Here is a 121,896-nt window from a genome sequence, read left to right on the forward strand (position 1 = left end):
AATACCAAGCTTTTATTCCCGTTCATTAGATTTATAGGCATACATTGATTTATGAATTATTTTTATGAAACATTTCTATTCGTATTTTGTCATTATCATTCAGTTATTTTTCTTTCATCAGTTTAACCCAGCCTCTCATGCTACACCTAAATCTCCTGGATTTAAACGAGATCCTGAACTGCAGGACAAAGTCCACACGGTGGCCTTTGTGATAGACGCGAGTACCATCAACGTTATCAATACTGCAGTCATCCACCAAATGAAGGAAATCCAGAGCTTGATTATTGAGAGGGGTAAAATTGTCTTCATGACATGATGCGGCAAATGTTTCCAATATATCATATTCAAGGGACTATCAATATATCAAATACTGGTAGTCACCTTTTATTCACATTTGGTATTTTGGTGTTGGGGGATGTTGTTCATTAAACATAGAATAAAAGCAATATTGATGATATCAGAAATGCTCGCATAAATCCTACAGAAAATGCAAATTTGAAATTGAGAGAAACACGACTCACTGGTAACACCAGAGGGGGACTTAGGTACTTAGAAAAGGTAAACGTCCACCGTTTATCGACCCTTTATTATTTCTCTATCTTGATCAGGTAAACTGAGTAATCCATAGTCAAGATCAATGTATGTGAAAAACGGCCCAAAATTGGTATGGCACGCGTCAGTCAGCATTCAACCCAATGCGAGGTTGTTTTTGTAAATATTTAATTTTGCCCAATTTATGGGCAACAAAAGCATCATCTCATTATTAAGTGTCTGAGAAACTCGTTAAACTATTTAACATGACCTTCAATCTTTACAGGTATACCACAGGTCATCTATTTGACAAAGCTTGACAAAATCTGTACTGATATTGACAATGACGTAAAACAGATCTTCATGAGTAGCGCTTGCAAACAAGCAGTGGATACGGTTGCTGACGTCATAGGAGTTCCCAGATCGCATGTTTTTCCCGTCAAGAATTATGAGAAAGAAAGTCGACTTCACACGCCAATCGATATTTTGGCTCTCTCAGCATTGCGCCAAACTTTGGTATTTGCGGATGACTATTTAGAAGACTAGAGTGAAATTGCAGAAAGAATGTCTATACAGAACAGGTTATTGGAAATTATGTATGCACGTAGTGAACGTTTCGGAACTATAACTATATATAACTATATAACTATATAAATATATATATATAAAGCACTAAATAATCACAACTAGGTACTGAAAATTTTCGCCCCAGCCCGGGGTCGAACCAGCGACGTACGGCACCCACCGCCTAGCAAGATTGTCAAACCAGTGCGTAAGTCCACTCGGCCACATAATATATATATATATATATATATATATATATATATATATATATATATATATATTAAAAAAATATGAAAAGAAAACACAGAAATCCTCCGTAAAGCTTTAGCGCTTTCATTACATCTTCAGAAGCTTTACAAAAATGTATACATAGCAGTATCATAGTAACAGTGATTATGACGTGAAAGTAAGCGGAACGTTAAATGTCTATATTGTGACGTCATGGATAATGTACAACAATGATCTGGAAAAATTACCGGAAAATCATAGGCAATTATAAAAGACAATTAAGTTTTGGCTTTAGAATACCAATGAAATGTTTTTCTTTTTCCCGTCTCTGAATAGCACTGGCACATCTGAGTTTATAAAATGGGAAAATGTTAAATCGTTTTTTACCACACGTTTCCAGATGTGCACTTAACTGGATTTGTCTGTATTCAGGTGTACTGATGTGCTGCTTATGTACACGTACACGGGCACGGAGAGTGTTGCCAGTTTCACCAATGTAATATTCCTTGCATCCAGGACATGTGATGGCGTATATGACATCCTTTGTATCGCATGACATGTTAGCATTAACTTTAAATTCTCGTCCGTTAAAATTATAACTGGTTCCTTCTGTAATGTAGTCACATGTACCGCATGGAGGGTCCGTACACTTTGACACTGTATAAGTACGGTCATCTAATTGGGAGGAACAAAGTATTCTCTTAAGATTTTTGGGCTGGCGTTTACTGCTATAAAATGACAGTTCTTGTATATACCTTTTGTTTGTTCATCTTCTCTAAGTAGCCTGTTTAATTCGTAAACAATTGAATTGATGTTTTGATTTCTCGGATTATAAGTATGTACAAATGGTATTATTTCTCCGTCATTAGCACATCGTGTGTTTGAAAGTAGCTGTATCCTATCGCACTCCTTAGCCTTTATATTCCATCGTCTACAAGTTGTTCTGAGTATTTTTGGCTTAATAAATACAATTTTAATTCCTTCTAGTGGATATCCCTCGTATCGGTATTGCTGACAATGGTACAAATCCTTCTTGCGAGATTATATGGTATAGCTGTTTTAGTATGGTGGGGATGTCATATACGCCAAAGACCACGAATATATTGTCAATGAGGAACTCTAGCATATTTTTTATTTCAACTTCAGAGTACTTGTCCATGTCCCTTTAACATATTTATATAGCGATATTCCATTATCATCTGCATATCGTGATTCGATACATAACTGTAGCTCTCTTGGAAAAATAATGGGACAGATCAGTGAGCTACAGCCCCTTATAATAATGCACAGGGTTAAGATCAGTTAGCTACAGCCCCTTATAATAATATGCAGGGTTAAGATCAGTGAGCTACAGCCCCTTATAATAATGCACAGGGTTAAGATCAGTGAGCTATAGCCCCTTATAATAATGCACAGGGTTAAGATCAGTGAGCTGCAGCCCCTTATAATAATGTGCAGGGTTAAGATCAGTGAGCTACTGCCCCTTATAATAATGCATAGGGTTGAGATCAGTGAGCTACAGCCCCTTATAAGAATGCGCAGGGTTGAGATCGGTGAGTTACAGCCCCTTATGATAATGCACAGGGTTAAGATCAGTGAGCTACAGCCCCTTATAATAATGTGCAGGGTTAAGATCAGTGAGCTACAGCCCCTTATAATAATGTATAGGGTTGAGATCAGTGAGCTACAGCCCCTTATAATAATGCGCAGGGTTGAGATCAGTGAGCTACAACCCCTTATAATGATGCGCAGGGTTGAGATCAGTGAGGTACAACCCCTTATAATAATGCGCAGGGTTAAGATCAGTGAGCTACAACCCCTTATAATAATGCACAGGGTTAAGATCAGTGAGCTAAAGCCCCTTATAATAATGCGCAGGGTTGAGATCAGCGAGCTACAGCCCCTTATAATAATGCGAAGAGTTAAGATCAGTGAGCTACAACCCCTTATAAGAATGGGCAGGGTTGATATCGGTGAGCTACAGCCCCTTATAATAATGTGCAGGGTTAAGATCAGTGAGTTATAACCCCTTATAATAATGCACAGGATTGAGATCAGTGAGTTATAACCCCTTATAATAATGCACAGGGTTGAGATCAGTGAGATAGAACACCTTATAATAATGCGCAGGGTTGAGATCGGTGAGCTACAACCCCTTATAATAATGCGCAGGATTGAGGCCTTTTATCGTTATACTCTTGCATTACCGTCTGATAAATTTGATATCACAAAATCCCTAACATATTTCCCTACTATAATTGTGTCCAAATATACCCCCACATATTCATTAAAGCCCGAAAACTTTGAGCTTTTAATGATTTCGTTTGTTGACGTAGCCATGGTAGGTAGCCCGTCAATTCGAATCCCAGTTTATTTAGGCTCATTATTACAACTGTATTTTAAACAAACTTGACATTAATTCCACTTTTGGTAATCCTACTTTTACTTCAATTGCCCTTTCAAAAGATTAAATTCTTCAAAATCATGTTTCCGTTTTAGACACATTTAATATCCAAGTCAATGGGTCGGATGAAAATGAGTTAGCGTACCTATACTGGATTCCTAAACTTCACAAAACCCTTACAAAGATACATTGCTGGATCGAGTAAATCTTATATCTAGCACCTATCTTTGCTCCTCACGAAAATACAAACAGCTGTGGAGGAGAACCTTTAAACGCACTGTGCCACGACATATGCCAGAAGTGGTGTAAATCAAATGTGGATTCTAAATTTTTTAAAAAGAACTTTCAGTAAATTTGAAATTGCAAAAGTTTTCTCAAATCAACAACATCAAAACGTATGACTTTTCAACACTTAACATGATCATTTCTCACGATCAATTAAAAACTAGACTTTTCGAAATCATAAATAGTTGCTTCTTCATCAAAAATGGAAACAGGGAACATTTGTATCGAGTGATCAGACATTTGAAAATTACTTTGTTAAACACCACTCTGAATCTACACACAAGTACTCTGAATTTGCAATAAAAATATGCTAGGGTTACTCATTAAACAATATCTTTATAGTCTTTGGTAATCAGGTCTTCCAACGGTCAGTTTGAATTCCCATGAACACGAATTGTGCTCCTTTGTTAGCTGACCTGTTTTTATATTCTTATGGAACAGAGTTTATTCAAAAGCTTCTACGTGAAAAGAAAAGATCTCTTGATGTGTCCTTCAACTCAACATTTAGATATAGCGACGACGTTTTATCTATTAACAATAATAACTTTCATTCATAGGTCGATTCGATATATCCCTCTAAGCATGAGATAAAAGACACCACAGAGTACTCCACATCTGCTTCATACTTAGACATTTTATTCAAAATGAATTTTAACGGCAAACTAACAACTTTATGACAAATGGGGTGATGTCAGCTAATCCATCGTCACCTTCCCATATTTATATACATGTAGGAATATTCCATTATCACTTGGATATGGTGTTTATATCTCTCAACTGATTCGATACACAAGTTCTTGTTCTGCGTATGATCAATTTTTAAATGGAGACAGGCTGCTGACAAACACGTTGATGTCACAGGAGTTTTGGTTAGAGTCAGCATTTTGTAAATTTTATGGTCGTTATAATAATATAGTTTGCCAATACAACATATCATTGGGGCAAATGTTGTCTGACGTGTTTCAAACAAATTGTTAAGTCGTTCTTGGCGCATTGATTTTGTCTACGGACTACTCCGTTTACCTGATCAAGACATTGACTCAGAGAGGGTGTGACCGATCAACAGGCGATACTTGCCCCTCCTAGACGTGTGGTCCCACCTTTTCTATGTCCAGGGGTTCGTGTTTGCCCAAATTCTTAATTTTGTATTTCTGATAAGAGTTACGAGATTGATAACTGTTCGTTGCAAGAATGCAGCAAATAAGGCCTCAACCGTGCGCATATTTTTTGCGCCGTAAATCGAAGGATTTTATAAGCGGTGGATCTGTAGCTTTCTGATCTGTCCCAATATTTTATCGGAGAGGAACAGTTTGCGGCTAATTCAGCGTATGATAAGTTTTTCAATCGAGGTAAACTACTGACGAATAAGTTGATGTTATAAGAGTAGAACAATCTCGTTTAGAATAAGTAGTTCGCAGATTATATGATCTTTATTTATAACAATCTAATTTTCAAATACAACCCGTCATTAGGTACAATATTGTCAGATGTGTTTCATACCAATTGTTAGACCTTTTTTAACTACGGACTACCAGATCAAGGTTTGGGGATCAGGGCGGGTGTGATCGGTTAACAGAGGATGTTTACTATGAGGTACCTGATATATTTATATAATTCCTCCCTCAAGGTATCCCACAATTGGTTCCTTATTGTTTCGTAAAGTACTAATACGTAACTCTGATCCTCAGACGAATTTGACTCCAGTCTTTGGCACTCTGTTTTTCCTCTTAGTTCTTACAAGTTTACTGTTATTTCGGATTTCCAAAATTTCGGCTTGAGCATCACTGAAGAGACATTATTTGTCGAAATGCGCATCTGGTGCATCAAAATTGGCACCATATAAAATTTACATATAACAAATCTTTATAGTATATAAAATTTGTATATTATCTCTATCTATAAGAATCATATACGTTATGTTGATAAAAGGAGGTTACCATGGCAAAGAGAGCGTCATAACTGACCTTGAAAAGCAAAGCTGATATTTTCATATGATAGGAATTCATTTCGCTGTTAATTTCAAATGATACTTGCAATCCCTTCCTTGATTTGTGATGTATTGAAAGGAAATTTTCATGCATGTACATCTTTTATTTATATGATCTTTCAAATTTTGAACAAGGTACGGTTTTAGCCAAAATCTGCCCTGTCAAGGAAATTCACCAAAATACTAAATCTGATATTTGAGAATGTGTCATTTATGAAAATGACCATCGCTATTCTTTATCTTCCATAGTAGCTGTAATATATGCAACGGAAAATTCTATATTAACCTGACGACGTCACCAAATTTGACTTTAATTTTGACGTAATATACGAGAGTTCTCCCCAGGCGATGTTTTGAGTAGGAAAATAAAAACTGTATCACACATGGAAGTATTGATTCTTAATAAATGCGAAATTTTTGGTTTTTGTACTGATTTGAATGGGTATTAAATGAAGATTGAAACCACATCAGATATGCCGCACAGGGGCAAAAACTGCAGGTATTAATTAAAGAAACATTTATATACTGTTAATAATGATTTCTTATTTCTGTCTCCAACTCCCTTTATTGTGGCCAATTCTAAAGATTTTTTTTTATATTTGTTAAGAGTCTCGCGTGCATTCGAAAAAAAATGATGACATCAAAGGCAGCTCAAATTCAAATCACTGAATTTTATGCGAAGTTTGGATTATCACCAATGTAATTCTTCACGAATCGGAACACAATAGAATTCATTGGTATTTGTTTTTAATTGGCATACGCAATATTCCATATATGGGGATCCAGGTTAGAATAGGTCCTCAGTATCCCCTTACTTGTCGTAAGAGGCGACTAAATGGGGCGGTCCTTCGAATGAGACCGCAAAAACCGAAGTCCCGTGTCACAGGAAGTGTGACACGATAAAGATCCCTCCCTGCTCAATGGCCATAAGCGCCGAGCATAGGCCAAAATTTTGCAGCCCTTCACCGGCAGTGGTGACGTCTCCACATGAGTGAAATATTCTCGAGAGGGGCGTAAAACAATATTCAATCAATCATATTCCACATATGTATATTCTCAATATCATATGCGTGGTATTAAGTTGGAGCAAAATGTCATTTCATAGGTATTCTCGGGAAAAAAACGCAGTGTTTCTGAGAAACTAGAAACACAACTTCAAAAGGAAGATAATTATGAAACGGTTACGGTTATCAGTGGTAGGGCATTCGCTTCGTAACCGGGAGTTATAGTGTGTTCGAACCCCGATCATGGCATGCCACGTCCAACCTGAGACGTAGATATACATGTGCTCTTCGACAAACACTCGACAAAAGTGAGAATCACGGGTCTTTCAGATAGGCACCCAATGTCACATCGAGTGTGTCCAGGGATCCGTGTTGGCCCTACTCTTTATTTTGTATTCTTTATAGAAATTACGAAAATTCGAATTCATCACTATTCGATATCTTCAGTTTTCGTGACCTTAAAAAAGAGGTCCTGTGTCACAACAGGTGTTGGCACGTTAAAAAAATCAATACTATAGCCTTAAGTGCTAAGCATAGGTTTTATATGTGGTATTTCACATGCAGCTGATGATTTCTCAATTTGAGTGAAAAGTTCTCGAAAGTACGTAAAATAAACAAACAAAACATGAAGAACTTGTATAGTCAAAATACTCTCTCTCTCTCTCTCTCTCTCTCTCTCTCTCTCTCATAAATATACCATGCCTCAAACAGACCGTCTCTCATACACATATTCACACACAGTCTCACTCACCACTATCAGGCTTCTCCACAAAAAAAAAAATCGTCAATGTGTTAGGTACTGTACAACTGAGCGATAATACAAAGCTGGTACACCCCAACACTTGTTTGCGCAATTTAGTGTCATTATATCCACCTTGTCCAAAGAAACCCTCTGAAAAGTTGTAAAATACAAAAATCATTCGATAGTTTATACAAGAGAAATAAAACTTGAGACTTGCTCACCAACCCCTGCACATAGAACTTTCCTTGAACTAATCAACTAATCATACTCCTACCGGATGTACTTAATATGCGTGTTTTAGGGCATGCTCCATACGTAAATAGGTAAGAAAATATCAACATCCGATGTATTTTTAGAAGCGGAAGCACGTGTATGTAAATTTTCAGTAAATGATGTCTTGGCGATTTCTACCTTCCCTGAGCTGAGTCTAGTAAGGCTACGTACATGGCGCAAAGTAGAGTTGGAAATTAAAAATTTTAATTATCCACCTCAAGAAGAAAATTCATATATGAAATTAAAAATAGAAGAATTATCAGACGGTGAAGTAATTTAGTTACATGCTCAGTGGGGGCGCTAGGTGCCAAACGAATGAAAAAATCATCTTGACTTACAACAAATTTTGATTTCCTTGCTACGGAATCTGATGTCTCCATATAGGCCATTAGCAAAATAATCTCTTCAGGATTAGCATTTCCTCCTCTTCAGTCAAGAGCTTGTAGTCTTTGTACAAAATATTGTATGGAGAGGACTGGAAAAAAAAAACACATTTAGCTTAGCACATCAGATGATTTTTAAATTTTGACATAAATGAAAGCAAGTGGACAATAAACATTGTTGACTGTGGTGTAGGGGCAATAAGTAAAACAGTTCAGACAGGCACTGCCCCATCCGCCAGAACAAGTCATTATTGAATCTTGACGAAGATAAGCGATGATTTTCTTTTATTGTATGGGGGTTTGTATAGAAATGGGAACTAAAATCAAGTGTAGTCCCTAAATTTGAAAACGTTAGAGATAAGAATGTATATTTGAATCAAATTCTCTTTGAAATATTATTTCAAAAGCCGAGAACAAATTAAAAATCCAACGAAAAATTACGTTTAATAATGAAAACAATCAACCGGAAGTAGTATTTTTCTCAAAATTTGCTGTAAGGAAATATGATTTACCCAGAAAATGAGGAAAAAACTCTGAATCGGACTTACTGCAACTTAATCGTCAGAGGAAATTCAAGCTACCTACAAAAATCGAAGATTCAAATCAAAATATCCTCATAACAATTATTAGTTTAATCACCGAGTTGGGAGTATATCAATCTCTTTAATCACAACCAGTCGAAAATATTCAAAAATTCATTAAAAATTCATTTCTTGATCAATTTCTATATTTTTTTTCCCAACGAAGCTCTTATTTATATTCTCTCAATTTCAGATCAGTGCGCATGTGCAAAAGGGAAAATCCCGTCTGAAAATAGAAATGCGCATACCTGATAGGGTCGTATCAATATACGGCCCGCTTCAATGTTGCGACGTCATAGGTCACCTAATTTGCATTAATTATTCATAGTTACAAGGAGCAAGGAAAGTTCTATGTGCCCTGCCCCATGATAAAAGAAAACCATTCAAATATAAACTGCATTTTCTCATTATGCAAGTATATACATACATCGTATATTTATCTCGAATGGAGAAAAACAAAATTTTGACGGAATGCTCAATACTGCGAGTCTCAATATTATATTTGTATATATCCATATGTTGTGTATTCGCTTTGTGTAACCCCCCTTCCCCGGACTGCATTTTATAGTAGTAGAGAAAGATTAGATAAAATGTAATTGTAAGTGATACATTGGATAGATGTAATCAACCCACCCCAATGATACCAAAATCTATTTTTGAGTTTGTCAATGTTTTCGAGAAGTCACCCCCTCCCCTTTTTGAAAAACGATCTGTGCGCCTATAATCTATTTCAATCATTGTAAATTAAAATACATATCGTAATACGAGTAACACATATGGAGCAAATTATCTTTCAGGCACCTCAATCATACCATTTAAAAATAATTTTAATAAGCAACATATATTCTTTCTAGGACTAATGCAAATAAAAAGTGCCTTTCAAGAAATGTATATTAATCCCTATCTTAGCTACACAAACTTTTTTTTGTTTGTATTGTGTTTTCAAAAATGAAAGTGAATCAGTGTTCCCCAAACAACGAAATAGTTTTGTAACCATTGCAAATCTAAATAGTTGAACACTGAAGACCCCCAGTGCCATATTTGTGACACCGGTCATCCGTTTTTAAGGTCGTCTCCGAGGGCCCATGACATTCACACCTGATGCCAAGCGTTTGGTGATGGAACTGTCACTACCTGTTTTAACTACTTAGGTATGTCGCGGCCGGGATTCAAACCCCGGGCCGTCCGCATGCGGGACGAACGCTCTAACCGCTCGACCACCGCAGCGGTGTATATTTATAGATAGTGTGCGTAAAATTTTATATTCGTGAATAACCATCGTAAACTTTCTGACAAATAAATTGTTGTCTTTGAAAAGCATAAAATGTTACACTCGCACTAAATACGTCACTGATGTACGTACGTACCTAGGTGGATATTGGCGTCTGCTGTTACATGTAATAGGCTACCACATATGCCGTTTCCCATTTAGATCTAGAATGTGAATGGTAAAAAATAATGCTTGGATTTACAAGGAATATATTATTTATTAAAAGAATCGTCCATCGTTATATAAATTATTTAAATGTAGTTTGCCTGGTATGTAACATGAATTCTCACGAATCGTCGGTTGGTGCTATTTATACACCGTTCTGTTTACACTATAGTCATAACAACAAAAATGACATCCGGTCGGTAAGATAGGCTTAAATTTATCCGGATTATTATTATTATTATGATGATTTTAATAAATGTCATCAAAGTGTTTAAATAAATAACTATATGAGCATATATTATCTGAAAATATATTTACTACTTAAATGATTCTCGTTTCCTCTTCAACTGCCACGATGAACGCAAATTGCGTCACGATGGCGAATTTGTTAGCATCTTTCAACTGATATTTTAACCCCTCTTCCATCGTCGCCCGGGATGAAACTAAGAAGAATTGTAAGTTATTTAGTAAATGTTTATTATTCCGGGCAACGAGGGAAGAGGTGTTCAATTTCACAGTTTATCAATACAAAAACCATGAAAACACCACAGATAGCCTGAAAGCCCTTACTTTATTTGATTATGTACTACGCATGCGCGTAGATGAGTTGATTTCCATATACTTTTGAGAGTTACTATACATTACTCTTTTAGGAATTTGACAGGAAAATATCTGCAACGCAAAATAATTTTCCTTCAAAAACGCCGGGCAGAATTTGACCAAAACCGTACCTACTCCTTTGTATTAGTTAAAACTCCAGAAAATGTTTAAAACCTTAATCAATTTTCTTCCCACAAACTATATATAGATTTATATACGAGTAGTAATATAAAACATAAACAAAAAGTGAAAGCGATGAAATGAAATTGTACAACCTATAACAACTTTCCGCGTATTATTTAGTAACGGGAAATTATCCATAAACCGTGTGTTTCCTAATCAATATGCGATGCTAAAATACATCTGGGATATTACGACCTACCGCGTAGTTTTCATTTTTAGGAAATTAACTTATCAAATTTAGAATTCTATGAATATGTATCCTTTTTTTGGTGAACAATTCTTCATTTTGACTTGTTACTAATAGTTTGCTGTAACATTTATTTATTTTTAATTTATTCTAAAAATGATTGGCCCGTGATGATGAATAGCATGCCGTAACATAATGTAATTCATCTCGAAGGGCAAAATGAATATGAGCCTTGGTCGGCGTGGACAAGTTGTGGTAAGTCTGAAATTTGCAGGAGAAGAAATTGTTTGGGAAACTGTGTGAATGCCAAGATATTTCAACGAAAAGGCTGCAGGAAATCCAGTTGTGGTAATTGAAATTAAGACAACTTTGAAAAAGGAAGAATAATGATCCGGAAATAAACATTTATTTTATAATCTTTATTATAACCGCCTTTTAGAAAGCTGCGAGATGAAAGTTTAAAAGTTTATAACAGGGCAAAATTGGTAATGTTTCTTTATTCTTATGTGATCGATTTGTTAATTTACAATACAATGAAAGTACAATTTAAAACCATTTCATAGATAAGGTATCCATAAATACTTGCAAAACGTATAAGAAATGTGTATTGTATTAAAATTTTATGGCGTTTTGATTATAAAGTAATGAATATGTCTTGAATTGTGAAAATATCTATTCTTGTGATATTTGCTATTAGCGCTTCATTGTATTTGTTTTACTGGTTCTATCAAATATTGAATACTTTAAAATAGATGATCTGATATCATCAACAAAAGGGCAGACAGAACATATTTCCACAGCCACATTTTTAGGTAAGCATTGACACTGATCTGCTCATTACCTTCTACGTACCGTCTTTATCTTCATCATGACCTGGACGGACTCCTTGTATCTGTGAAAGATGAAGATAACAAGCAGTGATCAATCTTATAACCCCTATAAAGGTGAAGATAACGAACAGTGTTCAATCTCGTAACTCCTAGAAGCAATACAAAATAGATAGTTGGGCAAACACGGACCCCATGATATACCAGAGGTGGGATCAGGTGCCTAAGAGGAGCAAGCATTCGCTGTCGACCGGTCACACCCGCCGTGAGCCCTATATCTTGATCAGGTAAACGGATTTATGCGTAGTCAAAATCAGTGTGCCAGGAACGGCCTATCAATCAGTATGAAACACGTCAAACAGCATTGGACCCAATGATAGGTTGTGTAGGTAAACTAGATCGTTATAACGACCATAGAATTCGCTAAATACTGGCTTTAAACGAGATTGTTCAAACTTCTGCACCATCAACTTGTTTGTCAGTAGCCTGCCTCGATTTAAAAACTGACCATACGCAGATCAAGCTCTTGCACATCGAATCAGTTGAGAGATAAAAACATATGTAGGTGATAATGGAATATTGCTACACATTGATATTACGAGTGATATAAACAACGTATGTATGTGATATTGGAATACTGCTACAGAAATATGGAAAGTTGACGAAACCCCTGTAACATCAACGTTTATCAGTAGCCTGCCTCGATTTAAAAACTGATCATACGTGGAACACGCTTTTGCGTATCGAATAAATTGAGAGATATAAACACCATATGCAGATGATATTGGAATATTGCTATATATTGACATTATGAATCATGTTTATGATAAAATATCAGCATTACACATGTAATTTTACTGACTTACAAGTAGGTTCATTGATACTTTACAAATTATATAAATTTTACATTTTTACATCGGTCTATTTTTAGTGTATATTTATTAGGAATGTCAACGAATAATCCATTATTCTTCGATACCACTAACGTTCGACTAATTCTTTTTTATTCGAATAGTCATTTCCCAGAGGGGATCCGGGTTAGAATAGGTTCGCAGCACCCCTTGCTTATCGTCTGAAGTGACTAAATGGGACTGTACTTCGGATGAGACCGCAAAAACCAAGGCCCCGTGTCACAGCAGGTGTGGCACGATAAACATCCCCCCTGCTCAAAGGCCGTAAACGCCGAGCATAGGTCTAAATTTTGCAGCCCTTCAATGGCAATAATGACATCTCCATATGAGTGAAAGATTCTCGAAAGGGACGTGAAACAATATTTAATCAATCAATCAATCAATCGAATAGTCATTAAAACAATTGCACATCTGATTATGAAGCAATTCAGATACATGTGTTTTAATGGGTGAGCGTATCTAAAATGCCATAATTTTGCATTTGATTTGAAATATCATGCATGTTGTTTTAATTAATTGTCATATGGGAGGTTTACATGTCTACATGACTTCTAGAGGTAACTAAACACTAATTCAACCAGGTGGTCCCGCTCATTCCGTTATATACACTCAAGGTGTTTATCATGTTTCTTCCATGCAAGTTGAAGATAACGAACAGTGATCAATCTCATATATGTGTATGAGTGTCTGACGTTACATTATAGATTTACAAGAAACAACTACATCTGTGAATATGCCCAATGGCACCGAGCCGCATCAAAACGACGCCGGAGAAATTACATCAACCTCCACTGCTGGTAATTCAATCCATCAATAATAATAACATTGTAAGCTTGTTTTTATTGCTTATAGCATCTTACTCATAAAGTCTGCAGCATTTGATCTGTTATGGTACATGGCGTTTCATCTCAATACATCCAGCAAACCGACATTTGATTTGAACGCCTCTATGCAAGGTGAAGATAACGAACAGTGATCAATCTCATAACTCCTACAAGCAATATAAAATAGATAGTTGGGCAAACACGGACCCCTGGACACACCAGAGGTGGGATCAGGTGCCTAGGAGGAGTAAGCATCCCCTGTTGACCGGTCACACCCGCCGTGCCAAGAACGGTCTAACAATCGGTATGAAACACGTCAGACAGCATTTCTCTTTATCAAAGACTTATCCGGACATTGTTTTCTTATTTTGTCCAGGTATCGGTCTTCTTGTGACCTTGGGTCTGACCCTGTTGGTGATGGTTAACCTTGTCTTCACGCTCTATTTCTACCGTGCTTGGAAGAAAAGGTATACACTTTTACAATTATAACGACAAGAAATTGGATATTGAATTTTATCATTTTTATTTATTAAAATAAAAGGTTAAGACAACGAACAGTGATCAATCTCATAACACCTATAAAGAATACAAAATAAAGATTTACACGGACCCCTGGATATACCAAAGATGAGATCAGGTGTTATTAATTATCAAGATTTAATTAAGGCACATATGCCCCAATTTTTATGTTCGATTTTAATGAAGATATCATACCATGGTATTCTATGAATGAAATGACCCCCCTCCCCCGAAAAAAAAACCCTATTAACTATGCATAAAAAATACGGTTGTAGAGATATCAATGAAAATATCTTTAAAAGATAATCGGTCTCTTTAAACACTTTCTGAAATGAGCCGAGTGCTGACCACGTGACTGCCTTATTGGCATACCACGTGCTATGTTCCCAGCAGTTCTTGGGTCTGTGCATATCCAACTACCCTTTAGTGTTTTACATATGATGAAACATAATGAGTTTAATCTGATAAGCCCCTATTATAATATCTACAGTCGGTGAACTCATTAGAACTTACCAGCGCCATTGTTTACTTTCCGATCCCATGTAAAGAAGGCACGCGCGATGCATACATTATACAAATAAGGCCAACCGAAGATGTCAGAGAGTTGAAATAGTCAATCATTTCACCTGCGATGAAATCAAATAGTTTGTGTTGCATAAGGTATTAAATTTTGCCATTATAGATACATTAAAAATTTTAATTTGGAAACAATTTTTCATCATTAGCACGTATGTACATGTACCTTTAAGCTTACCATGTCATGAACTAGATTAAATTATAAAATGTGTTTTAGATGTTTTTAACCAAAAAGGGTCTAAAGTAAAAATTTCACAAAGATATTATTTTATTATAATGATCGAAAATAGTGAGAATATCTGAAGGAGATATATCCGTTCTATATAATGAAATGTTGGTTCATAAAAATAAACGAGAATTAGATTAACTAGATTAAAGGAGTTTGTTAGGTCGTCTGGGTTACTTGGGTGACCCATTGCTATTAGTCGTTGTCTATCTTGTATCGTGCGTTTTAACCATTGCACACTTTTAATTTCTTGATGATTAGCCTTTCAATTCTTTTCAAAATCGGTATAAAGCATCTGTAGGATAAGGGGGCATAGAATGTAAGTCTCATGATTTCTGCACCTACGGAACCTTAAGGGTTGTACAAAAACGGCCATGAATTGATACATTTTCGAAAATCTTCTTTACAACTGCACGTTTGCTGCATATCTACGTAGTCTTTAGTGATAGGGTCGTCCAACAGTATGTTGAAATTTCCATGGGCATGAATTGTGCTCCTTTATTAGCAGACCAATTTCATATTCTTGCAAGGTAGAATTTATTCAAAAGTTTCTGAATGAGAAGAAAAATATCTTGTTGTAGGTTTCAACTCGATATTTAGATATATCAACGACGTTTTATCTATTAACACTACTCATTTTCATTCTTACAGTAAATGTGGAAAGTTACGCTTATTTACACAAAGTCCCTGATTACAAAATTTTCATGTAATTTAACCCCAGGCATACCATAGTTAAGCAATTTAATAATCAATAATACTAACATTACGAAATTAAACTCTTAAGTGTATTGTTTGCAACGGAATATGCATAATTAACAACACGCGGAAATATGCACGTTTACACAACTTTATGACAAACGGAAAAACTTCAAATTCCCCCCTATTTATGTAGCGATATTTCAACTGCATGTGGTATTTATTAGACTTGCTCAAGTCTCTATGTTTGATAATCAGTGCTCTCTTTAATACTTTTTAATAATACCAAACATAGAGACTTGTAAACCCTGCAAAATCACCGACCAGAATACATATGTAGCGATATTCCATTTTCAACTGCATATGGTATTTATGTCTCACAACTGATTCGATATGTACGAGCAGGTATTGTGTGTGATCAATTCTTAAACCGAGGTAGCCTACTGACAAATAGGTTGATGTTACAGGATTTCAACAGTCCCGTTTAAAGTCAGCATTTCGGAAATTTTGTGGTCGTTATAACGATCTAATTTACAAACACAATCTGTCATTAGGTCGAATGCTGGCTGACGTATTTCATACAAATTGTTAGGCCGTTCATTACATACTATTTTCACTACAGACATCCCGTTAGCTCGATCAGGATATATGGCTCCCGGCGGGTGTGACCGGTCGACAGGAGATTCTTTCTCTTTTTAGGCACCTGATCCCACCTCTGGTTTGTCCAGGGATCCATGTTTGCCATACTCTTCATTTTTTTGGTTCTTCAAGGGATTTATGAGAAGGATAACTGTTCGTTATCATCAATTTGTTAATATGTAAAAAAAAAAATAAAATAAAATAAAAAAAATAAAACTAATTACAAGAAGGCCTCCACCAGAATTATAAATTTCATTATCCCCGAGGTTATGGTTCTAACTCCAGTGCTGGTTCAAACTTGGCATGTGATGTTTTTGTGTGCAAAGCATTTAAATTACTAAATTGAAATAGATATTTCGAAGGAACAGGTAGCCTTTTACCAAAGTTGTAGATTTTATGATCCCGGGGTAGGGTTTTGGTACCATGGTGGGCCCAAAATGGTCATAGTAGTTGTCTATCATTTGAGGACTTCTTTAATTTTGATTATACTTCATGTATATAAAAACTAAACGCATATTATTACGGAAAAGCAGAAAGAGATGTGCAAAGTTTGTAGCTCTAGTATTCTGACTCTAAAACGGGTTCAGTAAATCGTGTTATATCATGTAAGTCTTCAAGTCATCAATACAAGTCCTTCCGGGTGCATAAATTGTGTTAAGAAAATCTTGTTTGATACTTGATAAAGATATAGGGATCCGGGCGGGTGTGACTGGTAGATAGGGTTATAGGCACAGTGACTGGTCGATAGGGTCCTAGGCACATGATCCCACCTTTGGTATGTCCAGTGGTCCGTGTTTGTCCAACTCTTAATTTAGTATTCTTGATAGGTGTTATAAGATTGATCACTATTCATTATCTTCATTTTTTCATACTGCTTCTGAACATTCAAATTTAACTAGATGGGCAGAACAGGAATATCATTATGAATTTCGCATTCCCTGGATTAAATGATACCTTTAACTACTACTCAGGTAACCGATAAGGCGTGTGAACCTCTTGTTAGTTCTAATTGTCTGTGAAATTATACTTTATATCTAGTAAACCACATCACACATTTTTTTGCTTTAAAGACAAAACGTGCATTCCAGACAAAGCATGATTGAAATGTTACCTTATGATGGATTAAGGAGCATTCCCAGACCGCAGAGGGAAGATGTATACTCCAACATCAGAGAGTCCCTCTTCAGTGGTGGCACTGATAGGTACACAACCATCAGATCCAGAGATGGGGACATTAACGGGGATATTTCTGATGGATCCAGACTACTGCGAGTGGTGCCATCGCAACAAGGATGTAACCGGGACAAGGTGAAGACCCTGACGACGCTTTTTGAAATGCATTCTAAGGATGTCAAACAAACATTGTCAGAAATGAAATCCGTGAATAACACAGGTGAATGATTATGTGTCGTATCCATGTTACTTTATGATATACTATATGTGCAGTCGGAGGTGATACGCTTTTTAGTGTCATCATGAACAGACTCTACCAAGCTCTACTATTGTTGATCACATTTTGGTGAAAATCATAAATTATTGCATTTGCCTCAACACCACTGGCAATGAATGCCGCTAATTTAGTCGTACATATAACATGCTTATATAGGTGCCACTGAGATGTAATGGGCTGACCCCAAACGCCATTATCTATATCCAGACATAAAAATCGTTGCGTTTTATGCTGGACTTTTATTTTACTGATGGTTGGGGGTATTCTTTTCGATGGATGTTGGGATCATATGCAAATATCAAATGAGAGACACCAAGAAGAGAAATATACAAGCCACTGTACGTTATAGTTGACTTGCCAGTGTGTCAGTATATATATCAAAAGTCGATATCTGATTTAACTTGAGTGTTAAGCAATTAAAGACAAAGTGTTTGGTTTACAAATTACTAGTACGAATGTTTATAATGGTAAATAGTAACTGAAAACGTTCATGTTCACACCTACATGTGTGACAGCTTTTATAGTCCTTCACAATATAATTGTTATTTGAAATACGATTAAATTATCAGGTTATAAAGTATAGGCCTTGATTTTGTATAGTTCTGGGTTTGTGGTTGTTGAATTAATTCTTAATCCTTATTTCTTTCTTTTTGGACTTTTAAGTGTTATCATCACCGGTCATTTACGTGTTAGATTGAGTCCACTCTCCATTGAAAGTGGAGCTACATTGTGCTTACATGATGTTTACTCCTAGACACATAATCCCACATTTGGTGTGTCCAGGGGTCTGTGTTTGCCTAACTATCTATTTTGTATTGCTTATAGGAGTTATGAGATCGATCACTGTTCGTTATATTCACCTTTCGTTGTTTTATTTCTTCAGTAATCACTGAGAACAATATTTTAGAATGTTCATTTACATATTTTTAACAATATTCTAGAAAAATATCTTGTACATGGACTATATTGTTTTTTATGTTTGTTTGTTTGTATGTATGTTATTCAATGTCCTATTTGTTAATTTTTCACTTGTGAAGAGATATCGCCTGTTTTAGGTAAAGAACCCTATTTTTTCATCAATGCATGGTGATCAAGGACGTAGCACTGCTATTCTTTCTCGTGGCTATCTTTTCAAATGTCGGACAGTTGGCTTAGGATTAGTCTATCTCAGGTTGAACACAGAGATGGTTTCGAAAACGGACTGAGGGACCTCCAGATTGGGAAACTAACACCTTGGCTGCACGGCTACCGCGACCGATGACCACATTGAAGACACCTATTTTATGTTAAGGAACATGCTATAGACATATATTTTATACTAATACCAGATTGTAGATAGATATTTTGCACTAATGTCTATATTGTATATATTGTAGTTGGATCAGTTATGCTTTTAAAGGATCATGATATTGGTGCAAGTGTTCTATGGTCGTTATAACGATCTAGTTCGTCAATACAACCTCGCATTGGGTCAAATGCTGTCTGACGTGTTTCATACCGATTGTTAAGCCGTTCTTGGCACACTGATTTGACTGCGGATAACTCCGTTTACCTGATCAGGATATGGGGCTCACGGCGGGTGTGACCGGTCAACAGGGGATACTTACTCCTCCTAGGCACCTGATCCCACCTCAGGTGTGTCCAGGGGTCCGTGTTTGCCCAACTATCTATTTTGTATTGCTTGTAGGAGTTATGAGATTGATCACTGTTCGTTATTTTCACCTTGCATACTGATGATATTGGTGTAAGTGTTACACTGAGAACTCTATCGTCTTTTGGTTTGTTTTACGTCCCTTCCAGAACATTTCACTCATGCTGATACTTCACCAGATGTAGTTGTAGAATCATCATGTAGGTCACTACACGCCGCTCAGTGAGGATTGTTCAGCGTGCTAAGGCACATTTTGACATGGGATATCCACTGAATTAAGGTATCATCCGAAATATCGACCATTTTCACTTCTACATGTCAAATATTTGATGAAGGAGCAGTCAGAAACTATTTTTATGTCTTAGTCAAATTCTGAGTTGCTCTCAAACCCACAAGTGAATTCTATAGACCATTGTGACCAGAAAGGACCACATTGTATACTAGAAATCGTGTCTTAGCTATATTTTGTACACCAAGGACAGTGTTGTAATCATATATTGTACACTGATGGGCATGTTGTAGTCATTTATCTCATTTGTACCACCGAATATACCCCAATTTACGGCTATGTTGTGACCGGGGTGTAGGCTAACGAAGCGGCAATATAGATGATCGCGGTTCGTTCTTGTATAATATCTCAATTCATGGAAATATTTTGCAAGAAAGCTTATGGTTACGGAAGAAAGCATTAATTCAGAAATATGAGGAAACAACTATATTCACTGAACACTTTCTAGTTTTATCAAACACCTCAACACAATTCCGACGATCAGGGCAAGTTTGACACTACCGCGTGTCTATGAACAAATACCAGGGAAACGCTTTGTTTTATCGTCACTTTTATATGACCAATAATTACGTTTTATCTGTATAAGTCTATGCATATACTGTCAGTGAATAAAAGCAACTTGGTGATACCGCTAGTTTGATAAACCATAGCTCTCTCAAACGCCCATTGTATAGCCCTTCTGGTCTGAACTACTTTTGAGATCATTCCCGCTTCAATATTCCCTAGTTTGCTTTCCTGTTTATCAAGAGGATTAACGAATGAAAAAAACAACAACATTAAATGCTTTTTAAAAATCTTTTCAACAATAATTATGAAATTTTAAGCATTATGGTTTATCAAGCAAAAGCTCATCGAAAAAATTATCGGAAAAGCGGTACTGTATTTAGGCCCAACTATTTCAAAAATGTGCCAGGAAATAGTGTGTACAAAATTTGCGAGAGAATAAATATGCGCCCATTGATATAATGTAAGTCACATAAATATGTACACACAATAAACTCATACTTCAAAATTGTGATTAGAAAAGTAGCCAACAATTATTGTCAAGAAAAACCAGTCCATCCCGGCGGACTACACAAAGAGAAGGAACCAGTCCAGCCCGGCGGACTACACATAGAGAAGGAACCAGTTTAGCCCGGTGGACTATACATAAGGAACCAGTTCAGCCCGGCGGACTATACATAGAGAAGAAACCAGTCCAACCCGGCGGACTATACATAGAGAAGAAACCAGTCCAACCCGGCGGACGATACATAGATAAGGAACCAGTCCATCCAGGCGGACTATTCAGGGAGAAGGAACCAGTCCAGCCCGGCGGACTATACATAGAGAAGGAACCAGTCCAGCCCGCGGACCATACATAGACGGCCCAGCAACTCGACCTGCTGCAGTAGCAGGTTCCAGGTATTCAACAGGTCACATTTCTCTTCTCGAGGGGGAGGAATTCTAGACGACGTAATGAATATGACAGAACATACTCATATTAAAGTGTCGTGATCGCAGGAAGTCCCATTCTCCCCTCCCTCTCTAATATAAAAAACCCATGTGAAATTCGAAAACATCGTGTCTTCCGGTGAAATCAGCGTTAGATCATCAGTATCCCTGGCTGATATGGCTAAATGAGGTGGTCCATCAGATGAGACCGCAAAAACCGAGACCCCGTGTCAACGCAAGTGTGGCAAAATAAAGATATCTTCCTGCTCAAAGGCCGTAAACGCCGAGCATAGGCCTGAATTTTGTGGTCCTTCACCGGCAAATATGAAGTCTCCATATGAATGAAAAGTTCCTGAGCGGAACTTTAAACAATATACAACCAACAGAATTTCTTATCATTAAATCAGTTTTGATAATGTAAGATGAAAATAACGAACAGTGATCAATCTCATAACTCCTACAAAGAACACAAAATAGAAAGTTGGGCAAACATGGACCTCTGGACACACAAGAGATGAGATCAGGTGCCTGGTAGGAGTAAGCATCTCCTGTCTACCGGTCACATTCACCGTGAACCCTATATCTTGATCATGTAAACGGAGTTATCCGTATTCAAAATCAGTGTTTCAAGTACGGCCAAACAATCGGTATGAAACACGTCAGACAGCCAGGTTGTATTGGCATACTAGATCGTTATGACGACCATAAAATTTGCTAAATGCTGACTTTAAACGAGACTGTTGAAACCCCTGCACCATCAACATGTTTGTTAGTAGACTGTTTCGATTTAAAAAATCATATGCAGAGCAAGGTCTTGCGAATCGATTCAGTTGAGAGACAAAACGCCATATGCAGGTGACATGGAATATTACTACGTGTATGGGAAGTTGACGATGGAGAAGTTGAAATCATCCCGTTTGTCATAAATTTGGGTTTTTAGTTTGCCGTTAACACCTACGTTCAAGAAAATATCTATGTACGAAACAGATGTGGAAGACTCTGTGGTGTCTTTTATTTCATTTTCTCTGGGATGAAAGGTGAAGATAGCGAACAGTTATCAATCTCATAACTCCTATAAGCAATACAAAATATAGAGTTGGACAAACACGGACCCTTGGATATACAAGGGGTGGGATCAGGTGCATAGAAGAAGTAAGCATTTTTTGTCAACCGTTCACACCGGTCGTGAGCCCTATATCTTGACCAGTTAAAAGGAGTTTTCCGTAGTCAAAATCAGTGTGTCAAGAAAGGCTTAACAATCGGTCTGAAACAATTCATATAGCATTTGACCCCATAATAGGTTGTATTGTCAAACTAGATTGTTATAAGGACCATAGAATTTGCGAAATGCTGACTGTAAACGAGACTGCTGAAACCTATGCACTATCAAATTGTTTGTTAGTAGCCTGCCTCGAATTTAAAAACTGATTGTACGCAGAACAAACTCTTGTGTATCGAATCAGTTTAGAGATACAAACACCCTATGCAGGTGATAATGGAATATTGTTACGTAAATAAGGGAGGTGGACGACGGAGAAGCTGAAATCATCCCGTTTATCATAAAGTTGAGTTGTTAGTTTTGCCATTAAGTTCTATTTTGAATAAAGTATCTAAGTATGAAGCAGAAGTGGACGACTCTGTGGTGTCTTTTATTTCGAGTAGACAGGGATATATCGAATCGACAGATGGGGGAAAATGATTGTTGTTAATAGATATAAAGTCGTCTATATATCTAAATGTCTCAAAAGGCCACAATTAAGTGAGTTTCACAAACTAAGATTATACTTATGTAAACTTTGCAAGCTGGAAGTAGTACTTATTCCTCATGTAACTTATTTTTAATTTTTTCCCATAATTTCTGGTTTACTAAACAAGGAAAGACATCCGTGCCGTGTTGTGTTTCAATGTGTCTAATACGAAATATCAATATTTCTCCGATATCCTTTATCCATCGTGACAAACCATCAAAGTCGTCTGCATCATATTTAACCTAAGTGTTTACTGCTTTAAAAACCATGTAAGCAGGGTTGTGAAATGAACCTGATATCTAAACCTTATATATATATATATATATATATATATATATATATATATATATATATTGGAACTGTATATTTTCCTGCTTTTTAATTGAATTATTTTGACTGTGTGATATCAACTCTTTCTATTTGGATTATATATGTATATTAAAAAGAAAACCACATACGAACTCATGCGTTTTATAGAACGCATTTTCACCAGTGGCAGTGCAATTATTTGGTCCTGATAATGATCTAGTTTGCCAACAGACTATCATTGGGTGAAATGCTGTCTTACTTGTTTCATACCGATTGTTAGGGAATATTCCGTTATCACCTGAATATAGTGTTTATATCTCTAAACCGATTCAATACGTAAGAGCTTTTTCTGCGTATGATCTTTTTTTTTTAAATCGAGACAGACTACTGACAAAAAAGTTGATGGGGTAAAGTTTTCATTAGTCTCGTTTAAAATCAGCAATTCTGCAAATTATACGGTCGTACTAACAATTTAGTTTGTCAATACAACCTCTCATTGGGTCAAATGCAGTTATACCGATTTTTAGGCCGTTCTTGGCACACTGATTTTTACTACAGATAACTTCGTTTAACTGGTCAAAATATAGGGCTCATGGTGGGCGTGACCGGTCGACAGGGGATGCATACTCCTCTTAGGCACCTGATCCCAACTCTGGTAGATCCAGGGGTCCGTGTTTTTCCAACTCTTTATTTTGTGATGCTTATAGGAGTTATGAGATTAGTCTCTATTCGTTATCTTCACCTTTCATATATTCATTTAGTTTCAATTTAGTATCAATGTCGTTAAGTAATGATAGTTGACTGTTTCACACATAAACACTATATTCCATGTTTGGCCCTACCCTAGAGTCAGATTTTTTACCTTGGGAATCATGAAATTTACAATTTCGGTAGAGGCTGCTTCACTCTACACAAATATGTATTTAGTATACCTTACAGATGTGAGGTTGTAGAGAAGGTTTTTCGAAAGTGGTCAATTTCTTGCATTTTTGTCTCGTCCTTAAGCCCCAAAGAGAGCACCCGTCCTGAAATTTACCACTTATGCCCCATTTAACCCAACTATATATACACAATTTGAAAAGAATTTGAATGATAATTATCAAGAAGAAATTAAAAATGTTCAATCGTTAACGCACGAAGGACTCTAACCTATTGTAATAGTCTGCCTGGGTTTACTCAGGTAAGTTGAAAAGGAAGTCCTTTTAACACATCCATACAAGAAAGTATTCGGAAATAAATTAAATGGTAAAAGACGATCTGTCAACTACTGCTAATGCCAACTCTTCCTAGAACAACTGAGAACAGACATCTACGCTGGAGCAATGTTTAATGAGGTGTTCAGCCTCCAATAACAGGGAAGATGAAGCTGTCCAGGAACAATGACCGGACATCTAGTTACTACGGATATGTGTGGTATTATCACTCATATGAGATTGTAATGCTCAGATTTACAAGCTGTACGAGATGTAAACCAAATATCTAGGTAGAAGGGTCATCATGATTCACATGTTGGATGGAGTCTAAAGCCTTTAGGCGATGACGAGCCGAAGATCATTTTTCTATCTTATCTCACTCTTTCTTCACATAAGTTCTTATGAAAATCAAACAATAAAGTCAAAACAAACATTCAGAGTATACGTCGTGAAGTGTCATCAGCAGGTCGACGTCAACATTCTCAGGAAACGGGTCTCCAAATGCAATTACTGTTTGAAGTGATGTCTTATAAAACAACCCTTTATAGTCGAATTGTTATGATCAATTGTATGTATATTGTTTAATGCCCCTCTCGAGAATTTTTCACTCATGAGGAGGCATCGCCAATGCCGGTGAAGGGCTGCAAAATTTAAGCATATGCCTGGCGCTTACGGTGTTTGAGCAGAGAGTGATCTTAATCGTGCTACAACTGCCCCATCCAAAGGACCGCCCTTTTTATTCGCCTCTTACGACATGCAAGAGGTATCGAGAATATATTCTAACAGGCATCCCCATGGGATTGTTATAGTCGGAGGGCGGAGGTTAGATATACTTTATAGTCAGAAGATTGGGGTTAGATATTCTTCCAACCAAAGATAGAATACAGTCACATGAAATGTGATGGTAATGAACAGTGATCCATCTCATAACTCCTATAAACAATACAAAATAGATAGTTGGACAAACACAGACCCCTGGACATACCAGAGGTGGGATCAGGTACCTAGGAGTAGTTAGCATCCAACGCATTAAACAAGTGGCAGACGTTCTGCTTATATCATGACAACTTTCTTAATGAGGTCAATGTTTAACATTGTTGTAGTCTTGGGCGTATGGGACAACCTCTCAATATGCCACACCATTAGGGATGTGTTCATTTGTGAGGCAGATCTGCAAGAAATGAACATTTGTATGATCGAAGTCAGGTCAATACATTATTTATCTAATCATAGTTGGTATATTATTTAACATCAATCTAATTACATCAATGCATATTGATGTAACATCAATATATTTATACAATCAATACACAATTTATTAGCAATCTTAGTAGAACAGAATATGTGTTATTAACAGGATGTTATGATGTAAATGTTCGCCAAAAATTAAGGAGGGGATGATTTATTTCAAATAATTCAGGTTAGATTTTTATGAAAAGTAGGTTGAACGTCCAGCTCAAGATCAGAAGGTCAAACACCAAGACATAACAAGGTCGTAACATAGAGAATCTAGGAACCCAATATCAAAGCTCTACCTTTAAAAGCTTGGAAGATATTGATCAACCTAGGTTTTTAAAATGTGGACATTTTGTAGAAATTGTTCTCATTGTGACGTCAAAATTCCTGCCTTGGTCTTCCACACAAACATTTCCTTACTCAAAATCCCAGATATTTGTCCATCCACATTCCTTCTCTATCGAACTGAGGTCGGAAAGAAAATAATATCATTTTTCAATGAAACTGTGTCTGATCTGAAGGTCAGTGGCTTTGGATCATTTTTAATACACCCTGCTGAGATAAACATACTTTCTTCAGCTCCCCTTTTCATGGATGAGTATTTTGGTGCAAAGAGAGCACTCGGATTTTGATTTCGACCTCTGGGTTTATTGTATTCACGAATCTTTTCAGTACACGTGCAACTGCCGAATTCTTAAACAAAATCGTCAATGGCAAATAGGAAAGCAACAATTTGCTCTCATCTGCCATGTCCCACACCGCTTCATGTCCAAGTCCCTTGTTTTATGGTACCAGAATAGTTAAATATAGTTAGAATACTTCAATATTTTCTCTGAAAATCGAAAGTTAGGAGCTTAGATTTCACAAAATAATACCCCTTGCTTCTGATATTTCCATATTTTTAACATCCCCACTTCTAGATAAATTTCTTCCTTTCGTAAAGGGATTACTGTATATATACGCCGCCTTCCTCCTTTTTGTTGTCTTCGTCGGTATCATCTGCCATGCCATAAGCTGACACTGGTGAATGTATCCATAACTGAATTTTTTTCGGACATGATTCAGACGATTAACAGGAACATTTTTACATCTAGTAATTGGTAAAAATGGTATTCAGTTTTCAGGATGGATAGGTACATGTAGTTCCTTAAGGTCATGCCACTTTCAATATCGAACTTAGGATCGATTTTCATTTTTGGTCGGAGAACATCTTTGCATCTAAAAATACGAAAGAGCTAATGATTAAGGAACGTTTTCAGACTCACCCACCCCCTCCGCTCGGCTCTACGTGGCTGTTTTAAAAGTGTAATCATTCATTGGCCGATAAAAATAATTGCAAGCCTCAATCAATAATATGTGCAAATGTTTACTTGAAGCGTAGAACTATAGAAAAATGACGAGTTACATGACGATTAGATACACGTCCGTAACATTACAAACTATTCAACTGAATCATTTCTTTCTCTCAATCCGTTCGTGTCCGTTTCTTTGCATTTCTTGTCTGTTTTTCTTTCGGTCAATGTGTTCCTTGTCCAGCGAAGTGAAAACTTGAAACAGACATCACCAGATAATGGAGTCCGCTGAGTGTACTGTTCTTTCTGTTGTTATGCGTTTTAATAGAAACTTATGCGTTTCTTTTCCTGTACGTGTCCTGGTCACACCGTTTATGTTCGGTAGAAATGAGTCACGGTCGGACTATTATCAGATAGGCAGCGGATCCACCGAAGATATAATGAACACTAACCGCATGTTTATGGACAGCCTTCCCAACATTTGTAGACCTTCTTTTTGTCGTTTATAGATCGTGCGGTTATTATATGCATGTGTTTCATAGGATTTATACACCGATCGCATGAGCTCCGATCAGCGGCGGAAACAACATCCATCAACGAATAATAATGGTCAGCATTATGTCACATCACCTTTTGAGCAATGAATTAGTCCTCTGCGTTTACCTGTACAAATTTCGCCCCTAGAATATTATTATAATAATAAACTAGATGCTATCTCGTTGCAAGCAACGGTTGGGTCCTCCGTCCAATTTTAGATGTGATGAGATAAGAATTTGACTGAGATGTTCGTTCATTAATAATGATACAAATATATTGTGTAGACGTACAATTTAGCTTCGGTAATGTTTTACAAATATTGATCATTTTAGTGTTATGAATGAAAGACTCTCTGCCCCTCTCGGCCACTAATTAAAGGGGTCAGCCTTTTTTCGAGAAAAAAAGTTAATAATGTTATTTACTGCGATACAAATTCGACTGATCAGGCGAGTTATGTCGCCCGAAGGCCTATTTTTTATATATCATTTTAGATATATCTCGCAAAACTGAACACATTTTGTTCTACATGTCCTATTAAATGTTTCTTGAGAAAAACGTTATTGCGATATTTATCAGACTGTTAAGGCGAGTCATAAGGCCCGTGGGCATTTTTCTTGATATCGTTTGAAAGATCTTGGAAAACTGAACAACTTTTATTCTACATGTCTTATCAAAAGTTTCTCCAGAAAAAAAGTTATTGATTATGACACTAATCAAACTGTTCAGGCGAGGCATGAGGCCCGTTTGCCTTTTTCATGATGTTGTTCGAAAGATCTTGCAAAACTGAACAACTTTTGTTCTAGATGTTTTATTAAAAGTTTCTTGACAAAAATGTTATAGATTGCAACAATAACCCAACTGTTCAGGTGATCAATGAGACCCGCAGGCCTTTTCTTAACATCGTTAGTTAACGCTTGCGAAACTGAACAAATATTGTTCTACACGTCTTGTCAAAGGTTTCTCGAGAAAAAAGTTATTAATGTTATTAATTGTGATACAAATTCGACTGTTCAGGCGAGTCATGACGCCCGGGGGGCTATCATTTTGATATCATTGGATAGATCTTGCAAAACTGAACATTTTTTTCTACATGTCTTATCAAAAGTTTCGTGAGAAACGAGTTAATCATTGCAACAGAAATTCAATGGTTCAGGCGAGCCATGAACCCCATGAGCCCATTTCTTGATATGACACTAAAGATCTTAATAAACTGTACAACTTTTGTTATATATGTCTAAGCAAAATATTTACGAGTAAAAAGTTCTGATGGAAAACGTGAAAAAAAAATGGGCACTTTTTTAAAACTCCATTTTCGACCCCTACCGAGCTTCCATACTAGACACTTCCGGAAATTTTGAAAGCCCAGGTGCACAACTACAACATGTCGTCTAACATCACTGAAAATGTCAGCACTCTAGCTTTTATCGTTTTTGAGATTTTGTCTGGAGAAAATGGTCATCTGAAAATTGATAAAAGGGAGATAACTTTCGACTGGAAGTGAAATGTCAACAATACAAGAATACGTATCAGGTTTAGATCATGATACATCATCCCTGAAATTTTCAAAGAAATCCATCCAGCCATCTCTGAGAAATCGTGTGCAAAATTGTGTAAAGAGAAAAATAACGAGCTAAAACTGTGTTGGGAGATGCCAACACAAATGTCTTCGAACACCTCCCAATGTCAGAAATGGTTTTTTATGCCAGATATGCACTCAGGATCCTCAAAAAACCCTAAAAACCAAATTTGGTTGAAATCCGAGAGACTGGATTTTGGCCGCCATTTTTTTCAATGGCGGCCATTTTGAAACATTTTAAAATTGAGTGGAAGGAAATACTGATACTAGAAATGAATTGTGGACCCTCAATTTACTCCAGAACCCAAATGTTGTTGAGATTTTAACACTTTCAAATATTTTCGTATATGGTGGCCATTTTGAAAATGGCGGCTCAAAATTTTTTTGATGGTGGAAATGGACTCGGGGTCATCAAATTACCATAGAAATAGAATTTGGTTGAAATCCGACAACCTTGAGTTTTTGACGGTTTTTTCGCCGCCATTTTGAAACGGCGGCCATTTTCAACATTTGAAAAGTTAATTGCACCCTTCCTAGTGACCCCCTACTACCTCACAAAGTTTGAAGTGAATCTGTCGAAGCACTTTCATATAATCGAGCGGACAAATTTCTCATTAAAGAAGAGGAAAAATAAGAAGAAAATAATAATTACGTGCTATAACTGTGTTGAGATGCCAACACAAATGTCTCCGAACACCTCCCCATGTCAGAAATGGTTTTTTATGCCAGATATGCACTCAGGATCCTCAAAAAACCCTAAAAACTAAATTTGGTTGAAATCTGACGGACTTGATTTTTGGTCGCCATTTTCTTCAATGACGGCCATTTTGAAACATTTGAAAATTGATTGGAAGGAAATACTGATGCTAGAAATGAATTGTGGACCCTCAATTTACCTCAGAACCCAAATGTTGTAGAGATTTTAGCACTTTCGAATATTTCGGTATATGGCGACCATTTTGAAAATGGTGACCCAAAAAAATTTGATGGTGGAAATTGACTCGGGGTCCCCAAATTACCCTAGAAATAGAATTTGGTTGAAATCCGACAACCTTAAGTTTTTGACGTTTTTTGAGAATTTGAAAAGTTGATTGCACCCCTCCTGATGACCCCCTATCAGCTCACAAAGTTTGTAGTGGATTTGTCGAAGCACTTTCATATAATTGAGCGGACAAATTTCTCACTAAAGAAGAGGAAAAATAAGAAGAAAATAATAACGAGCTATAACTGTGTTGGTATGCCAACACAAATGTCTCCGAACGCCTCCCCATGTCAGAAATGGATTTTGATGTCAGATATTCACTCAGGATCCTCAAAGAACACTAGAAACTAAATTTGGTTGAAATCCGACGGACTTGATTTTTGGCCGCCATTTTTTTCAATGGCAGCCCTTTTGAAATATTCGAAAATAGGTTGGAAGGAAATACTGATGCTAGAAATGAATTGTGGACCCTCCATTTACCCCAGAACCCAAATGTTGTAGAGATTTTAACATTTTCAAATATTTCGGTATATGGCGGCCATTTTAAAAATAGAGGTTGAAAAAAAAATTTGATGGTGGATATGGACTCGGGGTCACCAAATTACCCTAGAAATAGAATTTGCTTGAAATCCGACAACTTCGATTTTTTGACGTTTTTTGGCCCCCATTTTGAAACGGTGGCCATTTTGAAAATTTGAAAAATTGATTGCATCCCTCCTGATGACCCCTATCAGCTCAGAAAGTTTGAAGTTGATCAGTCGAAGCACTTTCATGAAATCGCGCGGACAAATTTCTCACTAAAGAAGAGGAAAAATAAGAAAATAACGAGCTATAACTGTGTTGGGATGCCAACACAAATGTCTCCGAACACCTCCCCATTTCAGAAATGCTTTTTGATGCCAGATATGCACTCAGGATCCTAAAAAAACCTATAAACTAAATTTGGTTGAAATACGATGGACCTGATTTTTCTTCAATGGCGACCATTTTGAAACATTTGAAAATTGATTGGAAGGAAATACTGATTCTAGAAATGAATTGTGTACCCTCCATTTACCCCAGAACCCAAACAATGTAGATATTTTAACACTTTCAAATATTTCGGTATATGGCGGCCATTTTAAAAATGGCGGCTCGGAAAACAATTTTGATGATGGAAATGGACTCGGGGTCACAAAATTATTCTAAATTTGAATTTCGTTGAAATCCGACAACCTTGAGTTTTTGACGTTTTTTTTGGCCGCCATCTTGAAACGGCGGCCATTTTGAAAATTTGAAAAGTTTATTGCACCCCTCCTAGTGACCCCCTATCAGCTCACAAAGTTTGAAGTGGATCAGTCGAAGCACATTCATATAATCGCGCGGACAAATTTCTCACTAAAGAAGAGGAAAAATAAGAAGAAAGTAATAAGAATAATAAGAAACGGAGCAAAAACAACATGTATCCGACACTTTGTGTTCGGAGACATAATAAGAATAATAACAAACGGAGCAAAAACAATATGTCTCCGACACTTTGTGTTCGGAGACATAATAACGAGCTATAACTGTGTTGGGATGCCAACACAAATGTCTCCGAACACCTCCCCATGTCAGAAATGCTTTTTGATACCAGATATGCACTCAGGATCCTCTATAAAACCTAGAAACTAAATTTGGTTGAAATCCGACGGACTTGCTTTTTGGCCGCCATTTTCTTTGCCTTTTTCATGATGTTCGAAAGATCTTGGAAAACTGAACAACTTTTGTTCTAGATGTCTTATTAAAAGTTTCTTGACAAAAATGTTATAGATTGCAACAATAACCCAACTGTTCAGGTGAGCCATGAAATCCTCAGGCCTATTTCTTAACATCATTAGTTAACACTTGCGAAACTGAACAACTTTTGTTCTACACGTCTTGTCAAAGGTTTCTCGACAAAAAAGTTAGTAATTGTGACACTTATCAAACTGTTCAGGCGAGCCATGAGACCCGTTCGCCTTTTTCATGATGTTGTTCGAAAGATCTTGCAAAACTGAACAACTTTTGTTCTAGATGTTTTATTAAAAGTTTCTTGACAAAAATGTTATAGATTGCAACAATAACCCAACTGTTCAGGTGAGCCATGATACCCGCAGGCCTATTTCTTAACATCGTTAGTTAACGCTTGCGAAACTGAACAACTTTTGTTCTACATGTCTTGTCAAAAGTTTCTCGAGAAAAAAGTTATTAATGTTATTAATTGTTATACAAATTCGACGGTTCTGGCGAGCCATGACGCCCTGAGGCCTATTTTTTGATATCATTCGATAAATCTTGCAAAATTGAACAACTTTTATTCTATATATTTTATCAAAAGTTTCGTGAGAAAAAAGTTAATTATGGTAACAGAAATTCAATGGTTCAGGCGAGCCATGAGGCCCATGGGCCTATTTCTTGATATGGCACGAAAGATCTTAATAAACTGTACAACTTTTGTTATATATGTCTAAACAAAATATTTAGGAGTGAAATGTTATGATTTAAAACGTGGAAAAAAAATTGGGCACTTTTTTAAACTCCATTTTCGACCCCTACCGAGCTTCCATACTAGGCACTTCCGGAAATTTTGAAAGCCCAGGTGCACAACTACAACATGTCGTCTAACATCATTGAAAATTTCAGCACTCTAGCTTATGTCGTTTTTGAGTTTTTATCCGGACAAAATGGTCATCTGAAAATCAATAAAAGGGGGATAACTTCCAATCAGAAGTGATTTTTCAAAAATTGAAATGGCGGTACAAACTTCAAATGGCAATGCATCAACACTGAAAATGTGAATAAAATCGATCCAGCCTTCTCCAAGAAATCCTCTGCACAAAATCGGTAAGGAGAAAAAAAGAAGAATAACTAGATTCGATCTCGTTGCGAGCAACGAGTGGGTCTTCCGTCCAAATTTAGATGTGATTAGATAAGAATTTGACTGACATTTTCGTTCATAAATAATGATACAAATATATTGTCTAGACGTACAATTTAGCTTTGGTAATGTTTTACAAATATTGATCATTTAAATGTTATAAATTAAAGACTCTCTCTACCTCTCGGCAACTAATGAAAGGGGTCAGCTTTTTTTCGAGAAAAAAGTTAATAATGTTATTTACTGTGATACAGATTCGACTGATCAGGCGAGTCATGCCGCCCGGAGGCCTATTTTTTTTTTATATCATTCTAGATATATCTCGCAAAATTGAACAAATTTTGTTCTACATGTCCTATGGAAATTTTCTTAAGAAAAAAGTTATTGATTGCAACATTTATCAGACTGTTAAGGCGAGTCATAAGGCCCGTGGGCCTTTTTCTTGATATCGTTTGAAAGATATTGCAAACCTGAACAACGTTTGGTCTACATGTTTTATCAAAAGTTTCTCCAGAAAAAAGCTATTGATTGTGACACTAATCAAACTCTTCAGGCGAGCCATGAGGCCCGTTCGCCTTTTTCATGATGTTGTTCGAAACATCTTGCAAAACTGAACAACTTTTGCTCTAGATGTCTCATTAAAAGTTTCTTGACTAAAATGTTATATATTACAACAATAACCCAACTGTTCAGGTGAGCCATGAGACCCGCAGGCCTTATTCTTAACATCGTTAGTAACGCTTGCGAATCTGAACAATTTTTGTTCTACATATCTTATCAAAAGTTTCTCGAGAAAAAAGTTATTAATGTTATTAATTGAGATACAAATTCGACTGTTCAGGCGAGCCATGACCCCCGTAGGCCTATTTTTTGATATCATTAGATAGATCTTGCAAAACTGAACAACTTTTATTCTACATGTTTTATCAAAGTTTCGTGAGGAAAAAGTTAATCATTGTAACAGAAATTCAATGGTTCAGGCGAGCCATGAGGCCCATGGGTCCATTTTTTGATTCGGCACGAAAGATCTCAATAAACTGTACAACTTTTGTTATATATGTCTAAAAAAAATATTTACGAGTATAACGTTATGCGACATTTATCACTGTTAAGGCGAGTCATAAGGCCCGTGGGCCTTTTTCTTGATATCGTTTGAAAGATCTTGCAAAACTGAACAACTTTTGTTCTACATGTCTTATCAAAAGATTCTCGAGAAAAAACTTAGTAATTGTGACACTGATCAAATTGTTCAGGCGAGCCATGAGGCCCGTTGGCCTTTTTCATGATGTTGTTCGAAAGATCTTGCAAAACAGAACAACCTTTGTTCAAGATGTCTTATTAAAAGTTTCTTGACAAAAATGTTATAGATTGCAACAATAACCCAACTGTTCAGGTGAGCCATGAGACCTGCAGGCCTATTTATTAACATCGTTAGTTAACCCTTGCGAAACTGAACAACTTTTGTTCTACATGTCTTGTCAAAAGTTTCTCGAGAAAAAAGTTATGAATGTTATTAATTGTGATACAAATTCGACTGTTCAGGCGAGCCATGACGCCCTGAGGCCTAGTTTTTGATATCATTAGATAGATCTTGCAAACCTGAACAACTTTTATTCTACATGTCTTATCAAAAGTTTCGTGAGAAAAAAGTTAATCATTGTAACAGAAATTCAATGGGTCAGGTGAGCCATGAGGCATATGGGCCCATTTCTTGATATGACACGAAAGATCTCAATAAACTGTACAACTTTTGTTATATATGTCTAAGCAAAATATTTACGAGTAAATAGTTATGATTTAAAACGTGGAGAAAAATGAGACACTTTTTTAAACTCCATTTTCGACCCCTTACCGAGCTTCCATACTAGGCGCTTCCGGAAATTTTGAAAACCCAGGTGCACAACTACAACATGTCGTCTAACATCACTGAAAATTTCAGCACTCTAGCTTTTATCGTTTTTGAGTTTTTGTCTGGACAAAATGGTCATCTGAAAATCGATAAAAGGGGGATAACTTCCAACCGGAAGTGATTTTTCAAAAATTGAAACGGCGGTACAAACTTCAAATGGCAACGCATCAATCCTGAAAATTTGAAGCAAATTGATCCAGCCATCTCCGAGAAATCTTCTGCACAAAAATCGGTAAGGAGAAAAAAAAAGAATAATAACTAAATGCGATCTCGTTGCGAGCAACGAGTGGGTCTTCCATCCAATTTTAGATGTGATGAGATAAGAATTTGACAGATTTTCGTTCATAAATAATGATACAGATATATTGTCTAGACGTACAATTTAGCTTTGGTAATGTTTTACAAATATTGATCATTTAATTATAAGTGTTATAAATTAAAGACTCTCTGCCCCTCTAGGCCACTAATTAAAGGGGTCAGCCTTTTTTCGAGAAAAAAGTTAATAATGTTATTTACTGTGATACAAAATCGACTGATCAGGCGAGTCATGTCGCCCGGAGGCCTAAATTTGATATCATTCTAGATATATCTCTCAAAATTGAAACAAAAATTGTTCTACATGTCCTATGGAAATTTTCTTGAGAAAAAAGTTATTGATTGCGACATTTATCAGACTGTTAAGGCGAGTCATAAGGCCCGTGGGCCTTTTTCTTGATATCGGTTGAAAGATCTTGCAAAACTGAACAACTTTTGTTCTACATGTCTTATCAAAAGATTCTCGAGAGAAAAAAATAGTAATTGTGACACTCCTCAAACTGTTCAGGCGAGCCATGAGGCCCGTTCGCCTTTTTCATGATGTTGTTCGAAAGATCTTGCAAAACTGAACAACTTTTGTTCTAGATGTCTTATTAAAAGTTTCTTGACAAAAATGTTATAGATTGCAACAATAACCCAACTGTTCAGGTAAGCCATGAGACCCACAGGCCTATTTCTTAACATCGTTAGCTAACGTTTGCGAAACTGAACAACTTTTGTTCTACATTTCTTATCAAAAGTTTCTCCAGAAAAAAGTTATTGATTGTGAAACTAATCAAACTGTTCAGGCGAGCCATGAGGCCTCTTGGCCTTTTTCATGATGTTATTCGAAAAATCTTACAAAACTGAACATCTTTTGTTCTAGATGTCTTATTAAAAGTTTCTTGACAAACATGTTATAGATTGCAACAATAACCCAACTGTTCAGGTGAGCCATGAGACCTGCAGGCCTATTTCTTAACATCATTAGTTAACGCTTGCTAAACTGAACAACTTTTGTTCTACATGTCTTGTCAAAAGTTTCTCGAGAAAAAAGTTATTAATGTTATTAATTGTGATACAAATTCGACTGTTCAGGCGAGCCATGACGCCCGGAGGCCTATTTTTTGACATCATTAGATAGATCTTGGAAAACTGAACAACTTTTATTCTATATGTTTTATCAAAAGTTTCGTGAGAAAAAAGTTAATCATTATAACAGAAATTCAATGGTTCAGGCGAGCCATGAGGCCCATGGGCCTATTTCTTGAGATGACACGAAAGATCTCAATAAACTGTACAACTTTTCTTATATATATCTAAACAAAATATTTACGAGTAAAAAGTTCTGATTTAAAACGTGGAAAAAAATTGGACACTTTTTAAAGCTCCATTTTCGACCCCTACCGAGCTTCCATACTAGGCACTTCCGGAAATTTTGAAAACCCAGGTGCACAACTACAACATGTCGTCTAACATCACTGAAAATTTCAGCACTCTAGCTTTTATCGTTTTTGAGGTTTTGTCTGGACAAAATGGTCATCTGAAAATCGATAAAAGGGGGATAACTTCCAACCGGAAGTGATTTTTCAAAAATTGAAACGGCGGTACAAACTTCAAATGGCAACACATCAATCCTGAAAATTTGAAGCAAATCGATCCAGCCATCTCCGAGAAATCTTCTGCACAAAAATCGGTAAGGAGAAAAAAAAAGAATAATAATAATAACTAGACACGATCTCGTTGCGAACAACAAGTAGGTCTTCCGTCCGATTTGTTGATGCACTCGGAGTAAAAAAAAAAAAAAAAAAAAGACAAATGAGTCCCAATTTAGTTTCCGACTTTAAGACACTTTAGATATAATCAATTTTTCATATCATAAGCTTCTGAAGGAAAGTTGCGGAGAAATTCGTTTGAAATTCGACTCTCCAGGCGAGCCATAAGGCCCGCGGGCCTATTTCTTGATGTCATTTGTTAGCCCATTATAGACTCAACAACTTTAGTTCTATATGTCTTTACAAAATATTTACCTGTAAAAAGTTATTGAGATCGACCGATATTGACAAAAAATCGACTCTACAGGCGAGCCATTAGGACTATAGGCCTATTTCTTGATATCAATCGATAGATCTCGATAAACTGAACAACTTTTGTTCAATATGTCCTTACAAAATATTTACCAGTTACAAGTTTTTGAAATCGACTGATATCGACAAAAATCGACTCTACAGGCGAGCCATGAGGCCCACAGACCCATTTCTTGATATTGATCGATAGGTTATGACACATTGAACAACTTTTGTTCAATAATGCTTTTCAAAAAATATGTCGTTTTAAAGATATGAGGCGTCAAATATTTACGATTTTGGCCCTTAAAATCTCTAATTACGTAACATATGACCTACTTTTTGATTTGATAAGATCAAGCTCGTTGAGATGAACATTTCCGCTTCTACAACTTATTATAAAATATTAATAGTTTCTGAGATATTCTCAAAAACATTTGGACCCTTCTGAAACCCTAATTTAAAGGGCCAGCCCGTTTTGCTTAATATCGTAAGAAAGGCCTTGTCATTTTAAACATTTTTTGCTCAACAAGTATTTAGAAATTCTTTACCGTTCTCGAGTTATCTCTACAAGCAATATTTAGGGGCCAAACTGTAGCTCCCTAACGGGGCCACATAGGGAAAAAAGGAAATGTACATATTGTTTAGATTATCATTCTGAACAACTTTTGTTCAATAATGCTTTTCAAAATATTTGTCGTTTTCAAGATATGAGGCGTCAATTATTTATGATTTTGGCCCTTAAAATCCCTTATTACGTAACATATGACCTACTTTTTGATTTGATAAGAACAAGCTCGTTTAGATGAACATTTCCGCTTCAATGACTTATTACAAAATACTAATAGTTTCTGAGATATTCTCATAAACCTTTGGACCCTTCTGGGCCCCTAATTTAAAGGGTCAGCCCCTTTTGCTTGATATCGTAAGAAAGGTCATGACATTTCAAACATTTTTTGTTCAACAAGTATTTAGAAATTCTTTACCGTTCTCGAGTTATTTCTAGAAGTAATTTTTAGGGGCCAAACTGTAGCTCCCTAACGGGGCCACATAGGGTAAAAACGAAATATGCATATTGTTCAGATCATCATTCTGAACAACTTTTGTTCTTTATTGCTTTTCAAAATATTTGTCGTTTTCGAGATACAAGGGGTAAACAATTTATGGTTTTGGCCCTTAAAATCCCTTATTACGTAACATATGACCTAAATTTTTATATGAATAGATTTGGATTGCTGAGATGAACATTTTTTGTTCTTTGACTTATACCAAAATATTAACGATTTTTGAGATATTTGATCTAGACTTTGAGCCCTTCTAGATCCCTAATTTAATGGGCTAGCCCCTAAATCTTGATATTTTCGAAAAGATCTCGTAAATGTGCACAACTTTTGTTCTACATGTCTTAACAAAATATTTGCAAGAAAAAAGATATTGGAGATCAAAGGTCAAAAATCGCCGAAATCGGCGACAAATTTTGGCATCCATTTTTTGAGGTCCAGGCGAGCGTTTAGGCAAATCGCCTCCGGTAAAATCGAATCCCCCACAAATCTTCTAAAATGTTTACTCTATCTTGTGTAGAAATTTCAAGACTCTAGCTTCAAAACTGACGGAGGAGATGTGTGGACAACAAGGCCCTTCAAAAAGTCACTAAAAGAGAGATAACTCCTGACCGGAAGTGACGTCAAGCACGAAATTTTGCAAGCAAAGTCTCGTCACCAAAAGACATCTTTCCTGAAAATTTGGTGAAAATCGATCGAGAAATGGCTGAGAAAAACGCGTGTACTACCAAGGAAAATAATAATAATAATAATAATAGTAAGGTCTTCCGCAGGAGACGGAAGACCTTAATAATAATAATGAAGAAGAAGAACGCGAACAATAATAGTAAGGTCTTCCGCAGGAGACGGAAGACCTTAATAATAAGAAAAGTGAAAAATCAACAATAGAATAATAGAAGGGTCTTCCGCTGAAGACGGAAGACCCTAATTAGATGTGATGAGATAAGAATTTGACTGAGATTTTCGTTCATAAATAATGATACAAATATATTGTCTAAACGTACAATTTAGCTTCAGTAATGTTTTACAAATATTAATCATTTAAGTGTTATAAATTAAAGACTCTCTGCCCCTCTCGGGCACTAATTAGAGAGGTCAGCCTTTTTTCGAGAAAAAAGTTAATAATGTTATTTACTGCGATGCAAATTCGACTGATCAGGCGAGTCATGTCGCCCGGAGGCCTATCTTTTTTTTTTATATATAATGCTAGATATATCTCGCAAAACTGAACAAATTTTGCTCTACATGTCCTATCAAAATTCTCTTGAGAAAAAAGTTATTGATTGCGACATTTATCAGATTGTTAAGGCGAGTCATAAGGCCCGTGGGCCTTTTTCTTGATGTCTCATTAAAAGTTTCTTGACTAAAATGTTATAGATTGCAACAATAACCCAACTGTTCAGGTGAGCCATGAGACCCGCAGGCCTATTTCTTAACATCGTTAGTTAACGCTTGCGAAACTTTTGTTCTACATGTCTTGTCAAAAGTTTCTCGAGAAAAAAGTTATTAATGTTATTAATTGTGATACAAATTCCACTGTTCAGGCGAGCCATGACGCACGGAGGCCTTTTTTTATATCTATAGATAGAACTTGCAAAACTGAACAACTTTTATTATACATGTTTTATCAAAGTTTCGTGAGGAAAAAGTTAATCATTGTAACAGAAATTCAATGGTTCAGGCGAGCCATGAGACCCATAGGCCCATTTCTGGATACGGCACGGAAGACCTCAATAAACTATACAACTTTTGTTATATATCTCTAAACAAAATATTTACGAGTATAAAGTTATGCGACATTTATCAGACTGTTAAGGCGAGTCATAAGGCCCGTGGGCCTTTTTCTTGATATCGTTTGAAAGATCTTGCAAAACTGAACAACTTTTGTTCCACATGTCTTATCAAAAGATTCTCGAGAAAAAAGTTAGTAATTGTGACACTAACAAACTGTTCAGGCGAGCCATGAGGTCCGTTGGCCTTTTTCATGATGTTGTTGGAAAGATCTTGCAAAACTGAACAACTTTTGTTCTAGATGTCTTATTAAAATTTTCTCGACAAAAATGTTATAGATTGCAACAATAACCCAACTGTTCAGGTGAGCCATGAAACCCGCAGGCCTATTTCTTAACATTGTTAGTTAACGCTTGCGAAACTGAACAACTTTTGTTCTACATGTCTTATCAAAAGTTTCTCCAGAAAAAAGTTATTGATTGTGACACTAATCAAACTCTTCAGGCGAGCTATGAGGCCCGTTGGCCTTTTTCATAATGTTGTTCGAAAGATCTTGCAAATCTCAACAACTTTTGTTATAGATATCTTATTAAAAGTTTCTTGACAAAAATGTTATAGATTGCAACAATAACCCAACTGTTCAGGTGAGCCATGAGACCTGAAGGCCTATTTCTTAACATCGTTAGTTAACGCTTGCGAAACTGAACAACTTTTGTTCTACATGTCTTGTCAAAAGTTTCTCGAGGAAAAAGTTATTAATTTTATTAATTGCGATACAAATTCGACTGTTCAGGCGAGCCATGACGCCCGGAGGCCTATTTTTAGATATCAATAGATAGAACTTGCAAAACTGAACAACTTTTATTCTACATGTCTTATCAAAAGTTTCGTGAGAAAAAAGTTAATCATTGTAACAGAAATTCAATGGTTCAGGCGAGCCATGAGGCCCATGGGCCCATTTCTTGATATGGCACAAAAGATCTCAATAAACTGTACAAGTTTTGTTATATATGTCTAAACAAAATATTTACGAGTAAAAAGTTATCATTCAAAACGTGGAAAAAAATTGGGCACTTTTTAAAACTCCATTTTCGACCCCTACCGAGCTTCCGTACTAGGCACTTCCGGAAATTTTGAAAACCCAGGTGCACAACTACAACATGTCGTCTAACATCACTGAAAATTTCAGCACTCTAGCTTTTATCGTTTTTGAGTTTTTGTCTGGACAAAATGGTCATCTGAAAATCGATAAAAGGGGGATAACTTCCAACCGGAAGTGATTTTTCAAAAATTGAAACGGCGGTACAAACTTCAAATGGCAACGCATCAATCCTGAAAATTTGAAGCAAATCGATCCAGCCATCTCCGAGAAATCTTCTGCACAAAAATCGGTAAGGAGAAAAAAAAAGAATAATAATAATAACTAGACACGATCTCGTTGCGAGCAACGAGTAGGTCTTCCGTCCGATTTGTTGATGCACTCGGAGTTAAAAAAAAAAAAAAAAAAAGACAAATGAGTCCCAATTTAGTTTCCGACTTTAAGACACTTTAGATATAATCAATTTTTCATATCATAAGCTTCTGAAGCAAAGTTGCGGTGAAATTCGTTTGAAATTCGACTCTCCAGGCGAGCCATAAGCCCCGCGGGCCTATTTCTTGATGTCATTTGTTAGCCCTCTATAGACTCAACAACTTTAGTTCTATATGTCTTTACAAAATATTTACCTGTAAAAAGTTATTGAGATCGACCGATATCGACAAAAAATCGACTCTACAGGCCAGCCATTAGGACCATAGGCCTATTTCTTGATATCAATCGATAGATCTCGATAAACTGAACAACTTTTGTTCAATATGTCCTTACAAAATAATTACCAGTTACAAGTTTTTGAAATCGACTTATATCGATAAAAAACGACTCTACAGGCGAGCCATGAGGCCCACAGACCCATTTTTTGATATTGATCGATAGGTTATGACACATTGAACAACTTTTGTTCAATAATGCTTTTCAAAAAATATGTCGTTTTAAAGATATGAGGCGTCAAATATTTACGATTTTGGCCCTTAAAATCTCTAATTACGTAACATATGACCTACTTTTTGATTTGATAAGATCAAGCTCGTTGAGATGAACATTTCCGCTTCTACAACTTATTATAAAATATTAATAGTTTCTGAGATATTATCAAAAACATTTGGACCCTTCTGAACCCCTAATTTAAAGGGCCAGCCCCTTTTGCTTGATATCGTAAGAAAGGCCTTGTCATTTTAAACATTTTTTGCTCAACAAGTATTTAGAAATTCTTTACCGTTCTCGAGTTATCTCTACAAGAAATATTTAGGGGCCAAACTGTAGCTCCCTAACGGGGCCACATAGGGAAAAAACGAAATGTACATATTGTTTAGATTATCATTCTGAACAACTTTTGTTCAATAATGCTTTTCAAAATATTTGTCGTTTTCAAGATATGAGGCGTCAATTATTTATGATTTTGGCCCTTAAAATCCCTTATGACGTAACATATGACCTACTCTTTGATTTGATATGAACAAGCTCCTTTAGATGAACATTTCCGCTTCAATGACTTATTACAAAATATTAATAGTTTCTGAGATATTCTCATAAACCTTTGGACCCTTCTGGGCCCCTAATTTAAAGGGTCAGCCCCTTTTGCTTGATATCGTAAGAAAGGTCATGACATTTCAAACATTTTTTGTTCAACAAGTATTTAGAAATTCTTTACCGTTCTCGAGTTATTTCTAGAAGTAATTTTTAGGGGCCAAACTGTAGCTCCCTAACGGGGCCACATAGGGTAAAAACGAAATATGCATATTGTTCAGATCATCATTCTGAACAACTTTTGTTCTTTATTGCTTTTCAAAATATTTGTCGTTTTCGAGATACAAGGGGTAAAAGATTTATGGTTTTGGCCCTTAAAATCCCTTATTACGTAACATATGACCTAAATTTTTATATGAATAGATTTGGATTGTTGAGATGAACATTTTTTGTTCTTTGACTTATACCAAAATATTAACGATTTTTGAGATATTTGATCTAGACTTTGACCCCTTCTAGATCCCTAATTGAAGAAGCTAGCCCTTAAATCTTGATATTTTCGAAAAGATCTCGTAAATGTGCACAACTTTTGTTCTACATGTCTTAACAAAATATTTGCAAGAAAAAAGATATTGGAGATCAAAGGTCAAAAATCGCCGAAATCGGCGAAAAATTTTGGCATCCATTTTTTCAGGTCCAGGCGAGCGTTTAGGCAAATCGCCTCCGGTAAAATCGAATCCCCCACAAATCTTCTAAAATGTTTACTCTATCTTGTGTAGAAATTTCAAGAATCTAGCTTCAAAACTAACGGAGGAGATGTGTGGACAACAAGGCCCTTCAAAAAGTCACTAAAAGAGAGATAACTCCTGACCGGAAGTGACGTCAAGCACGAAATTTTGCAAGCAAAGTCTCGTCACCAAAAGACATCTTTCCTGAAAATTTGGTGAAAATCGATCGAGAAATGGCTGAGAAAAACGCGTGTACTACCAAGGAAAATAATAATAATAATAATGAAGAAGAAGAACGCGAACAATAATAGTAAGGTCTTCCGCAGGAGACGGAAGACCTTAACTAGATGCGATCTCGTTGCGAGCAACGAGTGGGTCTTCCGTCCAATTTTAGATGTGATGAGATAAGAATTTGACTGAGATTTTCGTTCATAAATAATGATACAAATATATTGTCTAAACGTACAATTTAGCTTCAGTAATGTTTTACAAATATTTTAAATCATTTAAGTGTTATAAATTAAAGACTCTCTGCCCCTCTCGGCCACTAATTAAAGAGGTCAGCCTTTTTTCGAGAAAAAAGTTAATAATGTTACTTACTGCGATACAATTTCGACTGATCAGGCGAGTCATGTCGCCCGGAGTCCTATTTTTTTATATATCATTCTAGATATATCCCGCAAAACTGAACAAATTTTGCTCTACATGTCCTATCAAAATTTTCTTGAGAAAAAAGTTATTGATTGCGACATTTATCAGATTGTTAAGGTGAGTAATAAGGCCCGTGGGCCTTTTTCTTGATGACTCATTAAAAGTTTCTTGACTAAAATGTTATAGATTGCAACAATAACCCAACTGTTCAGGTGAGCCATGAGACCCGCAGGCCTATTTCTTAACATCGTTAGTTAATGCTTGCGAAACTGAACAACTTTTGTTCTACATGTCTTATCAAAAGTTTGTCGAGAAAAAAGTTATTAATGTTATTAATTGCGATACAAATTCCACTGTTCAGGCGAGCCATGACGCACGGAGGCTTTTCTTTTTATATCATTAGATAGAACTTGCAAAACTGAACAACTTTTATTCTACATGTTTTATCAAAGTTTCGTGAGGAAAAAGTTAATCATTGTAACAGAAATTCAATGGTTCAGGCGAGCCATGAGGCCCATGGGCCCATTTCTAGATACGGCACGAAAGACCTCAATAAACTGTACAACTTTTGTTATATATCTCTAAACAAAATATTTACGAGTATAAAGTTATGCGACATTTATCAGACTGTTAAGGCGAGTCATAAGGCCCGTGGACCTTTTTCTTGATATCGTTTGAAAGATCTTGCAAAACTGAACAACTTTTGTTCCACATGTCTTATCAAAAGATTCTCGAGAAAAAAGTTAGTAATTGTGACGCTAACAAACTGTTCAGTCGAGCCATGAGGTCCATTAGCCTTTTCCATGATGTTGTTGGAAAGATCTTGCAAAACTGAACAACTTTTGTTCTAGATGTCTTATTAAAAGTTTCTTGACAAAAATGTTATAGATTGCAACAATAACCCAACTGTTCAGGTGAGCCATGATACCCGCAGGCCTATTTCTTAACATCGTTAGTTAACGCTTGCGAAACTGAACAACTTTTGTTCTACATGTCTTATCAAAAGTTTCTCCAGAAAAAAGTTATTGATTGTGACACTAATCAAACTCTTCAGGCGAGCTATGAGGCCCGTTGGCCTTTTTCATAATGTTGTTGGAAAGATCTTGCAAAACTGAACAACTTTTGTTCTAGATGTCTTATTAAAAGTTTCTTGACAAAAATGTTATAGATTGCAACAATAACCCAACTGTTCAGGTGAGCCATGAGACCCGCAGGCCTATTTCTTAACATCGTTAGTTAACGCTTGCGAAACTGAACAACTTTTGTTCTACATGTCTTATCAAAAGTTTCTCCAGAAAAAAGTTATTGATTGTGACACTAATCAAACTCTTCAGGCGAGCTATGAGGCCCGTTGGCCTTTTTCATAATGTTGTTCGAAAGATCTTGCAAATCTGAACAACTTTTGTTATAGATGTCTTATTAAAAGTTTCTTGACAAAAATGTTATAGATTGCAACAATAACCCAACTGTTCAGGTGAGCCATGAGACCCGGAGGCCTATTTCTTAACATCGCTAGTTAACGCTTGCGAAACTGAACAACTTTTGTTCTACATGTCTTGTCAAAAGTTTCTCGAGGAAAAAGTTATTAATGTTATTAATTGCGATACAAATTTCACTATTCAGGCGAGCCATGACGCCCGGAGGCCTATTTTTAGATATCATTAAATAGAACTTGCAAAACTGAACAACTTTTATTCTACATGTCTTGTCAAAAGTTTCTTGAGAAAAAAGTTAATCATTGTAACAGAAATTCAATGATTCAGGCGAGCCATGAGGCCCATGGGCCCATTTCTTCATATGACACGAAAGATCTCAATAAACTGTGCAAGTTTTGTTATATATGTCTAAACAAAATATTTACGAGTAAAAAGTTATGATTTAAAACGTGGAAAAAAATTGGACACTTTTTAAAACTCCATTTTCGACCCCTACCGAGCTTCCATACTAGGCACTTCCGGAAATTTTTAAAACCCAGGTGCACAACTACAGCATGTCGTCTAACATCACTGAAAATTTCAGCACTCTAGCTTTTATCGTTTTTGAGTTTTTGTCTGGACAAAATGGTCATCAGAAAATCGATAAAAGGGGGATAACTTCCAACCGGAAGTGATTTTTCAAAAATTGAAACGGCGGTACAAACTTCAAATGGCAACGCATCAATCCTGAAAATTTGAAGCAAATCGATCCAGCCATCTCCGAGAAATCTTCTGCACAAAAATCGGTAAGGAGAAAAAAAAAGAATAATAATAAGAAGAAGAAGAAAAGTGAAAAATCAACAATAGAATAATAGAAGGGTCTTCCGCTGAAGACGGAAGACCCTAATAATAAGAAAAGTGAAAAATCAACAATAGAATAATAAAAGGGTCTTCCGCTGAAGACGGAAGACCCTAATAATAATAACTAGATTCGATCTCGTTGCGAGCAACGAGTGGGTCTTCCGTCCAAATTTAGATGTGATTAGATAAGAATTTGACTGACATTTTCGTTCATAAATAATGATACAAATATATTGTCTAGACGTACAATTTAGCTTTGGTAATGTTTTACAAATATTGATCATTTAAATGTTATAAATTAAAGACTCTCTCTACCTCTCGGCAACTAATTAAAGGGGTCAGCTTTTTTTCGAGAAAAAAGTTAATAATCTTATTTACTGCGATACAGATTCGACTGATCAGGCGAGTCATGCCGCCCGGAGGCCTATTTTTTATATCATTCTAGATATATCTCGCAAAACTGAACAAATTTTGTTCTACATGTCCTATGGAAATTTTCTTAAGAAAAAAGTTATTGATAGCGACATTTATCAGACTGTTACGGCGAGTCATAAGGCCCGTGGGCCTTTTTCTTGATATCGTTTAAAAGATCTTGCAAACCTGAACAACTTTTGGTCTACATGTTTTATCAAAAGTTTCTCCAGAAAAAAGCTATTGATTGTGACACTAATCAAACTCTTCAGGCGAGCCATGAGGCCCGTTCACCTTTTTCATGATGTTGTATGAAACATCTTGCAAAACTGAACAACTTTTGCTCTAGATGTCTTATCAAAAGTTTCTTGACTAAAATGTTATAGATTACAACAATAACCCAACTGTTCAGGTGAGCCATGAGACCCGCAAGCCTTATTCTTAACATCGTTAGTAACACTTGCGAATCTGAACAACTTTTGTTCTACATGTCTTATCAAAAGTTTCTCGAGAAAAAAGTTATTAATGTTATTAATTGTGATACAAATTCGACTGTTCAGGCGAGCCATGACGCCCGCAGGCCTATTTTTGATATCATTGGATAGATCTTGCAAAACTGAACAACTTTTATTCTACATGTCTTATCAAAAGTTTCGTGAGGAAAAAGTTAATCATTGTAACAGAAATTCAATGGTTCAGGCGAGCCATGAGGCCCATTTCTTGATACGGCACGAAAGATCTCAACAAACTGTACAACTTTTGTTATATATGTCTAAAAAAAATATTTACGAGTATAACGTTATGCGACATTTATCACTGTTAAGGCGAGTCATAAGGCCCGTGGGCCTTTTTCTTGATATCGTTTGAAAGATCTTGCAAAATGAACAACTTTTGTTCTACATGTCTTATCAAAAGATTCTCGCGAAAAAAGTTAGTAATTGTAACACTGATCAAACTGTTCAGGCGAGCCATGAGGCCCGTTGGCCTTTTTCATGATGTTGTTCGAAAGATCTTGCAAAACTGAACAACTTTTGTTCAAGATGTCTTATTAAAAGTTTCTTGACAAAAATGTTATAGATTGCAACAATAACCCAACTGTACAGGTGAGCCATGAGACCCGCAGGCCTATTTCTTAACATCGTTAGTTTACGCTTGCGAAACTGAACAACTTTTGTTCTACATGTCTTATCAAAAGTTTCTCGAGAAAAAAGTTATCAATGTTATTAATTGCGATACAAATTCGACTGTTCAGGCAAGCCATGACGCCCGGGAACCTTTTTTAAGATATCATGAAATAGATCTTGCAAAACTGAACAACTTTTATTCTACATGTCTTACCAAAAGTTTCGTGAGAAAAAAGTTAATCATTGTAACAGAAATTCAATGGTTCAGGCGAGCCATGAGGCCCATGGGCCTATTTCTTGATATGACACGAAAGATCTCAATAAACTGTACAACTTTTGTTATATATATCTAAACAAAATAGTTACGAGTAAAAAGTTCTGATTTAAAACGTGGAAAAAAATTGGACACTTTTTTAAACTCCATTTTCGACCCATACCGAGCTTCCATACTAGGCACTTCCGGAAATTTTGAAAACCCAGGTGCACAACTACAACATGTCGTCTAACATCACTGAAAATTTCAGCACTCTAGCTTTTACCGTTTTCGAGTTTTTGTCTGGACAAAATGGTCATCTGAAAATCGATAAAAGGGGGATAACTTCCAACCGAAAGTGATTTTTCAAAAATTGAAACGGCGGTACAAACTTCAAATGGCAACGCATCAATCCTGAAAATTTGAAGCAAATTGATCCAGCCATCTCCGAGAAATCTTCTGCACAAAAATCGGTAAGGAGAAAAAAAAAGAATAATAATAATAAGAAAAGTGAAAAATCAACAATAGAATAATAGAAGGGTCTTCCGCTGAAGACGGAAGACCCTAATAAGAAAAGTGAAAAATCAACAATAGAATAATAGAAGGGTCTTCCGCTGAAGACGGAAGACCCTAATAATAATAATAAGAAAAGTGAAAAATCAACAATAGAATAATAGAAGGGTCTTCCGCTGAAGACGGAAGACCCTAATAATAACGAGCTATAACTGTGTTGGGATGCCAACACAAATGTCTCCGAACACCTCCCCATGTCAGAAATGCTTTTTAATGCCAGATATGCACTCAGGATCCTCAAAAAACCTTAAAAACTAAATTTGGTTGAAATCCGACGGACTTGTTTTTTGGCCGCCATTTTCTTCAATGGCGGTCATTTTGAAACATTTGAAAATTAATTGGAAGGAAATACTGATGCTAGAAATAAACTGTGGACCCTCGATTAACCCAGAACTCAAATGTTGTAGAAATTTTAACACTTTCAAATATTTTGGTATATGGCGGCCATTTTGAAAATGGCGGCTCAAAAAAATTTTGATGGTGGAAATGGACTTGGGGTCACTAAATTACCCTAGAAATAGAATTTGGTTGAAATCCGACAACCTTGAGTTTTTGACGTTTTTTGGCCGCCATCTTGAAATGGCGGCCATTTTGAAAATTTGAAAAGTTGATCGCACCCCTCCTAGTGACCCCCTATCAGCTCAGAAAGTTTGAAGTGGATCAGTCGAAGCGTGTTCATATAATCGTGCGGACAAATTTCTCATTAAAGAAGAGGAAAAATAAGAAAATAATAATAATAATAAAAATAATAAGAAACGGAGCAAAAACAATATGTTTCCGACACTTTGTGTTCGGAGACATAATAAAAAGAAAAGTGAAAAAGAAACAATAGAATAATAGAAGGGTCTTCCGCTGAAGACGGAAGACCCTAATAATAAGAAACGGAGCAAAAACAATATGTCTCCGACGCTGTGTTCGGAGACATAATAAGAATAATAAGAAGCGGAGCAAAAACAATATGTCTCTGACACTATGTGTTCGGAGACATAATAATAATAATAATATTAATGATAATAATAGTAAGTGAAAAAGAAACAATAGAATAATAGTAGGGTTTTCCAGATTGATATTGCGCTTTATATGATAAGCTACCACTCTAGGAGATGTGCAAACATGAAGAAAAAAATATTCAATTATCACGAATGATCGGTCTTTAAATCGAGAGAAGCTACTGACAAACAAGTTGGTGTTACAGAGTTTTCAACTTGTTTAAAGTCAGCATTTCGCAAATTCAATAGTCGTGATAATAATCTAGATCGCCAATTCAACATATCATTGGGCCAAATGCTGTCTGGCGTGTTTGCCCCACTATCTAGTTTGCATTGCTTGTAGGATTTATGAGATTGATCACTGTTCATTATCTTCACCTTTCAGAAATGACAATTTTCCGAAAGTTTTCTCAAATTTTGTTGCATAGTTGAATATATGAACTGTGCGAAAATAACACCTATCTAAAGTTTAGATTTATGGCTCTATGCAAATATTACTATTTTTTGGCCTGTACAAAAATAAAAAAAAAAAAAACGGAAAAAAAATAAAAATAAAAACCCGAAAATAAACACTGCGTTTCCTTCCTTTCGGTCTTCAGATGCATGCGCATAGACGTTAAACAGTGCAGCATATCGTTCAGTGAGAGAAGTGTAGTGGATGGATCTGAAATTTTGACAGATTCTTTGAGAAAGGGGGTAAATATAGAATGAGATAAAACTCATACGTTAACTAAAGTTGATGTTGGGATTAGTATAACCGTTGGAAAACCAAGAGCTAGGGGAAACAGACCCAGGACGCAGTGGCGGATTAAGGGTTTTCGTAGGAGGGCATGGGCAAGTCAAGTATTCGCTAAAGTACTCAGCCATTTGGGGTGCCAGATCTGGAGTTTAATTTAAATCTGGCATTGGGACTAGTGAGGACGCTAGTACCTTTCTAAAAGTAAGTGCTATGTTTTCTGAATACATCACGTGTTAATTTTAAAACATTAATCAGTAGGACCGTGGAAGGGTTTCTGTGAAAATAATGATACATAATTACTTAATCATAAGATGCAGAGAATAATCTCATACTTGAAAGGAGAATATAGACCCAATAATGGGTATTTGAATAAGTTTGTACACAAAACCTTTACTGCAGCTGTCATTCAGTACCACGTGATGTAAATATGCATTTAAATGTCAGAATCAGCATGAAGAAAGTTTGAATTCTGGATGATCTTCAAACCGCAGTTGAGAGTAAATTGATGCATCCACCTTGTTCAAAATTGTCAGTATCGATAAGAATGTTATCAATTTATCAATACGTGTTTTAAAAAAAACACTTGATTAAAATATGGAAAATAAGCTGTAGTCTCTCTTTTAGGAATTAAATGTACTAAAATATCTAATTTAGTTATAAAAATGTTGAGTTAATATATACCAGCACTTCTCAACAAACCCATGGAAATTAGAAAGAACATGATATGAAAACCATTTCATAAAAGTGCTTTTTAAAATGATTTTTAAAGCTCTGGATTGATTTGGAGTGTCAGATATACAGAGGAAGGCTGTTCCGTAAACTTGCTGCAGTAAAAAATAAATGGGAAAACGGGCAGAACGTCACCGTACAAAACGTCACAGGACAAAAAGTCACAAAATTGGCAGGCCAAACAGCCATAGAACAAAATGTCACATTGATAACCTTTGATCAGATAGGATGAAAAGTCACAAAATTAACTAGGTTGTTTATGTTACATTTAGCACTTTCAGTCTATTATCAGCTATTAATGATAATAAATAAGACAGCAACCCCCAAAACATTAACTTGCTTACATAGCAATTATGGTATATGACTTCACTTACTACTGATTTTCACAATAATCTTGAGTCAAAGGAAGCCAAACATAATTCCGTCAGATTTACCTGTGACTATCAATTTGAAATTCAAATAAATTATCATAGAAAATATAACATTTTACATCTATTTTATCACACTTTACAAAACAAACCCCACATTTTTTAAATTGATATTAAATTCAATATTTTCTCACTGTCTTATCAGCTATAACTTTGGTCGAAGACATTTTGTCTTATTTTAATGAAAGGTGAAGATCACAAACAGTGACTAATCTCATCAGTCCATAAGCAATACAAAATAGATAGCTGGGCAAACACGGATCCCTGGAGACACCAGAGATGGGATCAGGTGGCTAGGATGAGTAAGCATCCCCCGTCGACCGAACACAACAGCCGTGAGTCCAATACCCTGATCAGATAAACGGAGTTATTCGTAGTCAAAATCAGTGTACCAAGAACGGCCTAACAATCGGTATGAAACATGTCAGACAGCATTTGTCCCAATATGTATTGGCAAACTAGATCGTTTTATCGAGCATAAAATTGGCGAAATGCTGACTTTAAACGAAACTGTTGAAACCCCTGCACCATCATCTTGTTTGTCAGTAGCCTGCCTTGATTTAAAAACTGATCATACGTAGAACAAGCTCTTGCGTCTCGAATCGGTTGAGAGATATAAACGCAGTATTTAGTTTGATGTTTACGAATAATATAAATTGCTTTGAATACAGTTCAAGAAACACTTGTCTGTGCATCGTCATGTTTAGATGTGTATCACTCTCGGAATGCAGAAGATATGTTTCTGCTGAATGACAAATTTTCTTCAGTCATTTATGAATTTGTTTTACAACATATTAATTTTTGTGATACCGAGATTGAATTATCAGTCATCGACTTTATTTGTTGCATTAGGAAAACTCGAATTGCAAACGAGATGTGTATCGATTTTCTCATAATCAGTTAATACGTATGAAGATATACCGTAGAGTAATGACCGCGGAATACCTTTGATCTTTGCAATAATCGTGGTAGAATTTATAATGTCTGATGTGCATGCTGAGTGAATGGAATTAACGTGCTGTGTGCAAAAAGTTACATAAATTGCTATTGGTGCTGTTTTGTTAGATTATCGGAGGTAAATTTAAGACGTTTAAATCCCCACATTTTAAGTATGATATATGCTTCATTTAATTCTACATTGTAAATATATCCGACTGTTTAACCTGACGGGCCTTGAAACAGTCTGATATTTTATTCGGCAAATACATGTAATTATGTGTTGCAAGGCAAATGACCCTCACATTCCATTAGAGTTAATTAGTTTTCAGAGAACAAAATATTCGAAAGAAAAGTTACCCTAGGTATACAATTGTAACAAGCTTGAATATGATATCCCGGGAATTAAAAGCGAAAGTCACGGTAGTTTCAGAAAACCAAGTAACCTGGCCTCAGCATGATATTCTGGGAATCAAAAACGAAAGTCACTCTAGTTTCAGAAAACAAAGGTAACCTGTCCTGAGCATGATATTCCGGGAATTGAAAACGAAAGTCACTATAGTTTCAGAAAACAAAGTAACCTGTCCTGAGCATAATAGTTTGGGAATTCAAAACGAAAGTAATTTTACTTTACTTTGTCTAAATACATTTACGGTCACATTAAACAAATTCAAAAGAACTCTGATTTTTAATTATCACAAGCGTGTATAATTTCTGCTTACGTTGATAATTGATGATAGTGCAAATAATAATTATACTAACAAAATACCTTTTTGATTAGCTCACCTGAGCTGAAAGTGAGATTTTGTCAATCGTCTGTCCGTCCGTCTGTCTTCTTTTTTTTTTTTTTTTACATTTCACCGTTCCTCAGAATCATTCGGCTAATTTCAATCAAATTTGGTAAAAATCATTCATTGGTAAATGGGATTCCCGTTTATTCAATTGAAGTGTCATGTCCCCTTCAAAGGAGAGATGCTCACGAAAAAGCAAAACTAGTCTCGAGTCATTTGAAAATCTGCTCCATGTTTAGAAATGTTCGTAACAAATGCTACGCCAAAAGTTGAAATTAATATGAATGCTTATTGATAGAGTGTAGATTCAAGTTTATTAAAACCATGGATCCGGGGGTTACGATGGAGTCACAATAGGGAAAAAGAATTTCCATGGTGATATATAGGATGAAAACATAACGAATCTCAATCATAGTTGCCAACTAACTCGATTTTGTTTGGTTACACCCGAATTTTTTACCCATAACCAGACTATTTTTTCTGACTCGGCGGATGATACGTTTCACCCAATTTCCGACTTCAGTTTTGTAAATTAGTTCGCGTATGTAATTTCCAGTTTGCAACACAAGATTGGATCTACGTAAACAATACCGATGGCCATGTACATTACAGATAAGTTATCAAAGCAGGTGTTAACAGTTATCTGAGTTATTTCAACAAATCAGGGATTAAACTCCTTATGTAGAATGACTTCCACCAGGAAGAGATCCTAATCAAGGCCAGCATACACGCCAACAAAAGTAAAAAGATCGATACTTATGTTACCACCAACAAAACTGGGAAAACGACTTTTCATGGGTAAAAAACTTATTGAGGACAACATGAAGAGTCCCAATACTCCTATAAGGAATACAGACGTACGATCTTTAAATGTTGTACTGAAGTTATACTGCACCTGACGATCAACAATTATCATGTTCATTACTTTGTCAAACACTGTATGTTATGGTTGCTAACGATGATTTAAAATGACAACATCTGTCATACGGTACTTTAAATCGATCGATTTAAAATGAAACGACTGTAATTTTCCGAAAATGTCCAGGTAGCAATTTAGATTTATTGTTCCGCAAACGTAAATCAAACCTACATTCTTTATGGACAGGTAAGGAAGTATGTAAGATAAAATGTGTGAACATTTATATTTTTCATAATATATCTAATGATTATACATGTAGTATGTGCATAAATTATGCTTCTTCGTGTGTCAGTCTTACTCCTGCAGATGTATTTGCTAATATTTACTTCGCAGCTCATGATCGACTTTTAAGTCGCTCTGACAGAAAGTAAGAATTTAAATTTGGGTCCGACATCACACAAAATACGTAACATACCAGAACATGATATATGCCTTGCGGTTTTTATTTGATATTAGTTTTAAACTACAGAATGACTTACGATGGGATGCAGCAAATCCGACACTGTAAAATGTAACAAATCTAATCCTTCTGATCCAATGTCAGTCGATAAGACGTGATGATACATGGTACATTATGCAACGCATTATGCTTCTCATGCTTTGTTGTGCGGATCAGGCAATTCTTCAAGTGAAAATATATTTCATCATGAAATAGCCAAAGTTGCGAGTACTTGACATATACGAGGGCTGTTTGATGTGCCATGTATATTGTACGATATCTTAAAAACATTCGACTCAAATAGTAAAATGAACATTACATAACTTCAAAGTATTCTCCACAGTTTGAAATACATAATTTCTATCTCTGAATTCATTTCTGAAATGCGTCACGGTACGCTGATTTAGGTAGAGCTCTGGGGCACTGACTGATGGCTGAACCAAGGGCTATTCGGGACTTGTAACGACGACCAGAGAGGAACTTTTTAAGTTTTAGAAAAAGAGGGGAAAATCGCATGGGGTTTGATCTGGAGAGTATGGTGGGAGTGGCAAGATATTAACCTTCCCCGACTCCAAAAATTGCTTCACAACCTCACATGTATGTGACGGAACATTATCATGAAGTAGACGAACATGCCTAAATCCTGACACAGGGCGTCGTTTATCATAATATTTCTTGAGCATTTTAAGATAACATCTTGGTAATACCGATCTGTAACACCTTTGCCCTTCGACACCGGAATTTGTACGGCTATACAATCACATGAAAATAATATGCAATAAAGAACCTTCTTTATGCTCATGGTTCTTTAGGCAACTACAGGCCTTCTACCGTGTTTAGTTAGCCATATTTTGTTTACAATTTTTCTTACTGGGTTGAAATAGTAAACCCATTTTCGTAACCAGTAACACTGTTTGCAAATTGTCTTTGATTGAATTTGGGAAACATTTTTAGCAATTGCTCAGCGTTTTCTACTCGTACCCGTTTTTGGTTATCTGCCGATAAAGCTTTCATACTTTCAAAATACACTTCAAAATGAATTGTGACCGCGATAGCGATATGCCAACACTTTTGGAAATATCATGAACCGTGTCTCTACCATCACTTTCTATCATTTCCTTGACTTTTGAGACATTTGCCTTGCCTGTTAAAGTCACAGGTCGGCCAGATTTTTCTGCACCTTTGACGAACTTTGTGCCAGTCAGAAATTTCTTTCTCCGCCTACGAACTCTCTCATAAGATACCTTATCAGACCCATAAACTGTCCCAAATTCAGTAAATATCTACATTACCGAATGTCCGAGTTTTGTGCAATCTTTCATATAAACTCTAATTTCTTTAATATTCTCAACCCAACAATTTTTACAACAGTGGTCAACGACTTGCTTTATTGAAATGACTAAATTTAAAACTTATACCGTTGGAAAGGTATAAAATTAAAGATTTACAAGAGTATCATCATCCACGAAATCGTACAAAGCGTTATTGCCCTGTGGTACAATACACATTACATATCGAACAATCCTCGTACATATAATTATTTTCCATATCATACCGTTGTATCAGAGTTTGTATGACTTGTTTTACTATTAAGCCCAGTGTTATGTGTACTTACAAATACTTATTGTACATATCTTGTTTGATATCGACAAAAACGTAATTGTCTGGTATTTTATCCTGCACGTTTTATTCCCTTCATTTTCTATTTCATAGAAAACTTACAACTTTAAGTAGTCCCACCTTTCCGTGATATACGATTTTGCAAACATCAATAATCTATCAAGTTGTATGCATGAAACGAACATAATATTCATACTTTTCCAATAGTTATTGTGAAAAATATTGTTAAACATAAACTATTTCAGAAATTCTATATATGTATAAATAATCAATAACATGTTTCAAAATATTGAATCCAAGGGCAATGACATTGTTTTCATTGAATTCTTTATCATATCCATTATTCGATATATTTCCTTTATTTTTCGAAGACATTTTATATATTTTTGTAAGATAACAGTTTCAAGAAATTATCATGAATGAAAAGTGAAGATAATAAACAGTGATTAATCTCATAACTCCTATAAGCCACACAAAAAAGAGAGTTGGGCAAATGCGAACCCCTCGATATATAAGATATGAGATCAGGTGCCTCGGGGGAGTAAGCATCCCCTGTCGACGTTTTACACCCGCATGTAGCCTTCCATGTATGTCTTCATAAGGTGAATGTTCATGTAGAAGTTTTTTTAAAGAAATTCTGCTTTATAAAAAATTAAAAATGGGCCAGCTAACAAAGGAGCAGAATCCGTAACCATGGGGTTTCCTCAGACTGTTGGGATACCTGATCACCAAAGACAACGAATATGTTACCGATAAGAAACTCCAGCATATTTTTTTTATTTCAACTCCAGAGTACTTATGCGTTGAAAATGAGTGATATTTAAAAAAGTAATATTTTGAATGACTGATTACTGGAAATGGATCTTGTGCTCCTTTGTTAGCTGACCTGTTTTTATATTCATATGAAGCAGAATCTATTCAAAAACTTCTACGTGAGAAGAAAAAATCTCTCCCTGTGACCTTCATTTCGACTTTTAGATATATCGATGACGTTTTGTCTATTAGCAATGATAGCTTTCATTCATATGTCGATTTGATATATCCCTGTGAGCTCGAAATAAAGGACACCACAGAGTCGTCCACTTCTGCTTCATACTTAGATATTTTATTGAAAGTAGACATTAACGGCAAACTAACAACTCAACTGTATGACAAACGGGATGATTTCAGCTTCTCCATCGTCAACTTCCCACATTTATGTAGCAATATTCCATTATCACCTGCATATGGTGTTTATATATCTCAACTGATTCGATATGTAAGAGCTTGTTCTGGGTATAGTCAGTTTTTAAATCGAGGTAAGCTACTGACAAACAAGTTGATGGTACAGGGATTTCAACAGTCTCGATTGAAGTCAGCATTTCGCAAATTCTATGGTCGTTATAACGATCTAGTTCGTCAATACAACCTCTGGTGTGTCCAGGGGTCCGTGTTTGCCCAACTATCTATTTTGTATTGCTTGTAGGAGTTATGAGATTGATCACTGTTCGTTATCTTCACCTTGCATCTTTCCGTTTTCCGTTTTTGTTGAAGAAGCAACTTTTTATGATGTGAAGAAGTTTAGTCTTTTAAATTATCGTGAGGAATGGTCATGTAAAAAAGTGTTAATATACGATTTTCTTTTCTTAGAAAACCCGATATCATATACATTTCATTTGATGATTTCTTAGTTTTAATCCTAACAAATTAGATTATGTTCACTTTCTATCCGTTTATCAGATGACGACGCAAGTATGAAGTCACGTTAACAGTGATGTGATGTAAAAAATAGAAATAAAGTATCATTGTTGTTAAGGCCACAGCAAGATATTTGAAGCTTTTAAAGAAATTTTGCTTGCTGAATATGTGAATATAGTCTGCTATTGCATTCAAACTTTTCAATTATAAACAAACTTTGCAGTGCCATGATATAGACCATCTTATACTTAATCCTCATCTTCTTTCAACTATAATCCAGGTGGACGTGTCATTACTGGTGATGTTGATATAATTCAGATTGAGGACCTCAAATCACTTATTCTAGAAGGTCAAAAATACAGAGAACCTCGGTCTTTCAATTGGCGACAGAATTTCATTTATATTATGAGTTCTGTCGAGGATTATGCCAGATGATGGGCTAAATATGAAAAAGAAGAACTTGATACATTGTCAGAATGGATTAAAAGCATAAGAGGAATATTAAATTCACGCATTAGACATATAATAACAGAAGTACGTACCATCTATCCTTCTGTGTTTAGTAAACCAGAAGTGATAAAAGAATTAGATAGGTTACATGAGGAACATGTTTTGGTTCCAGCTAACAAAGCTAGTAACAACATTGTCTTTGTACGGCTCATTATTACAACTGTATTTTAAACGAACTTAGCATTAATTCCACTTTTGGCAATCGTACTTATACTCCAACTGCCCTTTCAAAAGACGAAATTCTTCAAAACCATGCTTTAGTTTTAAACACATTTAATATCCCAGGAAATGGGACGGATGATTATGAGTTCCCGTACGTATACTGGATTTCTAAACTTCATAAAAACCCTTCGAAAGATACATTGCTGGATCCAGTATATGTTCTACCAAGCCCCTATCTTTGCTCCTCAGGAAATAATTACCAGCTGTGAAGGAAAAATGTCAAACGTACTGTGCGACTACATATGCCAGAAGTGGTGTAAATCAAATGTAGATTCTAATGAATTCTAAAGAACTTTTAGTAAACTTGAAATCGGAAAACGTTTCTCAAATACAAAACATCAACATGTATGATTTTTCAATATTTTACACAACCATTCCTTAAACTAAATTAAAGACATCACAGACAGTTGCTTCTAGGAATAAAACCGGAAAACGCAAATATTCTTATCTAGTGATCAGTCATCCAATTACTTTACTAAACGCCATTCTGATTCCACGCACAGGTACTCTGAAGTTCAAGTAAAGAACATGCTAGAGTTCCTCATTGACAATATCTTGGTGGTCGTTGGTATCAGCTCTTCCAATAGCCTGTTGAAATCCCTATGGGCACAAATTGTGCTCCTATGTTAGCAGACTTTTTTAAAATATTCATATGAAGCAGAATTTATTAAACATAAACTTCCACGTGAGAGGAAGAAATCTCTTGCCGTGGCCTTTAATTGCATATTTAGATATATCGATGACGTATTATCTATCAACAATAATAGTTTCATTCATATGTCGATTCAATATATTCCAGTGAACTCGAAATAAAAAAACACCACAGAGTCGTCCACTTAAATTTCATTGAACGTAGATATCAACGGCAAACTAACAACTCAAGTTTATGGCAAACGGGATGATTTCAACTTCTCCATTGTCAATTTCCCATATCTATGTACATGCAGCAATATTCTATAATCACCTGCAAATGGTGTTTATATCTTTCACTGGCTCGATACGCAAGAGCCTCTTCTACGTATGATCAGTTTTTAAATCGAAGCAAGCTACTGACAAACAAGTTGATGGTGTACAGTTGTTTAAAGTCAGCATTTTGCAAAATACATAGTAGGTATAACGATCTAGTTCGTCAATATAACCTATCATTGGGTGAAATGCTTGTCTGGCTTGTTTTATGCCGATTGTTAGGCCGTTCATAGGACACTTATTTTGACTGCGGATAACTATGTTTACCTGATCAAGATATAAGGCTCATTGCGGGTGTGATCGGTCGACGGGGCATGCTTACTTCTTCTAGGCACCTGATCCCATCTCTGGTTTATCCAGGGATCCGTGTTTGGCCAACTGTATTTTGTGTTGGTAATAGGAGTTATAAGATTGATTACTGTTCGTTATTTTCACCTTTCATTGCTGGCAAGGGGTAATGTCGCCGTGCCAACTTATGTGATACAATATAAACTAAGTTTTTTTCCCAATCTGCTCAGGCAATGAAATTACATGTTACAAATACAATTAAATTATTTGAGGAATTTAAACTTTGAAAACATGAAAAATTAATTATACACAACGTGTATAAAGTAAAATGAATGGGATCGTATGTATTGCGTACGAATATTGTGGTAAGTGGTCCTGTTTGTTATTTGCATACAAAAAAATTATCACTTTTGTTATTTGGACAACGTGAAAGGAATAATGAGGAAAATATTATTTTTGATTTAATGGATAAATTTCAATGTTTCACTGTTGAAAATGTAATAGAATAATTTAAATGATCTTTTGATTAATGAACAGAGCATGGAACTGCTAACGGCAAGGGACAGGGCCCAGTTATCACAATGGATTGGTGAAGCCTGTCATTTCGAATTGCAGTACAAAACCAGTCGTGATGGATGTTCAGCATCGACATTTCACCAACTATGTGATGGCATAGGTCCAACAGTAACGATTCTATATAATACCGATAACAGTGTTTATGGAGGGTTCCTTTTGAAAGATTGGAAAAACTCCGAGGGCTGTATTAAAGATAATCATGCTTTCCTGTTTACATTGCATTTTAATGGTGTTTCAAAACCAAGGAAATTCTCGGTAACCAATGCAAACGAGGCAGCGTACGCACATCAAAGGCTTGGTCCAGCATTTGGAAATGTTGATATGTCATTATTGAATCCCTATACGAAAATGAAGAGTCGAGTAAAATGGGCAGCCCACATAGAACCTGATTTGTTGACTTTCTACGACACAGTGAATGTGATGGTGGAACGTGGTACAAAAACACAATATTTCTCTCTGAATGGACAGGCAGGCTTTGGGGGTGCCTACCAAAAACCAAATGAAAATATGAATTTTATAAATAATGGCCATATGAGCGTATTTGATTTGGAAGTGTACACAGTCAAAGGTATTTATCAAAATAAATCAAAATTTCAACTGGTCGTTAATTTGGTAATGTTTATACATTGATTTCAAGTCTTGTCTTTATAAAAACATAAAATACAATTCAGTATTTGGAATGAAATTGCTATATCATCTAAACCCTACGTAAGGAGGTAATTCTGAAAATGTGTACTTCAAAATGAATTGAGAATAATTCTTGCATTCCATTTTGGTTAGTAACAAAACTCTCCACGAGTTCGTCACCTGAACAACTGTCATCCAAGACTTGGAGAGAATCGCCGCTTTGGAATGCACAGGTAAAACTGAATTATGTACTCATCATATAGTCGATTAATTCCGGTCATATCGCTATACCTATAATGCAATCAGATGAAACTTTTTGTTATCAATTGATTGGACTGGTCAACTCTTAAACCGACTTTCATCAGATATACTCAGTATGTATTTAATCTATAATGTCAACAGGACGGTGAAGATGTTGAAGATTATTCCATTTTTCTGAATTTCTTATCGATTACAGGGTTATCGAACTTTAAAGGAGTTCGTATCGAATTACAAGCCACTGGAGGACATGAATTCACCAGAAGTAAATATTTTACTAGTAGGCCAAATAGGAGCAGGGAAATCTAGTATCTTCAACACAATTAGCTCAGTCTTTCGTGGTGAATTAACTGCACGCGCTTGTGCAGGAAATTCCTTACATAGCCTCACAACAACTGTAAGTACTGTTGCTTTAAATGTTTATTGAAATTTGAGTGATAGAATTATTGGGGAAAAGGGCAATCTTGTCAGTAATATATTTTCCTATTGAATATATACAATGAATGGACACAGACATGGTGAGTTAGATGTTTACATTTAAATATGTTTTCTCTCTATAACTCTTTGAAACTACAATATATGCATGTTAATTACCCATATATACAACTGTCAGTAAATTTTACGCTTGCATATAATTGAAATACGTTAGGAGGCGGGAATTATGGAAATTAACAAGGATTGAAATGTGTATTTTAAATCTATATTACATAGTATTTTTGGCTGTTGAATTTATATGCATACAAAGGTTAAGATAAGGAACTGTAATAACTGAAAGGGTAAATATGACGAACAGTGATTAATCTCCTAACTGCTATAAAGAGTACAAAACTAAGAGTGGGGAAAACACGGACCCCTTGGTACACCAGAGGTGGGATCAGGTGTCTAGGAGGAGTAAGCCTTTCTGTCAATCAGTCACACTCGCCGTGATTCCTATATCTGTGTGTACATAGGAAGAAAAAATGAAGACAACTAACTGACTAGTCTCATCAATTTTATGCTTTGTTTTAGCTACGTAAATACAGAATCCGAAATCCTGAGAAAGGCGGGTACTTAAACTTCCGGTTGTGTGACACTCCTGGGTTAGAGGAAGACATGTCTATTAAACATCAGGATATGGTGCTTCTCCTTGACGGGTTCTTGTCAGATCAGTACAAGGTGTGTTCACTATCTAGCAGTCTGTAGTACTTCCTAATCATAACGCTACTGATAAATGAAAATAACATGTCTATTCTGTTCTTTTTTCGCAGTTTAATCCGATTGCACATGCGTCACAGCGGGATCAAGGATACAATAATACACCGACCTTCAAAGACAAGATTCATTGTGTGGCGTTCGTTATAGATGGGAGTTCTGTTGATGTTTTGCAAGGAACAATCCGTCAACAATTACTGCAATTTCGATCTTTAATGGTGGAAAGAGGTAAATGAATGCTGAAATATTTCTTAAAATCAAAAGAGTAGAGGTGGTGATTTTTAGGTCACATGAGTAAACTCAGGTGACCTATTGCAATTGATTTTCGTCCGTCGTCGTCCGTTGTCCGTCGTGCGTTAACAATTGAACATGATTAACTTCTTCTTGATAACCATCATTACAATTCTTTTCAAATTTGGTATAAAGCATCATTGGGACAAGGGGGACATACATTGTAAATTTTGGGATTCCTGTACGCCTGGGTCCCTAGGGGTGGGGCAAAAACTGCCCAAAATTGACCAATTTTCAAAAATATTCTTCTCACGAATCACACACACGTAAGAAAAAATAAATACATAGTGATGTAGAGCAGGGAGGCTTCTACCGTAATTGTAAATTTCATAATCTCCGGGGTAGGGGTTCTAACCCCAGGGTGAGACCAAACTTGTTATATGGTGTTTATGTGTTAAACACTTAAATTACATCTTCTTCAATGCTATTGATACTAAATTGAAAGTAAATAGACATTTAGAAAGAACAGGTAGTCCTTTACCAAAATTGTAAATTTCATTATTCCAGGGTTAGGGGTTGTGCTATCAGGGTGGGACCAAAATGGTAAGTTATTAAGTGTGTAAATAATTGACATTTTTAACTTCTTCTTGATAACTATCATTCCAATTCAATTCCAATTTGGTATGAAACATATTTGGAACAAGGGGAACATAAATTGTAAATTTTAGAATTCCTGCACCCCTGGGGCCTTAGGGGCAGGGCAGAAACTGCCCAAAAATGACCAATTTTCAAAAAATAATTTCTCAAGAACCACACACATGTAAGAAAAACTAGATGCATAGTAATATAGAGCAGGAAGGCTTCCACCAAAATTGTAAATTTCATGATTCCCGGGATAGGGGTTCTGACCCCAGGGCAAAACTTGTTATATAGTGTTTATGTGTAAAACACTTAAATAACATTTTCTTTAGTGCTTTTGATACTAAATTGAAACTAAATGGATAGAGCAGGTAGTCTTTTACCAAAATTATACATTTGATTTTCCCCAGAGTAAAAGTTATGACCCCAGGGTGGGGCAAGCTTAGTATATAGTATTTATGGGTAAGTTTGCTGATACTGTATGAAATGTAAATACATATATAGGAATAGCAGAAAAGGATGTAGAAAAAATGGTGAATTTCACAACCCAGGGTTATGACTTTAAGATGAGTCCAAATTGGTCATATATGTTCATGCTTTAATGTTAATACATCTAGTATTTAAAGCCTTTCATCAGTGTATGCACTTTTAAGGCAGTGAAGTTTTAAGAACACATCTTGTTTTATACTGTTGCTGAACATTAGAATTTAGCTTAGATATTCAGAACAGGATTGTTTTCTAGATTTCATAGTCCATGGAAGTAGTGATACTTTTCCACTAGTATTCAGATGACGGATAAGGCCTGTGGGCCTGTTGTTTCTTTAATACATTACATTGAGTAAATGCATGTCAGTTACAGCTAAATACGAGTATGTGTAATCTAGTAAATAACAACTGAATGACTAGAGTAAATGATCTTATCAAGCTAAGAATAAGCGATGAAAAATAACTGATTATTTTTTGGGGGTTTGAAAAGGGATACCACAGATTGTGTACCTGACGAAACTGGATAAAGTCTGTTCTCTTGTGGATAAAGATGTTCGACTGGTTTTTCATAGCGACGCCTGCAGAAAAGCTCTGGACACAACTGCTGACGTCATTGGTATTCCTCGGGGTCACATCTTTCCAGTGAAAAATTATGAAAAGGAGACTCAGTTGAATACAGGAGTGGATATTCTCGCTTTGACTGCTCTCAGGCAGACTCTCTTGTATGCAGACGATTTTCTGGAGGACCAGTTTGAAATCTCGTGTAGCCTTTGAATGAGATCTGCAGCAACCTCTGTTATTTCACATAACTGTATCTTAAGTTTCCTTCATATTTAATTTTATGTGCGGCGGGTGTGACTGGTCAACAGGGGATGATTACTTTTACTAAGTATCAAGGTGTGAATTGTTATGCTGTTCTTAATTGTCCATTCTTTAAAGGATTTTTTAGATTGATCGTTGTTTGTTATCTTCACCCTTTTATTGAATTTACTACTTTCTAATGGAGACTCTATGACTTCTTGAAAAATAATCATATTCTTATTTTTCATTGCTGATTTAGGAATGAGTTTGGTGTGATATTTATTCTTATAACTTTAAATTCAACAATTATATTACATGGATGTTTTGGAAAAAGTACAAAGCACAACTACATGAATTACATAATATGAACTTTTGGGGTATTTGTAGGTAGAATCAGAATGGTGTATAACAAAGTGATTAATTTTGAATGATTGATCACTAAATAGGATTATTTCCTTTTTCCCATTTATGGTGAAAACAAAAGACCAACTGTCTACGATGCCAAAGAGGCTAGTCTCTTAATTTATCGTGAGGAATGGTCGTGCAAAGTGTCGAAACGTCATACGTCCAAGAATAAGAGCTATGCATGAGGGAGATAGCATCCTTAATTTTGAAATGAATTTCTAAATTTTATCCCAGGAATTAAATATACTTCCGTATTTTCAAGCTAGTAACGAAGTACTGATCCTTGGACGAATTTGGCTCTAGTTTTTTGTTTTGTTTTTGGCATTCTAGTTTTCCTTTTAGCTCCTACAAGTTTATTGTTATTTCAAATTTCCAAAATTTCGGCTTGAGCATCACTGAAGAGACATTATCTATCGAAATGCGCATCTGGTGCATCAAAATTGGTACCGTATACGTTTTACATTATGAGCCCTGGGTCGAGGCCTCTGCTGGTGGACTGTTAGTCCCCGGGGTTCTCTACAGCCCAGTAGCTAAGTACTTCGTTACTAGCTTGAAAATACGGATGTATATTTAATTGCTGTTATAAAATTTAGAAATTCATTTCAAAATTAAGGATTATCTCCCTCACGCATAGCTCTTATCCTTGGACGAATTTGGCTCCACTTTTTTGGCACGCTGTGTTTGGCTATATTTAGCTCTAAAACTTCATAGTTATTTCGGATTTCAAACATTTCGGTTGAGCATCACTGAAGAGACATTATTTGTCGAAATGCGCATCTGGTGCATCAAAATTAGTACTATATAAGTTTTACATGTACTAATGCTCATCTTTACAAATTTTAACCCACCAAACAACTTTGTTGACAACTATTTAAGATGTATCTATATTGTCATCTTTTTAATATCAAGATGTTAAAATCATTCTAGAAATGGAAGTAATACATGTCAATATCAGTAACAACATGCAAATTCATCTAAAACTTTATCTATTAACAAATATAATCTCATGTACATAATTGTATACATAACAATGCATTTATCTAATTTAAACATATATTGTAAAAAAATTTGTTTTGATGAATATCAGATATTTTTTTATTTTAATGTCAAATGTCCATATGAAATAAATGAATAAATAAATATATACGATGACATCAATGTAGCAGATGGACAATCAGCATGGATTGGTCATTGGGTAGAGTACCAGACTATGGGTCCTGGGTTGGATTCTCAGTCCTGCCATATGTTTTTGAATAATTCCCCTGCTCGTCTTTTCACACAATCATGGCAATGGAAGGTGAGCATTTCTCCGTTTCGCAAAAGATTTTTCAGGCCATTACAGCATTGTACCCATAGACCTAAAACATAATAGTATTACATGGATTTAAACAACTGTCATTAGACTGCAATCAAATTTCGTAAGGCTTGAAAAATACATGCAGCATAATTGTCAGTTAAACAAACTGTAAAATTGTGATAATACTGATTTTTTATTGAATATTTATCTACACCATGTCTGGGAAGATATCAACAAGTATCACATACACTTTCTAATTTTAATAATTTATTACCCAAGAGCCCATATTAAGAAAATGATTTGAAATGACGCCAATGTCAACTTCAGTAGTTCTTCATTACCCATTCTCCTTGTAATGAACTTGACTTCTTTCGAAAACATAAATAAATACTCTTTAACCAAGAATGGTAAGTTTCAATTAAAGACATACACGTTTCTAAATTAAAAAAAAATAATCTAAATAATTTTTCATGACATTTCAGGTACAATTCATTTGCATTCTATTTTGTTTCTACTTAATTCTCAGATTTGATTTAGTCTAGAGTTAACATATTTTGATAGTTCCTGGTTGTGGCAAGTAAAAATGAAAAATCAGCTGATATGTAGTGCAGTGAGCTATATAAATGGAATTTTACTGTAGCAAAGGTGAGAAAAATCTTCAACACAATTGAGTATCGAACCTGGTAAATTTGCATTTCTAGTTAGGTGATCTAACCACTGAGCTACTCAGACTGACATATAAAGTATGGTAGTACTACAATATAAATTTAAAGGGGCATATTTGCTGTGAAAGTGATTGCAACTATTTTCTCTCTCTCTCAAAATCTCTCAATGGCAAAGGACTATGTATTATACTGACTAATAAAAATATTTCTTTTGTAAAAGAAAAAAAAAGAGAAACCTAATAAAACTACATTTGATAACCGCTTTTAGTGTAAAGAAATATATAAAGAAGAATTATCGGCTTGCAAGATGATAATCATCTAATCACCATCATTACATGTTCATGTGCCTGCTTTCAGACTAAAATATGTTTGAAACAATTGAATATATGTGTTATTACTGAAATATATAATATAGAGCAATTTTTATTGAATTCAATGTTCGGTGACAAAATTATAGCTAATGCCCCTTTAAAATTATTTTGAAATCATGCATGAATTTTTCATTATTGAGGAGATGAAAACAATATTTCGGAGAAACATAGTGTATGTCCTTAAATTGGTTGAATTTCTATTCGCAAAAATTTGAAGAAATATGCTAGGGAGACAGGTACAGAGAATGCAAAATAGTCAAACTTTGATGATAAATTATGATCTTTGCCTAAGGTTTTAACCACCAATGCATTAAGAAAAGCATTACATGTACCATAATTGATTGTGATTCTTTAAAAAAAATTGTAAGTACAGAAATGATTATGTGTACAAACAGTGGATATTCTTACATCCTATGAATGCACTGTACATCCTGCATCCCAATCCTAACCCTGACACATCATGGAAAAACTTTCAGGAGAAGACATGAATAGAAATGCATCTAAATCAAGGAATGCTGCTGTCTGTTGGCAATTTATTTCCTGACCACCTTTATGACCTTTTGAAAAATAAAAGAAGTCAGCTAACTTGGATATCTGGTGCATGCTACATGTATATCACACCTAATATCTCCAATTCATATATAGTCAAAGTTATTCTAAATTAAATAAAATAACATTGACTTTACACAGTTGTACAACTGTATTTGAATACGATTTTGATTCACAATGTTTTCTAAAAGTTTTGTACGTGAATGTGTACAAACGATAATTGAAATGATGCTGAAAGAGATCTCATCTGGTATCGGGTCAATTCACCCTATCTACCTGTTCGCCCAGAGTATATATTGTTGAAACAATAATGATTTTCATATTTTATAACTAATGGAGGAGCACGTACAAATAACACATTTTAGAATAAGTGCCTGTATATATTTTTTTTTAGATTAATTTTTCACAAATATTCTTTTTTCTTTTTGCGAAATGATGTAAAATTATTTGCGTACTTGTGTATAGGTAGTTATGGCACTGCTTTGCTCTTGTCCTAATCATGGAATAAAAAATATAGGATAAATAATTTTGAATTTCAATTATGGTGTTGTCAAAAGTGTGAGGATACCATGTACACCAATGAGGTTGTGTCTTAATGTGTAAATAGTGGGCACATATACAATTGTAAATAACTAACACTTCTATTGAAACAATTTAACAAGTACTGCATCGCAGATCCATAAACAAATGCGTTAAATTTGATGAACCTTCCATTTGAATTTGTAAATAACACTGAATAACAGTACAATTGATTGACATACCGTAGGCAGACATATGTGTATGTTGAAATTCGTTGCTTTCTCACAAGGTTCCGTGTTCCTTTTCGTCATTTTAAGTTATAATGTGGAGGTAGTGCAGGGGATTCAAAGTAGATGAGCAAATTCACACTTTTTACACTTCGAAGTGAAAATAGTCACTGCGCACTCGTAAGTGTAAGTTATACATTCAAGAATTCGTAAATTACGTTTGCGGCTACGAACGGTTTTGTGAATACCATTTTACGAGTGCATAACTGTAATCTTAAGTCAGACGTAAATCCTACGTTTACGTCTACGAACTTTAGAAAATGTGAGTCCTGTTCCCATCTCTGGTGTATCCAGAGGTTCGTGTTTGCCCAACTCTTAGTTTTGTAGAATTAACAAGGGTGGAAAGAGAAGTGTTTAAAAACTTCTAATGAAACAAGGGCATCAACTGTGACCGCTGGAAGGCATGAAACTTCCATTTTACCGTCACTGTAAGGACATCTAGCAGAAAAATTGCAATATCCCTACAAGAGTCGTTTTAATGTCTCACAAAACTGCCATCTCCATACGATTATTTCCGCATAAATCTTTGATCAGCACAATTTATCCGCGAAACAACGGTGAGCAAACCGTACATTATATTGTTACTTAGCCACCTGATCCCACCTCTCGTGTATCCAAGAGCCCATATTTGTTTAATTCTTTGTTGCATTCCTTATAGGAGTTCTGAAAGTTAACCACTGTCCATTACCATAACCCTTCATTAGCATTATATGGCTATAGTCAGATCCCTTGGGAGTGTCGTTACGAAATTCGAATCCCCCCCCCCCCCCATTTCTCTTTTTTCTCAATATGCCCACAATCTTTATACAATATCAGCCAAGGTAAAGAAAGAAGTCTACCCCGGGGATCAGGAAATTTACGATTTTCAAGGGGCCTTCCTGTTCTATATCGCAATACATTTCGTTTTTCTTACAAATGTTCGGTTGTAGAGAGGACGATAGTTTAAATCTTGCTAATATTTGGCAGTTTTTGCCCCACCCCTAAGGCCATAGGATTATATGAGTCTTGCAGTTTAGAATTTATGTCCATCTTTTCCCATATATGCTTCATCTCGACTTTGAAATCTATGAAAATGGTAATGATGAAGAAGTTAAAATGTTCAATTGTTAGCGCACGACGGACGACAATGGCCAATTCTAGTAAGTCACCCGGGATAGTATAGCGGTGCATTTAAAAGGATCTTGAACTATTCGGGGACGGGGTGATTCTGAAGTTAGTAACAATTGAATATTATCTACCTGACAAGCGTCGGTCAACGAAGTCATATGTATCTAGAACTGAAAACACCACATAGATGTACATTGTTGGACTGCAATAGCTCGACTGACAGTTGTAGTAAGCTATAGAATGTAGGACTAAAATGTAAGGGCTCGAGGTTTGATTTATTACGTACATGTAACTATAAATTTCCTCGATATTTCCTCTATGAATAGTGTCATGATCAACGATGTTCAGGCATTTTATCATATGTTGTCATTGCACGAGTCAGCTGGTATTGTTGAAGACTATTCGGGGAGGATTGATTGATTCATTGATTTTACATTGTTTAACCTCCCTTTCGAGAGTTATTTTTCACTCATATTGAGACGTCACCATTGCTAGTTAAGGGCTGCAAAATTTAGGCATATGCTTGGCGCTTACAGCCTTTGAACAGTGAGAAATATATATAACGTGCCACACCTGCTGTGACACGATACCTCGTTTTTTCGGTCTCATCCGAAGGACCGCCCCATTTAGTCGCCTCTTATGACAAGTAAGAGGTATTTAGGATATATTCTTACCCGGATCCCCGCGGGTTTACTCTAGGAGGAATGTATTAAAATTGGTGGATAATGTATATAATACTTCAATGTACAACGGTTAAATTATCCGAAAATTAAAACGAAATTAAGAATTGGTTCATAGCATTAATTATTTCTAAATTATGCACATATCATTTATATCTAAATATAACTTAATTCTAAATGTAACACGCGGTGAGATTGGTTCATTTTGGCGTTATCAACATTCTTTATATTTTTTATAGTATAAACAAAGTTGCCGTTTCGTCCCGCAATATGACGTCCTAGCAATGAGTCATAATACCTTTGGCTGTTCAGTTTCCATTGTCTTGCTACATGTACGGCATTATTGGTTTGTGTCATATAGAATTCATATGTTCTTTAAAATCCTTCATCAAATGATATCAAAGGCGGTTTACGAAATTAAACTATAAGGAATGAAACAAAGTTTACTCAATTCATACGATATAAAGTAAATTGGAACAGTTCAAGCTATTTCATAGACTGCTTAGCGATTTAAATGCATAAACTCTCCCAACTTACTGTATGAAAGGTGAATATAACGAACAATGAGTTACGGGGGGTACCTGTCACAGAGCTGGAACTCTAATGACAGTTACATCACTGATCCATACGCATTTCTGTTTCGGATGCAGTATAACGGATCGTCCAATCCAATGAAGTTTCAAATTACAAAGAGACATATGTAGACAGTGATAGTGGTCCGACGTTTGGTGGTGGACATGATCTGAAAACTTTTACTGGTACCATCAGCAAGTCTGGAAAGAATGTGTTTTCTCTTAATGGATATGTACAAAATATTGAAAACAGTTACAACCTGAATGGCCAACACGCAAATTCCGTGACAGACAACAATCTGAAAGTCATGGATTTAGAAGTTTATCTTGTTCAAGGTAAGGTTGTGAGACAAATGATCCGTTATCAATTTACAACGTTATAGCTCAATACCCATCCTTTGTAAATTGTCAGTATAGTATGATATGCAGATAAATAATGTAATACACAAGATTTGTCATTTAATTAATTCGCTAATCATCAATGATGCAGTTTCAAATTCGTTAAAGTTGTAGCTTGGAATGTTTACTGTACGTGTTGAGATGTGGTGTTGTGTTTACAAATTTTTTTAGATTGCTCACGGTTTTCGAAACACAGTGCCACAAGCTTGATTTGGTTTAATGGTTACTTTATGATCTTTGACTTTGCCAACGGTTTACAGAATATGACGTCAGCTGTAAGTGTTGAGTATTTTGTGTTTTTCATCAGATGGACCGGGACCAAGAAATTTAGATAAACCTTGGAGAGACGACTCTGAATGGATGTCTGAGGTTTGTTATGTAAATCACCTATCCAATATATTATACGTTTTACGTGTAATTCTTCAAATTCCAACAAAATTAATTTCATTCAAATATATATATATATGGATTAAGAAACATGTATTGACTTTATATGTTCATCCTATAATTTCTGAAGCGTTTTGCTGTTGAACAAAATGTACAACGTACGTTCCAATTGCGTTAAAATTCTATGTAATACCCATGCAAATTTGTGAACCGTAATAACATCAGAACAGTGTAACAAAAGTTTTCGAACAATCCTTTCATTACGTGTATTGTTTATCTGATCAAAATAGAAAACTCATGAAGGGATTGTCTGTTCAATAGGGGATGCTTACTCCTCCATGACTGATGATTCTAGCTCCATTGTTTCCGGGCATCATTTCTTGCTCAACTCTTATATTTGTATTATTCATAATTTAATTAGATATATCACTGTTATCTTCATTCTTTCTTATCTATTATAATCCCATGTTTTGTTTTGTTTTTTTAAATTAGAAGCTATAGAACTGTAGCTTTAGATTAGATGTAAAGACTTTAAAGAATCACCCAGATAAACATTTGATATCAATTTAGTTACAAAATAGTATATACAAGATCACCAGAATTATCGAAATTTAGAATTCTTCACCCTCCCTAATATTTACAAAATTACAAAACAGTCACAGAGGTTGGTTAGTTTTCAATATTGAATTGATATTGAAATACCAATATGACAATAGTGTGGCAAATCATGTGTTGATTCAAATTTAAAACTAGTGACACTTGATATTCATATGCTGTGTTCCTAATGCTCATACCATAGCAAAATTGTAAACACTTAACATAGTTTGGATCTCCCCCTAAGCCTCATTTTCAGTAGTGATTTATTGCAAAATGTGTATGTTTAAAGTTGAATCGATGACATAACAACTTTAAAACGTTCGTTGCACTAATATCAAAATTTACGAGAATGATGTTTCAATTAAGATTCCTCGTTTAGAGCCTTAAAAGAATGTTAAATGAGAAATTGGCATCAACACTGAAACTTCTTTGAGAAAAGTATACACGAAGGGATGGTTTTTTCTCTTTCATTTAAAGAAAGCACAAGAACTAAAGGGAAATTTGATTGACTACAGACCAGTGATGGAAGCCAAAACAACAGCTGCGAATATTCTTCTGATTGGTCAAATTGGTGCTGGGAAATCCAGTTTCTTTAACTCTGTTAACTCTATTTTCCGTGGGAAAATCACCAGCACGGCGTGTAGTGGAAGTTTTGAGCACAGTGTGACCACCTGTGTAAGTATTAAAATGTAATGTCAATGAAGGTATATAAAGTTAACAATTCTTTTCTTATTTAAAAAAATTACCAGAAGTGTAATTGTGCGTTACATTAGAAAACGCAGCAAGAAACTGTTCTAATTATTTACAAACCGCAGAAGGTGCAACATTTAGTGATGTTCTATTTGGTTTCAGTACCGGCAGTATAAGGTTAAGGACTTCTCTTCAGGAAGATTCCTCAACTTCTGCGTGTGTGATACACGAGGATTTGAATAGGAATTGGTTTTGGATGCAGAGGAAATTTCCTTTACATCAGATGGTCATGTCCCAGATCGCTACCAGGTTTGATTTGATCAAACTTTTAACACACGTATTAATATTATTCACCTATATATATTCATGCCCATCGTTTGTAGATTCGCTTACAATAAAACCATTTTACTCAATTCAGTACATAGGTGTATCATTCCTGTTAACAATGTAGATCATTGATATTTGTCTTTTTTTCGTGGTGCGTGATATTCGTTTATGTAATTAATATCTTTTAATAAAGACGCGGGAAAATTTGAGGTTTGAATAACCAACAATACCATGGCTTTCTTCAGACCGTTAAAGAAACTTCTTTTCTGGCCTTGCATCTTTTTAGATTCGACACTTTCAGAAAATAGGGTGTTGTACGAAAACCCAACAGCACCCTACTTTCTTAAAGTGTCGGATCTAAGAAGATATAAGGTCAGTAATGAAATTTATAAAAGCACTGAAAAGGCCTTGTATCGTGGCCCTTTCAGTGCTTATATATATATATATATATATATATATATATATATATAATTGATTTATATATATAATTGATTTCCAAGTTTGGCCTAATATTGTGTGTATTATACTGCTACCAGTGTAATTCATTATGACGTCACAAAGGACAATTACTTACGTCGTGATATGTTGACGTTACTTAGCAATATTATTTCATTATATAACTATCTGAAGAGGCATTAAAGCCGAAAGCGCTAACAGTGAAATGTTATTCGAGTTTTGTCTTTCTTGACTTTTATTATTGGATGTATTTACTGTATCAAATACCGAATCCTTTATTTACAAACTATATATATATATATATATATATATATATATATATATATATATATATATATATATATAATTGATTTATATATATAATTGATTTCCAAGTTTGGTCTAATATTGTGTGTATTATACTGCTACCAGTGTAATTCATTATGACGTCACAAAGGACAATTACTTACGTCGTGATATGTTGACGTTACTTAGCAATATTATTTCATTATATAACTATCTGAAGAGGCATTAAAGCCGAAAGCGCTAACAGTGAAATGTTATTCGAGTTTTGTCTTTCTTGACTTTTATTATTGGATGTATTTACTGTATCAAATACCGAATCCTTTATTTACAAACTATATATATATATATATATATATATATATATATATTATATAAATCGAAACTGGATGATCCAAGATTCCAAAGAATTTCCGTAAATATGAAATCGCAAACATTTTCCAAATTTAACGTATTAAAAACTTACGACTCTGCAATACTGTCCACCACCATTCCTTATTGAAAATTAATGGCTAGGCTTTTCAATCTTGTAGACAGCTGTTACTTCAATAAACTTTTGAGCAGTCATTCAAAATTAAACTTTGCTAGACAACATTCTGATTTTATGCACAAATATTCTGAACTTGACATTCAAAAGGAAATTAAAGTTCCTAATTGAAAATATTTATGGGAGCTTCGGATGAAAGGTGGAGATCACAAACAGTGATCAATAAAAGAATATCCTATAAAAACAGAAAATGAAGACTAGGACAATCACGAATCTTTTAACACTCTAGAGGTTGAAAAAGCTACCTAGGAGGCATAAGTATCCTCAGTTGACTTGTTTTCTGTGTTTGCCCTCCTCCCAATTTGTATTTTTGATACGATTTATGAGATTCTCCACTGTTCCTTATCATTACATTTTTCGTTAAGCTCATTTTTGCTTCATCTTTACTTAATCTAACGCATATTGTGGTGGTGTGTCCTTCTGCAGTGACGATTGCCAAAGAAAATCCCGATTTTGCTTAACTCCTTATTGGAATAAATGAAGCTTGATGATCATAACTTAGATATAATTACAGATGGTCGGAACAATTAATTTTTATCCATAGTTAGTAGTTGTATTTTGATTCCCAACAATTATATTTACTTTTGTAGTTTAATCCCATGGTTCCCCTTACAACGGATACCCCTAGATTCCTACGATACCCAAAGCTACGGGACAATTTTCACTGCGTGGCTTTTCTTGGAGATGGCAGCACTGTTGATATCCTTTCTGACAAAACTCGCAAACAACTTAAGGATCTACAAATAAAAATGAACCACAAAAGTAAGATTTATACGTTTCAAAAATAGACTGAATGAAATTAACAACTCTAGAGTATTTGTATATATCTTCATGAACATAGACTTATGTATTGTTTGTAATAAGCCAGTGCTACATTTTCTGTCACGGGGTATCTCATTTTGATACTGACATGAATATCTTTTAGCCTGTTTATGAAGGAGACAAGTCAAATATATTTTTGTAAAACATGGTTTTTGAATATTTAAGGCCAACAAATGAGTTGATGTTGCAGGCTCGCTTAAACTCGGCCTTTCGCAAATGCTTTGTTCACTATAACGATCTAATTTACTAATAAAACATGTCGTTGTTTAAATTGCTGCCTGACATGATTCATACCAATTATTAACACACTCCTTACATACTGATTTTGACTACCGATTACTCTATATCTCTTAGGCACCTGATCCCACCTCTGGTATCCCAGTGGCCCTACACATAATCGTCATTTTCACCTTTCCATATAGTGGTACCTTTTTCTCATTTACAATTAATTCGATGTCTTGTTTACAGATGTACCCCAAGTTGTCTTATTAACGAAGCTGGACAAAATATGTCCGGACGTAGAGGAAGATGTTACAAACACTTTTAGCAGCTCCAGTATATCCCATGCCATTGAAAAGGAAGCAGCAATGATGGGTCTTCCACGTGCGCATGTGCTTCCTGAGAAAAACTACGAGAGCGAGAGAAAACTGAAAACTGGAGTCTATATCCTGTTAATGGAGGCTCTACAGCGATGTTTAGATCTCGCTGATGATTTCATAGATGAACAACTTGACAGTTTGACGTTGGAAGAAAAGACAATAAAAGACAGGGATTGACTACAATGTGTTATAAGTGTATGGTAAACTATGCCTTATTCTTTGTCAGAAATTATAAAATGAGTAGCATCAGCTGCTTTTAAACTCAATAAGAAAATCCTCAGTAAATCTGCATATCCCATGCCGTTTTTATGCATTGAATGTTGAATAAAATTCATCCTCTAATTACACCTCCACTATATGTGATATACATGTTGTAAAAGTATCACGTGCAAGTATCCATTTATGGAGAAAATTGCTGTATACTTTCCTTTTATAAGTAAAGAGCACTTGACAATCGTCATTATTAGAAGTACATTAATTGCTGTGATAAAATTTAGAAATTAATTTCAAAATTAAAGATTATCTCCCTCATCCTTAGACAAATTTGACTTCACTTTAAAATAGCTTTTAGGGCCTACAAGTTTACTGTTATTTCGGGGTTCAAAAATTGCGGTTGAGCATCACTGAACAGACATTACTTGTCGAAATGCATATCTGGTGCATCAAAATTGGTATCGTCTAAGTTTTACATTAGGACCCCTGGGTCGAGGCCTCTGCTGGTGGACTGTTAGTCCCCGAGGTTCTCTACAGCTCAGTAGCTAAGTACTTCGTTACTAGCTTGAAAATACGGATGTATATTTAATTGCTGTGATAAAATTTAGAAATTCATTTCAAAATTAAGGATTACCTTCCTCATGCATAGCTCTTATCCTTAGATGAATTGGACTCCACTTTTTGGCAATCTGTTTTCCCCTAAAATAGGTCTGAAGACCTCCAAGTTTACTGTTTTTTCGGGTTTCAAAAATTTCGGTAGAGCATCACTGAAGAGACATTACTTGTCGAAATTCGCATCTGGTGCATCAAAATTGGTACCGCATAAGTTTAACAGTACCAACCAAACCCAACCTGAAACCAAAGCAGTCCCAGAAAGCAGTCCTGGGGACTGCTCTGGGACTGCTCTCTGAAAAAGTGGGACTGCTCTGGGAATGCCCTGGGACTGCTCTAGAAAGCAGTCCCAGAAGTCCCCGGGCCTTCTTTCTGGGGCTGCTCTGTTCAGCCAAGCGTGAATGAATCACGTGATGTTATGATTGACAAGAAATCCCCACCACTGCCTATTCAAAATATACGCAAATCACTTCAGTAATTTTTTCACCGCTTACTGACGCACTTTCACTAGACAACTTGAGAAGATAATGGATGGAAATAGAATAACAAAAATATCTCCCTACATTCAGTGGCTGATAATTTTGATGAAAGATAATGTACTGAATAATTCCCAAATACCCGAATCCATAAACAGAGAAAATAATGATCTTGTATCCAGACAAGGTATGTCTATTTGGGAACATGCACTTTACAAACACTATACCTTCGATTTCATGTTAAAACAACATGTTCACATACACTTTGATTGAAATCTTCATAATTATTTAAATCTGTCTAAATGTTGTAGTGAAATTAAACAATTTTATTATGCTGACAATAAGTGGCCCATATCTACATTTACAAATTAAAAATACCTGTACACGTAATTGGAAAGCAGTTTTTGCTAGTTTGATATAGACAATAAGTGAATAAATCATTTAGGCGAATTTAAACACATTTATTTCAATAACCCAGTCAAGAAATAAATATAATTATGCTACATAATTTTCAGAACCCAAGATACACTTCACATGTATTAATATTAAAGAAAAATAAATAATGAATGACAACAACAAAATTGCCTGACAGAACATGGACGTCAATTGATTTTACGTTGTGAAATTGTGGTTATCAGACTTATAAACTCTACATGTATCTTTTTTCACTCGTAATAATAATAATAATAATAATTCGTTTTATATAGCGCCTTACCCAGCGTATGGTGCTCAAAGCCCTTTACAATAATCAATGTACATTGACCTTATTTTAATCTAGAACTTTCTCAGCCTCCTAGGAAGCATACAATACAAGCTGCCATTACAAGGGCTAGAGCACTAACATTCTAACAATATCTTTCACTGTCTATAGCCAGGTACCCCTTTTACACTTGGGTGGAGTGAGGAAATTCATGTAAAGTGCCTTTCCCAAGGACACAACGTCAGCCCTGCCGCGGCCAGGACTCGAACTCACGACCTTTCGGTCGAGAGTCTGACGGCCTAACCACTCGGCCACCGACGCCACATAAACTAGCATTTTGTTATAAATTCATGAAAAAGTGTCACACAAGTATTTTGAATATGTGCTGTTTTCATGTATAATGTATTGTTTTTCTCTATAATTACATTGTAAGTCATTTATTTTCGATTTTGACTACCGTATTGACGGCTCCAGCGATTATCGACAATGTTTATTGATAATCTCACTGTTGGCTTGTCTCCTCCCACTAGTTATTTTAACCCCGCCTATTGGGATTGCTTGGACCGCTGGGACTACTGCAATGATTTTTCGGTTTGTTTACTGGGACTGGTGTGGGACTGCCATGGGACTGGTGCGGGACTGCTCTAGGGCTGCTAAGCCGTCTCAAAAAGAAGTCCCCTGGACTGCTCTGGTACTGTTTTCTGTCAGGTTGGGTCTGGTTGGTATTGCAGCTCGTATCATGGTAAATGTACTAGCGATATATCCTAATGACGAATGACGAAACGCTTCATAAGGTTAATTTAAAAGCAAAGGAACATTATATTTCTTTTTTATGAAAGGAGAAGACAACGAACAGCTATGAATCCCAAAACCCCCACAAGCAATGCAAAATAGACAGTCGGGCAAACACGGATCTCAGTCACACCAGAAGTGGAACCAGATGCCTAGGAGGAGTAAGCATCCCCTGTCGACCGGTCACGCCCGCCCTGAGCCCTATATCCTGATCAGGTAAACGGAGTTAGCCGTAGTCAAAATCAGTGTGCCAAGAACCGCTTAACAATCGGTATGAAACACGCAAAACAGCATTTGACCCAATGATAGATTGTATTGACGAACTAGATCGTTATAACGACCATAAATTTTCCGAAATGCTGACTTTAATGGAGACTGTTGAAACCCCTGTATCTTCAAAGGGTTTGTCAGTAGCTTGCCTCGATTTAAAAATTGACTATACGCAGAACAAGCTCTTGCATATCGAATCAGTTGAGAGATATATACACCATATGCACGTGATAATGAAATGTTGCTACATAAATATGGGAAGTTGACGATGGACAAGCTTATACAGTTGAGTTGTCAGTTTTCCGTTAATGTCTAGTTTCAATAAAATATATAAGTATAAAGCAGAAGTGGACGACTCTGTGATGTCTTATACGTAATGTTACATGTACCTGTTATATGGATAGATAATGCATCATATTATGATGTCACATATTTCATTTGATTCTTTTCATATCTAAGTGTCTATATACATGTGTTTTTCTTATCCCATTTTCATATTTTAATATTCCCCACAACCACTGGACCATTTTCAATAAAACTTTATACAAAGTATCCCTGGTTGAAGTATGTTCAAATGAAGGTATTGTCCGCTGAATGAGCATTATCAAGGAACGTGGTGTCATTTAAAAATCTTCTGAGCCAGCAAGGTTCCCAATACAACCTGTCATTGGGTTAAATGCTATCTGACGTGTTCGTGCCAGTTCTTAGGTCATTCTTTATACACTGAGATTGACGAGGGATTACACCGTTGACCTGGTCACGATATAGAGCACAGTTCGGGTATACCTGGTCGATATGGGATGCTTACTTTTCCTAGGGACCTGATTTCACCTCTGCTATGTGTAGGAGTCCGTATTTGCCCAACTCTTGATATTGTATTCTGTATAGGATTTACGAAAATGATCACTCTTTCCAATCTTCACCTTTTCATAGATGGCTGTTACTGGTAATAGATTAGATTACTTACTCGTTATCTTCTTCGTCCCCGGTGGAACATAAGGCTTCAACAAGTTGTCTCCATCTCGCTCTGTCCTTGGCAATATACTGTGCCTGTCCCCATGAGTAGCCCATTACCTCAAGTTCTGATGTTATGGTTCTCCTTCAGGTGGTACGTGGTCTGCCTCTTTTCCTCTTTCCAGGTGGTGTCCAGTGTAGAGCTACTTTGGGAATCCTGGTCTGGGGCATTCTCATTACGTGACCAAGCCATCTCATTCTTCTTTGTTTTATCTCTGTGCTGATGTTCTTGCTTTTGCACTTTGGTGTAGGTTTTTATTACTGATTTTGTTTGGCCAAAATATTAGATATATAGATTAGATATAGCTACACAAGTATGAGAACTTGACAATAATCCTAAAATACGATAAATAGGCAACCACTGTCTAATTTGTGAAATGCATGGGTACCGAATTAATTTAAATCATTTACTCTCTCTCTCTCTCTCTCTCTCTCTCTCTCTCTCTCTCTCTCTCAATTATATTATGTGATTGAAAACCATCTGGTCATTAATTTGATATATACTATTTTTGAAATTTGCATACATGTACATTTTTACAATAATGTACGGAAGACAATCATGAATTCAGATTTTTGTATTCAAACTGATTTGCATCTATAAAAAATTATAAAAAAACAAACAGGAATAAATTCAATATCTAAGATATCGGAATAGATATATTTGAATATCGTTTGTGTATATGTATTGACTATAATGATGCATTTAAAAATACTAATTCTAGGTATTTAAAGTGAAACTCGTCTTAGTTTATTTTACAGCGTAGTTTTCCGAAATCAGAACTAGCTCGTATAAATATAACTTACCAGATATAAATTTCCGAAAAGTCAAATAGAAGGTAGCTCTGGTTTACAAACTAGTTTTCAAAAAACTAAATAATTAGTGTCAGTATTACGTTCCCGGTATTAAAAGTGAAAGTTGTTATTTCATACACTGTGAAAATAAACCCTACCGACACACTGAGTTATAGACGTTATCCTCGTTATGAATATGAAGACGCTAGAAACCTAAATTTAGGACTATAAGATTTGATAGCTACATGTATTAGGCTAGAAATAAATTGACATTGCTATTCTCATCCATAAGAGTTAAGATACAAACAAAATTATATATATCTTTCATCTATCAACGTTCGTCTCTTAATATACATGTAACCTTTTTAGTTATATCTGGACTTCTTGAATTTTCACTCACCCGAAACACACAATCAAAAACGATATGCATATTGAAAATCGATTCTACAAAGAACAGAGCAAATACTAGCATTTTTTGTCCTTTACGTCTTTAACTTATGCCCAATTACTTCCTTAACGTATGTACAATATCTTTCGATCCATTTGTCCTTCTATTTTATCACAATGCAACAACGAATGACGGGTTAGATTTTGATGGAAATGCAGCGATTTAAAGTACTATTGATTGACGGCCTACTTTATCGTTTGTAAAATTTTGAAACACGACTCGCTTCCGCTGTTTTCAACAGAGCGGAGAAATAGTTCATACATCTGTAACAAATCCCCTCAAACGGAAATCCTCATTTCTATAGGACAGTCTTCAATTGTGATATTTCGAGGGGAATTGTGGAAGAAACATAGACCTGGTTAGAAAAACGTGGGGAAGTTTGTCAACTATATATCAATCTTATAAGGTATGTCGAGTGGTTCGTGTTTTCCACTTGTAGATGGTACTAACAAATGATGAATAACAGTTTATGTATTTTGAATGACAATTCTGGAAGCGTAATTCCTCACTCATTCTTGTTTCTTTGTGAAACCAAAAGCAGGTGTCTGTTAGTATTTGAAAAGATCATCAATTCCGTATCATGATTTATTCATACAAATGATGTTTAGAATACTGAACTATCAGCATACAATTAGGGGTAGTTGCTGGTGCCGTGACGGGATTGCTGAAATCGCGGGTGACACCTCTATTGTATTCATAGGGACACCGTATCTGCTCGTGCATGAAAGGCGAAGATAACGAACAGTGATCAATCTCATAACTACTATAAGCAATACAAAATAAAGAGTTGGGCAAACACATCAGACAACAGTTTACCCAATGTTAGGTTGTATTGACAAACTAGATCGTTATAATGACCATAACATTTGCGAAATGCTGATTTTAAACATGTAAGACACATCATACACGCACACTCACCCACACATATACACACGCACCCACACATACACATACAACACACACGCATCCACACATACACACACAACACACACGCACCCACACATACCACAATGAGAAAATGAAGGAAAATGAAAAAGACCCACAGCTGATCCATCTATGGAGATCGATGTATTTCTTAATAACTAGACCTGCATGTAATATATACCACCATAAAACGAAAACAATACTTTTTGAAATTCGTTTTTTCGAAGAAAAAAAATTATATTTATGACATTTTAAGAAAATGCAGGTACAGGCTGCATATTAGTCATTATTTTCACTGTGTATTACTATAAAGAAAAAAAAAAATCATCAAAAATTAAAAATGAAAAAAAATGGTTACAAATAATTCAGTCAGATATAGTCTTTGTTACGTTCTTCGTCTGCTGACACCGGAAATTAAACACCGAATATTTCCTTTTTCTTTTCACCTGCAAAGAAGATTAACCTCAAATCTATGTTTTTTTTCACATGAGTGTAAACTTCCCGAGTGTACTTCAGAAAAAAGCCTAGGCTATCAAATAATACCTTTATAAACGATTGGACACGGCTACCCATGTCCTAAATCTTAAGGTATCGGTTATGCAAGAAAATTCGTTTGGAATGTTTCTGGTTATAAGTTAAAAGAGAACAACACGCCGCTTCGACAGGTAAGTAGATCTGAGTTTTTCATGTTGATAATAATTTAGCCACTGTTGACGAAAATTGGGGAATGTAGTCAGCTGTAGAAAGGATTAAAGCACACGAAATAACCACAATTACCCATATTCAAAGCGGCAAGACGACACGAGCTGATTTCCCGAGAGCAGAAGGAGGTTGGATTTTGAATATTTCTCACAACTCTCGATTATCACGGTCAATATCGGCTCAATCAGCTAATTAGTAGAAATAAGTTGACCATTCTAGGGACGATTTGTGCATGTTGAAATTAAAATATTCTAGTTTTTTTTATGTTGGTGCTTGTATGTGGCCAAAATTCCAATCCAAACGAGTCAGGTAATGCTTTAGGGGATAAGTTATAATTTAATGAATTGGTTATGATTTAGAGGAAAAGTTGTTTAATACACACAGTGACACCCCGCTGATAGACACATACATGTACAGTAATTACGTGACGTAATTTAAAATAGTATGTACGATTCTGGATTTGCAATAACCATTAATGAATAATGTATGAATTAGAATCAATTGAAATTAATTTTTGGTACAATATGAAGAACAGACACACCATTTCTATCAATTCTGTCAAAGCCATTAACAGAACATGATGAGGATCGTGTTCACAGCCGTCAGAGCCGTCATATACTGCAAAGTTCGTACTTCGGGTACAAAATTGAAGAGAAAAATATAATGGGAAATGAGAAAATTTGCGCATGAGAAAAAGTATTCTTTTAAGTATATGGATTTGTCATTCCTTAAACAATTAACGACATGCTACTCAAATTGCAATTGTCCATAACTACAAGTAAGTAGTGTTTGCTTATAAAACTATGATTTGGAGGTTAGGATGTTAGGATTGTTTTAGCTGCAGCATACAGGGTACATTTATTATTCCTGTAGAGTTCAGTTGATACACTGCATGACAATTTTCCTTGAATAAATTCCAGTGCTCGTAATAAGCAAATCAGTATTTGGTACCACGTGTGAAAGATATTACAATTAAATGATATTACTGATATTTATCAATATTTACTTGATATAAGTAAATACCTATACAGCACCTCATCAAAAAGAGCCGTTGTAGTGCGGGATGGTAGGGAAACGAATTTGACGACAAATGCAACACTTATTAACAACAAATTTAAGAACAGAAATTTTTGTCTCAGTTCAGTACATGACACCTGGAAGACAATGCCTGAGCTTCTGACGCAAAATTACAGAGAACAGCTGGCAACATGGATCGGTAAGACATGTCACTTCCGGTTACTGTACAAGATCAGCAGAGACGGATGTTCTGCGCAGACGTTCCATCAGAAGTGTGACGGTCAGGGTCCCACAGTGACGGTGCTGTACAACACCAACAACACGATATACGGGGGGTACCTGTCACAGAGCTGGAACTCTAATGGCGGGTACATCAATGATCCATACGCATGTCTGTTCCGGCTGCAGTATAACGGATCGTCCAATCCACTGAAGTTCCAAATTACAAAGACTGCTAACGCTGGCTATGGAGATAGTAATAATGGTCCAACATTTGGTGGTGGACATGATCTGAAAACTTTTACTGGTACCATCATCAAGTCTGGGAATGTGTTTTCTCTGAATGGATATGTACAAAATATCGGAAACAGCTACAACCTGAATGGCCAAAACGCAAATTCCGTGACAAACAACAATATGAAGGTCACGGATTTAGAAGTTTATCTTGTTCAAGGTAAGATTGTGAGACAAATGATCCGTTATCAATTTATAACGTTATAGCTCAATATCCATCCCTTTGGAAATTGTCAGTATAATATGGTATGCATAGAAATAGTGTAATACATCAGATTTGTCATTTAATTAACTCGTTAATCAACAATGATGCAGTTTCAAATTCTTTACAATTGTAGCCTGGAATGTTTACTGTACGTGTTGAGATGTGGTGTTGTGTTTACAATAAATTTTAGATTGCTCACGGTTTTCGAAACACAGTGCCACAAGCTTGTTTTGGTTTCATGTTCACTTCACGATCTTTGACTTTGCCAACGGTTTACAGAATATGACGTCAGCTGTATCTGTTGAGTATTTTGTGTTTTTCATCAGATGGACCGGGACCAAGAAATTTAGATAAACCTTGGAGAGACGACTCTGAATGGACGTCTGAGGTTTGTTATGTAAATTACCTATCCGATATATTACACTTTTTACCTGTAATTCATCAAATTCCCACAAAATTTATTCTGTTCAAATATATATGGATTAAACAACATGCATTGACTTTAAATGTTCATCCTATAATTTATAAAGCGTTCTGCTATAGAACGAAATGTACAACGTATGTTCCACATGCATGAAACTTCTGTGTAATATCCATGAGGACACATTCGTGAAACGTAATAACACCATGACAGTGTAACAATCTTTCATTACGTGTATTGTTTACCTGATTAGGATAGAAGCTTACGAAGGGATTATCTGTTCAATAGGGGATGCTTACTCCTCCATGGCCCAATTGTTTCCAGGCATCCGTGCTCGCCCAACTCATATTTGTATTATTTATAGTTTATACTGTTTGTTATCTTCACATTTTCTTATCTATTATAATCCCATGGTTTTTTTTTTAAATTAGAAGCTATAGAACTGTAGCTTTAGATTAGATATAAAGACTTTAAAGAATCACCCAAATATATATATAAAACAAAATAGTATATACAAGATTACCAGAGTTATTAAAATTCAAAATTAAAAAAAGAAGGTAAATGAGGTTGGTTATTTTTCAATATTTAATCGTTATTGAAATGTCCGTATAACAACAGTGTGTTAAATTCCAAATAATGTATTGATTCAATTTTAATACCAGTGGCACTTGATATTGATATGCTGCGTTCTTAATTTTCATTCTATTGTATATTTGTAAACACCGTGTGGATCTTCACCGTAACCTCATTTTCAGTACCGGGTAGTGATTTATTGCAAACTTACATGTTCAAAGTTGAATCGATGACAACAACTTTGAAACTTTCGTTGCATTAATATCAAAATTTACGAGAATAATGTTTCAATGTTAACTGAAAAATTGATAAAAAAAAAAGCATCCCGATCTTGAGAAAAGTATTTTTGAAGCAACGTTTGTGTTTTTTCAATTAAAGAAGGCACAAGAACTAAAGGAGAATTTGATTGACTACAAACCAGTGACGGAAGCCAAAACAACAGCTGCGAACATTCTTCTGATTGGTCAAATTGGTGCTGGGAAATCCAGTTTCTTTAACTCTGTTAACTCTATTTTCCGTGGGAAAATCACCAGCAAGGCGTGTAGTGGAAGTTTTGAGCACAGTGTGACGACCTGTGTAAGTGGTAAAAAGTAATATCAATAAAGGTATATAAAGTTAGCAATTCTTTTCTTCTTAAAAACCCCATAAGTGTAATCGTGCTTTACATTAGAAAACATAGCAAGAAAATGTTTTCGTTATTTACAAACCGTAGAAGGTGCAACATTTACTGATGTTCAAATCGATTTCAGTACAGGCAGTATACGGTTAAGGACTTCTCTTCAGGAAAGTTCCTCAACTTCCGTTTGTGTGACACACGAGGATTTGAAGAGGAATTGGCTTTGGATGCAGAGGAAATTTCCTTTGCATTAGACGGTCATGTCCCAGATCGTTACCAGGTTTGTTTTAATCAAACTTTTAACGCAAGTATTAACATTGTTCATATATATGAGAGCTTCGGATGAAAGGTCGATATCACAAACAGTGATCAATAAAAGAATATCCTATAAAAATACAATATTAAGACTGTGGCAAGCACGAACCTCTAAACATACTAGAAGTTTTCTGTGTTTGCCCTGCTCTCAATTTATATTTTTGATACAATTTTTGAGATTTTCCGCTGTTCCGTATCAATACAGTTTTCGTTACGATCACTTCGTATCCCATTTACTTAATCTAACCCAAAATGGGGTGTTGGTTTCCTTCCGCAGTGACGATTACCAACGAAAATCCCTATTTTGCCTAAATCTTTATAGGAATTTGTAATAAATAAAGCTTGGTGATCGAACCTTAGATATCATTACAGATGGTCGGAACGATTATTTTTTATCCATAGCTAGTAGTTGTATTTTGACTCCTAACAATGCTATTTACTTTTGTAGTTTAATCCCATGGTTCCCTTCACAACGGATACCCCTGGATTCGTGAGAGTCCCAAAGCTACGGGACAAAATTCACTGCGTAGCTTTTGTTGTAGATGGTAGCACTGTTGATGTCCTTTCTGACAAAACTCGCAAACAACTTAAGGATCTACAAATAAGAATGAACCACAAAAGTAAGATTTATACGTTTCGAAAATTGACTGAATGAAATTAACAACTCTAGAGTACTTGTAGATATCTTCATGAACATGGACTTCAGTATTGTCTGTAATGAACCAGTGCTACTTTTCTTGCCATGGGGTCTTTCATCTTCATAATGGCATTTATATCTTTTAGCCTGTTTATGAAGGAGACAAGTCAAATTCTAGATTTAAATTCGATAGCATAGTGAAATTATTGGCGATGTGGGGGAAGTATGGAGGTAAAATACTGATTTGGAGCTTTCTATTTATCGCAGTACTCTTTTTCACATATGAAAGGTGAAGATAACGAACAGTGATCAATCTCATAACTCCTATAATCAATACAAAACAGAAACTTGGACAAACACGGGCCCCTCAACACACCAGAGGTGGGATCAGCTGCCTAGGAGGAGTGAGTATCCCCTGTCGACCGGTCACACCCACCATGTGTGGAGGATTTGAATCCCTTAATTACCCAGTATCGAGATAACAAGGGCAAATGATCTTTCAAAAACAAGTACTAACATCATGCAAAAATAAAAATAATAGAAATAACGATCAGTGATAAAACTCATAATCCTATGAAGCTGCAATTGAGAGTAGATACTGATACTGATCCCTGGGCGTACCAGAGGTGGCAGCAGGAGCCTATATGGGGTGAAGTAAGCATTCCCTATTGATTTTTATTTTACTTTTTGGATAAAATGAGAGAATGAAATGATCAATATTCATTAATATCACCTGCATATAAGAAGATGAATGATATAAGATTGTGAAACAAGATTAATTTTAATTAACTTCATTATGGAATCCTACAGCAATTAATTTCCAAGAAACATTTAATTTTAAGATTCCCCTAGCAATATTCCATATCCTTTGAACATTTTGACATTCATATAAAAAGTGTTTATTTCCACACATTCATTACAGTGAGAATAGAAAATAGATATGCCTTTCCATTTACTAAGATAATTTGTTTTATCAAGCAAAATGTTCAGTATTCTATCAATAATATATGCCATTTTTGTCGAAACCCTTCATAATTTTTGAGAAATATATTTTTGTAAAACATGGTTTTTGAATATTGAAGGCTAACAAATGAGTTGATGTTGCAGTCCCGCTTAAACTCGGCCTTTCACAAATGCTTTGCTCGTTATAACGATCTAATTTACTAATAAAATAATGTTCTTTAAATTGCTGTCTCACATGATTCATACCAACTGTTAACATTCCTTACATACTGATTTTGACTACGGATTACTCTATTTCTCTTAGGCACCTGATCCCACCTCTGATATCCCAGCAGCCCTACACATAATCGTTATTTTCACCTTTCCATGTAGTGGTACCTTTTTCTCATTTACAATTAATTCAGAAAATGTCTTGTTTACAGATGTACCCCAAGTTGTCTTATTAACGAAGCTGGACAAAATATGTCCGGAAGTGGAGGAAGATGTTACAAACACTTTCAGCAGCTCCAGTATCTCCCATGCCGTTGAAAAGGTAGCAGAAATGATGGGTCTTCCACGTGCACATGTACTCCCCGTGAAAAACTACGAGAGCGAGAGAAAACTGAAAAATGGGGTCGATATCCTGTTAATGGAGGCTCTACAACGATGTTTAGATTTCGCTGATGATTTCATAGATGAACAACTTGACAGTTTGGCGTTGGAAGAAAAGACAATAAAAGACAGGGATTGACTACGATTTGTCATCAGTGTATGATAAACCATGCCTTAGTCTTTGTTAGAAATTATAAAATGAGTAGCATCAGCTGCTTCTAAACTCAATAATAAAACAATCTACATTAAATCTGCATATCCCATGCCGTTTTTTGATGCATTGAATGTTGAATAAAATGTATCCTGTAATTACACCTCCACTATCAGTGATATACATGTGGTCAAAGTATCACGTGTATGTATGCATTTAGGGAGAAGATGGCTGTACACTTTCCTTTTATGAGTAAAGAGCACTTGGCGAGCGTCAATTTTAGGAGTATCTCGCATGACATCATTGAAAATTTACCAGCGATATATCCTAATGACAAAACGCTTCATAAGGCAAATCTTTCAAACCGATTAATTTAAAAGCAAACGAATGTTATATATATTTTTTATATAATCCTACAGTACACGACACGAGTTTTATACACCCCACCGTGGAAAGACCACCGTGTAAAATCCACGGAGATACACCGTGTCCTCCGTGTTCCACGGTGTGTGTTATTTGCGAATACACACAGCTTCTAGGAGCTTTGTTCTGGCCACGGGCGCCTTGCGGGAGATGTGAAAATGTACCGCAGGCCAAATAATCAAGATAAAGGTGGAATTTTAAGAAAAGAAAAAGATGTCAATACCCCCCCCCCCCCGATACTTATATTGTTTTTCAGCATTTTGAGCCAATTCCAACCATACCAAACACTATAATTTATGTTTTTGAGAAAACCTGATTTTGAATGTTTTTCTTTTAGTCTTCTTTCTTCATTAAAATATTCTTAAATTTTATATCGCAGGCAATTCCTGTTTTGAATGCGAATTAGTATATTCAGTAAATGAAAAGCATACATGTACAACATGTAATAGGGATATTTAATAATTACCGATGTGCTCTCTCTCTCTCTCTCTCTCTCTCTCTCTCTCTCTCTTCTCTTCTCTCTCTCTCTCTCTGACAAATGCGCTGTTTAACATAATTACTTCTATGATATTGTGTTAATATGCATCTTGACAAATATAACTTGATCCAATATAGAAAGTAGAGCATTGTCGATGAATAACAAATTGGAATTAATTTATTACATAATTAATAGAAGCAAAAATACAAACCATCGAATGATTTATTTTTAAAATCCCGAGTTAATTACATTTGATCGAGACTTATGTTCAATGTACTTTCATAGAGGTTTTCATAAAAAAAAAATGTTCATCGGGAGTGTCTGGATAATGCAATGATTTTTGTACAATAAGTATATACCATGCAAATTCCTAGGGTCTTTGTCACAGTACAACTAAATTACGGTTAGCTAGTTTGGGTTTTGACTTCTTATGAAAAGTGTGAAATATATTGGGTCGGCGCGATATCAGATCTAGTCTAAGATCATGGGTATCTTGCGCCGACCCAATATATTTCACACTTTCCGCAAGAAGCTAAGCACTTCTGTTGATTTCAAATACACGGATTAGCTGACCCCCATTGTTCTACTGAGGCGGAAACCCCTTCGAATTTGCATGGAATGTACAAGTTATACACAGGTCATTGTTATAGTCATACATCATAGTACCGCTAACCCGAAAAACATTTTTTTTAAATTTTAAATAAGTTATTGAATGACGAAGTATGACCAAACTGCAGATTGAACTTTATAGAACCCCGTGCTAACATTACTTATATTTTTCAATGTATCAGAAGGGGCAGGGTTTGACATTTACTTTTTTGAGCACTAGACCCGTCGGTATACGGACAAAAAGTCATAGGACAAAAATACACAGGACAAAAAGTCACAAAATCGGTAGGACAAAAAGTCACAGGACAAAAAGTCACAATGATGATTTTAAATCAGATAGGACAAAAAGTCACAGGACAAAAAGACACAGGACAAAAAGTCACAAACATGACTTTTGATTAAAAAGGAGAATTATATATACACCCATTCTGTTATGAAATATAGAATGCCGATATTCATACCAATATTTGTATTTTGTGCATAAATGAAATGGTGTTTTTCTTGTTTTTTTACCTCAGACATCACCATTTATTTAATATCCACAGATAAGTTATTTTTTTAAACCTGATGGTACCCAAATACTCACTAAAGCCATTGTTCAGACACCAGACATTTCTTACAGTGGGTGGGAGGTAGAAGAGAATGTATGTCATCATTCTTATTGTTATTTGGTTTGCCACATATAGCACTTTCAGTTCATTATTAACTAATAAGAAACAAAAAATCCGTAACTTGTTTATATAGCAATTTTAATGACAGTTCACTTCCTTCTTGTTTTGACAATAATCTGGAGTGAAAGGAAGCCAACCATAATTCTGCCATCAGATTTTGTTTTGACAATCATTAATATGTAGTATAGTACACCAAATGATCACAAAGCTTATTTTTATTTTATATCAATAAAAATATCTCTCTTTTTAAAAATCTAATTAATAGATTTTTAATATTTTTATAATAAATATGATTAAAGGATTAACAATTTCATGATCATTATTATCAAAATCTAAATTTGAAATTGATATAGATTGTCATAAAAAATATAAATTTTACATATATATATTCTTAAACTTTACAAAAAGAACAGATATGTTTTCAAATATATATCAAATTCATCATTTTCTGACTTTATTATAAACTGTGACTTTTTGTCCTATGACATTTTGTCCTACTGTCATCAAATTTTTAATTGTGACTTTTTGTCCTGTGTCTTTTTGTCCTGCGACTTTTTGTCCTGTGACTTTTTGTCCTACTTTCATAAAATTTCTTATTGTGACTTTTTGTCCATGGTCATTTTGTCCGTGACTTTTTGTCCGTGACTTTTTGTCCTGTGACTTTCTGTCCTACATTCGACCCGTCGGGCTACTTCAACTGATTTTTATTAGACCTGACTTTATATCCACTAGCCCTGACCAACTTTCCAGAAATAAATACTTCATGTAAATGACAAACGTTTACGACGTAATTTATTAACTTGATAAACACTTTATTATGGTCAATTCAAATAAACTGTTTAAAATGAACATCGAGTAGATGTCGTAAAACATCACTACCGACCGCGACTTATTTATTAGAACTAAAAATAGAGATCATTCCACCACACGGTTCAAGATTGGTAGTTTCTTGTTTATTATTTAACACGACCATTCGGACTAGTAAATCGACATTTTACCCGACCGGACCTATCATTTAGTAAAGTCGGTCGGTCGGACGTGCCATAGTGTCAAACCCTGCAGGGGTATGTTGCCGGTTAAGTTGTGTAAAATTCTTGACAAGCAATAAAATAACAACAAAAATGGTGCTTAAACTGTCCGATTACGAAAACCTTAATCAATATTTAAGGATGTAAATCCTCGTTGTCAAATGCAACTAGTTCATGAAAAAAAGACTAATATCAATATAAACAGAAATGACTTAACGATTATTTGCTTTTATTCATATACGCTATCGATTATTAAAATCCTTAATTTAATCTTTAGATGCATTAGATAATGAAAGCAACAGAGAGAGAGAGAGAGAGAGAGAGAGAGAGAGAGAGAGCGTTGGTAATCATTGATTATAATATTCATGAATGTATGCAGATACGGGAAGTTTAATACGTTCAGCATAAATCTTGAAAGTACAATTTCTTTCTGATTAATTATCCATCCGCTTTCATTCTGATATTTTTTTTATTTCCCATATTGCTTTCTCTACATGTTAAATTTTTCGGCTGGTCCGGGTTAGGACTAATGAATGAGCCCCCCCCCCCCCCTTCTAAAACGATGTTACGTGCTTAGCTGTCTATCTCCCTCTTAGTCAAAAATAAAATAAATGCATGCTATATATACTGCAACATCATTGGATTTACTGGATAATTCTTCGATTTCACCTTCATAATACATGTTAATGCAAGCGGACTATTTAGGCATTTTCCCCCATCTTCGTTAGCCAAGATTATTCATCCACGAAGGTACAGTTGACCCAAAACCCATTGCTAGCGGAGATGAGATGAATTTTACTCCCGTATTATGTTATAACTGACCAAAAACCTAGTACGTTTGTTTTACAACTTTCATTCAGAAGACGCGCAAGTTTATGAGTCACTGAATAAACGAGAAAACGTCTGCATTTTTATTTCAATCGTTGTCAACTCTATACTTTGTGATATTTCAAGACTACATGTACTCAATTCAATTTATTGGATCTCATCACCATTATGCAATGGTATACAAAAATATAAAGACAAAAAGCTGTTATATATACATGTAGTAAATAATACATGCGTGTAATAAAGTATTTATCAAGTTAGAAAAAAAACCGTGTTATCATTAATGTGAAGTATGGGCATTTTAGGTAGGGGAGCACATTTTATTTTATTATTTTCTTAATGAAAGTTCGGAGTTTTCTAACGGTTTGTTTAAAAGTAAAGATATTTTTAATATTTATTTGTTTAGGTGATAAAAATTTGATTTTTTGCTCACACTACATCACAGTTGAGTACATATTGAAATTCATCTCCAATGTAAACATGTATATAGCTGACCTTAATCACCTATTCCTAATTACAATGAAAACCTACGTTAAAAATAAACCACTGCTTATGGTACACATTTCTTTGAACTGCTATTTATCAAATTGAAATTACTGGCATGTGATTGTCGTTGTTCATGACCCTTCTTTTATTTGGAGAAATTGTGCTGCACGTGCCGTGAAACAATGTACCGACGAGTGGTAGGAATAACACAGGTGTTTATATACAGGATGTCGAGAATTTGGGCGTTTCATAAAAAGGTGTGAACGTCTGCAGGGAAGTCTACATACGGATATGTACCGAAAACACCAACGTATCATTAAACAACAATTGCAAGAATTGAACGATTGATAGCTAATTTCTAAATAATTAATGGGGTGGGGGGCATGCATGCTGGCCTAGCGAAAAGGTTTTTTGGGTGAATCATTTCGGAAATTATTTCTTTGTTTTATCACACGGAGGTACACGGTGGCATCGATGGAGGTACAGGTGACATCCACGGAGATCCTCCGTGGACTTCAATGTCTAGCTCGCGCGGAAAAAAGGACTTCAAAGGTGCCGACAATTTTAAAGGTCCACCGTGTTTGGGGCAAATTTGTTCCACCGCGTTGCGTGGAACACGCATAAAACTCGTGTCGTGTACTGTACCTGTGTTATGGATAGATAATGCAACATATAATGCTATGTATTTCATTTGATTCTTTTCATATCAAAATGGCTATATACATATGTTTTTCTTCTAATGACAATATAACATAAACGTCAGACATCTTTGTATTTACTGTATTGTATAGGCATAACTAAGACAGAATGCATCATGGACACCAGTTTTACAACAAAAATTCAATTCATGTTTTGTGTATGATCATTTTAGCTCACCTGAGCTAAAAGCTCATACTAGCTTGTATATATAACTTTTGTATATCGCCTGTATGTTTGTCTGTCTGTAAAATTTCCATTTCATATATTGATATTCTCCACAACCACTGAACCATTTTCAATAAAACTTTATACAAAGTATCCCTGTTTGAAGTATGTTCGAATGAAGGGTGTTGTCCCTTGAAGGGGGATTATCAAGGAATGTGGTGTCATTTAAACCATTTCTGAGCCTAAAAGGTTGCCCATGCAACCTGTCATTGGGTTAAATGCTGTCTAACGTGTTCGTGCCAATTGTTGGGTCATTCTTTATACACTGAGTTTGACGAGGGATTACACCGTTGACCTGGTTACGATATAGAGCTCAGGTCGGATATGCCTGGTAGATATGGGATGCTTACTCTTTCTAGACACCTGATTTCACCTCTGTTATGTGTAGGAGTCCGTGTTAGCCCAACTCTTAATATTGTATTTTGTGTACGATTTACCAAAATGATCACTTTTCCCAATCTTCACCTTTTCATAGAGGGCTGTTGCTGGTAATATATTAGATATAGCTACACAAATATGATATTTTAACAATAATTCTAAAATGCGACCACTGTCTAATTTGCGAAATACATGAGTACTGGGTTGATTTAAATCATTTACTCTCTCTCTCTCTCTCTCTCTCTCTCTCTCTATATATATATATATATATATATACTGTTTTTGAAATTTGCATACATGTACATTTTTGAATAATGTACGCAAGACAATCATGAATTCAGATGTTTCTATTCAAAGTGATTTGCATTTAAACATTTCTTTCTGAAAAATGAACCAGGAATAGATTAAATCTCTAAGATATCGGAATAAATATATTCGAATATGGTTTGTCTATTATTTATTGACTATAATGATGCATTTAAAAAAATACTCATTCTAGGAATTTAAAGTGAAACTCGTCTTAGTTTAGTTTACAGCGTAGTTTTCAGAAATCAGAACTAGCTCGTGTAAATATAACTTGCCCGATATAAATTTCAGAAAAGTCAAATCGAAAGTAGCTCTGGTTTACAAACTAGTTTTCACAAAACTAAAGAATTAGTATAAGTATTACGTTCCCGGTATTTAAAGTGAAAGTTGCGATTGCATACACTGTGGAAATAAACCCTACCGACACACTAGGTTATGGACGTTATCATCCTCATGAATATGAAGACGCTAGAGACATAAATTTAGAACTATACAATTTGATAGGTACATGTAACAGACTAGAAATAAATTGACATTGCTATTCTCATCCATAAGAGTTAATATATATAATATATATAATTTTGTTTGCATCTTTATATATATATATATATATATATATATATATATATATATATATATTGGGATAAATCTCCGATATAATCTTCTAGAGTGCTCGACGTGGCCTCACGGAGCTACATAAATTGACGATCAGATGGAGTTCAATCACATAACATTTATTTCTCTACAGGCTGTTTCGTGAGGGGATGGTTTCCCCTCACTCGTCGGGAGAAAAATGACATCTAACGAAAAACATCCGCGTGGCTGAGAATATGTTACACAGAAACATACTGGATAGTTGCTAAGCATGATTACACACAGGATTGAGTAAATAGAAATTTATGGGAATGACGGCAAGTGCTGACAAGTTCTGAACGCTTATTCAATGAAGATAACACCTGTTACATGTATCTCCGGTCTGGCGCACTTGAGAAACTGGGTAAACAGTTTCTCAAAATTATAGATGAGTGTTTCCCGATAGGCCATGTTCTACGCCCGATTATCAACAGAAACACTATTAAAATATCATACAGTTGTATGCCATCCATGCAAAATGTAATTGACTCGCATAACGCTTCAATTAAACAAGTGCGCCAGACCGGAGATACATGTAACAGGTGTAATTGCCGAAACAAAGACCAATGCCCGCTCAACGGTGAATGTCGCGCCCACGGAATTGTGTATTTAGCTAGAGTCAGAGCCGATAATGGACAAGAAGAGAGCTACGTGGGACTAGCAGACACCGAGTTCAAATTAAGATACGCCAACCACACTCATTCATTCCGTAATTCCACGAAAAAGAATACCACCGAGCTCAGCAAATTCATATGGACATTGAAAGACAAAAATATTGACTACAAAATCAAGTGGGAAATTTTAGGAAAAACATCATCATACTCAAACATTTCAAAAAAGTGCAACCTCTGTATTCTAGAGAAATTCTTTATAATATGTCATCCCGAAAAATCTTCATTGAATAAGCGTTCAGAACTTGTCAGCACTTGCCGTCATTCCCATAAATTTCTATTTACTCAATCCTGTGTGTAATCATGCTTAGCAACTATCCAGTATGTTTCTGTGTAACATATTCTCAGCCACGCGGATGTTTTTCGTTAGATGTCATTTTTCTCCCGACGAGTGAGGGGAAACCATCCCCTCACGAAACAGCCTGTAGAGAAATAAATGTTATGTGATTGAACTCCATCTGATCGTCAATTTATATATATATATATATATATATATATATATATATATATATAGCTTTCATCTATCAACGTTCTTCTCTTAATATACATGTAACCTTTTTATTATATCTGGACTTCTTGGATTTTCATTTACCTGAAACACAAATAAAAAAGATATGAATATTGAAAATCGATTTTACAAAGAACAGAGCAAATACTAGCATTGTCTGTCCTTTGTTTCCTTAACTTATGCACAATTACTTCCTCAACTTATGCATAATATCTTTTGATCCATTTGTCCTTCTCTTTTATCACACTGCAACAAAGCAAGACGGGTTAGGTTTTGATGGGAATGCAGCGGTTTAAAACTTACCTTTCATTGACGGCTTTACTTTATCGTTTGTAAATTTCGATACATGACTCGTCTCTGCTGTTGTCAACAGAGCGGATAAATAATTCAGGTCTCGGGAAGATTTCACCCCAGACAAAATCGTTCATTTCCATAGGACAGTCTGAAGCTGTGATGGTTCAAGTAGAACAATTGTGTAAACAAAGATAAACCTGGTTATAGAATTAAGTGGGAAACTGTGTCAATTATACATCAGTCTTAACAGGTATGTCCAGTAGTTCGTGTATTCATGGGTTCCACTCGTGCGTGATATAAATAAATGATAAATAACAATAACTCATAATTATGTTGCAATTTAGATGACATTTTAACAACAGAAAATCTTAACTATTCTTGTTTGTTTATACCTGCAATAACGAAAGTACGTAACTCTAAATATGAGATAAAGAGAACAAAACGTTCATACCGCAACATATCCGTATCTTATGATCACTTTATTATATAAATTATTGAAATAGCAATATATATTTAAGATGCCGTGATAAGAGTGAGGGAATCAGAGTAAATCTTTTTTATATCTCAAATAACTCAATGCAGCTACATTTCATTATGTATTCTATTGTCACCTGTATATGATTGATTGACTGATTGATTGATTGATGTTTTCCACCACACTCAACAACTTTTCAGTTATCTGGTGGCGCCCAGTTTTTATTGGTGGAAGAGAGAACCCAGATACAATGTATCTGGGAAGAGACCACCGACCTTTCAAAAGTAAACTGGGAAACTTTCTCACTTACCGGCGCGAGTGGGATTCGAACCCGCGCCGACAGAGGTGAGAGCCCGTGTGATTTTGAGCGCGAGGCTAAAAATCGAGGCAAACTACTGATAAATAACTTCATGCTGAATGGATTTCAACATTCTCACTGAACGTCAGGATTTCGCTAATTATACTGTTCTAATGCAAATTGATAAAAAAAAAATGCATAATTTATAACAATTACTTTGGCCTTATTGTGTAGTTTAAGCATAACATGCTTAAATACTGGTTGTTTTTTGATGGCCTCAGAATATGACTTAAATTGATGCATACTATCGAAAAAATAAACATATCAACAACTATGTTTTGTTAGTAAAGGCATGCAGAAGGTAATTTAAAAAGGAAATTTCTTGAGAAATTTAGAATATTGCACCCAAACCCTTTATTGCTGTACCAATCTCAACACGTAAATGATCATTCACACAATCATGACAAAACTTAACAAATACAAAGACCACTTATCATATATGAAAGGTGAAAATAACGAACAGTGATCAATCTCATAACTCGTACAAGCAACACAAAATAGATAGTTGGGCAAACAAGTACCCCTGGACAAACCAGAGGTGGGATCAGGTGCCGAGGAGGAGTAAGCATCCCCTGTCGATCGGTCACACCCACCGTGAGCCCTATATTCTGATCGTGATACGGACCAGATAATAATAAAAGACAACATGCACATGAGTTGTGCAGGAAGGACTCTGGAATATATAAGTTTTCTTTGTTTATAAAACGGCATGGGAACATTTGTCATTGATTGTCTTAAAACATATATATGCCGTATCATCTGTGTAAACAGTCTCGTTTAAAGTCAGTATTTCGCAAATGGTCGTTATAACGATCTACATGTAGTTTGCAAATACATCCTATTATTGGGTCAAATGATGTCTGACGTGTTTCATACCGATTGTTAGGCCGTTCTTGGCATGCTGAGTTCGACTACAGATAATTCCGTTTATCTTATCAGGATGTAGGGCTCACAGCGGGTGTGACCTGTTGATAGGGGATGCTTACTCCTCCTAGGCACATTATGCCACCTCTGGTATATCCAGGGGTCCATGTTTGCCTAACTCTCTATTTTGTATTGCTTATAGGAGTTATAAGATTGATCCCTGTTCGTTATTTTCGCCTTTCATTGTTATTGTAAAGTATTGTTAATGCTGTTGATATCAAATCTTAACATCGTAGAAGTTGATCAAAATAACTTATAATTTTTGTTTTGGCAGAAGAAAAGTATATTTTTTGCTTTGATTTTTGTTTGCTACAAGCTTTCAAGGATGATCTATTCTCGTGTGATGTCATGGTTTTTTCCAAGAATATCAATGAATTAAACTTTACGCACGATAGAGATATATCTTTCAGAGTAAACAGTTAACTTTTGATATTGAAAATTTTTTGATATTTTTCATAGATAATCAATTATTTATGAAAAAATGTTGTCAAGAGCAATAGCTCCTATTGCTGGTGTTTTTCTACTGCATGTATATTATACAATGATTTACATAATATTCACAAACAATCTATGCATATCTATAAGTTAACATTTTGTTTTAAATTGTTGCCATTTAAACTTTGTCATTTCAATTGGTTTTTATCTATTTCTATTATTCTGTATAAAGAAAATTTCTGATTTTCTTATGTTAACACATATTTTAGATTTGTGCGCCTGGTATCTATAAAAAGGGGGCAACATGCACATTTTCTTTGGTTACTAATTAAATCTAAGTATACTGATTTGAAATCAATACAGTTTTTCCATTTTCAACTATTAATATTGATGTCACATTAGGATGGAACTACCTTAACATATTTTCGTTTTCCAGTGTGAAATTACAGAATACTGAATAATGATTGAAAAATAGTTTTGTTAAACACAATTACTTAATTCTATTGATATAGAATATTTTGATATTTTTCTATGTCGAAAGTTACGTAATATATATAGTTAAAGGACACATCTCATGTTTTCAAAGTATACAACATTACATGCATTTCGTCTTCTACGATAATTAACCACAATACAGACTTAAATCTAAGCCCCGATTTCAAAAAGTATAGTTGATTAGATAGGTAGTCACGTGGTACAGTGACGTCACATGCGCCCTTCGGATTGTGAAATTACTGCGAGATAGTATTAAAAACCCAACTTTTCGAGGCCTAATTTATTTACCATGGGCAACATTTAAATCGATGTTGACAAATTTTCCGAGTTGTATAATTATGTTTTCGCCACCAGTGCACACATATAACGATGTAAATACCCAAATATAGCGAGTAAAGCGTGTATGAAATCGGCAGTATTGTGAGTGAATAATGTTTATATGGGTCGCTGTCTACAAACTGTTTGGGGATGTTATTCCTTTATACATCTGTAATTGGCACTGTTTTTTCTAAAATAAACAGTGCAATCATTATTTATTTTTGAATCAGACAAATTATGATACGTTAAATTGTTGACAACTAGGCCCTATGCCAAGCTATTGTCACGAGTGCATTTTGGAAAGAAAGAAAAAGACAACACACACACAAATCAATAAAAATAATCAAATTTAAAGTGGTAATCACATAATTTTATTTTGATAAAGCAATCTTATTACTATTTTTGAATTGTGATCTGCACGTCTTTAGGAATTACAAAGTGGGAGCACGGTGTTATACTGAGCACTCAAGATGCTACGAGTTCAATAAGGAAATAATTTTATAAATCAATTTAAAGTTAGGAAATACAATATTCTATTATATGTATAATTATAAGTTCAATTATTTTGTATCTTTAATTATTTTTGTAAATCTACCAGTTGGTAGAAGTTACATTGCATCGTCGATATATGTTGTTACAAGGTGAAGGTCAGTTGATCCGAGTGACTATTGAATTTGAAGAGCAAAACAGAATGTATGCTATAGGCCTACCAGTGCTTATAGCTTCGATATATCCATTTTCTCGCAGTTTATCAGGGTCTCTGTCCAAGCAGTTTTTGAAAAGGTGACTGGGTGTGTTTTTTAAGGTAAAGTTCTTGCTCCAACAAAAAAATTATCCACGTCTTTTTTCTCGTACCATCCTTCGAATAATAGAAAAATACTCAGTTTAAATCCTTTCTCCCGACAACTAGTACACCCGAGCACGACACAAAACATCTTAATGCATTATTATTTACAAGCCGTTAACGTGATAATTGTTTTGTTTTTTTGTCGATTAAATCTAATCTGTTTACGAAATGGCTAATAGATGTTTTCAAACACGAGGGCGCATATGACGTCACACATAATGGCGCGCAAACTAGCAAAAGAAAATATGCATATCGCAAGATTTCAATTCCATCGCTTTCAAACTCGAAAACTACGCAATATATTTCATTTAAAACACATTTAAAGTAGTTCTAGGCATAAACAGAATTAATTTTGCTGAAAAGGGGAAAAAGTTTAGAAACATGCGTTGTGTCCTTTAAGTGAAACAGGAACCCATGATTACTAAAAGGAACGAAGACTGGCTTCTATGCATTGATATTTACATTCGCCGTTTGTATTCCGCTTATTGAAATACGTTGAAGTCACATTCTGTTTACTCTAGTTAGATCCGGTTTTAGTGCCGTCTGTTCGCGTGTGAATATGCACGTTCCACGAACTTAGCAACCTATCGCGAGGCACTGTTGAAATTGTAGGAAAATATATTTCCCGGTGCATCGTCAACGCTTTGTTTGAATCTAGAATAACACACAAGTCATACTTAATTGATTTTGAGTTGATATATTGCCCTTCGTATTTACCTTTGCTATCATCTAAATATGGAAATTATCAACAAATATGGAGATAAGTAAAGGTCAGGTGTTTTTCAGCTGTTACGTTTAACAGCTTAACAGTTTACGGGTCAATTATGTCTATTCTACGGACTTAAACTTGACAAAATACGGAAACATATGAATGAAAACCTTATACGGCTCCACTTGTTTGGCACGCTGTTTTTGGCTATATTTAGATCTAAAACTTCATAGTTATTTCGGATTTCAAACATTTCGGTTGAGCATCACTGAAGAGACATTATTTGTCGAAATGCGCATCTGGTGCATCAAAATTGGTACCGTATAAGTTTTACACGGTTCAAATTTTGATGCACAAGATACGCATTTCGATAAATAATGTCTCTTCAATATAAATAAAAAGGTGTCTTCCTTTGGTTTGTTGAACGGGGGATGAAGGGGTATGAAGGCCGCAAACACTGTAGGAAAATGGTTTTGCATTTTTCTGCAATGCTTTCAACATTCATATCTCGTTTAACAAACCAAATAAAGCATTTTAATGAAATAATCTGAGGAAATAAAGAACTATGTACATAGGCTAACACGTTTAAATCTTACACAAGCATATTTCAGAATGTTATGCAAACATGCTAGTGAAAATTTATTGAATGCAAACAAAATTAACTTGACTTGTAAGGTGCATTCTGTTTATTCATTTGACGTTATCAATATTATCTATGTTGTATAAAGAAAGTTGCCGTTTAGTCCCGCTATGAAACGTCCTATGAATGACGTCATAATACGTCAATTGTTCTGTGCCCATTTTGTTGCAACGGCAACATCGGTCCGTGTCATATAAAACTCACATTCGGCAGATTCCGGTACCCTACATCTAGCTTCGGATGTATGAGAGTAAGTGATATGTAGCCAAGTCTAACATTTGCAATGCGGTTGTCTATTTACTCTCCCGGCATAAACATTGAGGATGTTGAAAGATAAATTATGTTAAAATGGAATGTATTTCGCGGGAGCTGTCAGTAGTTCCAGTTAATCAGTAACGTTAAGCATGTTGTAATACGTCACTGTATACGTACTGTGGCGGAAAACATCATACATCCGAGGTTAGATGGAATCAACCGAGATGATCCGAGTGATAAAATTCATATTTTCCATAGAATTATTCATCAAATATTATCATCATTTCTTGTAACACACTGCATCTGATTAGTAGAGAAGCACTGCGGGGGAAAAAACCCATACTATTTCCCTCTGAGAATAGAGAGCACCAGCTTCAGGGTGATAGCATCGAGCAACGGGTAACATTACTTGACAACGGGTGATATTATAAATATTATCACATGCGTCAACTTTATGCGCGTACAGTTTGCCATAGATTGTTGGACGACGTATTTTGGGCATTGTAATAAACGTGAATACCCGCATTGATATACAAAACATTGCATGATAGTGATTGATCAAATGTCAGCAGACGTTATTTTCGGCTTTGTTGTATGATAGGGCAGCGTAATAAAACAAACAAAATAATAAAACAAATATTGCATGTAGTTGAGGGTAACATTGAAACTTTTCACCCCTCGAAAACCATTGGTAACCTCGGTTACGCCTCAGTTACAAGGTACAGCTGGATTAGCTTATTGTTATTCATTGTAATGAACAGATTATTCCATGTTACCGTATAATATTGAACCCATTATTCTTTAGTTTGGGGTTTATCCTTATGTTTCCCGTTGATAAACAAAGTTAACGCGTTATAGCGTAACCTTTTTGCGTACAACGCATATTTTTGTTATCACGCGAAAGCTACGCGTTTTATTAGAACAGGCTTTTGTATATAATTACATTATTGCTGTAAGTTTGAAATTATACTTAAATGCAAAACGTCAACGTAAATAACAATGACTTAACAAACTGAGATGCATTACTGTTGTTATTTACAATAATTGCACTTATGTCATGTTTGTTCATCGTGAGAAACAATCAGGTTAGATCGGGATACTATCTAACATGGGTTCCGTACAATGATGTCCGCTGTATATAAAGTCCATTAGAATGTATACTTGAAATGTCCATCCCTTTGTGTAACATTGCGCTAAGTTCCATTATCTTCATTCCAGCTTTTTCAAAACGTTATTCAAAAAATGCCTGAGCTTCTACCAGAAAAACTCAGAGACCAATTAGCCACATGGATAGGTAAGACATGTCACTTCCGGTTACTGTACAAGATCAGCAGACACAAATGTTCGGCAGAAACGTTTCATAAGAAATGTGATGGTCAGGGACCGACAGTGACGGTGCTGTACAACACTAACAACACGATATACGGGGGGTACCTGTCAAAGAGCTGGAACTCTAACGGCAGTTACATCAGTGATTCAAACGCCTTCCTTTTCCGCCTGCAGTACAATGGGTCGTTCAATCCAGTCAAAGCTGATGTCAACGATTCCAAGTATGCTAATGCTGCGTACGGTCAACGTAATTACGGTCCAACGTTTGGGGGCAACTATGACCTTCATTCATTCAGCGGGACGATATCAAAGACTCGACATGAATTTGCATTGAATGGTAGTTTGAATATGTCAGGCGGTTATTATAATTACATTCATCAAGACACCAGCTCTATGACAAACAACAATCTGAATGTTACCAACCTGGAAGTGTACCTCGTTGCGGGTAAGCACGTCTTATGTTTCTAGAAGGTTTCTGCAATAACAAGAATAGGTCATTGTGATGGATATTGTAATCTGATTAAGGATTAGAATGACAAAAGTTTTCTTTTGTAGATGGACCCGACCCGAAATTTTCCGATGCACCTTGGCGAGAATCTGCTGAGTGGAATGAAGAGGTGAGAGTACGATTCTGATATGATGGGATATTTTCGCAACACACAAATAAGTAAGCGTATCCATGGACACCCTGCATACAAAAGAACAAATATGCATGATGTCTCATTTTATTTACTTTCACTTTAAGTCAACAAATAATAGGGGCTGTAAGTCTCGTTTCTCGTCACTTCCGGTGAAGCGTTTCCGGTGACAAACAAATCCGATTCAGTATATACGAGTATAGAATTGGGTCAACTACACGTCCGAAAAACCAATGCTTATGCGTAAATCAGAGAACGCTGTGTACCACAACCATTTGTTATGTTCCTGTTTAACAAGTTGACGTATATTGTCAATGCAGTGGTTCAAGTGTCGATGGAGAACAACCAGGTAACTGCAAGTATACGTTCATTTCCACCTTCATGAATGATTATTCGATAATTACGCAATTCATTTGTACTTTTAATTCAACTTACTTCTTCTCTTTTAATTCAAACAACTAGGCCTATTATCGTTAATAATTAGACATACAAATGTACAATGTAACTCAATTAGATAATTTTATGATGTGGCTAAAATTGAAGGAGGGGGGGGGATGGTTATATTATTGCCCTTTACTTCACTGGTTTTTATTATTATTATTTAAGCAATTTGGAGAAAATAGTAATATTAAGATAACTTGATTATCTATGGCTTGATTATGTTTGTAAATATTTAGCAAGAAATTACAGGGGAAGTGGGGGCACTTCTTGTCTAAAGATATAAGGAGGCAAATGCCGGAGAGAGTAATTTCAGTGGTAGAGAATTTGTAGAATGTGTATCTTCTGTACGAGAATAACTGACGCCTCTTTATTGTGGATTCTCTTTTTATAGTCTTCATTGTACACTATATATAAACTTTTTCTTACATTTAGAATTCAGGAAGAGTATTTTCTCCCTCAAGTCCAGCCATCCTTACTATCACCTGATACAGGACTAGCTTTTGTGCAATATGCATTATTGTGTTTCGATTGTTTGGACTACAGCCGACTGCATGCAAATTCTCCGGATCATGAAGGACTCTTAGTGGACAAAGAACATTACAAAGTGATATAATTTTATTGCTGCAACTTGATTATTTGGAGAACAGCTGACTGCAAAATTATCTGGGATCATAAAGGACTCTGAATGGACACATACCATTAACAGAATTATACTTTCAATATTTTCATTCCTGGATGGATTTAAAATCAACATGTATGATAACATATACTTAATAAAACAATAACAATCAGTAGTGCATTTTTATTTATACTAAAATATTTGACACACACGTTTTATCTTATTCATAAAGGATTTGAAAAAAATAATAAATGAAGAAAATTATATCAAATTTAAAAAAAACAAAAAACAGTGCTTAATTCCAGTCGTGGGTTTTGCGGGAATTCTGCTGTGGAGCACATGTTGATCCTGTATAATATTCAAAGTTGAAAAATAAGTGATTGCACCATTAGGTGTTACACAAGTCACTGCTTTGACGGTAAGTCAGCACTTACAGGAACTGTATGTCATGGCGTGGGTATCAAGGTGTCCGGGAATATTTCAAGAGACCGGTTTCAATGGCATCTAACCTAAATAAAAAAATGAAATAGAAATTATTTTCATGTAATACGTTTCTCTTTATCTCAAGGAAATTATTGTAAGTCTTAAATCAAAGCCACATTCTTGAATTTAGTTTAAACTAATATTTTTTTTATACATAAAACTGTGTTTATACAATTTGAAACTGGTTTAGGAGAGAGGATAGAAAAATTCAATGCAGATGGAGAAAGTTTGTTTAATAATAATATTCCCAGTAAACAGTGAATACAGCTGTACGAACCTTAAAACATAACATATTACATGAATGTTATCAAGTTATAACACCCCCCTTTTTTCCCACAAGTACCAACCGAATCTCAATGAATCCACTTTCTAAAAACAATTTATTGTTTTATAATATTAAATACTATTACTTCTTTTTGAAAATTGTTTAAATATTACATTTATTAAGGTTTAGCTGCAATAATGTAGCCCTCTCCGAGTTTATTAATCTGACCCCCCCCCCTTTTTTTTTTTAAAGGAGAGGGATATATTATTGCAGCTTATCAAGGTCATGCACGCACGACGCCGATAAGAAATCAGTGATGAAGTTTTGTTGTATATGTCATGGAAAGAGTACTATTTAGTAGTGCTACAGCTGCTGTGTCTAGGAATGTTTTTTGTAAAAATTCTCTCTATAGATCGTAAAATCATGCTCCCCCCCTCCCCTATAAACATTTCATTTATACAATTTCAAGCGTGACTGCATGTGACATATAACTGTATACATTTTGATTTGTGGATTGTAAATAAATACATGTACATGTAAATCTATTTATATTTACTTGAGCTTATATGTAACTAAAGACTGATGATCGGTATGAAGGCCCTAGATGTGGTAACAAACAAAACCAAGATATTTATATTTATCTAATGGAAATCAAGTTTACTACCGGTATTAGAATGCATTTTTACTGACCCGCAAAACTTTCCCCATAACGTCCAATTCTTTCCATCGTCCAAAACAACGATAAAAACTGCAGGATATTTCCAACTTGTATGATTTCATGCAAACCGTAAAGGTTTGTTTGTCACCGGAAATACTCAAATCTCGCGTCATCTCGTTTGCGAGTTTACAGCCCCTATTAGGTCTGTATCATATTCGTTCAAAAAATTACTCTGCTCCATGGAAAGTTTTGAACAAGTTCTATAAAGAAGCCAAAACTAGCCCATGCTTGGATTTTTCAACACCAGAATACAGACTGAGTTATTTGATTATAGATATTGCATATTACAGGTTCTTTAAACCACTGCGAGTTATGATTATAATATTTCCGAATCCCGCCGTTAGTTTCTTAAACTTAACTTTACTAACAACGGGATATATAGATATATAGCTAGATAGATAAATAGATAGATAGTATTGGTGTTTTCCGCCACACTCAACAATTTTTCAGTTATCCGGTGGCGCCCAGTTTTTTATTGGTGGACGAGAGAACCCAGATACAATGTATCTGGGAAGAAACCACCGACCTTCCAAAAGTAAACAGGGAAACTTTCTCACTTACCGGTGCGCAATGGGATAGAAGTCGTCAACAACAAAATAATATCCGTCATAAAATACTTCAGTCTTGTATTCTACCATTTTCAAGTATGCACCTTATATATAAATATTTTCTACTTTTACTGCTGCAACCAAACTATTCAATTGCAAAGAAATTCCACAGTGCCTAGATATAGAGCATCTGATACACAAAATTGTTGTTTTTCTTCTGGATCAGGGTGTGTCTTTACGAGTTAGTTAACACTTACGACCTAAAGTCATTAATTTATAATGGGTTCGAACTTTCATATCAAAATCGCATAGCAGAGACATTAAAACTGTAATGTATACCATCTATCCTTCTGTGTTTAGTAAATCAGAAGTGATAAAAGAATTCAATAAGAAACACAAGTATTACGCAGTGGTTCCATCTGATAAAACTTGCAACTATATTGTCTTTATTTTCTAGGGCTCGATATAACAACTGTGATTTACACGAACCTGGCTTTTCAGTTGAAATCTAGTATTCCGACTTATACCTGAAGTTCTTGTTCAAAAAGCAGAATTCTGTAACAGCGTGGTTCAGTTTTAAAACATTTCATATACACACTCAGTGGGACGAAAAATTTTGAATTACCGTTTCGAAAAGAGATACATTACATTACAATATACTGAAAATAGTCTACAATAGCCCCATCTTTATTCTTCAAGAAAATATTGATCATTGTAAAAGAGAAATTTCAGAGGTATTGTATCAATACATAAACGAGAAATTTTGTAAAGGAAAGAAGGATGAAGGATCCAGCGAAATATGTTGTAAACTTGAAATCACAAAATCTTTCCCAAATTAAAGAACACATCGTATGGCCTTTCAACACATTACACAACCATTCCACACGATGAATTAAAGACTAGCAGTTTTGACATTATATATATTATAGATAATAAAAATGTATATGCATAACCACACATCTTGTGATCACTCGTTCACAAATTATTTTTTTTAAACTTCACTCAGTATTCTAAAGCCATGGAAAAGTTGACATAACACACAATATTCAATTCCATAAATCTCGTAAAGAATGCAAAATTGAGAGTGGGGAAACACATGTCATTGGAAACACCAGAGGAGGGATCAGAAGCCTAGGAGGAGTAAACATTCTCTGTCGAACTGTTAGCCCTCTATTTTGACCATGTAAACATAGAAATTAGTAGTTCAAATCGATGTGCAAATAATGATCCAACAATTAGTACGAAACACGTCAGATAGCAATTGACCTAATGACAGACTGTATTTGCGAATATAATCGTTATAATGACCGTGGAATTTCTGAAATGCAGACTATTAGACTGTTGAAATCCGTGTATTCCATGCAGGAATTTCCGTCAATGATAGATACATAGTCTTTGGTGATAAGGTCTGCAAGTAGTCATTTTGAAATTCCCACAGGCATGTTCCTTTATTATCAGACGTTTTATGTAATATAATGAGTCAGCATTTATTCAAAAGCTTCAACATAAGAAAAACTGCATCCATCCTGCAATCAACTCAACATTTAGATACATTGACGACATTTGGTCTATCAACAATTCTCATTCATATGTCGATTCAAAATACCCAAAACATGACATAAACAAGGGCTTAACGTGTTCAATATCTCCTTATATTTATCTAATTTATTGATCATAGTTCCTAAGGGCAACATACAGACTCATGTTGTTGACAATCGGAATAACATTAAATCCTCCATATCTATGTTGCAATATTTCATTGTCACTTGTACATGGTGTTTTTATTTCTCAAGTAATTTGATATTCGAGAGCGTGTTATGCGCACGGTCTAATTTGAAATCGAGACAGAATACCGACAAATAAGTTGATGTAGCAAAGGTCTTTATTCAAAACCAGGATTTAGCAAATTCTATGGTCGCTATAATGCTCTAATTTGCAAATACAACCTAAAGTGTTGTCTTATGTGCTTGACGCCAATTGTAAGGCAGTTTATGTACCAATTTTGATTACGGATTACTTTATTTACCTGTTTAAGATCTATGACTCACGGTGTGAACGATCTTTAGGAGATACTTACTCATCCTAGATATGAAACACCACCTTGTGCGGTGTGATAAGACAACTCAGACATGTGATTTCAAATTACTTTAAACACTGTCTGATTCTTGATAATCAAAGAAAAAAATACTTATATTCACAACTGACATAATGCACACAGTCTTTATGCAAGATTTAATAAATAGATATATTACACAAAAGCAATTTGGTGCAATCAACATAAAGTTTAAAGTTTTAGCTAAATTAATTTACCACATCATGAACAAGTTGCTGTCTAACATCTAAATTTTACTTTCATTAAAAAATACATATTAATCATTATTGATTATTCAATCTCACTGATTATATTATGTTTGAAGAGTGCTCAGAACCTGAGGCAGTCACTTATCAAATACAAACCTGTAGCGGAGGTGAACGTTCCTGCAGCAAATATTCTCCTTGTTGGTCAGATTGGCGCGGGAAAATCCAGCTTCTTTAACTCCGTCAACTCCATTTTCCGCGGGAAAATCACCAGTAAAGCATGCAGTGGGAGCTTTGAACACAGTGTGACTACTGCTGTTAGTATTTAGACTCTCTCTCTCTCTCTCTCTCTCTCTCTCTCTCTCTCTCTCTCTCTCTTTGTTCCTTTCTACAATATCTTTTCTGAAAGTAGATGATACAATTTAATGTACAATTTAATGTACACGCAAAACACATGCTTTTTAAAACTAGAAAGATGTGTAGTAAATTAAAGTATATGGAAATTGAAGAGAATGATAGTACCAATAATATTTTTATGCATGAAATTCTCAGTCAATTTTTGATCAATCGAGGTGAAACGATTCAGACGAATCACAAGGATGAAAATGATAATTATTTGTAAAAAAGAAAGCGGAAAAGAAGTCTTATAACTCAATAATTTTATACCATTAGTGTCTATTTTATATCATTTATGTTTACACTACCTTTTTAATTTTAAAATGATGCCAAACAACTGTCGTTAAATGTTTATTCATATTTAAGGGGTAGGAGCGTTCTACACATAATTATCCATGATATGGATCTGTTACTAAATTGGTTTTATGAATGGCGAACCGAGATTTACATTTTTATCTGTTGTCAGCTGTTGTCTATGCGTGATAATTACTATAAAAATATCTCCATTAAGAGATCTAAAAGAATATATAAAAAAGGTTTAATATTTGATATCTGGTATTTCAGTACCGTCAGTACGAAATAAAGGATTTTTCATCTGGAAAATTTCTAAATTTTCACCTGTGTGACACACGTGGATTTGAAGAAGAATTCGAAATGGATGCACAAGAAATTTCCTTTATTTTGGACGGAAATGTCCCGGATCGGTATCAGGTTTGTTGTATAACATTGTAATTTGGTTATTTTTAATCTAGCATTTAAACGAGGGCACTGATATCTGATGCAAACATATCCACGAAATTCAGCTTTATTGAAATAAAACAAAATGCAAAGATAAAGAAATTTAAGACATCCAACAGATCCTCATTACTACATTGAACTTGCGTGAAATACAACGTATATTTTAATTCTTTAGTTCCAGCCCATGGTCCCTTTCACACGAGACACTCCTGGTTACGTAAAGGAGCCAGATATACAGGACAAAATTCACTGCGTGGCTTTTGTTGTAGATGGCAGCACTGTTGATGTTATGCCCGAAAAAGTCCGCAAACAGCTCAAGGATTTACAAGTCAAAATGAACCAAAGAAGTAAGATGATATTTGACTAAGATATTTGACGCATTTAAGGAATTGATGTTTGTCAATATCCATCAATATAACTTTTATTTATATAAAAAATCTAGTCGTATATTACTTAATGATTCTTCGTCTTTATGACATTATCATGATTGTCATCAACTTAATACACGCCTTAACGATATTGTTAACTTGAGCTTTATTTGATCGCTGTTACAGCAGAATAGGTCTTATTCATATTTACGTGTTTATGAAAATGTGTACGATATATATATATTTTTCGGACTAAATAAATGATGATTTATTTATTTATCTATTTGTACGTTATCTGAAATAGTTCTTCACTTGAGGCAGTTATGTTTGTTTAAGAGTTTATTGCTAACCGAAGGTTGGATCGGATGTAAAGGAAGAGTAAGCATACCTTATTGATAAATCACACCCGCTGTGAGTCATTTATCTTGATCAGGTAAACGGAATAATTCGGTTTCGTAGTCAAAATTTATGCGTTAAGTATTTAATGAATGACTTAACAATACACATTACATACGTTTAATTTTCACTCTACAATTATAATTCATGGGAGATTTACCGGTAAATTATGTACAAAGGTTGATTTTTTGACATAAATTTACTGGAGTAAAAAGGATGCCATGACTAAGTAAGTTTGATATTTTTTAAGTAAAAATAACAACATTCCAAAAAGTTGAACCAGTAAAATCACGCTCCTCTCTTATACCTGATGTATCGATGTCCAGTTGTCGATCGTAATATAATGTATATCAAGAGAAATTACCAGTAATGTAGTATTGTGTTACTGAAGCCTTGTTATAGGATAAAAAAATATATTAAAACAAAGTCATACGTAATGTAGAGTAGAAGGTTTTCCAATATTTATGTCCTTACAGACATTCCCCAGGTTGTCCTATTGACCAAACTGGACAAGATATGCCCGGATGTGGAAAACGATATCACCAACACTTTCACGAGTTTCGCTGTCTATGATGCCGTTGTTAAAGTAGCGGAAATAATGGGTCTGCCACGTGCTCATATACTTCCGATCAAAAACTATGAAAGCGAAATCAACCTGAAAATTGGTGTTGATATTCTTTTAATGGAAGCTCTACAACGATGCTTAGATTTCGCTGATGATTCCATGGATGAACAATTCAGCAAACTGGTGTCAGAGGGGAAGAAAACAAGAGTCAGACGTCTCGCTGGTTGGTTCAATATCTAGGACACTTTCGAAATCAGGTAATGCATCAATGAAAATACAATATTATTCAGTCTCCCACTCGAGAATTTTTCACTGATATCGAGACGTCACCATCGTCGTTGAAGGTATGCAAAATTTACGCCTAAGCTTAGTGCTTATGGCCTTTGAGCGGGGGGGGGTCTTTGTCGTGCCACATCTGCGGTGATACAGAACCTAAGTTTTTGTGGTTTCATTCGAAGTACCACCTCATTTAGTCACCTTTTACGACAAGCAAGGGGTACTGAGGACCTATTCTAGCCCGAATAAGGAAAACCATAATGGACTTTTAAGTTAGCAGTGATCATCACATGTTTACTGATTCAGTGTTTTCGTGAGTGAACGCGGAAATGTTTCTTTTCCAATTTTTATACGATTTTGTTAAGTTTTATTATCTTATTTTCAGATACGCCCTTACATTTCGAACATCACAACGATAAACCAATCAACAAAAGCAAATGTTACGTTTTTGACTGGACAACTATGCGTGTTTCTACATGGATATACCAAATACTTAAAATAAAACTGAATGTGATCGACAGTCAAAGAGTGTTAACAACCGTGAGATAACTGTAGCAACTACCTTCTACATCATAAACAGTCGGGTTGTTATTGTAATGTCAATGACACTGTTTTGCCATACTGATATCAGCTTGCAATTTCTTAGGGGAAAAGTACATTTCTTAAGTTTTATGCTTCCACAATCTAAATGAGATGTAAATATTTCAAAATAGAAATCCACGACTGTAAATCCACGATTATTCCAGCTATTCAAATGTAAACAGCAATTAAATGAACATATCAATGTTTTAGCGCGTTTTCTGTATTGTATGATATACTTTATACATGTAATATCTATCTTTAGCTTTGTGGATTTTATGTTAAGCTTTAAATCCACGCGATTTGTAAGCCTTCAGATACACATTGCATTTAATATTACTATATACAAACTTTACGCCAGCATTTTAAAAAAAATATCCATTTTTACTAAATATTTTTATTGCTTGGTTAGGACGAGAAAATAATAAAAATCAAATTGAAAAAAATTCTCCGTTGAGAAAAAATAAAAATAAACGAATTTTTCAACAATATTTATTGTTTAAAGTATCGGGTGTCCTGCTTGTAAACTGGCTTTGCAGATTGGTCAAACTATTCCATGCATCTGTGAAGAGTAATGAAAAATGTATGCATAGAATCCGTGGAATAAGCAGAACTCAGCAAACTCTTCTGTCTGTTCCTTTGGTTCAGAGATCACCAACTGTTACCTATACTACTAATTTTAATTTTTCGGAAACTTTTTTTTTAAATTCCATTAATATTTAATTACTAACATTTCATCAATATGAACTTGATGAAATAACTTCGTTTATATACTGCACTAACAACGTCATATCCTCAAAATTGTTACCCGTGGAACTTTCCTGTGTTGCCTTTTTTTAATTTCTGAATCCAGTTAGCTGACAAAATATAACAAGAATCGAAATGCTGTGGTCTTTCAGGTTGTTTAGATCAGAATCCAAATACCGCATAGTATCTGTTAAATGTTGACATCACTTCCAATAGTGCCTGTTTTCTGCGATGTGAATCCTATCTTGTGTTCTCTCATTTCAATAACGATATTTATCAGTCGTTCTTTATCAGTGTTTTTTCTCCCTAATTTATAAATGCGTGTCTGCATATGTCATATGCTCTACTTTTGATTTAAATTGACTATAAATAGTTCATACAAAAATTAATTCTTTTTCTTTTGTCATTATATATGCTTTCCATTCTAAAATACAAGGTGACATATTAATGTTTATTTTAAATCAAGTGTGCATTGGAAAGGATTTCAAAGCGTACATATGAGGATGCTAGTGATCAATACGGACTTCTTTGCTTCTGGGTCCCCTTTTCTTTGAAACTTTGATAGGTGTTTTCAATGGTGTAATAAATGTGACCGATTCCTCGAAGGTAAGCTCACAATATGATCTATGAGCATAATATCTGCTTCTCTGTCTAAAATTGTGTTCAGTAAATGGCCAACCGAATAATCTTCTTTAGCTTCCCGAATGGTATTAAATGTGTACTTTTTCTCAAAACCATCTTAAGTTAATTCTTAAGTATGATCTTTTGGGCACATGTTCAAAAACTGATGTATGTATACTCTTTTTAATACACATAAATGATACGGAACAAGTTGAAACAATATATATCACTACTCGTTCGTCTTCACTTAGTCATGGAAAAGGGGGAAGAACTTGGTGTCCAATATCAATTAATTTTGGCTCATTGAAAAACGTTATTCAAACTCCCGAAATTAACGACAGTGATGTCTGATGTAATACATAAACCCCCTAGTGACTGTGGTAGAGCTTTGTTAATGGCGCATATTACGAGACAAAGCCCAAATATGCTTAAGTATTTCAAGTAAATTTTATTGGTCTTTGCATTTTTTTTATTATCAAATTAAATCGATTACTTATAATTTTCGCTCTGAACTGATTAAAATATGACAATAATGAACAGTGATCAATTCAAGGTGAAGATAACGAACAGTGATTACTCCGTTAAGGAATACAAAACAACGATTTGGGTAAACACGGACCCCTGGATATACCAGAGGTGGGATCAGGTGCCTAGGTGGAGTAAGCATCCCCTGTCGACTGGTCACACACGTCGTGAGCCCTATACATGTATCTTGATCAGGTAAACAAAGTAATCCGTATTCGGAATAAGTGTGCCACGAACGGCCTAATAACTGAACATTTCACACGGGTACTTAATCTTCACCTTTTCTTCAATGAAGACAAACTTTATACTATTTCGCATACTAGTGTTTAGATAAGAGTACTTTAATGAGGAATGTTTAAGTATAACCTTCTCTTAGTAATTTTCTATATTCCTATATTTTCTCATGTTTACAGCTCTCTTGTTTATTTGCAATATATTTGACCAAGGATGACCACATCTGTCTCCAGTGGATATTGCCACCCAGTAGCAGTGATTGACAGCACTTTCAGTTCAAAGTCTGATGTCATCACAATCCTTTTACGCTGCATTAGACTCAAGTTTCTTTGAAATGCCGGTGTGTTTTAATTTTATAATTCAAATGTTTGATATAACTTAGGTTTATATAAAATGAACTCTGTAAGTCACATTAATTACCAAACTTTGGTTGACTACCAAACTTTGAAAATCAAGTTGACTAAAGGAATGAGAAATATACACTTACCTGTGTTAGACATCAAAACGATGTTTTGTTATCATTATTCTCCGTGCTGATGAATTTCTTTATCATGTCATGTTTGTCGAGAACAAGTGTCTGGACAGGGAGGCCGGCATCTTTCATTCTTCTTAGTCCCCTTTTCAGACTCTCTAACTCCATATGTGTTGATCCAGTAAACTCATCACTCTGTGAATGTATTTTTTCATTAAGATTGCACTTGAAATTGATAAACAACCATACAATTCTATAATTTGGAAGGCGTAATACTGCCTGTATGATTATCAAATCATATATTCAACCAATCGAAAGTCCGCCATCTCCAAGTCCAACAATGCATACGAACAAAACTTGGCAGAGAAGCCTGGATCCGGAGAATCGCCTCTTAATATAAGGGGCCTTTCCACATACTGATTCAGCAACTCTGCTTGATGGAAGCCCCACGTAAGCCCCACGTACGCACGATTATGCAGATGTTGATACTTTACTTTACACCGGGTTATAACAGACTGCAAGATAACAGTAGATCTCTGATTGAATGGTTATACGCAAACAAAATGCAGGCAAACCCAGAAAAGTTTCATCCAACCTCTATTGGAAACAAAACACAAAAGGAACAAATTGTCTTTTATTCAAATGGAATTAACATTTCTTGTGATGATGAGGTAAAAGTGTTTTCAACTTTCATTTCAAGCTTATTAATCTCAAATGAAACATACGCACATCAATGGAGATGTATATCGAATCTGTTAATTAGTCCACCACACGACTCTTTTTTCTGCAATCGATGAGCAAAGTCCGTTCAGTCTTCATGCGGCAGAACTCAATTTACCGCATTCCTGCAGATATTCGAAATTGTCATTCAAAGAGTTGCTAACAAGTATTTATATAAAAAGAATTCAGAAGTCTTTTATATATAAAACCTATACGGTACCAATTTTGATGCACAAGATGCGCATTTCGACAAATAATGTCTCTTCAGTGATGCTCAACCGAAATGTTTACAATGAAGTTTTAGAGCTATTCTAGGGGAAAACAGTGTGCCAAAAAGGTGGAGTCAAATTCGTCTAAGGATAAGAGCTATGGGTGAGAGAGATAATCCTTAATTTTGAAATGAAATGAATTTCTAAATTTTGTAACAGCAATTAAATATACATCTGTATTTTCAAGGTAGTAACGGAGTACTTAGCTACTGGGCTGTAGAGACCCTCGGGGACTAACAGTCCACCAGCAGAGGCCGCGACCCAGGGGTCATAATATAAAACTTATACGGTACCAATTTTGATGCACCAGATGCGCATTTCGACAAATAATTTCTCTTCAGTGATATCGATGTGGACGATTATTCTCCATGTTAGTGGGTTTTTTTTTCAAAAACGGTGACACAGATTTGATGCTTTTTTCTTCGAAATTACTCAAAGCCAAACGGTTTGTTGAGTTACGAATTTTCTAAAGGAAAAAAAAAACAATTCTAGTATGTTACATTTCAGAGTTTAAGATATATATCACTGCTCGTTATCTTCGCCTTTCATATATTACATACTTACCATATAATGAATTGAAAAATTATGACAATAGAGTTCTGAATACGATTATTCCATCCCAGATAAAAACTACATATAGCAAATGTATGAACAACGAAACTTTACTCATCTAGTGTCCATTGGTAAAGGGTGTGCCGTGACTTATCAACAATGTACTAGATCACAATTCAAGGTCAGACAGTATTAAATGATCTCTCGAATTCTACCCGTCTTTAATTGGGATATCGATAGGGACGTGTATTGCTTATACAATGCAACCAGAATGCCTGTATACATATTAGAGCACGCCTTTTAAATCTGAGAGAAAATCGTGATTTGCCCAATGAAAGTAACAAAGGAATTGAAAGTTGATCCAAAGTGTAATGTCAATGGCAATTTGAATTGGAGCAATATACATTTGTACTGAATTACAAATTATTTAAACCCCATGTATAAACCAGTGGGTATGTGAACACATCGGAAAGTAGGTAAGTAGTAACGTTTTATATTCATCTATCTATTTTTGTTTCATTTCTTTCTTATTCATGCGTTATAATACGAAGAGTTTATACATGCTATTAGTTTGGGATTATTGAGAATGGTTACTTTTTCACAACAGAACGTGAGGAAAACTGAACATTGGGGTAGCAAAGCACCTTGATTTATTATATCTCGAATCATTCAAATCCGATGAAGGAAAAACGACACCAAGCCAATGAAGGGATTGATAGAAGACAGGTGTATTCAACGAAGGACACATATTTCGCATATTTTATCGTACGATTTATCTTATTAAAGTGGAAAATTTCCAAACTCTATTGCAAATGGTTTATATTAATTTAAGTAGATTTTAAAATATTTCTATCATGTACACATTATATTAATAATATGCATGTTAGTCTTTCAAATTACAATGCTACATTTAATATTTGTTTGGTATTTCAGCATGGATCTCTTCCATTTCATTATAAAAGTCATGTTCCAATTATTTGTCGCCTTAATACTGGCTTTATGGTCACTATATGACAATGTTGTGAGACCTTATTTTGCCTGCATCAGCATAATGTTATCATTCTCAGTGCTGTATGACATTGTGCCTTTATTAATCTCATTAACCCTTTATACGATTAAAACGAGTACATGGGCCAGATATTTGGATTGCATCAATGCCATACTGCGCTCCGTGGACATACTTTCACCGTTTGGATATATATTTCGTAGATTTATTCAGGGATTTTTAAGACTACTTCACCGATGCGTCATTATTTATGTGTTATGGAGTGTTGCTTTGTCTATATTGTGCTTTACCATGTCGGAATCTTTTGCTGCACAATATGAAAACTTTTTCGCTTCGAACTTTTTATATAATGATTCGTTACGGACATCAAACATACCACTTTCAAAGGAAGCACGTGAGAATACAGCATGTATAATGACACGAACATTGGATGCATCTGCTCTTAAAACAGATAATAATTTGATATATAGAAAGGACGAACTATCCAACTGTGACATCACAGATATTGACAACACAACAATACAGAACGTACGAGTGCAATTTAAATCTCCGGGTGAATTTGCAAAATTGAACTGCGCCATATATATACCATCTGCCAATTTTCTATTTGGATTGAAAGTGGAATGGAAAAAAAATAACAAAATAATACATGCTGATAACCAAACGATAAAAATAAAGACGAATATTTCAAATGAAATTGTGGAAAGTTCCTTAATCATATCATTTATAAGAGAAGAAGATTATGGGATGTACAAGTGTCAAATAAAGCGAAAAATACGTTCTGGTCAATATTATAGAAATGGAATCCAAACAATACCCCCAAGGCTGCGAACTGTGACCTATACCAATCTTTATAGTAAACATATATTGAAAAGATACTCAGGAATTCAGGATGTGATATTTGTGCCACTGGGTAATAAGCTACAGATAATTTGGATCCCGCTGTCCTTTGGAATTGACAAAGAGAATATCACACAAACATACTTTATAAATGGAGAAGAAACTTCCATCATAAAAAAGGGAAAGGGTCAATGTCATGGTTGTTCCTTTGTAATAAGCGTATTTTGCATCTGTGGTTATCTAAGAGATTGGTTTGAAATACACTTGAGATGCTCGTTGTGGGATGTTGTATTCAATCTCCCAGGGAAAACAGTTTCGGGGTTTTCAATGTGTGCGGATACTACTGTTTATGGTGTTCACACAATTGAATACAAGCGTCTGCTGTACGACAAGGAAAATAAAACATTAATCAATGTGACAGTGCGACACCCCGATACAATTATAGTTCTTCCAGATCATCCGTATTTGACTGAGATGGACAACCATTCTAAATTTGAAAAAGTAAACAAGTTGATGCGTCAATTAATGTCTGGTGACCTGATGAAAGAAAAGTTTCAAGACGAATCTCACGTCCTTTCTCAAATTACACGATATTATATTGAAACGATCGCTTTTTTCATAACTCCATTGGTTTTATATGGTGTTTTCGTTTATGGAAACAAAATAGGCTCAATCTGTCTGTATACTTTAGAATTGATCAGGAAACCCTACAGATACACGTGTTATATATTTTGTTGTGATGAAGATAAAGAATACGTCACGAGTCAGCTGTACAATAAGCTGTTGGAGGACAACATCAACGCGGGCATCATACTTAATAATTGTGAGTTGAATAATCCAGGGAGAAACAATTTCGAAATTACAGCTGACATTATTGAGAATTCGTTTTGTTTGATATTCTTCGTAACGCCTGCATATTTAGAAGATATATATTGTAGAAATTACCATTTGATCCCCGTTATGGAAAATATGAAAACGGGAAACATATTTGCAAACAACGTGCTATGTATCATGAATGAAAATGCAGTTTTTCCAAATGACATATCTTTGAACATACCTACCGTATTAAAAGTAGCATGGGAAACATCCAATCAAACATATGGAATTGTAAAACGTTGGTTACCAAAGGAGATTGTTCGATTTCCGGGGACACGTTTTATTGAAAGTTTCTCTTTGGAGGTGAGGAAGAAAATTTCTTAAACTGCAAATTCGCCCTCACCTCCGACCATATTCAGAATTTTAACATTGACAAATTCTATCATTTCATGCTTTCCCCTTTATTTTATTTTTTGGTCCATGCTTATACAAATCAATGTCGAATGTAGATACGTATCTTCATCGGTTAAAACATAATCATTCAATCAATAAATTGATATGCTGTGAAAGGCATTGAAACCATCTTAAACACACAATACCGGAACCACGTGTAATAATACCTTTGATATGACTTATCAAGTTTGTGCTTTAGTTATATACTATAGCATAACAATAGGAAATAACAAAAGAAACACAGTTGCTGGTGTATCATTTGTTTTTCTTAATAATGAGATTGGCTTACACTGTACATGCAAAACCCGGGAACTCCTTCCTTTAGTGTTACAAGAATTGTGCAATTTGATCTCTATCTTTTACTACATTGACAAAATGCTGTATTTGACCTTTAGTTTTCAAATTTGCTATCTTTCTAGTTCGTTCTCGTTATTAGTAGATGACAAAGTATTTACAAAGCACTATCATTTTCAATAAATGTGGCTTCAATATGGTGTTCATCCGTTATCATTTGTAAACAGTAATGTACGGATGTGTATATTACAATAAAGGTGATCACAACGAACAGTGATCAATCAGTCTCATAAAGAATACAAAATAAAGAGTTGAGTAAACACGGATTCTTGGACATACCAGAGGTAGAATCAAGTGCCTAGGAGGAGTGGATATCCCTGTCGTCCAGTCTCACCCGCCGTGAATCATATATCTTAAGTAGGTAATTGGTGCAATTCCTAGTGAAAGTCATTGTGTTAAGAACGGCCTTACAATCAGTGTGAAACACGTCAAACAGCATTTGACCCAATGATTTTCAAACTAGATTATAATAACGATCATATATTTGCAAAACGCTTACTTTAAATGAGACTGTTGAAACCCCTCTAACATCGACTTTCTTGTCAGTAGTCT

General features: G+C 35.3%; 6 protein-coding genes, 3 long non-coding RNA genes and 1 pseudogene across 24 annotated transcripts in view; 7 read left to right on the forward strand and 3 right to left on the reverse strand.

Moving 5' to 3' along the window:
- Nucleotides 1–1,106, forward strand: part of LOC125655896 (interferon-induced protein 44-like) — a 6,364-nt gene extending 5,258 nt beyond the window's left edge. The window contains exons 6-7 of the mRNA XM_056145651.1: nucleotides 122–293; nucleotides 818–1,106. Of these exons, the coding sequence (XP_056001626.1) occupies nucleotides 122–293; nucleotides 818–1,077 (432 nt within the window). The 3' untranslated portion in view covers nucleotides 1,078–1,106. The remainder of the gene's footprint in view (nucleotides 1–121; nucleotides 294–817) is intronic.
- A 10,204-nt stretch (nucleotides 1,107–11,310) lies between these two features.
- LOC125656875 (uncharacterized) lies at nucleotides 11,311–18,633 on the forward strand. 3 transcript variants are annotated; one of them, XM_056144078.1, is made up of 5 exons: nucleotides 11,311–11,735; nucleotides 12,140–12,199; nucleotides 13,830–13,922; nucleotides 14,326–14,416; nucleotides 17,676–18,633. In XM_056144078.1, exons 3-5 carry the CDS (start codon nucleotides 13,859–13,861, stop codon nucleotides 18,004–18,006), a joined length of 486 nt encoding a protein of 161 aa, XP_056000053.1. In that variant the 5' UTR covers nucleotides 11,311–11,735; nucleotides 12,140–12,199; nucleotides 13,830–13,858; the 3' UTR covers nucleotides 18,007–18,633. The 3 variants fall into 3 exon arrangements, with proteins under 3 accessions (XP_056000053.1, XP_056000055.1, XP_056000054.1); XM_056144080.1 differs by having other exon boundaries at nucleotides 11,311–11,642; XM_056144079.1 differs by having other exon boundaries at nucleotides 11,311–12,199.
- Nucleotides 18,634–25,884: 7,251 nt separating this feature from the next.
- LOC130048051 (uncharacterized) lies at nucleotides 25,885–56,144 on the reverse strand. Its single transcript, XR_008796878.1, has 2 exons — nucleotides 54,831–56,144; nucleotides 25,885–27,133 (listed from the first exon to the last, which is right to left on the reverse strand). It is a non-coding gene; the product is annotated as an uncharacterized LOC130048051 (long non-coding RNA).
- Nucleotides 50,418–66,429, forward strand: LOC125657258 (interferon-induced protein 44-like). Of its 3 annotated transcripts, none has more exons than XM_048887953.2 (7): nucleotides 50,418–50,749; nucleotides 60,613–61,217; nucleotides 61,430–61,509; nucleotides 61,734–61,931; nucleotides 62,543–62,689; nucleotides 62,782–62,953; nucleotides 64,572–66,429. In XM_048887953.2, exons 2-7 carry the CDS (start codon nucleotides 60,614–60,616, stop codon nucleotides 64,853–64,855), a joined length of 1,485 nt encoding a protein of 494 aa, XP_048743910.2. In that variant the 5' UTR covers nucleotides 50,418–50,749; nucleotide 60,613; the 3' UTR covers nucleotides 64,856–66,429. The 3 variants fall into 3 exon arrangements, with proteins under 3 accessions (XP_048743910.2, XP_048743911.2, XP_048743909.2); XM_048887954.2 differs by lacking the exon at nucleotides 50,418–50,749 and adding an exon at nucleotides 54,499–54,545 and having other exon boundaries at nucleotides 60,611–61,217; XM_048887952.2 differs by lacking the exon at nucleotides 50,418–50,749 and adding an exon at nucleotides 54,515–54,537.
- Nucleotides 66,257–97,751, reverse strand: LOC130048050 (uncharacterized). 7 transcript variants are annotated; one of them, XR_008796872.1, is made up of 10 exons: nucleotides 97,632–97,751; nucleotides 87,484–87,638; nucleotides 86,531–86,684; nucleotides 80,471–80,778; nucleotides 77,288–79,205; nucleotides 74,939–75,756; nucleotides 73,235–73,388; nucleotides 68,625–71,535; nucleotides 68,029–68,177; nucleotides 66,257–66,645 (listed from the first exon to the last, which is right to left on the reverse strand). It is a non-coding gene; the product is annotated as an uncharacterized LOC130048050 (long non-coding RNA). The 7 variants fall into 7 exon arrangements; XR_008796875.1 differs by adding an exon at nucleotides 87,719–87,827 and having other exon boundaries at nucleotides 68,029–71,535; nucleotides 97,632–97,694; XR_008796874.1 differs by adding an exon at nucleotides 97,375–97,412 and having other exon boundaries at nucleotides 68,029–71,535; nucleotides 97,632–97,689.
- On the forward strand, nucleotides 71,418–76,782 carry LOC130048049 (interferon-induced protein 44-like; annotated as a pseudogene).
- Nucleotides 82,006–89,543, forward strand: LOC125657260 (interferon-induced protein 44-like). 5 transcript variants are annotated; one of them, XM_056144082.1, is made up of 8 exons: nucleotides 82,006–83,346; nucleotides 84,523–85,073; nucleotides 85,445–85,506; nucleotides 86,491–86,688; nucleotides 86,862–87,008; nucleotides 87,492–87,663; nucleotides 88,025–88,084; nucleotides 89,066–89,543. In XM_056144082.1, exons 2-8 carry the CDS (start codon nucleotides 84,548–84,550, stop codon nucleotides 89,371–89,373), a joined length of 1,473 nt encoding a protein of 490 aa, XP_056000057.1. In that variant the 5' UTR covers nucleotides 82,006–83,346; nucleotides 84,523–84,547; the 3' UTR covers nucleotides 89,374–89,543. The 5 variants fall into 5 exon arrangements, with proteins under 5 accessions (XP_056000057.1, XP_056000056.1, XP_056000059.1 ...); XM_056144081.1 differs by having other exon boundaries at nucleotides 82,006–82,163; XM_056144084.1 differs by lacking the exon at nucleotides 88,025–88,084.
- Nucleotides 97,567–113,944, forward strand: LOC125657259 (interferon-induced protein 44-like). The gene is made up of 8 exons (XM_048887955.2): nucleotides 97,567–97,872; nucleotides 104,297–104,852; nucleotides 104,963–105,024; nucleotides 110,537–110,734; nucleotides 111,378–111,524; nucleotides 111,727–111,898; nucleotides 112,792–113,137; nucleotides 113,542–113,944. Exons 2-7 carry the CDS (start codon nucleotides 104,321–104,323, stop codon nucleotides 113,118–113,120), a joined length of 1,440 nt encoding a protein of 479 aa, XP_048743912.2. The 5' UTR covers nucleotides 97,567–97,872; nucleotides 104,297–104,320; the 3' UTR covers nucleotides 113,121–113,137; nucleotides 113,542–113,944.
- Nucleotides 106,274–108,297, reverse strand: LOC130048052 (uncharacterized). Of its 2 annotated transcripts, none has more exons than XR_008796880.1 (2): nucleotides 108,133–108,297; nucleotides 106,274–106,614 (listed from the first exon to the last, which is right to left on the reverse strand). It is a non-coding gene; the product is annotated as an uncharacterized LOC130048052 (long non-coding RNA). The 2 variants fall into 2 exon arrangements; XR_008796879.1 differs by lacking the exon at nucleotides 108,133–108,297 and adding an exon at nucleotides 107,544–107,812.
- Nucleotides 113,945–118,357: 4,413 nt separating the features above from the next.
- LOC130048053 (uncharacterized) lies at nucleotides 118,358–121,488 on the forward strand. The gene is made up of 2 exons (XM_056144086.1): nucleotides 118,358–118,640; nucleotides 118,809–121,488. Exons 1-2 carry the CDS (start codon nucleotides 118,579–118,581, stop codon nucleotides 120,919–120,921), a joined length of 2,175 nt encoding a protein of 724 aa, XP_056000061.1. The 5' UTR covers nucleotides 118,358–118,578; the 3' UTR covers nucleotides 120,922–121,488.
- Nucleotides 121,489–121,896: the final 408 nt, after the last annotated feature.

The sequence above is a fragment of the Ostrea edulis genome, chromosome 7, assembly GCF_947568905.1.
Source record: "Ostrea edulis chromosome 7, xbOstEdul1.1, whole genome shotgun sequence".
Classification (NCBI taxonomy): Eukaryota; Metazoa; Mollusca; class Bivalvia; order Ostreida; family Ostreidae; genus Ostrea; species Ostrea edulis.

Bases quoted from the DNA above. Each gene is read 5' to 3' on its own strand.
- LOC125656875 (XM_056144079.1), top strand. From the start codon at position 13,859: ATGCCCAATGGCACCGAGCCGCATCAAAACGACGCCGGAGAAATTACA. The intron at 13,923-14,325 runs GTAATTCAATCC...TATTTTGTCCAG, and splicing joins TACATCAACCTCCACTGCTG to GTATCGGTCTTCTTGTGACC. The intron at 14,417-17,675 runs GTATACACTTTT...TTTGCTTTAAAG, and splicing joins TACCGTGCTTGGAAGAAAAG to ACAAAACGTGCATTCCAGAC.
- LOC125657258 (XM_048887952.2), top strand. The intron at 61,932-62,542 runs GTAAGTACTGTT...GCTTTGTTTTAG, and splicing joins TACATAGCCTCACAACAACT to CTACGTAAATACAGAATCCG. The intron at 62,690-62,781 runs GTGTGTTCACTA...CTTTTTTCGCAG, and splicing joins TCTTGTCAGATCAGTACAAG to TTTAATCCGATTGCACATGC.
- LOC125657260 (XM_056144082.1), top strand. From the start codon at position 84,548: ATGCCTGAGCTTCTGACGCAAAATTACAGAGAACAGCTGGCAACATGG. The intron at 87,009-87,491 runs GTTTGTTTTAAT...TTACTTTTGTAG, and splicing joins ATGTCCCAGATCGTTACCAG to TTTAATCCCATGGTTCCCTT. The intron at 88,085-89,065 runs GTGAGTATCCCC...TCTTGTTTACAG, and splicing joins GGATCAGCTGCCTAGGAGGA to ATGTACCCCAAGTTGTCTTA.
- LOC125657259 (XM_048887955.2), top strand. From the start codon at position 104,321: ATGCCTGAGCTTCTACCAGAAAAACTCAGAGACCAATTAGCCACATGG. The intron at 110,735-111,377 runs GTTAGTATTTAG...CTGGTATTTCAG, and splicing joins AACACAGTGTGACTACTGCT to TACCGTCAGTACGAAATAAA. The intron at 111,525-111,726 runs GTTTGTTGTATA...TTAATTCTTTAG, and splicing joins ATGTCCCGGATCGGTATCAG to TTCCAGCCCATGGTCCCTTT.
- LOC130048053 (XM_056144086.1), top strand. From the start codon at position 118,579: ATGAAGGGATTGATAGAAGACAGGTGTATTCAACGAAGGACACATATT. The intron at 118,641-118,808 runs GTACGATTTATC...TTGGTATTTCAG, and splicing joins CATATTTCGCATATTTTATC to CATGGATCTCTTCCATTTCA.